At 37.9% G+C, this 144,179-nt stretch overlaps 2 protein-coding genes and 1 long non-coding RNA gene across 3 annotated transcripts in view; all 3 read right to left on the bottom strand.

Moving 5' to 3' along the window:
- Positions 1–4,845: 4,845 nt before the first annotated feature.
- LOC145978370 (uncharacterized) lies at positions 4,846–11,110 on the bottom strand. Its single transcript, XR_014440687.1, has 3 exons — positions 11,023–11,110; positions 8,384–8,616; positions 4,846–4,986 (listed from the first exon to the last, which is right to left on the bottom strand). It is a non-coding gene; the product is annotated as an uncharacterized LOC145978370 (long non-coding RNA).
- Positions 11,111–17,998: 6,888 nt separating this feature from the next.
- On the bottom strand, positions 17,999–105,587 carry LOC145978194 (glutamate-gated chloride channel-like). Its single transcript, XM_083110636.1, has 9 exons — positions 105,495–105,587; positions 85,301–85,528; positions 74,598–74,673; positions 42,357–42,503; positions 35,512–35,710; positions 33,763–33,943; positions 33,192–33,334; positions 21,123–21,220; positions 17,999–18,102 (listed from the first exon to the last, which is right to left on the bottom strand). Exons 1-9 carry the CDS (start codon positions 105,585–105,587, stop codon positions 17,999–18,001), a joined length of 1,269 nt encoding a protein of 422 aa, XP_082966762.1.
- A 36,068-nt stretch (positions 105,588–141,655) lies between these two features.
- LOC145978195 (glutamate-gated chloride channel subunit beta-like) overlaps positions 141,656–144,179 on the bottom strand; it is a 5,036-nt gene continuing 2,512 nt past the window's right edge. The window contains exons 3-4 of the mRNA XM_083110637.1: positions 142,263–142,443; positions 141,656–141,859 (exon numbers count right to left, since the gene is read on the bottom strand). Of these exons, the coding sequence (XP_082966763.1) occupies positions 141,656–141,859; positions 142,263–142,443 (385 nt within the window). The remainder of the gene's footprint in view (positions 141,860–142,262; positions 142,444–144,179) is intronic.

Genomic DNA, 144,179 nt, shown 5'->3' on the forward strand with positions numbered 1-144,179 from the left:
TCCATCTATTTCGTCGTTATTTCTGATTCTCCATTCATCATTCGTCCTTATGGGTCCATAAATTTTCCTGATTATTCTTCTTTCAAGAACTCTCAGGTGGTTTTCATCTTCCTTCGAGAGAGTCCACACTTCAGAGCTGTACGGAATTACTGGTCTCACTTACGTTTTATATACCTTCATTTTAGTTCTCCTGTCGATTAGCTTGATCTTGAATAACTGTAGATTGGCGTAGTATGCTTTGTTGCCTGCTTGTATTCTTTCTAAGATTGTTTTGCTCATTTGATTGTTGCTATAAAGCTTTTGAACTGTTTGTATTTCTGTGTCCTGTATTTGTATGCTGTGTATTTGTCTATATCTGCTTTCAGGTGATACAATCATACATTTTGTCTTTTCGGTGTTTGCCTGTAGTCCTACTATAGTTTCTCTGTTTCTTTTTGTAGTTCTTGTACTTGTTTCATTCAATTTTGTGTCCTTGCTATGATTGTTATATCATCTGCATATGCGTAGAATTGACTAGTCTTGTTAAATATAGTCTGTCTTTTGTTTATTGTACTAATGGCTCTATGAAGTGCAATGTTGAGAAAGGTAGTTGACAGCCCATGTCCCTGTTTTACTCCGCTGTTGTCAAAAGGAGTGTTTATCTCATTTCCAACTTTAACTTTTGCTATTGTATGCTCAGTGATAATTTTTATTATTTATTTGTTCTTACACTGTCGTGACCATTCCCCACAGAAGATGAAAGTCTGAAGCATTAATTTTTACATGCATTAATTAAAGCTCTTGTTAAAGTACTGCTTCAATTTTCTTAATTCCCAACTGTACCTAAGTAGAGAGCGATTAAATGTTAATGAAAAGGAAAGAAAGGTCAAGAAAAAAGTCAAGAATTTTGAATTTGTTATTTTGGTGATTTTGTGATATTTGTGATTCCATTTCGTGAGGTAGGTTTTTTGGGTATGCAAATTTGTATATGCTAGCAGCCAGTAATTGAACTATTGCCTTTCGGTTCTACTACCTATACAACTTTTCCGGAATGTCTGGAGTAGCGACGCGCAGAGGCGAAAGCTTGTGGGAGGGGCCAGACTCTCCTGAATGCAGAATTCCCCTAGTAGGCTTGCGAGCTGTCATGTTTACTACAGAACTACTGGACCGCGAATGACCAGTCGAGTCGCCCCCCTCCCGCGCGACCCCTCCCCTCCGCGCGTTCATGGACGAGGCACACACCCGCAACGTGCGCCCAGAACGCGTTCGCGTTCTCTTAACTCCAGACATTCCGGAAAAGGAGTATAGAGCAGTGGTTACAACCAGGCACGTCTCTATTAATATATTTCGGGTGGGTTCGTAACCTAATGTCTCAAAATAATAATACTATTAATAATGTTAAATTACAATAAGTACAATTATATTAAAGTAATTAATCATTTTTATTACATGAATAGGTAAAAAGGCGGTATAACGATAGTGATATAACATCATGTATTCATTATCTAGCTTACGTATGGTCAGCAAAATTTGTAAAAAAAAAAAAAAGCAACTGACCTGGCAAGGAAATTAATGTCAAATAGATAAAGAATTGAATATTTATTGAATATCAAAAAAGAATGTTAGATGCAGTTGACAAGAAGTCAATTTCCAGGTAATATTTTATGCATATTTCTGTAAGTGTAGTAAATGATCTTGCATAAATCTTCTTTGGTCCTGTCATTTAAAGTCGTAGAATCCAAATATAATCCTTGCGTTCCAATAAGTTTGCGGAAATAACTAACCCTAGATTAAGCAACCACCATATTTTCATTTTAGTTATTTTATTATCTCATTATTTTCATTATTTATTTCTTGTACTTAGTAAGTTTTTCAGGGGGTTCGGACCCCTTGACTCTTCCCCTGAATAAGTCCTTGGTTACAACTTAGGTCATTATATCTTGTGACAATATTTACATGTAATTTAGAAACACTTGGTACAGGGTGGTCCAAAAAAAGGTAACCGAAATGTAAAACCGTTACCTTATGTGTTCGGTTACCTTTTTTGGGCCACTCTGTATATTTACATTCTAAAGAAATGCACACACACACACACACACACACTCACAAAAAGAGCTATCGATGATATACATGAGCATACATTGGTCTTGAATTAAACTTTAAAAAAAATATCGAGCCGAATGAAGCATTTGAGTCTTATAAAATATTGTCCGCAAAAATATATTCAAAATACTGTAGTATAGATCCTCCAACTTATTTGAAACCCTGGCCAGAAACAAGTGGCGCTAGTGTCGAATGTTTAGGAGGGAAGCTCGGGAACTCTGGGGCAAGGAAAGGGATAGCAGAAACGCGTGTTTTCCCCCCTGTGTTGCCAAGTCTAGAAGTGGGCGTGTGCCGTGAAAGGTTTGCAAGTAAACAAATATGCAGGCCGAATATTAAGTTTCGTTTCTAGACGTGGTAATTCAAATAACATAGCATAAGAGAGAGGAGGGAGGGGGACACTAAGGTTAAAAACGCCTGCTGTCTAGCGGAAGGATATCAACAATTTAAACACATAAGATTAATATTCTAAATTATATAAACTAAAAAAAAAAAATTATGTAAAAAAAAGAAAAAAGCATGAATCCAAGTTTCATTAATGTAAACAACAGGCCTCCCTTCGTTGCGGAATCTGTTGATCGCACGAAGATATCTTGCTCTCCAAACCACAATGTTGCTTCGTTCAACCAGAGCTAAGCGAGAGTTTCTACATTTTTTAAATTTAAAGCCTATTTGTTTCATAATTTTCCGTAATGTTTCTCGCCCCCCCCCTGATAATTAATTTCTTCCTTAGCAATAGCTAAAAGTTTCAATATTGTAGGAACTTCTCTTTTCACTACGTACATTTCATGGACAATTTCTGGTCAGGGGTTTGTAAATCTTTTTTCTCTCTTTTCATTTTTTTAAGCAATGACTCCGACCGTCCCGTTAGATATTTTGATTTGATTTGATTTAGATTATTTTACTTCACGTTTTGTGCCTCTTGGCTAATTTGCGAAGATGGGGATGAGTGATGAAATGATGAAATTGATGAAAGGACATTCACAAACAACCAAGCCCGACCGGTATTCGAACCCGGGACCCTTGGCGTCGCAGCGCCCGTTAGATATACTGCTCTCTTTAGGGATTGATCGCGAGGATAATTCCACCCTTCTCTTTTCTCTTCTTCACACTTCTCTATGATTCGTAGTAGCAAATTTCGCTCACTCTGTGCACAATTTTCGACACTTTACACTTACTCAAAAACACGTCTACGCACATCAACAACAGTAAAATTAGCAACACTGTGTCAGCGGAAGTGGGAAGGTCCTTGCCTGACCAGCGCTAGAGCAAGCACCGGGGGTGAAAGAAGGGGGTGGGGGAGGCCAGTTAGTTCGCATATTTTCCGAGGTTTCAGAAAGCTTGGTGGATCTATAGCACTTGGGAAAGTCGGTCTCCCCTCTAGCCCTCCCCGTGGATCCACGTCTGCCTGCACTACACCTAGTGCCAAAAGTGTAGCGAGTTAGACGTGGCCATTATTTCCGTAACGTCTGTGTCTGTTTTGCATTTGGAGCTTGGAAGCGAGTCACAACTCCCTAAGCCACCAACCAACGAGTGAGCCGCTGACGTAATCAACTCGGCACCAATCCCCAGCCTTCTTACGCACTACTACGTTCGTAGGCTCGCTTGCTAAACTTGTGTCGTCAGCTAGAGGCCTTCCGAAGATAATCTGAATCTAAATCTAAAATTATTTTATTTCTGAAAACCACAAGAACTCGGTGCCTGGAAATTCATTGTCATCGAGTATTTCGTGTAATTAAAACTATAAATTTAGATAAATGTATTTCTAGTAACTTGCCTGATACAAAAGTGGAGAGGAACATCTTGGGGCAGAGCCAGATTCCAATGGAGTAGCCATTCGTGTAATTAAAACTATAAATTTAGATAAATGTATTTCTAGTAACTTGCCTGATACAGTGGAGAGGAACATCTTGTGGCAGAGCCAGATTCCAATGGAGTAGCCATTCGTGTAATTACTTCCTCTAGTCCCCTTCTGCCATCATAGCGTAGGGTTGGTTGCCTCGATCCATCTCCTCCATTCCTGTCTGTTTCCCATCATTCTCTTCATCATATTTATTGTCTTATTCCTTTCTCTTCCAATCTTTTCCATTCTGTCTTCAAACATTATCCTTGGTCTTCCTCTACCTCTCCTACCTTGCACCTTTACTTCTAGAATTTGCTTTACCTTTTTTTCTTCATTCATTCTGAACACATGTCCCCACCACTTTAGCTGTTTCTTCTCAATTATTTTCTCTAGCGACTCCTGTTCCACTTCTCTTCTTATTCTTTCATTCCTCACTTTATCTCTCCTAGTCTTATTAACAGCTCTTCTCAGGTATTTCATTTCACTAGCCTGAATTTTACTCAGATGTTTATCTTGAAGTGGTAAACTTTCCATTCCATATGTTAATGTAGGGACCAATACTGATTTGTATAGCTGCATTTTTGTCTTTACTGCCACTTCTTTCTTGCCCATTAGGCCTCCCCAATGGCGCAGTGGTAGCGTCCTCGCCTTGTAATCAAGGGGTCCCGGGTTCGATACCCGGTGGAGGCAGATAGTGGTTCGGATTCCACTTTAAACTGTAGGTCCAGTCCCGATTAGCCTAACTGTGCATAAAGTGGACTTAAAACACCAAATCAATCAACTTTCTTTCCCATTATTGTTTTACTGAACTGATAATATACTGATAATATATCTTGGGACAGAACCAGATTCCAATGGAGTAGCCATTCGTGTAATTAAAAGTATAAATTTAGATAAACTTATTTCTAGTAACTTGCCTGATACAAAAGAGGAGAGGAACATCTTAGGGCAGAGCCAGATTCCAATGGAGTAGCCAGGAATTAGCAGCGTCTCATCTCCAGATACGAATTTCACAGCTTTGTCACTCTCCCATGTCATGTGAATTTCTTCGTAAGAGTGCACGGCTAAAGATAAAGGAAGAACTAGCATTATAACCAGGGGCCGGATTTATATGTACACTTATAATACATACATACATACATACATACATGCATGGGTGTATATATACGTAGTTCACGTAAGTGGGGGGGGGGATTCAACTTTTGTTATGATTAGGGTTGCTTTGTTTCATAAGTGAATATCCAGGGCACTGCTAACCGAAAGCTTGTTGTGAATGGGTGGGGGGGGGGGGGTTTGCTGGACCCGACAAAGTTGTGTGCATGTAGACACGAAGTCACGCTACTTAGTATTGATACTGTTCTCTTCATTATAACCAAGATATTAATTTTTATTTAGTATTACTATTATTTTTTTGCGTTTTTTTTAAATTTTATTTTTTTGTTTTTTGAAAAAAACACCTGTTGTGAACAAATCAGTATTGTTTTTATAAAATTTTACCTATATTTAATAACTAATAAATTTTAATATTTATTCAATTTATATTTAATTTATATTATTATTAATTTATATTTAGTTTGATGGTTGAAATTTAGAGAAGCAGAGGGCCAACAATAAAATGCAGCTAATTACAAAATTTTAAACAACTTTAAATTTAAAACCTCCATTGCAATTTTTGCTTTTATTTTGAACAACATTTTTTTTGTTTTCGAGAAAGTATGCAGCTGCCCAGGCCCAAAATTAAAACAACAGCTCTGCATATAATATATTAGAGCAAACAATATAAATTCTGCGAGCGCGCCAGCCAGTCTATAATTTAAATATTTTTTTTATTAATATAACAAATATAAAGATTTGAACTACAATTTTGCCCGAAAATATTTTTTCGCCTCAATAAAATTTAGACAGTTACAAAATATATAATTTTAACATTGTCCAAAATAAATTATTTACACCCCAAATTATAAGCAGCTAAAATTAATTAAAATAAAATATTTTTCGGTCTTCAAATCAACCCCGCAAACAAAAAATTACTGTATTTCTATGCTATACAATTATTATTTTTCAATGCAAATTTTAAATTATGTGGGGGTGGAGCTATAATAAACTAACCAATAACGAAAAAAAAATTCCACCCCGGTGGCAGCGTAGCCGGAAAATCAATAAAGAAACCAAAATACATCACAAACAATTCCAATACATTGCTCCAACCCTCCAAAAAAAACAACTTTGCTCAAACAATTTTCGATACATCGCTTGAACCCATAAAAAACATCAACACAAAACTCAAAAAAAAAAAAAAACTTTCCTCTTCACTTCAATGCAAACAATCATTGTGTCAAACAACTTCAGAATAGAACGATGTTTACCTGGTTTTCTTGCAATGCGTTTGTTAAAACGAAATTAATTTATATATGAAGACTCGAGGCGAAAATATATAACTGATTTGACAATCCCAATGCAGTTTCTTATCGCAGAAATTCAGAAACTGTCAGGAAATTACAGACATTTGGTCTGCAGTCCCATCTGGTGTGTGGAATTACTCATTCCATCCTCATCGCGTTCCATACGTATCCAATTTAGGAGAATAAAATAAGTCGGAAATTTTTATGAACAAGCGGATAGAACAGGTAATCTGGTAACTTTACTGAACCAAAAGGGGGGGGTGGACCCGTTGACTCCCCCCTTAACGCCCATGCATACATGTATCAATACATATTTATATATGAAGTTGAAATCAGTTATATTTTGTATTATCTTTGCGGGTCATGGCACGTACACTCGCAAAATTAAGATTTTATTTTCCATATTTGTACCTATATTAGGCTTTGTCTCATATTTTGCATATTTTAGTTATTTTACACCATATTGGTACAAAAACTACATGTCCAAGTGTTACCGAAAGAGTTGGATTATTTTTTTTTTTTTTGCGAATAACTGAAAGTCCGAAGTGACGTTAAACAAACTAAAGTTTACACCCTCCAATTACGTTCATTGTACCACTAAAATCTAATTTGCATTGTTTTCACACACATGACTTCGGTAAATACCCAATAGACTGACCTTGGGCTTATGTACTAATTCGTGACACCAATTTCAATATTGTGAACATTAATGTGCATTGCATTACACGTGCATATTAACGTAAGCATGTAAATACACATTGACAAATGCGGAAATACTTACGTGCGATGAAATCTAATTTGCATGTTTGCGTGTCTAGCGGGAAGTATTTGAAATTGAATTGGCATTTAATTCTCACGCTTTTCCTGCAAAAAGATATGGAATTAATCTGACAGCATCAGAGAAAATATAGACAGGTTTGTCCAAGTAACTGAGATACTGAGCTCGTAAAATAATTTAACTTCCTGTAACTGCTTGTAATTGAACGTACAGTGGGATCCACAAGTATTGCTCGGCAAATTGTCTATGACTATTTCCATTAATTTTTTCCTTACATCCTGTGTGTTTTTAAGCGATGGACTTTTATGTATGCTGGTGAAGAAGTTGTCAACAGCTTGTTTTGAGTTTTCTTTTAATTCTTGAAGCTCTTATTGGGTCAAATAAAGTGCACGAGCATGGTGATGGACAATTTGCAAAGTAATACTCATGGATCCCACTGTACAAAGTGTAAAGCCATAGTCGTCTGTTCGGTTTTGACCTCTAAATGGTGAAGAAGAAATTATGCTTGTGGTCAAGAAATTTTGGTATTTTTTTTTTTACAGAATAGGTGAATTTTCATTGTCATATAGGCTGTACTGGGATTTGATAAAATTGAATATCTGGAAATCTAAAATTGTATTAAGTTGTGGTTAAAATTTGTTCACTTTGTTTTTCTAAGAATTACATTCTTGTATGCATGAAGTTTTGTAAATATTAAATAAAGTAATGTGGCCATTCCCCATACAGGATGAAGTCTGAAGCATTATTTTTTACATGCATTAATAATAATTAAAATAAATAATAATAAAATAATTAAGCTCTATATTAAAGTACAGCTTCAATTTTCATTTTAACTGACCTTGTGGTAGGGGTTTTTCATTGAATAAAAATATATATTTTCTTAATTTCCAACTATACCTAAGTATGGCGCGATTAAATCCATGTTAAGAAAAATGAAAAAAAAAAAGGTGAAGAGAAAGTCATGAAAAGTCAAGAATTTTGGATTTGTTATTTTTGTAGACATCCTGTACGAATTTGCAGTTACAGCTCACCAACACTTATAACAGACCTTCAAACAACTTGAGCCCACCCTGTATGAATTTGCAGTTACAGCCCACCAACACCTAAAACAGACCTTCAAACAACTTGAGCCCACCCTGTATGAATTTGCAGTTACAGCCCACCATCACTTATAACAGACTTTCAAACAACTTGAGCCCACCCTGTATGAATTTGCAGTTACAGCACACCAACACTTATAACAGACCTTCAAGTTCAAACACCTTGAGCGCACATACTCACATTACAGATAGAGTCAGTGTTGCATCTTCCGACATCATGAGGTACTGTATGGTTTTAGCAGACTCAGTGCCACCAACCTCTTTCATTCCTTTGATGTGGAAGTCGGGAGTCCAGAATTTCTCCGCGTCATCTGGTTCTAGAGGATGCTTGGCTTTATTATTTCCGGTTTTCTCAGTGATGATGATCCTTTTGTCCTGCCAATGTAGGGTGACGATAATAGACACATCTATTTCCTGAAAAGAAACAATAACAATACAGTAGAATAAGGGAGAATTCACCGGCAAGCGACACTTGTTTCTTTGCTCTGTTCGCATGATGCTACCGATATAATGGCATTAATCTGTTTTGTTGGAGATTTATCTCTAAAGAACTAACCACGATTATTCTTTCTTTATATATTTTTATATTCGCATATAACAGAACCTTTCGGTTGCTCATTTTGCGATTCATTTGTTTCTGTGTAACTTCAATTGTTTATTTGTGTATGAAACCTGCACTCCCATTGGATGATTCATTCTGAGCGCGGTGCATTGTTACCGCCATATCTTTGCACTCTGCAGTTTAATGGGTTCTCACTTATCGGACAACACTTGAGCAACCTTGTGTTCTGACGTCACGGGAGAAGGCTTTTTAATTTTAGGCTAAATGCCTACGTTTTTAGGTTAGGCTAGATATGTCTAGAAAAAAAAGTGGGCGTCAAATCTCCTGCATATGGCCTTGAACGGCTGAACAGCACCAGCGAATCACAGACGTGCGGCGTTGCTTAGTTCAGAACCAGTTTCACCTCGCTACTAAATCGTGTACCTGGCGCTCGGATATAAATAGTTTATTTCAAGTGTCGTAGTTCAACAGATGGAAATATAATGAATTTGGGAGTATGTACGAAAAAAAAGCGTGATTGTAGCTTATGCCGTTCCCTCTATAGAAGCAATGTTATTATAAACGTATTTGCATTGTATCGTTTTTGCTTTCCCTTCCTTCGTGTTGCATTCCGAAACTTCCCGATCAGCAAAGGGAACAGGGCACGTACGTTCCCAGTGATGGTAGAAGTAGTTGACGAAGAGGATACCGTCACTGTTCGTTTTTTCCGTGTGTTTAGTGGGTGTGTGTGCAGCATGTCGTTGAGTAAACCAAGTGGTAGTGGTAGCGAGAGAAGAGAGAAAAAATACAGTGTTGTACGAATCCAAGCACGACGGGTGATTTTTCAGATGTACATTTTTTTAAAGAAATGTTCGAGCGAAGAAGAGAGAAGTAAAATTGACTATAAGAAGTGCCAGGCTCTAACAGCTCAATCGTGGGTGTGAATCAAGCTACTGTTTCTAGCATATGTTCGGGGGCAAAGCCATGTGGATCGGGGCATGTTTCAATCACCTAGAAAGCACATTAACGTACCGAAAAGAAAAACAAACTTATGTGACTTTGTAAAAGACGTAGTTCGTAGAACCGTCTTTGAATTTTACGATCGTGGCGAATTTCTTACTGCCAAGAAGATAACGTACTCCTGTTAACGAAGAACTTGACAATGTAATACAAGAACATGAGCCGCTTGTGTTAAACATGCACAACAATTACAGGAAAACGATTTTGTAAGGGAGATAGGTCGGGACGAAATTTTGGACCCAATTATAATACATTTGAAGGACAGTGACACAGAGGGCGAAAGTAGTGTGGTCAGTGACGATGAGGACAACGACGGCAGTTGGAATGACGAGGAGTCCCTGGCAGTCCCTCTGGCATAATCAGGTATATTCTTTTCTCCCATTGAGTTTATTATATGTTATATTATCAAATGTTCCGTGCTCGGCGTGACAAGGCGTTTCGCTCAACCACGCTGTCTCTTTTCCGTGTGAGATTTCGACATGGCACCGCTGCAGTGCGCTGCTATTGGCTATCGCCATATGCAGGGGATTTGACGCGCACTCTAGTGCTCTTAGCCTAAATAATAATTTTCCATTGTATTTATGCTAATGGAACCTAACCTAACCTCGTATGCATTCCTCGTCTGACGTCAGAACACAAGGTAGCAAGACTGTTGTGCGAAGAGGAAGTCCCCAGTTTCAGTGTTCGTGGAAAAGTCACTCGGGCAACAGCCGGAAATCGTTGCGGACAATTATGGATACCGTAAGCCTAACGTGACTACGTTTCATTCATAGCATTTCAGTGAAGTGCAGTCATATCTAATTGATTATCACAACAACATTACAGTGCTCGATAGCATTCATTCAAGAACTAGTGGCGTGTTATTGTAACACCAGCTGCAACCCTCGTGTAAACAGTTTCCCTAGGCAGGAGTGCAGGGAAGTGTAATTACGTGTTGTGTGTATATATTATAATACATAATTATAGTTATCAGTGTGTGCCTGTATTTTCTTTACAACTCCCAAGTAGATCGCGGTGAACTTAGCCCTATAGTGATATAATCCATTCCAGAGGAATGTAAGTGTTAACCTACAAATACGCTTATATTTAGATTCTACTGGTCCGGATCATCGTATTTTTTGGTCCTCTACGGACCGGAATTCGCGTACATTTTTGGTCCTTCAGGGCCGGACATATTCTACATTCATTTTTAGTCCCCTAAAACTTAGACTTACGAAACGAAAACTCACAACTCAAATAAAAATTAAAACTGTATTTACCTTGAAATTATTACTCGAGTATACAAATTAAAACATTCAGTTTCAACGTCACGTACATCAGCCGTCAAAATCACTCAACTCAACAAAGATTTATTGGACTTACAGCTTTACAGATGGCTGTTTATGCCCAGCATACATTATAAGTACATAATAAACATTTTTAATATAAATTTTACACACAAAGTTCATAAACGCTCTTAAATACAATTTTATGTAACTACATTAAGTCAGTCAGTAACAGAAGTATATTATAATTTTATATCAGCTTTTCTCAAAAAAGCAAGTATAACATATCCAATTCTAATATCTGGAGCATACAACATTGAAGTCATATTAATAGGGAAAGGAACATTAATTTTTGACAATGTTTTGTATAAAGTCTTTCTTCTCTCTGAGTGAATTGGACATTCCAAAATAATATGATGAGCATCACCCCTTAAATCACCACAATCACAATTCGGAGATTTTAAAATGTGTATTTTAAATAAATGATGATATGTTCTCGCGTGACCACTTCTTAGTCTATTTATTAAAACAATTGCATTTCTTGAACCTTTACAATTATAAAACCAAGGTTTTTTCCTAGTGTAATCAACATAAGGACGATAACTTTCACCAACGCTTTCTAATGCATTATTACACCATAAGTTCCATTCTTCAAAAATTTTCTTCTTAACCCTCGGAAGAAGATCTGTATAATGCAATGGTAACTGGATTGTTTCATTCATTTGAGCAGCTTCTTTTGCATATCTGTCTGCTTGTTCATTTCCGTAAATATTAATGTGTGATTTTACCCACACATAATGAACTACCTTTCCATTGCTAATTAAGCTATTAGTTGCACGAATACAATTGATGACATATGGTGATATTTTAAATAAATTTTTATAATTAGATTGTATTGCTTGTAAAACACTTCGCGAATCAACCAGTATTAGAAATTTCTGTTCAGGAACTGTACCAATATAAATCAAAGCTTGATATACCGCATATATTTCTGCTGTAAATATGGATGCCTCCACTGGTAACCTAAACATTTTTGATATATTTCTTTCAGTATCATAAAGAGCTGCTCCTACTCCACTTTCAGTTTTAGACCCATCTGTATATATATGATAAAAGTCTTCCCAAGATTCTCTAAACTCAGCTGAATGATTATATTTCGGGATATATATATTTTGAATTGGTTGTGTGGGAAATTCTAACGAGTATACTGGCAATGTTCTTGCTATGAGTACTTGACTACATTCATGGTGATATTTACTAAATAGTTGTACCCAAAGGGTAGCTGATTTATCATTGGTTATTCCTGAATCATGCAGCTCTAAAAGATTTAATAAAACATCATTGAATGGATGCCATGGTGAATGTTGTATTTTAAATAACATTTTTATTGCAATTAACTTTATCCTCACAGAAACCGAACATTCTACTGACTCCATATATACCACTACATTAGGAGTACTGTTCATTAATCCCAAACATCTTTTTAGAATTTTTCGTTGCTGGACTTCTAGTGGAGAAAGTTTTGTTACTGGAAGATTACACAAGACCATTAATCCATAATCTAATACTGCTCGATAATAATTCTTATAAAACATAAGCATGCTGGTAGGATGTGCTCCCCATTTGGTATTCGCCATAGCTTTAAATAAATGAAATATTTTATCGGATCTATTTTTCATCATATTTATTTGATACTGCCATGATAATGATGCATCAAAGTATACACCTAGATATTTTACTTGTGAAACAATTGGAATTTGTAATCTCCTATGATTAATGTTGAAAATATTTTGAAGACCCTTATGTTTAAATACTACTATTTTGGACTTTTCTAAAGATATTGATAATTTCTTCTGCTTTAACCATTGGTTAAATTCTATTAATTTATCTTCAAACATTGAAAAATCTTTCAAGTGATTGTTTGAGTCTAAATATATACATACATCATCAGCATATTGTAGAAACTGAAATGGGGAATCTATTATTGTTTTAATATCTGATAAATAAACATTAAATAATAATGGGCTAAGAGGACTTCCCTGTGGTAGTCCTTGTCCAATATATATTGGACCTACCATTTCTGAACCAAAATGAAAATAAAGTTGTCTTTTAGATAACAATTTCCATGTCAATATGAGTATACAATGAGGCACTTTTAGTAATTGTAGTTGTCTCAATAGAACAGTAATATCTACGTTGTCATATGCACTTTGAATATCAATAAAGGCTGAAAGTACTGATTGTTTTTTGTTAATAACGCTATAAATATGAGAAGATAATGTTACTAATGCATCCTGGGTTCCATAACCTTTACGAAATCCCATTTGTCTGGGAGAAAATACCTTTTGACCTTCCATAAACCACTCTAATCTCTTTAATAAAAGCTTCTCAAAAATTTTTGCCAATACGGAACTAAGAGCTATTGGGCGATATGACTGACCCAACGAAGGGTTTTTTCCTGGTTTTAGAATTGGCATAATAATTTGAGAGGTCCATGCAACAGGAATTTTACCCGATAGGAATATTTGATTGTAAATTTTACATAAAATGCTTAGTGCATTCTGTGGAAGATTTCGTACCATAGAATACGTAATTCCATCAATGCCAGGAGCAGAATCTTTAGACCCTTGAAGAATTTCATGAATTTCATTTACAGTGATGGAGGATGTGAACCCCTTTGAGTATTTTGATGTAGATGAGAACGTGTAGAATATATTAGGAGGTTCGCAGGCTGATGTAAAGGGTGTAGGAATTACTTTATTAATAAAATCAGTTTTCCATTCAGTGGACAAAGGTAAAGTCCGACTTACATGTGCTTTTCTAAGTGATCTGAACTTGCGCCATATGACGTCTAATTTTGTTTTAGGGTTTATTTCTTCGCAATATTTTTGCCATGAAAATCTCTTAGCCTTTATATATACTTTTCTAGATTTTGCAGTAGCTCGTTTTAAATTTATCAAAGTTGCAGGTGAAGGAGCACTTACAAATTGTTTCAATGCTTGCATTCGCTTCCTTTTTGCTTGAAAACATTCTTCATTCCACCAATCTATTTTAGGAAAATTTCGATCATATTGCGGTTTCAGTCGCGGACAGGCATAATCCATAACTTGAGTTATTATATCCACAAATTTTTCATATTGTACAGTATATTGGTTTTGATATTCTTTAGCTGAAAATTTTAAGTCTAAAACTGAATTATATTTCATCCAATCTGCCCTCTTTACGCTCCACTTACGAATTGTTTTTTGTTTTATTAATTTTGGAAATTTTTGAGATGATGTTAGCGTGATGAAACATGGAAAATGATCACTAGTTCGTAAATCAAAGTCTATTTCCCATACAAATTCAAAACACTGATTATCAGATATTAAAGTTAGATCAATTGAGGACATATTGTTTCCATTTGGTGGTACATGTGTTGGAGATCCATCATTTATAACTGTCAAGTTATTATAATCCATCCAATCTTCAACTGTCTTTCCCAAAGTATCAATTCTATGATCACCCCACAATGTATTATGACAATTAAAATCTCCTGTTATGATAAAGGGATGTTGAAAGCCAGACAAAAGAGAATTTAGATGAGAGCTCTGTATTTGTTGAGAAGTATAATGAGATGGAATATACAAACTAATAATATTATAAAGTAAGTTGTTTAACTGCATTTTTATACCGACCACTTCTACATTATATTTGGAAAATAAATCATGTGTTGAATTAAACTGAATTTGTTGAAATGGTACACTTTCATGAACAAAAATTCCCACACCCTTATTTCCCACATTATAATCATTTAATATAGTATGATAGTGAGCAATATGAATATTTTCTGATTTTAAACCCCATACCTCACTAACACAAATAATTAACGGGTGACACTCATCTATTAATTTAATTAATTGAAGTTTCCTCGCAGAAAAGGATCTTAAATTCCATTGTATTATTAATGGCAAGATTTTTCTTTGCTGGCAACACATTGTTGTTTTAAATTAGGGGGTGTCCCCGAAATCTTGTAAGTCTTGAATTAGTTTTAAAATTTGTACAGAAATTTCGTTACATTTTAATATTATTTTCCTAATATATAATAAATCATCACTCACTGAAATTGTTGTGGTTAGTTCTGCTATTAGATGTAGCAGATTTACTAGCGATTCTTTCTGAGAAGGACTCTCTGCTGTTGTCCTGCGTCCAATCGAATCTGATTTTCTCTCCTGTTCCTTAGAGGAACACGTCGTGCTCACAGGTTCACTTGAATTACCCACTGCTGATGATGTTGACGCAATTTGTGGATCCTTGTGTTTATTTTTGTCCTTTATCAAAACAGGTTTAATTGTTTTCCTCAATTGTGAAGCAGAATGCAGTCTAAAATTTTCCCCGTGTTGTTTTTTAAAACTTTCATAAGACCGGTCAGATTCTGGTGGCACTTTCTTCCAACAGAGGTTACTCAGATATGTGTCATTTCTTCTATTTTCCCAATCTGTAACAGAATTAAATCTGTTTGTAGTATAATTTTCTGATGTGCAAGGGCTTTCCTTGTTAATTGATTCCTTTCTTATCTCCAGCAATTTAGGAAAGTCTTTAGCAGAGGTCGCATATGTTCGCCGTTCATTTCGTGGATCAATTCCAAAAAGTACTTGTTTCTTTGCATCTTGATAGGAGATGTTGTTATAAGCAATCAGCCTTTGTATTTCTCTCTCTTGCTCCCATCTTACACAAGACTTATCGGTAGATAAGTGGTTTCCCTTGCAATTAATACATTTAGGACTGGCATTGCAGATTCCATGTTCCGCTTGACCGCATCTATAACACACGGGAGAGGATTTACACTGTGTTTGTGAGTGTGAGAAACGGAAACATTTCTTGCATAAAATCACAGATCTTACTTTTGGCTTCACTTCAAATATTTGTCTCCACAACTTCACTTCTTTTGGTAACTGTTGAGATTGGAATGTTACACTAATGAGTTTAGTAGGTTCTTGTCTTACTTCCCCATCCTCATTGAAAAAAGTTTTCTTCATCCTTATTACATCTATTATTGGAACTTCAGCTCTAATGTCTTCGATTATCTCGTCTACTGGGATGTCGGTAGGTACACCATATATTAATCCTTCTCTCACTAATAGACCTTTAGGAATTCTGGCTTCTAAATGGTATTTTTCCTTGATGAATTCATTTTTAGCAAATTTATTTGCATCATATGCTGTGCGAAATGACAATTTTGCCTGCTTCAAACCACTTTGTTTAACGAATTCAACATCAACCTTCTCCTTACACAAATTATAACCTAATTTTACCGTATTCAGGCTCTGTGATCCAGGTAATGTACTGTCCACCAACACGATATATGGGCCTTGATGTCCCTCATAATATAAAGACATATCATATGCCTCATTTTTATATTTAGCAACACCAACCTTTGTACTTGCACTTACTTTCGGATTTTTTGGGTTTTTCTCCACTTCAGGTTCCGTGCATTCTTCATTAGATCGTCCTCTTTTGAAAGAAGTCTTATCACTAACTTCCATTTCCGCTAACTGTTCAGGTACAATCACATTCATATCACTCTGGATTGCTTGCATTAAATTTTCTTCATTAATCTTCACATCCTGAGCCATCTTGGGAAATCACAAGCGTTTTTATTTCGCTTTTCTCTTTCACATATCAAATGTAAAATGTATAGAGAGATTAATCTTGTAACTCTAGAACTATTATTCTCAAATCAAACTTCAATTAATTAGATCTCAAACTAGAAAAACAAACAATTCAACACGCTATTCACACAGAATCCAAACGATACCACCATGAAAACTCCGCCGTCAAAATCAATAAATTACATCACCTGGCAACCAACACTCGAATATCTCAAGGTTAGTCGATAACCATTGCAACAGACTACAAATTTGAGTCAAACAGATTATGACGTCATACTTTGATACAAGTATTCCTCTTTATATTTAACATATTAAACATTGAATTTTATAAATTATGTGTGTGCGTAACAAATAATAATAATAAACAATAATGTTCAAATAAAATAATTATAAACATTAAATAAATAATAAAAATATATAAATTAATTAATATTATATTGTTATTACACTAATTTTTAAAAAAGATGGATAGAGATATAATACTATGTATTCATTATCTAGCTTACCTGTAGTTAAGATCGGCATAATTTGCATAAAACAAGTGCCCTGGCAAATAAATTCATGTCAAATAGATGAAGAATTGAATATTTATTGAAAAACGAAAAAAGAATTTTATATCCAATTGGTGAAAAGTAAAGTTTTTGATTAATATTTTAAGCATATTGTCATAAATATGTAGTAGTGTGCAAACATAAACCTTTGTCTCTGTCCTTCATAGCCGTATGATCCCAATATAATCCTCGCCTTCCGATAAATTCAGAGGAAATTAATAACCATATATTTTCATTATTTAATTTTAGTACTTGTTAAATCTTTCGGGGGGATATGGACCCCCCTTCCTAAATACGTCGTTGAAGGTTAGTGATATACCCTCTTTAGGCTTGGAGTTTTTCTTAACATTTCTGGTACCATCGAATTCCACCGTGTAAAGTGAAGAAATTGTGTAGCATTTTGATGCCATAGCATATTTCACAGAATGGTTCCTCATTTTCTTAACCAATCGGAAGCGAGCTCTACGTCACGTGTGCAGATGTAATGGCGGTCGAGTGTGATGTAAGCCATGTATCACTTCACATTTTTAGAAGCCGATAACTATTCAAGCGAGAGGAAAAACATTGTTTCAGGTATAAACCAATTACGCTGCTTAAATGCATGCTTTATATTGCAGTAAATATTATCAACATTTCAAAGAATAAATTTAATCGAAGGTCCTAAGTAGAGTACAAGGGTTGATTGCAAACATAGTAAGAACTTGTTGATAAAATAAATCCTCTGAAAAAGTGGAAACAGGTGCGTGCATTGTTTAGAACCTCTGCTCACTATGAAAAATAGCTATTCCATTGTCTTACCCTCTCCACTTCGTACAGCCCGTTGATACTTTCTATCACAAGCCTGATGTAAGTTTGCAGAGGGCCTGGATTATCTGTAACACAAGAAACCATGTTCATAATTGAATTTGATAATATAATAGTTAATCAGTAAAAAGGTATTGGATATATACATTAAAATAGAGCATCTTCTTTATGAATCAGAAAATATATTCATTACTGTTTGGAATAATCGTGGATTTAAGATATACAGGGTGGCTCAATAAGTCATTTAACACCCTCAGTACAAGGCCACTGCGGCATGGAATGTGAAAATGGCGATGACCAATCATTGCCTGGCCAAGGAAGAACCACATTGACGCCACCCACACGGTCGGTGGCCATCTTGATGTCCGCCATCTTGAATTCAACTTCAGAATTTTAAATGGGAAGGGGGTCGTGGGACATATCAAAATGGGCTAGAATTTCACGAGAAATGCAATGGTGAAGGTTTTTTCGACGTATCTTTAACCAGTAAAAAGTTATGACTGAATTCTTGTATCAATTTGCTCCTTTTCGAGGTGTTAGAAAAATGCCTTAAAATTTGTTTAGCGCATCGGTAATGGATCGAGATCAAAGTGACGTCTAGGGAGAGAAGTTCGCATGCCATTGCACACGATTTTAATCGGATACATCCATGAAGAGCTGTGCATTATGAATGGTTGTCGCTAACAATTTACAGTGTGACGCTTCCATTGGATTAAAATTCCTTCACAGTGACAAGGCTAATGTTTATGTTCAGAAGGAAGTTCATAAACAGAATATCCGATGCTTTTTATCTCATAACCCATTTTCGACAGATCAAAGCTGAATGGTTAGTGTTGGTAAGTTAATGGTGTGGCGTGCTGTGTGGAACACGATTGGTTAGTCAATTTTCCATCAACGGAACCTTAAATGCTTAGGGCTACTTGGATTTGTTAAATAAACAGTTTTTTTCATCCTTGCTTATGGAAGAAGGTACTTTTTACAGAGTTTTTTCAATAGGGAAGAACACCACAACACTTATGGGAACGTTATGAACATGTTTTTGTCCAAAGTTAGTTATCAGATGACAAGGGTCGCATATTCTGTTTATGAACTTCCTTCTGAACATAAACATTAGCCTTGTCACTGTGAAGGACTTTTAATTCAATGGAAGCGTCACACTGTAAATTGTTAGCGACAACCATTCATAATGCACAGCTCTTCATGGATGTATCCGATTAAAATCGTGTGCAATGGCATGCGAACTTCTCTCCCTAGACGTCACTTTGATCTCGATGCATTACCGATGCGCTAAACAAATTTTATGGCGTTTTTCTAACACCTCGAAAAGGAGCAAATTGGTACAAGAATTCAGTCATAACTTTTTACTGGTTAAAGATACGTCGAAAAAACCTTCACCATTGCATTTCTCGTGAAATTCTAGCCCATTTTGATATGTCCCACGACCCCCTTCCCATTTAAAATTCTGAAGTTGAATTCAAGATGGCCGCCGACCGTGTGGGTGGCGTCAATGTTTTTCCCCCTTGGCCAGGCAATGATTGGTCATCGCCATTTTCACATTCCATGCTGCAGTGGCCTTATACTGAGGGTGTTAAGTGACTTATTGAGCCACCCTACCCTGTATTTTGCTGATATAAGACAGCAAAACGTGTCGTATTTTGTAATTTCATTATTGTGCAATTGTCCGAATTACCACAGTGTCATTTTGCGAAAGGAATGATATAGTCAAATGTAATTTTATATTTATGTATGATCAGTGGCGGCGATTAGGGGGCGGCGTAGGGGGCAGTTGCCCCCCGCTACTTTTGCCCCCGCACTATCCTAAACCATATGTACCAAGGGGAAGTAAAGTGCCCCTTTCCACCCAATTTTGGAACCTTCACCCTGCTGTTTTGGAACCCAACCGCCGCCACTGTGTGTAATAGTATGTGTCAAATTCTTAAAAGTTACATGCCGGACCCTGTGGCCGAGTGGTTAGCACATCGCGCTGCGACGTGTTCGAATCCCGCTCGGGCTTGGTTGTTTGTGAATGTCCATTCATCAATTTCATCATTCATCCCCATCTTCGCAAATTAGCCAAGAGGCACAAAACGCGAAGTAAAATAAACTAAATCAATCAATCATTAAAAGTTACATAAAAGGTTGGAGAAAGCTTCAAAATGAATGTCCACACAGTATGTTCGAGTGTGATACCGGATTTTTCCTTAATTTGCCTGGAAGGGATCTCTAGCATATGATACACATTCATCTTGCTTCTTCACCACTAATGTAACGCCCTTGTCTTATTTTATCCCTCATAGAAGCATATGTGTGTGTGAACAAGAAGTGAAAGAAGTCGACATTAACTTTAGTAAGATATATTTGAGGTCAAAATTAATTAATTACTTATCATTATTGTTGTATTAATCAAACTGTACTTGTACGTACAATGTACCATCACGTCAGTAGTTTTGAAATGTATACAACATGGAAATATAATACTTCATCGACATATATACAGTAGTTATGAAAAACTAAATATGCTGACCAAGGCAGTAATTTATTTTATTAAAAACATAAACTAAACGTAACGTTTCAACCTTCTAGCAAGGTCTTCTTCAGACTCTGTAGAGAAGAAAGGTGAAGAAGACACAATGAACTGGAATGGGGGACTGAAGTTAAACAAAGAATGGAATAAGTTGTTAGAAAGAGTGGAAAGGACAAGAAAGAAAGAGGAGAGGAGAAGGGAGAAAATGAAGGAAAAAGAGCGTGAGATAAAAAGTACAACCACATTCTATATGGAAGTAATTATGTTTAGCCTTTTAGGTGAAAGTACAGTTGGCAGTGAAAGCCACCTGCTAGAAAGTTCCTAACAACTTTCTAATAGTCTGGAGGGAGTAATGTTTGTGTATATATAATGCCTTTTTGTGTATCTTGTTACTTTTGTACTTGATACAGAGTCTGAAGAAGACCTTGCTAGAATGTTGAAACATTACGTTTAGTTTATGTTTTTAATAAAATAAATTACTGCCCTGGTCAGCATATTTAGTTTTTCATAATCATGGAAACAAGGCTTAATGGTGTTAAAATATACAGTAGATCTGAAACTCACCTTCGTCTTCTGGCAGATCATGCTTCTCATAATCATCCGGGATCTCGAAACCATCAAAATGGCCTCTTGCTCTCTTGAACAGCAATGCCCACAATAGCCTTCGACAAAGACAGAAGCGATAGAAATTAAATTTATAGGAATTTGAACAAAATTTGGCAGGGGTCCTTCTGACTTTCGTATTTTATTTAATTCATTTTTACCTAAAGTTTCCGATGGAATATGACCATTTGAGACAGTAACAGCAGAACAGCAAGAAAAAAAGTACAGTACAAGATGGCACAGATAAAAATGTAAATTGCACATACATTGTTAACAATTTTCTGAAACTGTGCTCTGGCAGGAATACGCGTATGCCAATATTTGCAGGCAGGTTCTGAGGGAGAAAGCGTGTAGAAATGAGATAGGTGTAGAAGGGAGAGTATTGTAGTGGGTTTGTGAAGTAGCTTTACATTGTTAATTCTACCAATTTTATTAGGAATGGAATCAGAACGTTACAAATTTCTTTGTTCTCTGTGCACACGTGTTCACAAATGTTGTAAACAAGTTTGAAATGTAGTGAATAGAAGTGGAGGATGAATAAATTATGTTCTTTTGTTGTATATACAGGGTGATTGGTAATTCGACCTATTCCTGGAAAGGGGTAATACTAGAGCACATTTGCAACAAATTTGACCCTATGCACCGGGGGTCGAAAATCAATGGGTTTCGAGTTATTGCAGTTTGTAGATTTTCGTGACATATTCCGACTTGCGACCAAAAAACTACTAATTGTGAAAAAACTACTACACCCTGGGCACTTAATCGACATGTTGCTAACAGCTGACGAATGAGTGACTACTGGGAAACAAATCCATGCCCAAAATTCCCATACCCACAGAAAGAAACAGTCATTGGAGCACACGTCATGAAGAAATTTGGAAATTATCGTTTAAATCGAAGAGGATTACTCAAAAAAATGGTAACACACTTAGCGTAAAAATTACGGATAAAACTTCCTCATTTCATAAGCTCTCCAAAATGATACAAATGTTGTTCAACTGGCACACAGGTTGGGGGAAAAATTTGAATATAAAGCGGAGAAGGCGCGTAGGGTCAAATTTGTTGCAAATGTGTCTAGTATTACCCCTTTCCAGGAATAGGTCGAATTACCAATCACCCTGTATAAAGAAATGGATGTATATGTGTGTATATACGTATATATGTATGTTTGTTCGGGCATAACTCTCGAACGCCTGGAGCAATTTCAACCAAACTTGGTACACGTATCACTTGCAATCTGGAAATAAATACTGTGGGGGTAAGACACTCCTGGCATCCCTATGGGTGGGGGTGGGAAGGGGGTAACATGTGAAAATAATCGAAACCGACCGATATTAGTGTGGAATCCATAGTTTTCGGGGTCGGTGAGAGGGGGTGAAAAATAAAATGTCAAAAATGACCTACATTAGTGTCGAATAAATAGTTTTTGGATTCGCTAACCGAATTGGTGACATTCACGATCACATTTGAGAGAGAGAGAGAGAGATTTGCTTTCTCGATCACGATCAACAAGTCAAAGAAGCAGTCTATTAAGTGAAGCGCAGTGGGTTTAAGATCGCCATGTTTCTCCCACTGACAACTTTAATAGAAGATTGGGATAAATAAATACCCGGACATCGCCGGGTAAACAGCTAGTAAACAATAAGAACGAAGGGGAAACTAATTTAAAAGAACCTTATATATACAAAAATATTATTTTCATTTAGTTTTCCCTTAGTTCTTATTGTTTATAACAAAATGACATAATTTATTCATTCTCCACTTCCATTCACTACATGTCAAACTTGTTTACAACATTTGTGAACACGTGTGCACAGAGAACAAAGAAATTTGTAACTTTGTGATTACATAACAGGTATTCTAATACTCTGATGTAAGTTTTTTAATATTTTAAACCAAAACACTGGTAAGTTAATGCTTATAACTGGAGAATTTTTGCTCCTTGGAAAAGGAAATTGTGCCCTCATACTGTGGCAACACTGCCGATGGCAGTCGAAGAGGATTCTACTGATCACTGATTCGTTGTTTCCCAGCCGCCACCTGGAAATGCGAGCAGTATAGCCAAAAGTGGCGAAGTAAAATGATGCAAATCAATCATTTAGAACATGTAGGATCCAATGCTCACCAGAATATCACTGTTGGTCCTGAAATTATCTGCATGTCTACAGCCCGAGTCCTCTTAGCATTGTAGCTGCTCGCGGAAACACGTGCGTTCGATGCCTGACTTCAGCTCCGTCATGGACACCACATGCAAGCTCATTGATTTTGCAAAAGCAGTTAAAAAATTATTCTGTATTCCATTGGCCTGTATCTAATCAGCCGTATCATAGTCGGGCGAAGATAGATTTCGTTGATTGCCGTCACGCGGTTAGCTAAGTGGGCGGTACCGCCCCGTAACGGGCGGCGTTGAGCCCTCTTTTGAAGTCTGCGCCTCCTTGCGGGCTGTGTACTCTTATTGTTTATATTTTTTGTCTCTTTAGTCGCTTTTCTACATTCTATTTGTTTCGAGATCCCTGAGTCTTCCTTCATTAACTTAATATTGTTATCATTACATTCTCCAAGCCAGTGTTACCACATGCAGGGTGGATACATGTCAAGATTGCAGGCGAATTTGAAAATACTTGTTCCTCTTCCATCAAACTAGATTCAAGTTCTTAAAAGTGGGAAACGCATTTTTCCTTTCTTTCATTGGGTAACAGTGGCGTATCCTGGATTTTCATAAAGGGCATGCTGTACACAATTTTTTTAAAACATATATATTATGGAATTGGGGATAGCATTATTCAATAGTTGACGATTTGCACATTAACATTACTAAATATTGCATAACGTATAAAGTAATGAAATATGGATAATAAAGTTCAAAACTCACCAGGTTTGATGTCTGATGTGGAAGTCTTCATAAAATTATAAAATCACTTCATATTTATAAACAGTTTATATTTACATTGGAGATTCACAATTTAGGTTTGTTTGGCTTATGCAAATAACATTATAGTAGAGGCCTAAATTACAATCAGATATTCAGGAACAAAAGACCAGACTTAATTAAAATAATTTAAGTGTAAATTCTGCTCTTCTGTTTTGAGTGGTAAATTCCTTTATAACATCTTCGTAAAACGAGGGCAATGCTTTCATTTTCAGAAGCAGCTCTTTTTCAATGGATAATATACCAAGCGCCCTTAATCTTTCTTGCGATTGGGTTGCTGTAATATAATTATTAATTCTTCTTAATGCTGAAAAAGATCGTTACACTGATACAGTTGAAGCTGGTATTGACAAAATGAGTGTAGCCAACTTGTAAGTTTCACTCATAATGTTATGAATATTGTTCGTGTTCGTTATGGTCCTAGTTATGTACAGGTTTATTTTCAAACTCGGGGGAAGAATAGAAAGCAATCAACTCATTCTTTAGCTTTACAAAGTCAAATAATAACAATAATCCTGTATCACACCCTGTTTCATTTCTCGTCATTTTTTAAAAATATTTCGGGAAAATACTGCACTAAGCCATGTGGAACTTTGAAAGAGGCCCAGAAATAAAATTAAACCCAACTTTAAACTAAATGTGCATTGCACTGTACCTCCAAGGTAAAAAATCAATCGCTGCCACTTCTTTGTTCAACGAAACAACAAGCATACTCTTCTCTGTAGCTGTCACCTCACCGCATGCAGCCAACGCGATATTCACGCATTGTGAAGAGGAAGAAGCTGATGCGGTACATCGGACAGCTTGCTCTGCGACGACATTAATGAGCATTTCTACATTCTAATTTCTTCATATAGGAGAAGTATTTATTTTACACGAGAGCGCTGAACTAAGCTTATATTACATGTCTTGGATCTGAAGTGAAAGAAAGTAATAATTATTTTCCCACAATTGACGCATGCGCCCAGAATACGCCTCTGTTGGGTAATATCTGATATTAGTTTGAGTCTCTTTTCCGACATTTTGGCTAATCGCGACGATAAAGTTGAGCGATGATATGAAATTCGAACGGAGGAGTGTGCTAACCACTCCGCCCAGGACTTCGAGACGTTGAGTATTGTACCCTCACCCCCCTAAAAAAACCACAGTCTAATTAAGAATTGTAATTTGGCTTAGGAACAATCAGTATATTTTCCATTACATTTTAAAATGTTTGTAACAACACAGCTAGAACATACCTAATGTTAATTAACCTGAAAATTTTCATATTTTTATTTTTCGCAAAATGCACAATTTGCTACCAATAATTTTAATTTTTGATATTCATTTCTTTATTTCATTCATTCAAACACAATATTTTCGTAAATTAGCGTCTTCTATGGTTATAATGGTTGATGGAGTTTTGTGACAGCGGGTTTCAATCTTTCCTAAGATGAGGGGGGGAAACTTGACCCAAAAGGGGGGATTTTTACATCTTGAAAAGGGATATTGTGGTCCCAAATTGTGGCAACACTGCTCTAAGGTCTTGCCCGAATTATTATTTAACGAGCATACCTACATCGATTCAGCTTCCAGTAAATTCATGATTGTGACACGTGCGTATATATATATCATACAAATACATGCAAGTTTGTTTATTCAGAGATAAAAAATGAATGGACTGCCCAATTGTTTATTCTGTCTCATTGTTGTTATCCTGCCAGAGTCGAACAAGAGTCAAGTACTGCCTGTTTCACGTAGATTGCCTTCTAACTACAAGCTCTTTGTTGATGTTCGATTCTTGAGAATTGCTCAAAACACCACGCAAAGGGGATCGATTCCGGGATGGCGTAGCTGAATTCATCATTCATCCACTCGCTGGTTCTCGAAGGGACCCCAGCCCACTGCGAGGGGTGTTTAAATAAATAGAATGGCAACACTATACCGCGTTTGTTAGAACCTGTCCCCTTTCCCGCGCCAGCGATCGCTCGACAGTTTCGGTGCCAATGAGAAACGAGGAAAAAATCGTCTGCTGGGCAGCGAGGAGCGAATGGGAGCCAGAAGAGAGGCGCTTACGTGGACGCTGTTGCGACGTTGCGTATTTTAATTGGCTGCCTGGCTTTGACTTTCCCCAGCACGGAGAAAAGCCAGCGAACAGCTAGCGCGGAAGCGGGACAGGTTGTAACAAACGCGGTATAGATATGGGTTAACACCCTCTTCAAGACTGAATCGGCATAGCTAAGTGATAGGTATTTACCTGTCTCGTCGTAGGTGAAAATAGCTCCTTCACCTTTACAATCCTGACCTCCCTTCTCATTTACGAATCACCAATGACGAATGACCCCCCGTTTACCTCTCTCGTTACTATTTATTCTCCTCCCCCCCTTCAAGTCAATCACCTCCGTTGCCCTCCTGTAAGGCGTAAATTTGCTGCTCTAGATGCCTTAATTAATGCCAACAGAGTGAAATGGTCAACATTTTGCTCTGTTGGGATTTACAGAGCTGTCCTGCCATGGCTCTATGAGCGTCCCACAATCGGCAGAAGTGGGGTATGGTTGGTGGACTACAATGTGATCCTCCCAGCTAGATCCGAAGGATCCGCTGACCAACGACAGGTGCGGTCCTCCATTCATATTGGCTGTTAGGCGTAGAGCTGACAACTCTGCACTGTAAAAACACATGTCCAGAAACAGCATTATGAGGCCATGGATGTTCCCAAGGTAAAATATTCCGGAGGTAAAAATAGTCCCCCATTCGGATCTCTGCGCGGGGACTACTTTGGGAGGTCCCTGGACTAAGGATAAGATCTACATTAAGAATAAGGATATTAAATTAGGCACCTGGAATGTTCTGAGCCTTTACCGGCCTGAGGCATTTCAGTGTATGATTAAATCAAGAAGACTTAGGTGGGCAGGCCATGTGGCACGAATGGGAGAGGAAAGAGGAGTTTACAGGATTCTTGTTGGGAAACCTGATGGTAAGAGACCTGCAGGAAAGGAAATCGGTAGGGATGGAAAAGAGTATATAGATCTTGCTCAGGATAGGGACAGGCGGAAGGCCTGTGTTGCTGCAGCCATGAACCTTCGGGTTTAAGAAAGCTAGATAGTTAGTTAGTCTAGATGCCTTAATTCCGGCAACTTGCACAATGCCTGACTAATACATTCCTTAGTACTTCCTACTTACAACTCCTCTTAGTGATCAAGACTTGGGGCTCTGTTACGTCGCCTCCACTGGATAAAAATTCGACAAATTGATTTTTTTATAAAAAATATTGCTTGCCGATCCTTCCCGAAGAGGTTTTCCTTTTATTTGCTTTTTAATAATAAAAAAAATCGATCGGTTGTAAGATTAACAATGATGGACCCACTGTTATTGATTGTACGCCGAGACACATAAATAAATGTGTTCCGACTGCATAAAGTTTGTGTAATCGAGTCGGAACGCGACTGTTCGTATGAGCGTTTATGACAACTCTTACACACACATGGTTCTTGTTAAGTGTTTACTCAAACGTCACTCAAGAGTGTGTCTTGATGACATCGCACTTGATATGGTTAACTAATACCCGACAGTCTGGTGTCATGGGCGTGGATATCGAGTCCATGCAACGTCAATATTGGAAGCGTAAATACTGTTTGTATAAATATCGTACGTAATCATTTCGTACTGGTCGATGATAGTGATATATATATATATATATATATATATATATATATATATATATATATATGGCGCCTGATAAATATCAGTTTGTCGATAATGTACCCAAATGAACATTGTATTTTATACATAGGTTGCTATTTATGTATCCGGAACTGGCAACACTAATGTTGCTAGGTAACATCTAATATATCCATCGTAAAGTTGGACATTTCTATGGTATATGTACCCGGAACGTTGTGCTTACGGATGCTATTTTTGTTTGTTACAGGGTGGGCCTCCCCGGTGGCGCAGTGGTAGCGTCATTGTCTTGTAATCAAGGGGTCCCGGGTTCGATACCCGGTGGAGGCACAAGTTGTTCGGATCCCACTTAAAACTGTAGGTCCAGTCCCGATTAGCCTTACTATGCATAAAGTGAACTTAAAATACCAAATCAAACCAATTGTTTGTTACAGGGACTTGAAAATTTCATCGGAGGCCAACAATAGAATTAACTCGAGAACATTTTCGAGCAATGATTTTCTACGACTTTCGACGTGGATTATCTCAACAACAGTGCATCGATCAACTCACTTCGACTTTTGGCGATGAAGCGCCATCTAAAAGCACTGTATATCACTGGTTTAGTGAATTCAATCGTGGCCGTCGTTCGCTCACGGACGAATCTAAAGAAGGCCGTCCAAAATCGGTTGTTGTGCCAGAAAACATTGATGCTGTGCGAGAACTGATAATGCAACATCGTCATGTGACATATCGTGAGATTGAGGAATCCCTGGGCATTAAAATGACTAGCATACATAAGATATTGCATGAACATTTAACCGTGATGAAGATTTGTTCGCGTTGGATCCCGCATAATTTGACAATTACTCAAAAAAAGGCTCGTGTCGATTGGTGCAAACAAATACTCACAAAATACAATCGTGATGCTTCAAAAGCCGTGTATAACATCTACACAGGTGACCAATCTTGGATCTATGCATATGAGCCCGAAAGCAAACAGCAGTCGACGGTGTGGGTGTTTAAAGATGAGCCAAACCCAACAAAAGTTGTTCGTGCAAGGAGCACTTCGAAGCAAATGGTCGCCTGTTTTTTTTGGGGAAAATGGACATGTGGCTACAGTGCCACTAGAGAATCGTAGAACCGTCAATTCTGAATGGTACACAACCATTTGTTTGCCAGAAGTCTTTGGGGAAATCAGAAAAAACAACCAGCGACGGAGGATCATTCTTCACCATGACAATGCGAGTTCTCACACATCGGTCCAAACAACTCTGTATTTGACCGGTAAAAACATTGAATTGATGGGTATTCCGCCGTATAGCCCTGATTTAGCACCCAATGATTTCTTTTTGTTCCGTACGTGAAGAATAAGCTACGTGGTCAACTATTTTCGACGCCAGAAGAAGCGATCGATGCGTTCAAAATGAATGTTTTCGAGATACCTCAATCGGAATGGACAAAGTGCTACGAGAATTGGTTCAGAACATATGCAGAAGTGCATTGATCATCATGTAGAATATTTTGAAAAACAATAAAACTATTTTCAATCATACATATATATATATATATATATATATATATATATATATATATATATATATATATATATTTTGTTATTCCGGGTACATAAATAGCAACCCTGGTATTATAGTTCTCAGTGAACAGAAAGCTCGGTCCTTCGTTGCACTTATAATCCTTGTAATGTTCACCCGCATCGAACCTTTTGCGCCGTCGTTGATGATGGTTTCGACACTAGACAATTGTTTTGTCTATGTAGCACGTGTTGAACATTCTGTTGAATATTGACAATTCGCTTCTCGAATTTCAGTTCGAACTGGTAGATTCTGGCTGATCCCAATTCCTGGTGGACATTCACTGTCGTTACTCAAATTGCAGTTTAAACTGTAACGAATTTGGTCCGTGATAATACCACTGGAAATATGGGATGTGAAATCCACACGTTTAGGGATGGTAGACGTTGAAATTTGTCAAGGAAATTGTAACAAATAAGATTGTTCTGGGGCGGGGGGGTTCTGCCACCGACTGTACTTCTTGTATATTGTGCAGGGTGTACCAAAAGTCCCATTACCCCCCCTTTGAATTGTAGACAAACCTGCAAAATGTTATTTTAACAGCATGCGTATGATGAGAGGATGGTATACCATTAAATCAGACCAATGGCCACCATTTACTCTGTGTGCACACCGCCATTTTCATGGCACAGTATTTTTCGCCTCCAGGTGCGATGTGAAATCCGCCGTAACGTGGCTGGCGTGATGGAAGCAAACGCACTGCGAACAGCTTCTTGAAGTTCCCCAGTTGTCTGATAGCGATTATGGGCGACTTTCTGTTTGATGTGCCCCCATAGCTCATTATCACAAGATGTCAGATTTGGACTTCGGGATGGCCATTTTAAAGGTGCTGGTAAATTTGGCGATCCTCGTCCAATCCGTTTGTCTCTGCACACATCATTGAGGAATTCTCTTAAAATGGCCACCCCGAAATCCAGATCTGACATCTTATGTTACGGAGGATTTCACATCGCATCTGGAGGCAAATAATACTGTGCCATGAAAATGGCGGTGTGCACACAGCTCCTCTGGAGTAAATAGTGGTCATTGGTCTGATTTAATGGTATACCATCTTCTCATCATACGCATGCTGTTAAAATAACATTTTGCAGGTTTGTCTACAATTCGAAGGGGGGTAATGGGACTTTTGGTACACCCTGTACAGTGTAAAACTCTTCGTATTCGCTGACGTACGGGTAAAACATTCCAGGAGGGGTTTACTGACGTTCGACGACGTAAGGGTAAGGTGTGCAGAATATAGGGGTGGTTTTGCATATCTCCTTTAACACTTGGATAACTGTGTGCTGGCTGACGATTGGGTGAGTGTCTGGTAGTGATGAATCTCTTCTTTAGCATTCATGCGACTTTTGGACGTGACTGTATGCGTTCTCAGGATGGGAGAGACATTCAAATTCTCGAAGAAGCAAGTATTCACTGCGTACTTGTTGAGGTGAGAGCGCAATATCGTTGTAATACGGTGCCTTGCTCTGGTACAGCCAACGGCAAATTGAATAGGAGGAAAAAGATTTTCCAGACGGAAAATAAGTTGGCAATGCTGTGAACCCCGAGGCACTCTTGATAAGATGCTTGAGGAGCGTCGAGCAAACTTTCCTGAAAAGCACAACTCCAGTATCGAAGATCATGGTTAGGGAACGGAACTTTATGTGCTAAAAAACTCAGAAATATTAATTTTTTTATGTGTCATAAATGTTGAAAATATGTGATAAAAACAGAAAAATATGTGACAAAAATAGAAAAAACATTTGGTAAGAAAAACAAAATATTACATGCATTTTAAACACCTGAAATCAGTTTCTAAATGCTTACCTCTTAGCGAGCTATTTCTTGGAAGAGTGGCAGTGCATCACCATAGTTTTTCCAAATTCTACATCGTAAATCTGTGACGATTATCTCTAAAAAGCATCTTATATTGTGAGAAAGATCGCTCCACGTCACAAAAACAATTCTTGCATATTTGAAGGACGAAATGCCACTAACGCTGATGTTTTCCAAAGCTTCCTCTTCCTCTACTTCACCTTCCAAAACACGTGCAATTTGGCACAAAGCTTGAAAACCTTGATTTTTCCCAAAAATTTCTGTACATTTAGACATTAGCACTTGTGCGTTAGATCCAGTGGGGGTAACTTTTTCCCCCAATAGGGTCGTAGGAGAGGCGCCAGAAGTCTGCCAGCGACCGTGTTCAAAGACAAAACAAACCTAACACTCTTGATATGAAAGAGGTGCGGAGAATAAACATTTTTCCATCCAGGATTTCGAGGTAGCTGAAGTCAATGAGCGATTTTATGTATTTAAAATGAAAATTCGCAAAATATGTATTTACATACGGAAAACTGGAAAATATGTGCCGTCATATTTATATATATATATATATATATATATATATATATATATATATATATATATATATATATATATATATATATATATATATGCATCACTTCAGATCCAAGAAATGTAATAGCTTAGTTGAGCGCTCTCGTGTAAAATAAATACTTCTCCTGTATGAAGAAATTAGAATGTAGAAATGCTCATCAATGTCGTCGCAGAGCAAGCTGTCCTTTTTCCCACAATTGCAGCATGCACCGCATGCGTTCACGAGACACCTCTGCTGCCGGAGTATGATGCTCATTACGTCACCTCTTTAAATGCCGGAGATTGTGTGGGGGATCACTAAACCTATTGTAATCATGAACGTCGCAGAAAATTTTTGAGGGGGGCCATACAATTGATAAAACTTGAAAAGTAGAAATAACAATAATAATTATTATTATCGTGGTTATTATTTTTATTATACAATAATAACTATTATTATTATACCTCTTTCATTCGATCCACAACTGTTTTTCATTATTTTCTTTTTACATTTCATAAAGTTAGTGTACTGAAATGTATTATTATTAGTTCATCACAGGATACATATCCCAATTATGTTGAACATAATATACTATGCATAGAAAGAGAAAGAAAACATGGAATGAAAATGAAAATCTATATACACAATATTTACACTAATTTATGCACTTGTTGATGTGAGTATTTTCCCCTTCAGTGCAGTTCTTACTAACTTTTACACACAAAAGTTAGTGGACAGTTTTTGTAATTTTGAAAACTGTGGACCTAATTATTCTGTAAATTAAATCGTTGAATATGAAAGCATAACCCGAATCCTGTATTTTATACTAAATTTTAACCCACAATATATATATATATATATATATATATATATATATATATATATATACACACACACATATATATATATATATACACATATATATACATACATACATACACACACACACACACACACACACACACACACACACACACACATATATATATATATATATATATATATATATATATATATATATATATATATATATATATATATATATATATATATATACACGCAATATATATATATATATTAGTTAATCCACATTTTCGCATAACGTCTGCAGTTCGAAAAAATTTGGGACAGGAAATGGAATGTTCCGAGCAAATCGGACCGTTTTGTAGCCTTCCATCAATGATTATAAAATTAAAACTACACAATATTGCTGAGTGCAGACTTCTGGAGTCTGTCTCTTTCTACAACAAATCCATTCATTTGTGCAAAGAGACATTTTTACAAATTTGTAAAGTCGTCAATGTTATTTCACTAGCTTTTTATAGATTCACGTTTAAATATTTCTTAATTCGAAGGGGGCATGGTCTCCATGGTCTCTCCCCTGACTAGCATCAGAGCAGCTCTGATCGTTGGCTGTTTGTAGATTTACACACTGGCTGCGCACTGGCTGTTTTCACACGCAGACAACGTTCTTCTTGTATTTCGCACTCCTGTTCAAGTAGGAGACCCAGTACACAACGCTGAAGACGACGAAAGAAAGGGGGAACATGACGACGGCTACCTTGTCAGCGTTCCTCCACTTCTGGCACGTGCTGGGACACCGGAAGGCTGGAATTTTCCTCTTCAGGGCAGACAATGAAGTTATCTGTTGACTGACCTGTGAATTAGTCAAAAGCAAGGAATGACACCAGTGCATTACAGAAAACGTGGTTGCATTTGCTAGAAAGAAAAAGTGTTTGGAAGTAACTGTTACTTAATTTTTAGAAATGATGTAACGTTATCAACAGTTACTTTACAATAACTTGGAAATTTGTAACTTGGGGAAAAGTTAAATTTGGGAACCTGCCCTCTTTCCGTTCATGTGTTTTTCTACGCCATCGGAGCTTGGTATTCCCAAGAGAACAAAGTAGCATAACACTCCATAAGCGTAGTTTTCTCCTCCTATGACCATCCAGCGCACAGATCTCTCATTCCCCAGCTCGTCAGTGGAGAAGGAGCAGTTTAGGGTCTTCGCGTCTGGCTGGATACAAACTCTTCATCCTGCCCTTAGAACGCAGGAAGTGTCTCGGAAATAAACTGGCTCACCTGATTCTTTGCCGCCAGTGCCTTCCTCGTCCGGAAGAGCTTGAGGTCGTCCACTCTCGCGGTCGTCGCACTGGACGTGAGGATGTATGCGTACTCCATGAGGGAGCAGAAGACGAACACTATACAGCAGATCAGCCACACGTCCATGCACTGGAGGCCGATGGACGGTGGGGAACTCGCTCTGTGGAAAAAACAGAACGTGTCATTGCCTTGTCTATGAGGTAAACGCATCCGTATATATTATCTATGCACGTCTTGAATTAACGGTGTTTTCCCCAAAATTCGAATTTGTATTTTAGCACAATTTTCTGCCAAATATACCAAAAGTTATACAGGTTGTTAGTAGTGAACAATGTCAGGAAATTAGCAGGTAGGTCAAGAAAAAGTCAAGATATTATGCTTGCGGTAAAAAAATTTGGCTTTTTTTTTTATATACAGTATAGTGAATTTAGATTGGTATATACCTGTACTGGGATTTGATAAAATTGAATATTTGGAAATCTAAAATTGTATTGAGTTGTGGTTAGGATTTGTTCACTTCGTTTCTTAAAAATTAGTCTTGTACGCGTGAAGTTTTGTAAAAATATTTAATAAAGTTATGTGGACATTGCCCAACCAGGATAAAGTCTGAAGCATTAACTTTTACATCCAAAGCAAGTTTAAATCTCTTATTAAAGCTTCAGTTTTCATCTTAACCGGCCGTGTGGTAGGGGGTTTTCATTGAATAAAAATATATATTTGCTTAATTTCCAACTATACCTAAGTAGCTTAGGGGGCGATTAAATAAAAGTTAAGAAAAGGCGGGAAAATGTCAAGAGTTTTGGATTTGTTATCTTTGTAGACATCCTGTTATACTTCCATTGTGCTTCTAAAAAGTATATTATAAATTGTAGGTCGTGTATCCTGCGCCTGTTTGACGTTGGAACCGATTTTTGAGGAAGTTATGTTCCATTATTTCTCACCGATGTCACGGCTCCAGCGTGACTGTAGGTGCGCATCCGATCTTCGCCAAAATCGCTCCACTTCGCTCGGTAACGCAAAAACTTATCTCGCGCGAGAAGTACCGATGTTACTTCTCCAGTGTGACGGTACATTCGCACTCGATTTCCTGTTGAAACCTCGCCATTTTCTTCGGTAATGCAAAGCGTCCCGATATAGGGTGAAATATCGTGAGGAACACACTTGGTTTCATGCAGCTGCGAGAATTATTCTATGTATAATACACTTTAAAGTTTTCTCTTGGTTAAGATGTTGGAAAACGTGTAAGTCCTACCTGAATACATGTGGCACATTTTATAGTTTTAAGACAAGAATGTTGCGTTTTCGCGGTATTTTTCGTTCTTCAAGCACAAAATGTATTGCATTTTATGCAAATTCGCGAAACTATTTCCTTGCAGTATGCTTGAGACTGCTTCTGATTGGCTCTACTCTTTCAATGTGATTGGCTCATTACTTTTTCTCCAAAATGGCGCCTACGGGAGAGTCGAGAAACGATCGCTACTGCTGTGAAAGGAACCCTGCTTTTACGTCCTATATTAATAGGCACGGCAAATCGACATTTTTGAGCTTAAAACCTATTTCGAAACAGTTATAAACAAATTTCTTACAATAGCAGCAATGTACGTATTTGAACGATAAAAGCAGAAAAACTTAAAATAGAGACATCTGTTGGGTTGCTGCTAAACTACTAGAGAGTTACCTAACGTTTCTCGAGGGTGGTGGAGCCGTCTTCGATGTAGCGCCACTTACCCTGCAGCCTCGAACATGGTGATGAGAGAGAGCAGCGTCGTGATGAGAAGGACCATTCGTCCTGGAACGACGTCCGGGCTCACGACGAAGCTGACGAAGGAGACGACGACGAGGAGGCTGCTGGGGACGTAGGTGCTGAGGATGTGCGTCTGCATGTCCCTCTGGATCACAAGCCATACGCGGGAAGTGGACACGTTTCCTGCAACGGAACAGAGTCATACAATGGTATATTCAAGCAGATGACTATCTGCTTTCACTTACTGTCTTGAGAAATTCTGATTGTAACTAGGTACAGTCACGGACACTGCCGGCTTGTAACGATTCCGTTGAAAGTCAGTGTATTCATTAGAAACCGGCAGTGGCCGTGACTGTACAAAGAATGTACTTTTAAAAGAAAGTAAACAAATGTTAACAGGGATACTTTTCTACAAAAGAAGTAAAATTATCAACAGTTACTTTACGACACCTAAATTGTTTACTTGAGCATTTATTACTTGGAAGAATAGCTAAATTTGGCAACTCTATTTCCATGTCTTCCCTGGATGCTAAGGTGGAAGCATTTTTCGTAGAAACACCGTTGCATATGTAGGCTACGTACAACATCCACGCTTTATTGCAATTCGTGATATCTAATTGCGCGCAAAGACCACCGTTTTGGTTTGATTGCTGCATTCATTTGGAATGTAGGCATAAGTGTTTCGGATTCCACTTTAAGTTGTAGGTCCAGTCCCAATTAGCCTTCCCGTTCATAGAGTGGACTTGAGTTATACCTCCCTCATTTGGAACTATAACCTCTAGTACTCCAAAAACCACCAACTAAGGCCATAGGAGAATCAGAAAAAAATGAGTTAGGTCCCTTGGCAAGAGATTACCTGAGTACTGGGAAATTTGACAAAGATGAAGTGTTTAGATTATATCCAACCGTGGAGACTAACGAGGGGGTAGTCTGGAAAATTGAAAATCTAGAGTTACATTTCAAGGGGATGATGTGAAAGTCAATTTATGTGAGCAAATAGCTGATCTAGATATCCTGGCACTGTGGGACTGTGGGAACTCATCACGAAGAAACACCCAAAAGATTATACAGATGAAGATTACCAGAGTTACTCAGAAATTTTGATACTGTCTGATGCTCTATACCAACACAATGATGCTAGTCAGAATAGAGTTAAATCTAGCAGTGGGGATAAATACAAAAATTTGATTAAACCTATATGGAAGCAACTCAAAACTGGTAGTGGCATTAAACATTACAATACTCTACCCAAAGAGTTTGTGTGTGTGGACGATGTGAGATAACTCATAGATAGATTGTTGGTCATAGCAGGAGAAGAAAATGCTAGCAACAATAATTTCCATAATGAAAAAAATAGGTATTGTAGATATGATTAGTGCTAAACCAGCCAATTTTATTGTAAATGACAGTAAAGGCATAGGATACTTAATTAAAATTATTAATACTCTACATCCTAAATTCTAGAAGGGTCAGGGTTTAGTTAATGACATCATCAACAAATTGCCTTTGGAGATGCACTTACCTGGTTACCAATACTGTGGTCCAGGGACTAGAACAGGGACTGGAGAAAGGAGACAGAAGAATTAATCCTTTGGATACAGCTTGTAAAGACCATGACATTGTCTACAATATTCATACTAATCTTAGTGCTCGTTATAAGGCTGATCAAAAATTGGAGCAAGCAGCATTAGGTGCACACATTGTCATGAATACAAAACAAAAATTAGGGTGGGACTACAATCCTAAATATATATATATATATATATATATATATATATATATATATATATATCATTATGAAATCGAAAGGTATTGTATACCAAGTACCTTATTCAGATCTAAAATCTCTGTGATCCTTAGACAGTCTCCTCACCAAAAAACAACAAGAGAAGAAAAAATCTTGTTTGAGTAAGGGTCATGGAATGAAATTAACTCTTAGTACACCTCAGTTGAAAAGATGCAAAGTTCCAGAAAAAAGACACACACTGTTGGTTTCATATTTAGTATTCCAGCTATTTTAGCAGCTCTGGGAGCTGTGGGGAGTCTAGCAGGGGGTAGTGCTGCTATAGCAAAAACAGTTATTGACGCAGAGAAGAACAAAGCTGAACTAAAGAGCAAAAATGCCGTAATTTAGCAATGGAGAAGAATGGCAAGGGTATTAATGCTTTGAGAAAATATATATATATAAAAGTAGAAACACTCTCCAACTTTGATATTGAAAATGTAATTGAATTTCTGGGAATTAAACAGTTCAGAGGTGTTTTCATGTCAGATTCTCTACCTATTAAGGGACCATATAAAAAAGAGTATGGTGTAGTCAATTTGGATAGTTTAAAAAATCAAGGCACTCACTGGATCTGTTATTACAAACATGCTAACATAGCTTTGTTTTTGATTCTTTTGGTGGCATACCTCCATTAGGTTTAGTTAGTTATCTCAATACTCTATCTAATATCTCTATTATAGTGACGAGCGTATCCAGGGTTTTGAGGATTAAATTGTGGCCACCTATGTTTTTCAATGCTGGCCTTCTTATCTCAAATAAATAAACCATCAATTGAAGATTTTCAGTAAGCATTGTGGCATCTAAAGCATCATGGGAGTGTTTCATCTCACTAATGAGACTTCAGTATTGAAACTTACACAATGATATTATCTATCCTAAATCTATAGCTCTTCGTGCTTTCTACAGTATGTATCTTATTCCTAATATCACAGAACACAATAATAGGGTTGCAGTAGGAAATGAAAAAAATATTATTACTCCTGCTCCGTATAATCTATGAACATTACAAACTCATCTGCCTAGAGGTGTGTTTTACTATCACAAAACTCTGTTACACAGAGTAGAATTGGTTTCTGCAACTGAAACAGTTGATCTGGGTACACTTGGTAAACTACTGGGTTTTGAGAATAACACAAAACTTGAGCCTGCCATCAAACACATAGGTGGCTTTGAATATTCATTGTAATGTAGCAGAAGGAATGATCACTAATTCTGATGGCAGCATAGGTAGTCACAAACAAACTGGAATCATAGCAACTTTCAAACCAAATTAGGAATTCATGGAGCCTATCATCTACACACCCTCCTCACCTATCTATTTTCCAGTATCCCACAATCGTATAGACCACATAGAGTTAGTAGTAACCAACCAAAAAGGTGAAGTAGTAGATTTTGCAGGTACCTCCACAACAGCAATCATAGAAATTAATATATAAAATAACCATTAACATGGAGCATATTGAAAGTCATGAATTACAATCATTTCCTCCCCATCGTCGTACTTTTGCTAATCTCAATGAACCCAATCGTGAAATTGAATTTGACGTTTACGTGGGTGACAGTTTTGTACATCCTCACAGAGCTGACTTGTATATTAAATTTGAAGTAGTAAAAAAATAAAAATAATGAAGTATTTCCCCCTGGTGCAAACATAAAACTAGTAGATAATTTTGTACCACACTTGTTCTCTCAAGTAGAAATTAGAAAACATGGTACTGTGATTGATAGAGTAGACTATCCTGGTATTACTTCTACTGCTATAGGAACACTTACATTTTCGAAAGTAGATGCAACATAGTACGAGGATCAGGAACCAAAATTCTGACAAAATACCACACAGTACTATTCTCCATGAGTCTGCTGCCAGGTTCATTCTCAGACTACAAGGACATCATATGGAAAGGTGGTTTGAGAATTACTTTTCGTAGGGCAGCCAATGATAATAATGCTCTTATGCGTTACAGTGCTTTAAATGCAGATGGTACAACACTTCCAAGCAGCCAAGTGTATTATCAAGACCATGGAGCTAAGAATACCAGTAGTAGAATACGAAACTAATTATGCTCTCAAATACAAAGCAAATATTCTGAAAAATCCACAAGTTCCTATTGGATTTTACACTTACCAGTGTGGCCAAAAACGAGCCTCTGCTGGACATTACGAATTTGATGCTACTAATCAATTCAGTAGTATACAGTATGATATGCCAGATTTTGTAATTGTGTTGTTCCAGACTGGGAGAGAGAACAGTCAAGAGAAATATTCTAGCAAATTTGATGATTGCAAGATTAAAAATATTTGTCTTAAAAATGGACGTAATGAGATTTTCCCTCGTGAGAATTATAATCTGGACATAGCACAAGATGGCTATCTCAAATTATATGAGGCTTACTCTGCTTACAAGAGAGTAACTGAAGGAAACATAGATGTATACTACACTCCTAGTGAATTCAAGGCACACAGACCAATGTTTGTTATTAACACATCAAAATGAAAACAAGTGGTAGTCAATGACAGAACTATCAAGATTGTGTGTGAATTCCATGAGCCTCCGCCTGACAACACTTTATGTACTGTTATTCTTATTGCAGAGAAGACTTTTGTTTATGATGTGAAGGAGGAGAGAGTCGCAGAACAATTTTCGTTGCTAAAAAAATATTTTTATTTACTAGACTAGACGAGACTAGTCTCTCACATATGATGCCTAAAAAGTTTTTTCTTAATATTAGTAACCAAAATAATATTTAAGAAACTACCGTAGGTATAAGCAAAGCAGGGTGTCTCAAAAATAACTACTAATCAAGTAGTGAGTAGTTTTCATATCTAAAAAAAACTACCTTGGCACCATTCTCAAACAAGACTAACCACCTGGCAGTGGAGTTATTTGAAACATAAGTTAAGTACACTCTCAACCAATCAACAGAGTGTCACTTGAATATTCCCAAGCTAGACATTTCAAGAATGTTAATCACCCTAGTACGAGGGTTTAGAATTCGTAGCATGATTAAACAATTTGCTACACTTAGAAATTAGCTAAATCCACCAGAAGATATAAAAATATAGCTTTAATTATGGTCAAAATAGGCCATAGTATCAATTGATCTTAGACAAGGTTGTTGCCAGAATTCTCTCGTCTATTCTACTAATGTCTATCTCGGTTTCGTATCGAGTTGAAAATGTTTGTCTCGTTCTCGGTTTTTTCATAGTTTGAAATGATTAACTTTCTCGATTTCGTATCGAGCTGAAAATGTTGGTCTTGTTCTCGGTTTTTCATAGTTTGAAATTATTGACTTTTTCGGTTTCGCATCGAGATGAAAATGTTGGTCTTCTTCTTGGTTTTTTCATAGTTTGAAATGAATGTTTCACTCTCGGTTTAGTCTCGAATTGCAATTGTTTGTCTCGTTCTCCATTTCTTTGCGAACTGCAAAAATGTTGAGCCGTTCTCGGTTTCGCCAAGAGTTTGAAATGAATGTCTCGTTCTCGGTTTCTTCTCGAATTGGAAAAGTTTGACTTGTTCTTGGCTTCATAAGCACTTCTGCTTCTTTGATATATCTCATCAATTCACTGTTTGTACTCATCATCGTGATTAACCTAGAGAGTCTGAAAAGCAACGTAGCATTTTTATAAAGTACAAAATTATTCTAGATTGTCTTTATTGTTATAAGCTTACCCAACTAAATATTAGAGGGAAGAGAAAAAATATCAAGGGTGAGTTTCCGTTTATTTAAGTTAAGCATAATGTAGTGTAAAGTATCTGGAAGTGGAGGAATATCATAAGGTGAACTACGTCTAGAGAAAAGTAGTATTGTCTCTAAGAATAATTAGAACATAGATTCTTGTCTAGTTAATTACTCATGTAATAATTTTAAACGAAGGAGAGGAATTGCTAGCTGTTTAGGAGTATACAAAGACAACTTGAAAACGCCATTTCAAACAAAAACATGCATCTTATACCAGCTACTAGAAATTACCTTGGAAGCTTTTGTTGGTGGATAGTTCTAATCGATTTTTCTCGGCTTTCTGGATGGTTTGGAAACGAAAACACTGTCACTGTTGACTCATTGTCGTAATTGCCTTTACAATATGGCACACAACTACGAAATGGCATGATGCCATCAAAAGTTTACTTCTTGTACAAAAAACAAGAAAAAAACCCACTAAAACAATAAATGTAAGGCGAGAGCACATCCACCTGTAAAAGCACACGTTCACAGTACACAGCTAGAAGCTCAACTAACTAGCATTTTTGCAGGGTGTGGAGAATTTCCACCCTCCTTTCATCGACCCCAAGTGTCTTGTCTGTCACGAGAGGGAGGTTGTTGAACGAAATGGCCTTGAGTTTCAGGGGGTGATGGTCCAGTACCTTATTCAAAACATATATAAGAATACAATTGTGCCATAACTAAAATAACTTAATGTCGGTAGCTAAAATGTTAAAACATTCTGACCGGTTAAAAGCTGAGGCTGTAAAGGGGCACTCAGCACACACAAGGACAAAAAACAGGACAGCACACACAAAATTATGCTGGCCATAGAGCCAGTCGCCAGAGCCTCGTTCGTCTGCAATATGCAGTCCAAGCTGTAGTAAATGGAAGTTATGTTGGCTTTTGGGCGCCTTAGCAGAAAGGTCGCCCCTTCGATCCCTTCTTTTTATGAGATGCCTGTACTTGCTAATTTGAAACACTACTCTGCTTTGCAAGCTTTTACGGCTCTTCTTAAACAGCGAAGGCCACCACCATTGTTTAAAGTTGATTATTTGTTGATTTTCAACACTTTTTACTTCAAATGTTGGCTGCTCGTTTTCGGTGCTGAGAGCTAAAAGGCAAACATTCCAGGAATGTTTGCCTTCTTCCCCTCAATGATATTCCTACTGACTACTACTACGAGCTAAGAGGGAGAACGTTTGCTTTCTCTGTGCTAGTTGATGCAGCTGAGCTTAAGTAAAAAAAAAAGTATCTTTCTCATCTCAAAATGACCAAAATGTGGAGTGGAAACTTGTTATCTTTTCTCTCACTCATTCAATTATATTTCTAAGTAACTTGCCTGATACAAAAATGGAGGAAAACAACTTAGGGCACTGCCTGATTTCAATGGAGTAGCCAGGAATGAGCAGTGTGTCTGCTCCGGACACGAACTTCACGGCTTCTTCACTGTCCCATCTCATGTGCATTTGTTCGTAGGACTGCAGGGCTGAAGATAAAGCAGGAGGTAGAATTCTTTACAATTATTTCTATGACAGAACATAGATATACAGTATTGGCCATATTATTAGCCTAGTTGAAAAAAATTATGACACAGATTAACTCACTTTATGTGAAGAAATTTGACAGATTTAATGTTTTGTGATACACATTGCATTGTTATACACACTGCAAGTACTGCCAGTACTTCGTATGACCACCTTTGGCTCTTTTCGAGCCCATTTTAATCCAAGGAATATAGAGGATAGGTAGAGTCATCCGAAGATTGCCGATCTTTCACGAATAATTGCCGATCTATCACGAACGCGTGAAGTCGCCACAGAGGCACTGAGCTCGGCTGAAGCAGAGCATTTATATGGGAGATTCAGAAAGCAAAATTATTTTTTTACATTGAGGAGGGGGAGAATATGAATTGTCATTCTCGGAGATGGTATTGAGACATTCTTTTAATGAATAGTAACATAATTGAAAACGCACTACTTTTAAAAGGGGGCAAATCCATGCCTGAAACTTTCTGATCGATGCGTTACAAACAAAGTTGCAGTGTTCTCATTTAGCATTTCAAGCTTTGACAAATCGTATTATAATTTTAACCAAAACGTCGCATGCTAAAGAGAATTACATAATAAATGAAAGAGTTAAAAATAAATAATTAGTAGTATAATTGATGCTATAATAAGCACACTTATAGCGTAGAAAAGAAGAGCTCATATGATTAAACAGCCCGATTTGCCTACACTTAAAACTATGCCAAGATGCCCTTATTCCCCATTTCTTCAAGTGTGATATGCTTTCAATCCCAAGAATCTTGAATCCTAGTGTAGAAAAGAAGAACCCTCAATAGACAGATTTGCCCACACTTAAAACTATGTCAAGAGGGGGCATATAGCCCAATCGGCCATGTGTGTACATATTTAAATCTAAAGAATTTTGAGGCCCTAGTGTAGAAATGAAGAACTCCCCTCAGACAGATTTGCCCATGTGTGCAAAGGCCGAATTTCTCAGTTTGTTGTCCATAAACTTGTCAAAAATATGCCCCCCTTGATATTGTTTTGACTACACTTAAAACTAGGTCAAAAATGTTTATATTCTCATGCTCTACAACTTACGGACCAATACAATGGGACAGGGGCAGGCAAGAAGTTTCATGTTCTTTCTAATCTTTGATCAGTTTCATGTCCCGGCCAGCAATAAATTATGCACGCCTGGGAGATTTTATATGCTAGCATGCATGAGATAAAATCTACACTGTGCCCTTTCAGGGAAAATTGCCATGCCATCATGCTATTAACTCCAATTTACTGGAAGAGCATAAAACTTCACTCTTGCATGTTATCATATATGCCTGAATTGGATTCAGGTTTTGCCTTGTTCTGATAATATATACCCGAGTGAGACTTACAGAACATTCATTGCACAGTTCAAAGTCCAACTTTGAATTGTATTTAGCTGATATAGAGCTCATAACTCCTGGGTTCTGATATTCAATGTGTATTGCATGTGGACATAGTCCCATGGCTTATATGCTTTGTAATCAAGAGGCTTCTGTGTTTGAGGCCTCCCCTGATGGCAAAGTGTTAATATTGTTGCCTTGTAAACAAGAGCTCTGGGTTTGAGTCCTGATAAAATGTGTAAGATTGAAATACATGTGGCAAAATAATATCTCCACACGTGAGATTTTGAGAATATTCACTGCTAGTTGATATACAACTGATAGCTCCCAGATCTGAAACCTGGTAAAGTGTGTTGTACAACAGCATAATAGAGCAAAATTATTTTATATTGGGGATCACCAGAGCCTAGTTTCTGCTGTTGTCTGGGTATAAAAGCACCAGCTCAGTCACTAACTGCTGTTATAATTGTTTTGGCATATTGTCCACAGTTTTGTTTTTTTGGACCAAGAAATTTTATATAAATAAACAATAAAAATGCCAAACTTGAAATATTGCAATCAATGCAATAAAAATATATCTAGTTCTAATTGGGCTAGGCACCGGTTTATTTGTGACCGTAAGAAATGCAGAAGGGCTACAAAAATGTGTCCAAGATGCCATAAAATATTAAGCAAGGCATATTACAAATGGCATAAGTGTATTTGTTATGAACAGTCATCAACATTGCCCCCACAACCATCTACATCTGGTCTGAAAAGGAAGCATGAAACACCTGTTAATGCTAGACCGGCAAAGCAGCCACGCTATAAACCCATCCATAGCAGTTTTAATGGCCAATTAAGGGATTACCGGTTTGTATCAGAGCCAAGATGTGACATTAAGAATTTTTTGAACAGTATAAATCCTGATGTGCAGGCAATTCTAAATGCACAAAATGGCTCTTATAAGCTGTCCCTCAAATTGTTTACACAATATAAGAAGCCAAATGGCACAAAATTTACACAGCCCCACATAACAGAAACTGTAGCTATATATTCAAATGCAAATTCAGACAAAATAATAAGCAGTTTGATAGATCAATTTAATATTAAACACTCTGAATTTGCTGGAAAAGAGTCTGGATGGAGCCTATGCGGATCTTCACACAAGCTCTATGTTAATATTTCTGAATTCAGCCCATTGCAAGGATCTACATATCTGCCATTACCTGCCAATATTAAAAACAAAAGAGCCGTGGTTAACATAGAAACTACCGACCAGAAATGCTTTTTGTGGTGTATTTTAGCTGCTTTGTATCCAGTTTCAAGGCATCCTGAGCGAATAAGTTATTATAAACAACATGAAAATGATTTTGATGAAGCAATGGAGGGTTTAGAATATCCAATGTCTGTTCAGAATATTGATAAATTTGAAAAAAAGGCCAGGGATATTAATGGTAAACAATTATCTATTAATGTATTTATTTGTTCTACTGGCCGTGGCAATTGCTTGATAGCACCTCTCAGAATCAGTACATTTGATGATGATTCTGCTGTTCCGATTGATCTGCTCTTAATTGAAGGGGATGATACACACCATTATACTCTGATACACAGTCTTGAAGCTTTAGTCAGAAAACAACTAGACAAAACTCATAGAATATTCAAGTTGTGCAGAAGATGTTTGACTGTATTTGATGGTCAAAAATGGTAAGTGGGGTTCGGGAAAAAATGCAGAAATTGCTAAAAACAAGTTAATTAAAATACTGTGGGAATCATAAACCTGTTCATATGCTTATGCCTAACCCAAGTCAAAATGCCAAATTCAAAAAGTTTGAAGCCTTGTTGGAACACCCAGCATATATAGTCTGTGATTTTGAATCAAACCTCAAACCCCTTGCATTCTGCAGCCCAGATCCTGATGAATCCTCAATTACATCATACCAGTTACATGAACCTTCTAGTTTTTATTATGTGATTGTACAGGATGGTGTTGTTAGTAAAGAATATTTATACATGGGAGCAGATGCCATCAAAGAATTTGCACATAGAATAGAAAATGAGTGCCATGACATAGCATCTAATATATTATTAAAATCAAAACCCATGTTGCCTTTAACAGAGAAACAGATTGAAGATTTCAACAATGCAGAAAAATGCCCGGTATGTGATTCTGAATTTTCAGATACAAATATCAAGGTGAAACACCATTCTCATACAGATGGTAAATTCTTAATGGCCCTGTGTAATAGCTGTAATATTAAGATCCAGAGACCAAAATTTGTCCCTATATTTTGCCATGGTGCATCCAATTATGATTTTCATCATTTGATCAGGTACGAGGGGTTTGACAAGCAGAATTTAAATATTTTAGCTGAAAATAATGAAAAATATATTGCCATTAGCAAAATAATTAAAGTTAATAGTGTTCCTATTCACTTAAGATTTCTTGATTCATACAGAATTCTGTCTGCTAGCCTGGCTACACTGGCCACTCAATTATCTGATGATCAATTCAAAATCACATGTGCTTTGTTTCCAAATCAGGACCTGAAATTAATTAGGTGGAAGGGTGTATATCCATATGATTATGTTACAGATTTTTCTAAATTTGATGAGTGTTCTCTGCCACCACAACAAGAGTTTTACAGCAAAATCAGAGCATCTGGAATCACTGATGAAGATTATCACCATGCCCAGTTGATGTGGAACAATTTAAAATGCCAGACATTTGGTGATTATCACAAGGCTTATTTAAAACTTGATGTGACCCTCTTAGCTGATATACTTCAGTCATTTAGAAAATCTTCCATGCAAAATTATAAGCTGGATCCAATGTATTTTTACAGTGCTCCGGGCCTAGCATGGTCTGCAATGTTTTTAAACACTAAAATGCAATTGGATCTGATCCAGGATCAAGATATGTATCTGTTTATGGAACAATGTATAAGAGGAGGCATGGTGCAATGTTCTCAGAGATATGCCAGAGCAAATAACAAATATATTCCTGATTATGATCCAGCACTGCCATCAAATTATATACTCTATGTAGATGCCAACAGCCTCTATGGTTATGCTATGATGAAAAAAACTGCCATATGCAGGGCTTGAGTGGGTTGAAGATTTTAATATTGAAGATCTTCAGGATTTTGATGACAGTAACTATGGCCTGTTCTTAGAGGTTGATCTGACAATTCCAGATAATTTACACAACACATTTTCTGATCTGCCCCCAATTCCTGAGGTTAAGTGTTCACCTGGCTCTAAACAGAAGAAATTGATGATGACTCTAGAGCCGAAACAGGATTATGTCATATATTACAAAAACCTCCAGTTCCTGATGAATCATGGTGTTCAAGTGACCAAAGTTGGCAAAGTCTTAAGGTTCAGGCACTCAAGATGGTTGAAGCCATATATTGATACAAACACAGAGCTTCGAACATCTGCAATGAGCCAATTTGATAAGACCTTGTTTAAATTGATGGTCAATTCAGTGTATGGCAAAACAATAGAAAATGTCAGAAAACATATTGATGTTAAAATAATTACTGACCCCAGCCGGAGCAAAAAATTGATTGCAAAGCCCAACTTCAATTACAGAAGAATTTATGATGAGAATATGGCACTTTTCAACATGAAAAAACCAAGATTAAGTTTGATAAGCCTATTTATGTAGGGGCTGTGATATTGGAATTGGCCAAATTACACATGTTAAAATTGTTTTATGATGTGTTGAAGCCTTTTTATAAGGATCGTGTAAAACTGATGTACATGGACACAGATAGTTTTGTTCTTGATATTCAAACAGAAGATGTTTATGAAGATATAACACAGCCTGAATTGTTTAAATATTTTGATACCACTGAACATTCAAAAATTAAACCCCACAACAAAAAGGTGCCTGGCAAGTTAAAAGATGAGACACTTGGTGATGTTATTGTGGCATTTGCTGGGTTAAGGGCCAAGATGTACAGCTTTGAAACATGTAGTGGCGCTATTGACAAAAAGGCCAAGGGCATTGGCAGAGTGACTGTAGACAAAGAGCTTGAATTTGAAGATTACAAAAATTGCCTCAAATCATGTAGCACAATCAGAACATCAGAATCCAGAATTCAGAGTGTGGATCACTTGTTGACTACAAATATTGTAAGAAAAGTGGCTCTGGACCCACATGATGATAAGAGATGCATTTTATCATGTGGCATACATACTCTACCATGGGGTCATTGTGATTTTAAAAGTGGTAATCAATGCCCAATTACAGAGCATGATTTGAAATAAATAAACATGCCTATGAACTTATTTGGGTTAAAAAAACAGGCTATTATGGACCTGCCAACACCACAACCCTCTTCTGATATGATATCTAAACTAAGTGCTTTGTTAATTATTCATCTGAACAGCATACTTACAGATGTTGATGATGAAACAGGTAAAACATTGTACATATTTAACAATAATTTAAATTATTACCAATTACCTGTAGGTGGTCAATTGCAATTTATTACAACCCCTGAGGGTAATGTCAAGATTTCAGTAGGGAGAAATATTTATAGAATTAAGCACTCAAACATGGTTTCTGGCAATGTATATACTGTTTCTGCTGGTGACTGCTTATATATTGAGGTCCCGGGATCATATGACAAGCTTATACCTTTTTTTATAGAATTAAGAATCAGATATTCAATAATAAATAACCACTAAAACAAAATGCCTAATGATATATTTGGCCATACAAGACATGAAGATCACAGTGATGAGATTCTGATGCTTGATGTCAGAGTCAAGAAATTAAGAAGTGATTTACAAGCTTTACAAACCACACTCAATGCCAGTGTTCAACTAGAAATTACAAATTTACAATCACAATGCATGGACCCTCTTCTTAAAATTGATTCTGAACTCAAATTGCTGCTTCAGAAATATACTAATTTGGCCACATTAGATAATTTTCAAAGTTTAGAAGAGGCTGTAGCAGCTCTTCAAGCCAAATTTAAGATCCAGGCCACCAACTCTGAGCAATTGAAACAACAATTGGAAGAGCAGATAAATAATGTCCAGACACAGCTCCAAACAATTGTCAAAAGCATAAAATCACAAGAAGATTTTGATCTAGTGATTTCCACTCTAAAGGAACAGATTCAATCACTGGAGATTCCTAATCTGGGCCCTCTAAACAATGCCATAGCCGAGGTTAAAGAAAAAATTGAGACACTTGAAAATTTTATGAACAACTTGCCATCTTCTGATGCTTTGAGTGCAATAACTCCGAGTGTTGCCAATATTAAGCTGCAACTTGAAACATATGAAGATTTTGGAAAAATTCAAAGTACCATAACCCATCTTGAGGATACAATAGCAGCAGTGCAAAGTGATTTGACAAATGTACAAGAATCTCGCCTGCCTGGTATTGTAGACACCCTTGCCAGTGTCCAGCAACAGATCACAAAGCTTGAAAACCTCAACACTGAATCTGAGCTATCTCATTTTCATCACTTGATCGATGATATCCAAACAAAGCTTGAAATTTTACAACAATCAACACCCACTCAGGCTGATATAGCCCTGCTCCAAAATGCTATGCAAAATGTGGCTGATGCTTCTGAATTAAATAATGTGAAATTGGCACTTGAATCTTTGCAAAATACTGTATCAAATCTGCCTACATCACAGGAACTTAAAAATATTAAGAGAGCTGTGAATCGCATATTGAAATCAGAAGATATCAAGAATATCCAGACAGAGATCAAACAACTTACTCAGACAGTGGCAACTCTACCAACTAATCAACATATTAATGAACTGCATGCCCTGTTTGAGGATATCAGAAGACAAGTCCATGATCTTACAGCTCAAAATTCAAAATTGGCAGTTGTTGAAAATTTACAGCAAATTGTAGCTAATATCAAGCAACAGCTAGGGACCATGGAATCCAATCAAGCAAATGCTCTGTCTGTTTTTGCCACCCAGCTACAAGAGATTGTGCAACAATACAAGAAACTTGTTGTGGACATAAAGATCAAGCCAGGCCATGATGATGTTGTTAGGACCATCAATGAGCACCTTGAATCTGTAACAAGCAGATTGCTTACAGCAGAAAAAGAAATAACCGGCATAATCGAGAATCCTAAACATACAGTAATTCTTGAATTGTACAGCATCCCCAACAAAGAATATGATTCACCATTTACACCAGGTGGCAAAATATATATGCTGTCCCCTGCACAATTTTATTACCAGTTTTTTGTTGGGGGCACACTGAGACCAATCAAGATCAAATATTGGCTTCAACCCCAGGCACACCACTACCCCACCTTATCAATAACAAATGCTGACAACAAACCAAAAATCACCAGTGTATAGTTAGAGGATTTTACAGATCCCAATACATTAGAAACATCTTATGCTGAAGATGATGGCTCTCTGGAATTTCATATACAAATAGGAGACAAATTATATTTAGAAAATCCTGTAGTATCAGCTGCTGAACACCCCATAGTTGCAATATTCCTGTTTACATATTATGTCTAGACAAATTATTGTTGATGAATTACACAGACAAGCCAGACATAATTATAAGAGACTGCCAGTAGTCACAAAAGGCATAGATGATTTATGGCAGTGCGACTTGATTGAGATGGCAAGTGGACAGCTGAAAAACTTAGACAAAATCAACAAGGGCTACAAGTATCTACTCACTGTAATAGACACATTTTCAAAATTTGCCTGGGCTGTGCCACTCAAATCCAAGACTGGAAAATGTGTTACAGAAGCCTTGAGGACAATCATCAATCAGAGTGGAAAATCACCGCGCTATTTGCAAACAGATAATGGCAAAGAATTTTATAATTCTGTGTTCCAACCAGTGGCGTGCCCAGGGGGGGGGGGGGTTGGTGGGGGTTAAAACCCCCCCATTGGTTTCGTCATTTAAAAAAATTCAAAGCAGAAATACATTTTATTTCATAAATTGCCAATATTGTAAAATGTTTACATTTGGCAATGAGAAATGTATTGCTTCTTCAATTACTTTTGATAATATTGGAGTTGAGTTACAGCAATGCACAAGCATTCATTCATTCCTTAGTCACTGAAAAGAAAGGAGAATTTCCTTCTCAGTATGGTCAAGAAAAGAGCCACAACCCTTGGAATGCGAACTGAAGGAATCCCTCCTCCCCTTTCTTTCACTCACGATGACCCTCTTAGGAGAATGACCCTCCCTTTCCTGTTACGACAGTGCTGCTAACTTCCCTTTTCTTTCTTTCCCCCTCTTATACCATTTATGCCAGCAGAGCAAAGTTCTGTGAGATTTGAATCACTACAATCAGTAGGCAAAGTAAGTCAAAATCTTATTTCGCACCTGGATGCATATTTATTTCAAAATATCAATAATTATAATAATAATAATAATTGTTGCAGGCAGTAGCGAGGCATGGTTTTACGAAGTAGGCAATCGATGTTTTGTACAATAGCATGCCGGGAGGAAGGGAGGGATGCGTTATATAGCGCAACTGGCCCAGTCAGTTTCATAAACAAAATAAAAGCAATTAATATGCCAAAATATTATACGTTTTACTCTTGTGCTCTTTACAAATTAGATATTTTTTTCGCAACCAATTTCCAGCCTTCAGTTTATTGAATTTTCTTGTAACATGTGTGAAAGATCACGCTTGAATTTGTGCGTAAATAATTTAGCAGTTGCCAACACTACTGACACTGACACTACTGGTTGCTGTCAACACTGGTGACGTAATTTGAGCTGGACCAAGCTGGATGCATGGTTCAGACATTCGACCGCTCGGTATCTTTCTCCCAAGTCCTGGTGTTTACTGGGGTTGTAGCGAGTTGCAGTCTGCAAGGTAGCAAGTCGAAGTGGTCGTGTTGTGTGTTACGTTTCTGCATGTGTAATAGATTTTTGACGTGGAACTAAAGATGGATAGAAAAAAGAGGAGAAATACATTATTAGATTATTTCAAAAAGAAACAAAAAATGGAAGTTGAAGCTTCACCTTCCACAAATAGAACGTCAGAAAAGGTCGATTTAAGTTCAGAGGAATTCCATCCGAATTGCGAGAGTGAAACGTGCGAACTTTCAGACTCTTGATATTCAACAAGAAGGCATAACAGAAGATATTGCAAACCTTGTTGCAAAATTATGTCAAGGAACTGTCGAGGTAAGTGCCGTTCATTATTTGATAGCAGATATATCCATAGGCGGATTTAGAATTGTTTTTTCTGGGAAGGCACAGCATGTGCTGTAAGCATACAATCGTGTGTGTGCAGGGGAGGGGTGTGCCCGCGTGTGTATGTCTGGAAGACGTGTGTAGGATGTCACCCTATATCACCAATAAACTTTCGCAGGGCGACAGAACATTATGATGAACAAGTTTCCTCAATGATTTCAGGGGCCTCACCGATGGTGGTGTAATCAAAGAGGTCCTGGGTTTGATCCCCTGTGAAGGTGCATTGCACAGTGGTACGTATCCCGATTTAAACTTTAAGACCAGTTCCTATTAACGTATCTGAATATAAAATTGACTTTAAAATCATTTACTTTTTGTTTTGTTCACGAACCCTCGAAAAACGATATTACCTATCTTATAGATCCACCAAGGTATTTGAAACCCTGGCATCGGAGCAGTGGCACTAATGTCGCTAGTGTATATGTATGCAACCACATTATAAAATCACGGTTGGCATGGACAGTTTTATTATTTTGTAGGAAAGGGATAAAGTTTGTATTACGACACGGGATAGACTAGATAGGCATCCTATTAACTGTAAATATTCCTTACCAATCTTCTGAATATTTCTCTTGTACAAACACAACAAATACAATAAGTAATATACGTGTGCAGTAATAAATTCATTTTCTGAAAGCATCTTTTCTGGCATCAGTGGTCGAAGTAGGGGATGCTGCCTTCAGTTAAGAAAGTTTCACAAATCATACCCCCAATTAGAATAATTTTCATATTGAGCATCCTCCACCTACTGTATTGTCTCCATGTTGATCCATACAAGGATGTACCCCCTCGTATTTCCAAAATCGATCAAACATCCCCTCCCTTTTCGGCTACGAATTTGCATTTCGAGCACTGTCTGGCAAGATTTTGTCGGGCTCAGTGACAGATCCTGTGGTGCGGTACTGGGCTTCGGAGCGGAAGGGGGGAGTGGCCCCTTCAACAGCTGGTTTCGCAGTTCCATAACGTTAACTTTATACAAAATTCCTCTCCATAGACCTAATATGAAAATGAATATGACACATTAATGACACTGTAGTAGAAAATGTTAATTACTGAAGCGGTTCGTATTTGTTTGTCCACTGTCAAACAAATGTTTTGACCAATAATATAATAATACAATGCCAAAAATGTACACAATATTTAGCAAAACCATCTCCACAACAAGTACAATGTTGATTGAATTGATGTTTTAAATCCACTTTATGCACAGTAAGGCTAATCGGGACTGGGCCTAAAGTTTAAAGTGAGATCCGAACCATTATTAGCCTCCACCGGGTATTGAACCCGGGACACCTTGAAGTAATATTTCCCTGGGTAAACACACGTTTGCTCATATTATGTACAATCCCGGTAACAACAACATCAAATGAGAAATCATTCTCAACTTTGAGGCACTTGAAGACCTATCTTCGAAATACCATTAAATGGGTTAGCTGCTCTGAACATTCACCGTGATATAAAAGTTACTTGTGATGACATACTGTCAGAACTCGTACAGAAACCTCGATGCCTAAATTTCAGAATTTAAATTGTTGAACTGTGGTACCTTATTTATTACTGTCTTTAAGACATCAAGTAGTCTTAATCTCTTTAATGTTGTTACAATGTTGAGAGCACATACTTTTTGTTTAAAAAATATATTTGAGCAATTAAATATAAAATATTAATAATTTGGAAATATTCAAGCAGGTGCTTTTATATGATGCAATAAAAATATGAAGCATCCATAGCAAATACATTGATTGCGTTCATTGGGGTAAAATCCAAGTATATTAATTATCTAATTTATTACAAGAAATTTGTCCTGTGAACTGGAAAATGTGTTAGATTCATAACCCCCCCTTACGAAAATCCTGGGCACGCGCCTGGTTCCAACAATTTATTAAAAGCCAGTCAATACAACATTATTCGAGTTAAAGTGATCTCAAGGCCTCAATTGTAGAGAGATTCAACAAAACCCTAAAAAATCTTATGTATAAACAATTTACACTTCAAGGTAATTATAAATGGATTAATATTCTTCCAGAACTTCTACATAAATATAACAACTCGGTCCATTCTACAATCAACATGAAACCCTCTGAAGTAACTTCATCTGATGAGCAAAAATTGATCAGGACTGTTTATTATCCTAGATACCAGCCAACAACAAGAAAGGCCAAATACAAGGTGGGTGATCAAGTAAGAATCAGCAAATATAAGCACTTATTCAAAAGAGGCTTTACAAGAAACTGGAGCACTGAATTATTTACAGTGGTTCAAGTTAAACCTGGGACCCTTAACACATATATAATAAAAGACCACCGAGGAGAAATTCTCAAAGGCCGATTCTATGAAGAAGAACTCAGCAAAACTAAACAGCCTGACACATATCTTATAGAGAAAATCATCCGCAGAAAAGGCAACAAGTTAGTAGTAGGGTTTGACCTATAACCAGGACGAGAAAGTATGAGCCACCCTCAAGCAGATTTGGCTACACTTAAAACAGGCTCAACATGCCCATATGAGCTTTTTGCTCAAGTGTGGAACCCCGTCTAATCCAAGATTTTTGTAAAAATGCCCTCGGGAATTTCCTGAGAAAGTATGAATCCCCTCAGATTGATTTGCCTACACTTACAAAAGGCACTTCTGTGAGATTGTTGTCCATAATCCTGTCAAAAATATGCCCCTCTTGATATTTTTTTTGGCCACACCTAAAACTACGCCAAACGTATTAACACACACACACCCACACACACACATACACACACCCACACACATACACATATTTACTTCCGGTTTAAGTTCAATTGGGCACCAGGCTCAATTTGTTTATCTAGTATTAAGATAATATAATTTTTCTAGAATTGCTCTGTGACTCTCTCATTTCTTACATCATAAACATATGATTTTTCACCTATGAGAATAACACTACATATGGTGTCATCAGGTAATGCCTCATGGAATTCACAGATAATTTTAATGTTTGTCCTGTCATTAACCACAACTTGTTTCCTTTTTGAAGTGTCGATGACAAACATGGGTCTCTGTGCTTTGAATTCATCTGGTGTGTAATACATGTCGGTATTGCCAGTAGTGACCCTTTTGTATGCTGTAAATGCTTCATATAATTTAAGGAAATCATCCTTGGACATGTCTAAATTATAATTTTCTCTAGGAAATACCTCATTTCTGCCATTTTTAAGATATATGTTCTTGATGTTGCAGTTATCAAATTTACTTGAATTTTTTTCCTGATTATTGTGTCTTCCAGTCTGAAACAATACCACCACAAAATCCGGCATGTCAAATTGTATACTGGAGAATGAATTTGTAGCATCAAACTCATAATAAGTACCAGTGGCAGGCTTCTGTACACATTGATATAAAATTGTAGAGGAATCTGTGGATTTTTTATTATATCTGCTTTGTATTTAAGAGCATAACTGGCTTCATATTCAACAACTGGGATTCTTAGCTCCATAGTCTGAATAATGCACTTGCCCTCATCAGGTAGGGTATTGGGCAGAGCTTCCCCTGTAGAGTTTAATGTGCTGTACCTCATCAAAGCATTATTATCATTGGCAGCTCTTCTAAATGTGATTCTTAAACCACCCTTCCACATAATATCTTTGTAATCTGAAAAGAATCCTGGCAACAGGCGCATAGGGAACAGCACTGTGTGGCTCTTAGATATAATTTTATCACCAGCCTCAAATCCACCTATTTTGTAATAAGAAGCCTCGGTTTTGGATAACTTTAGTGTGGCCAAAGCTGTGGAGGTAATGCCGGGATAATCCACTCTGTTTATAACAACGCCATGCTTTCTGATCTCAATTTCAGAGAACAGATGCGGCACAAAATTGTCTACCAATCTTATATTTGAATTTGCCGGATAATCTGTTCCATCGAGTTTTACAACATCAAATTTGATGTATAGATCTGCTCTGTGGGGGTGTATAAAGCCATCCCCTACATCAAGATCAACCTCAATTTCTGTGTTGGGTTGATTTAAATTTGCAAATGTCCTCCTGTTTGGGGGGAATGATTGTAGCTCATAACTCTCAATATTTTCCATTTTTTTTGTATGTATTTTTATTTAAATATTAATCTCTATGATAGCAGTTGTTGTGGCTCCAGCAAAATCAACTAATTCTTATTTTTCATTAGTGACCATCAATTCAATGTTATCTATTCTATTATGGCACACAGGAAAATATAATGTTGGGGATGGAGTGTAGATGATTGGCTCCATAAATTCAGAATTAGGTTTAAATGTTGCAATGATGCCAGTTTGTTTGTGAGTGCCTATGCCATTTGATGTGGTGATCATACCCTCAGCCACATTACAGTGAATATTTAGAGTCTCTATGGCTAAGAATTTAGGTATATTAATAGCAGTGTGTTTGATGGCCGGTTCGAGTTTTGTGTTGTTCTCAAATCCTAACAGCTCTCCTATAGTAAACAGATCCACTGTTTCTGTAGCAGATACAATCTCTACTCTGTGAGTGACAGAATTTTGAGTTAATACTATACCTCTGGGTAATTGAGCATTTAGAGTGGACAGATTATATTGCCCTGGAGTGATGACAATTTTTTGATCCCCTACTGCAATTTTGTTGTTGTGGTGTGTAATATTAGGGATCAAGTACATGCCATAAAATGCTCTGAGAGCTATTGTTTTGGGATACACTATGTCATCATGCAATTTGAGTTTCAATATTGAATTTTGGCTGGTGAGATGGAATACCCCCATGATGTTTTAAATACCACAAGGCTTTTTGAAAATTTTCAATTGATGGTTTATTTATTTGAGACATATATCTAAGAACAGATAAACACAAATGTCCACAATTAACATCTTTGAAGTTTTGAACACGGGCATTATTGTAATAAAGATTAGCTGATTTTAGATATTTTACTAAATTTTCAGGTGGAACACCTCCAAATGAATCAAACACAAATGCCTCATCTTTTAAATATTTAAGATAACAGATCCAGTGTGTGCCCTGATTTTTTTACTTATCCAAATTAACAATGCCGCACTCTTTGTTGAGTGGTTGTTCTGGCAAAGAATCAGACATATACACACCTCTAAAATTTTTGATGCCCAGTGGCTTGATTAAAGCTTCAATATCTTGGTTTGTAAGCGGCTCTTGTTTTTTTTAAACTTATTCATGGCTCTCTTAACACCTTTGCCTTGTTTCTCCATAGCCAGATTATGGCGCCTCTGCTCATCTAATTCTGCCCTATTTTTCTTGGCATCTATTACTGTTTTTGCTATGGCAGCTGATCCCCCGGCCAAGCTCCCCACAGCCCCGAGAGCAGCTAAGATGGCAGGGATGGTAAATATAAAGCCACCTGTATGCAATTTTTTTCTACATTGCTGTATTTTTTTAAATTGGGGGTACTAAGCAACAATTTCATACCATGGCCCTTGGCAATACAAGAGCTTTTTTTCTTGCGCTGCTTTTTGGTTAAAAGACTATCAATAGTTTTAAGAGATTTAAGACCTGCATAAGGTATTTGGTACATAACACCCTTGGCCTTCATTGTAGGTTTATTATATACAAATTCACAGCCCCCACCCCAGTTTTTGTTTGGTGTTCATAGCTATGGTGGTTCCCAATGCTGCTATTCTTTCACTTAAAGAAGCATCTTTGCTTACAAATCTACCAAATGCAGCCTCTTCTAATTTCTTGTCTGCAACATATCTCTTGTCAAGATCAGAATGTGTGTTGTATGCTATGTCATGGTCTCTACAAGCAGCATCTAGGGGATTAACACCAGGATCACCTCTGTTTAATCTATGCTCCAATTTTGTGCCTTGACCACAATACTGATAGCCTGGAATGTGTAGTTCAAATGGCAGCTTGTTTATATTGTCATTAACCAACCCCCGGCCCTCAGAAATATTCCAAAATTTAGGTGGTACAGTATTAATAATTTTTATAAGATATCCAATCCCCTTAGTGTCATTCACTATAAAATTAGACAATTTGGTGCTTATCATGTCCATAATTCCAACTTTTTCATTGTAAAAATTGTGGTTGCCAGCATTTTCCTCCCCAGCTATCACCAATAACCTATCTACAAGTTTCCTGACATCATCAACCCACACAAATTCTTTAGGCAGGGTGTTGTATTGTTTGATTCCACTACCAGTCTTGATCTGTGGCCATATGGGCTTGATTAAATTGTTGTATTTTGCTCCTCTGCTAGACTTGACTCTTTTTTGAGTGGGATTATTGTTCTGGTATAGAGCATCTGATTTTATTAATATTTCTTTGTAATGTTCATAATCTTGATCTGTATAGCTGCCAGGCCTCTTCCTAGTCATCAGTTCCCACATTCCAGGTGTGCCAAGATACTTAACAAAAGCACCTCTTTCTCCAAGATGAGATTCTGAATAAACAATTATATCATCTCCCATAAATGTTACTCTGAAATTGCCAATTCTATGTATGATGCTACCATCAAGCTCTGTGTCAGCATATAAGCCAAACACCTCATCTGTGTTGTCTTTAGGTGTGGTTAAATATTTTTGAGCAAGAAGACCCAATTCAATAGGATCCTGAGTAGCTTCAATTCTTCTAAGAGCAATAGGACTAGGTGTATGAATACTGGAAAGTGGGGTGAATGGATAATCTAATATGTTCCTAGCAGCTACAGGTACAAGCTCTGTGATCAAATTTTGATTTTGCTCTGTAACAGTTTTGATATTTTTACCTAAATCACTAATAGCATCAATCATGGGCTGTTCTGTTTGTTTGTGTTTTTCATAAATTCCCCGGTTCTCTGATTTCCATCCCTTAAATCTTTTTACAAGATAATCTCTTAATTTAAGATCATCAATGATTGGCCTTTTCATGGTTATTTATTTATGTTTCAATGTCTAGAAAATTGTTGATTTTATTTCTGTATTTGCCACTATTGGGTGTTCTTGTCATATCAATTGTGACAAACCCATAACTGTCCTGGTTCCAGCACCTACTGCAAAACTTGGAAAAATCATTGTAGCTCAAGTCCCCACCTACATATTCATCATGTATGTGTTTGAGGTTGGTATGATCTTGATGAAACACACATATAAAATTGCTGTTGCCTCGGATCAGCTGCTTCGGTATTTTTGAAAAAGTCTGTGCCAGGTAGAAACAATCAATGTTTTTGTGTCGGCCCTGTGTAAAAAAATTTCTAACCTTGTTTTGATTATCCAGTATAATGTCATCAAACACAACAACAGAATTATCGAGACATTCATGGAGTGGCTTAACATCTGGTTCAAAAGTGGCTATATCCAATCCATCATAAAGCTTCATCAGCTGCTGATATTTTAATTGTTCTAAGCTCTTAGAGAAAACATACAAGTGCCTGTTTTTCCAGTCTAACCAGTTGGGTGCCAATAAAAAATTATCAACCATTAGTGTAGTTTTACCACAAGCAGATGGCCCAACAATAAGACACCTAATATTTTCAGGCAGCAACTTGCCATTTCTCTTAATCTGCTGTTCAGGTTCTGGCAGCCTTTTTATAACATCCCAGGTGCTTATATTATCACTTTGTTTGCATCGATCCAGCTGTGTTCTGGAAGTCCTAGCCATTTGACAAATAACTTGTTGAATTTCTCCTCGGTGATCTTTCATTATATATGTGTTAAGGGTCCCAGGTTTAATTTGAACCACTGTAAATAATTCAGTGCTCCAGTTTCTTGTAAAGCCTCTTTTGAATAAGTGCTTATATTTGCTGATTCTTACTTGATCACCCACCTTGTATTTGGCCTTTCTTGTTGTTGGCTGGTATCTAGGATAATAAACAGTCCTGATCAATTTTTGCTCATCAGATGAAGTTACTTCAGAGGGTTTCATGTTGATTGTAGAATGGACCAAGTTGTTATATTTATGTAGAAGTTCTGGAAGAATATTAATCCATTTATAATTACCTTGAAGTGTAAATTGTTTATACATAAGATTTTTTAGGGTTTTGTTGAATCTCTCTACAATTGAGGCTTTGAGATCACTGTAACTCGAATAATGTTTTATTGACTGGCTTTTAATAAATTGTTGGAACACAGAATTATAAAATTCTTTGCCATTATCTGTTTGCAAATAGCGCGGTGATCTTCCACTCTGATTGATGATTGTCCTGATGGCTTCTGTAACACATTTTCCAGTCTTGGATTTGAGTGGCACAGCCCAGGCAAATTTTGAAAATGTGTCTATTACAGTGAGTAGATACTTGTAGCCCTTGTTGATTTTGTCTAAGTTTTTCAGCTGTCCACTTGCCATTTCAATCAAGTCGCTGTGCCATAAATCATCTATGCCTTTTGTGACTACTGGCAGTCTCTTATAATTATGTCTGGCTTGTCTGTGTAATTCATCAACAATAATTTGTCTAGACATAATATGAAAACAAGAATATTGCAACTATGGGGTGTTCAGCAGCTGATACTACAGGATTTTCTAAATATAATTTGTCCCCTATTTGTATTTTAAATTCCAGAGAGCCATCATCTTCAACATAGGCTGTTTCTAATGTATTAGGATCTGTAAAATCCTCTAACTCTACACTGGTGATTTTTGCTTTGTTATCAGCATTTGTTATTGATAAGGTAGGATAGTGGTGTGCCTGTGGTTGAAGCCAATATTTGATCTTGATTGGTCTCAGTGTGCCCCCAACAAAAAACTGGTAATAAAATTGAGCAGGGGACAGCATATATATTTTGCCACCTGGTGTAAATGGTGAATCATATTCTTTGTTGGGGATGCTGTACAATTCAAGAATTACTGTATGTTTTGGATTCTCAATTATGCCTGTTATTTCTTTTTCTGCTGTAAGCAATCTGCTTGTTACAGATTCAAGGTGCTCATTGATGCTAACAACATCGTCATGGCCTGGCTTGATCTTTATGTCCACAACAAGTTTCTTGTATTGTTGCACAATCTCTTGAAGCTGGGTGGCAAAAACAGACAGGGCATTTGCTTGATTGGATTCCATGGTCCCTAGCTGTTGCTTGATATTAGCTACAATTTATTGCAAATTTTCAATAACTGCCAATTTTGAATTTTGAGCTGTAAGATCATGGACCTGTCTTCTGATATCCTCAAACAGGGCATGCAGTTCATTAATATGTTGATTGGTTGGTAGAGTGGCCACTGTCTGGGTAAGTTGTTTGATCTCTGTCTGGATATTCTTGATATCTTCTGATTTCAATATGCGATTCACTGCCGTCTTTATATTTTTAAGTTCCTGTGATGTAGGCAGATTTGATACAGTATTTTGCAAAGATTCAAGTGCCAATTTCACATTATTTAATTCAGAAGCATCAGCCACATTTTGCATAGCATTTTGGAGCAGGGCTATATCTGCCTGAGTGGGTGTTGATTGTTGTAAAATTTCAAGCTTTGTTTGGATATCATCGATCAAGTGATGAAAATGTGACAGCTCAGATTCAGTGTTGAGGTTTTCAAGCTTTGTGATCTGTTCCCGGACACTTACAAGAGTGTCTACAATCCCGGGCAGGCGGGATTCTAGAGATTCTTGTACATTTGTCAAATCACTTTGCACTGCTGCTATTGTACCCTCAAGATGGGTTATGGTACTTTGAATTTTTCCAAAATCTTCATATGTTTCAAGTTGCAGCTTAATATTTGCTACACTCCGAGTTATTGCACTGAAAGCATCAGAAGATGGCAAGTTGTTCATAAAATTTTCAAGTGTCTCAATTTTTTCTTTAACCTCGGCTATGGCATTGTTCAAGGGGTCCAGATTAGGTATCTGGAGTGATTGAATCTGTTCTTTTAGAGTGGAAATCACTAGATCAAAATCTTCTTGTGATTTTATGCTTTTGATAATTGTTTGGAGCTGTGTCTGGACATTATTTATCTGCTCTTCCAATTGCTGTTTCAATTGCTCAGAGTTGGTGGCCTGGCTCTTAAATTTGGCTTCAAGAGCTGCTACAGCTTCTAATAAACTTTGAAAATTATCCAATGTGGCCAAGTCAGTATATTTTTGAAGCAGCAATTTGAGTTCAGAATCAATTTTAAGAAGAGGGTCCATGGATTGTGATTGCAAATTTGTAATTTCTAGTTGAAGACTGGCATTGAGTGTGGTTTGTAAAGCTTGTAAATCACTTCTTAATTTCTTGACTCTGACATCAAGCATCAGAATCTCATCACTGTGATCTTCATGCCTTGTATGGCCAAATATATCATTAGGCATTTTGTTTTAGTGGTTATTTATTATTGAATATCTTATTCTTAATTCTATAAAAAAGGGTATAAGCTTGTCATATGATCCAGGGACCTCAATATATAAGCAGTCACCAGCAGAAACAGTATAAACAGTGCCAGAAATCATGTTTGAGTGCTTAATTCTATAAATATTTCTCCCTACTGAAATCTTGACATTACCCTCAGGGGTTGTAATAAATTGCAATTGACCACCTACAGGTAATTGGTAATGATTTAAATTATTGTTAAATATGTACAATGTTTTACCTGTTTCATCATCAACATCTGTAAGTATGCTGTTCAGATGAATAATTAACAAAGCACTTAGTTTAGATATCATATCAGAAGAGGGCTGTGGTGTTGGCAGGTCCATAATAGCCTGTTTTTTTAACCCAAATAAGTTCATAGGCATGTTTATTTATTTCAAATCATGCTCTGTAATTGGGCATTGTTTGCCATTTTTCAAATCACAATGACCCCATGGTAGAGTATGTATGCCACATGACAAAATGCATCTCTTATCATCATGTGGGTCTAGAGCCACTTTTCTTACAATATTGCTAGTCAACAAGTGATCCACACTCTGAATTCTATTTTCTGATGTTCTGATTGTGCTACATGATTTGAGACAATTTTTGTAATCTTCAAATTCAAGCTCTTTTTCCACAGTTACTCTGCCAATGCCCTTGGCCTTTTTGGCAACAACACCACTACATGTTTCAAAACTGTACATCTTGGCCCTTAACCCAGCAAATGCCACAATAACATCACCAAGTGTCTCATCTTTTAACTTGCCAGGCACCTTTTTGTTGTGGTGTTTAATTTTTGTATGTTCACTGGTATCAAAATATTTAAACAATTCAGGCTGTGCAATATCTTGATAAACATCTTCTGTTTGAATATCAAGAACAAAACTATCCGTGTCCATGTACATCAATTTTACACAATCACCATAAAAAGTTTCAACACATCATAATACAATTTTAACATGTGTAATTTGGCCAATTCCAATATCACAGCCCCTACATAAATAGGCTTATCAAATTTAATATTTGTTTTTTTCATGTTGAAAAGTGCCATATTTTCATCATAAATTCTTCTGTAATTGAAGTTGGGCTTTGCAATCAATTTTTTGCTCCGGCTGGGGTCAGTAATTATTTTAACATCAATATGTTTTCTGACATTTTCAATTGTTTTGCCATACACAGAATTGACCATCAATTTAAACAAAGTTTTATCAAATTGGCTCAATGCAGATGTTCGAAGCTCTGTGTTTGTATCAATATATGGCTTCAACCATTTTGAGTGCCTGAACCTCAAAACTTTTCCAACTTTGGTCACTTGAACACCATGATTCATCAGGAACTGGAGGTTTTTGTAATATATGACATAACCCTGTTTTGGCTCCAGAGTCATCATCAATTTCTTCTGTTTAGAGCCAGGTGAGCACTTAACCTCGGGAATTGGGGGCAGATCAGAAAATGTGTTGTGTAAATTATCTGGAATTGTCAGATCAACCTCTAAGAATAGACCATAGTGACTGTCATCAAAGTCTTGAAGATCTTCAATATTGAAATCTTCAACCCATTCAAGCCCTGCATATGGTAGTTTTTTCATCATGGCATAACCATAGAGGCTGTTTGCATCTACATAGAGTATATAATTTGATGGCAGTGCTGGATCATAATCAGGAATATATTTGTTATTTGCTCTGGCATATCTCTGAGAACATTGCACCATGCCTCCTCTTATACATTGCTCCATAAACAAGTACATATCTTGATCTTGGATCAGATCCAATTGCATTTTAGTGTTTAAAAACATTGCAGACCATGCTAGGCCCGGAGCACTGTAAAAATACATTGGATCCAGCTTATAATTTTCCATGGAAGATTTTCTGAATGCCTGCAGTATATCAGCTAAGAGGGTCACATCAAGTTTTAAATATGCCTTGTGATAATCACCAAATGTCTGGCATTTTAAATTGTTCCACATCAATTGGGCATGGTGATAATCATCATCAGTGATTCCAGATCCTCTGATTTTGCTGTAAAACTCTTGTTGTGGTGGCAGAGAACACTCATCAAATTTAGAAAAATCTGTAACATAATCATATGGATATACACCCTTCCGCCTAATTAATTTCAGGTCCTGATTTGGAAACAAAGCACATGTGATTTTGAATTGATCATCAGATAATTGAGTGGCCAGTGTAGCCAGGCTAGCCGATAAAATTCTGTATGAATCAAGAAATCTTAAGTGAATAGAAACACCATTAACTTTAATTGTTTTTCTAATGGCAATATATTTCTCATCATTTTCAGCTAAAATATTTAAATTCTGCTTGTCAAAACCCTCGTACCTGATCAAATGATAGAAATCATAATTGGATGCTCCATGGCAAAATATGGGGACAAATTTTGGTCTCTTGATCTTAATATTACAGCTATTACACAGGGCCATTAAGAATTTACCATCTGTATGGGAATGGTGATGTACCTTGATATTTATATCTGAAAATTCAGATTCACATACCGGGCATTTTTCTACATTGTTGAAATCTTCAATCTGTTCCTCTGTTAAAGGCAACATGGGTTTTGATTTTAATAAAATATTAGATGCTATGTCATGGCACTCATTTTCTATTCTATGTGCAAATTCTTTGATGGCATCTGCTCCCATGAATAAATATTCTTTACTAACCACACCACCCTGTACAACCACATAATAAAAACTGGAAGGTTCATGTAGCTGGTATGGTGTAATTGAAGATTCCTCAGGATCTGGGCTGCAGAATGCAAGGGGTTTGGGATTTGATTCAAAATCACAGACTATATATGCTGGGTGTTCCAACAAGGCTTCAAACTTTTTGAATTTTGCATTTTCACTTGGCATTGGCATCTCCATATGAACAGGTTTATGGTTGCCACAGTATTTCAGATGCTCAATTAACTTGTTTTTAGCAATTTCTGCATTCTTTTCACAAACACCATTCACCATTTTTCTACCATCAAATACACTTAAACATCTTCTACACAACTTGAATATTGTATTGGATTTGCCTTGTTGTGTTCTGACTAAAGCTTCAAGATTATGTATCAGAGTGTAATGATTTGTGCCATCCTTTTCAATTAAGAGCAGATCAATCGGAATAGCAGATTCATCATCAAGTGTACTGATTCTGAGAGGATCTATCAAACAATTATCACGGCCAGTGGAACAAGTAAATACATTAATAGATAATTGTTTGCCATTGATGTGCCTGGCCTTTTTTTCAAATTTATCAATATTCTGAACAGACATTGGATATTCTAAACCCTCCATTGCATCATCAAAATCATTTTCATGTTGTGCATAATAACTTATTCTCTCAGGATGCCTTGAAACTGGAAACAAAGCAGCTAAAATACACCACAAAAAGCATTTCTCATCATTATTTTTTATATTAACCACGGCTGTTTTGTTTTTCATATTGGCAGGTAATGGCACATAAGTGGAACCTTGTAATGGGTTCAATTCAGAAATATTAACATAGAGCCTGTGTGGAGATCCGCATAGGCTCCATCCTGATTCTTTTGCTGCAAATTCAGAGTGTTTAATATTCAATTGATCTATCAAACTGCTTATTATTTTGTGTGAATTTGTATTTGAGTATACAGGTACAGTTTCTGTTATGTGGGGCTGTGTAAATTTTGTGCCATTTGGCTTCTTATTTTGTGTAAACAATTTGAGGGACAGCTTATAAGAGCCATTTTGTGCATTTAGAATTGCCTGCACATCAGGATTTACACTGTTCAAAAAATTCTTAATACCACATCTTGGCTCTGATACAAACCGGTAATCCCTTAATTGGCCATTAAAACTGCTATGGATGGGTTCATAGCGTGGCTGCTTTGCTGGTCCAGCATTAACAGGTGCTTCATGCTTCCTTTTCAGACCAGATGTAGATGGTTGTGGGGGCAATGTTGATGACTGTGCAGAGCAAGTACCTTTATGTTTATAAGTGAAGTATTCCAGATTATATTTTCTATGGCATTTAGGGCATATTTTTGTGGGAGTTCTGCATTTGTCTGGATTACAAATCTTTTGATGCTTAGCCCAATTGGGGCTGGATATATTCTTTTTGCATTGATTACAATATTTTTGATTTGGCATTTTTGTTGTTGTTTATTATATACAATTTCCTGGGGTCCAAATCAAAATTCTATGCTTAATAAAAAATATAAGTTGGGTTCAGCAGTGTGATTTGTATGTGTGTATGTGTATGTGTGTGTGTTAATATTTTTGGCTTTGGTATTTTTGTTGTTTGTTTATTATATAAAATTTCTTGGGATTCAAATCAAAACTCTATACTTAATAAAAAATATCAGTTGGGTTCAATACAAACAAAAAAAACTGCATAGCTCTATGTCAATTAGTTCTTGAGATATTAATTATTTTGTATTTATGAACCACTTTGGCCCCCCTGCCAAAAATTGGCTTTTATTGTATCAGTGTATATTGTTTCTATGACCTTACTTGGGTTATTCCGCCAAATTATATGCTTTAAGTCTCCTATACTTTGGTGGAGCCTGTTCAGGTTCTATCCCCCGCGATGTGGGTTCCACTGCCGATCCAGCAATGGTGAAGAATCTGCACTGTGCTCTGGCTTATATAGATTTATAGAGCCAATAGAAACCCTGCTTATTTAAACCAATCAGAAAACACCAGATCATCAACAACACATGCCCAATAATTTATTGCATAATATTGCACAACATGATGCAATAGAAGTGGACTGGAAGTAAATATGTATGGGTGTGGGTGGGTATGGGTGGGTGTAGGTGGGTGGGGGTGGGTGTGGGTGGGTATAGGTGGGGGTGGGTGGGGGTGGGTGGGGGTGCATCTTGGCTTAGTTTTAAGTGCTGTTTTTCAAAATAAAAATATAGTGGCTGGTAGCTGTATCCAAGCCTTATTATAATTTTTGTTTCTGCATTCTGTCACTAATTTTGATCCTTGAATAATTATATTTATGGGGGTGACTCTGCATGGCCCCCAGAGCAACATACTGAAATTTTGAAAAAATCGATTATTTTATTTTTGCAATTTTCACTAGTTTTGATCCTAGGCCAGTTATATTCCTGGGGGTGACTCTGCATGTTCCCCAGAGCAACATACTCAAATTTTGAAAAAATCGATAATTTTTTGAATTTTGATTATCTCTGGAACCATGAATCCTAGAGACATGGGGTTTGTTGCTTTGGCCTGGGCATGGCAAGATGCAACTTTTTGATCTCTATAATTTTTCAAAAATCTCTTGTTGTTCTCTAGATCTTGAATAACTTGCCTATTTTTCAAGATAGGTGCATGGGGGTTGCATATTTGAAGTTTAGAAATTTTGTTAAAAAATCGATAATTTTTTGGATTTTGATTATCTCTGGAACCATAAATCCTAGAAACATGGGGTTTGTTGCTTTGGCCTGGGCATGGCAAGATGCAACTTTTTGATCTCTATAATTTTTCAAAAATCTCTTGTTGTTCTCTAGATCTTGAATAACTTGCATATTTTTCAAGATAGGTGCATGGGGGTTGCATATTTGAAATCTAGAGGCTGTTTAGAAGTTTTGTTAAAAAATCGATAATTTTTTGAATTTGAGATTTTTCAAAAACTATCAGTACTGGAGACTTGAAATTGTGTAGGCATATTCTAGGCATGATTCTCTACATTTTATGTCTCTATAATTTTCCTGATATATGCAATACTTAAGCTGTAAATGCCTAATTTTTATAAATAGAATTTTCTGAAAAATGCAATATTAGCAAAATTGTTAATATTTTGAAATCTATACATGCTAGGGCACTATAGCAGTTACTATACTTAAGATATCATACAATATCAAAAAAGGCATATTTTTAACAAATTTATGGACAACAATCTCACAGAAGTGCCTTTTGTAAGTGTAGGCAAATCAATCTGAGGGGGGTCATACTTTCTCAGGAAATTCCCGAGGGCATTTTTACAAAAATCTTGGATTAGACGGGGTTCCACACTTGAGCAAAAAGCTCATATGGGCATGTTGAGCCTGTTTTAAGTGTAGCCAAATCTGCTTGAGGGGGGGCTCATACTTTCTCGTCCTGGTTATAGGTCAAACCCTACTACTCAAGAAGTTATTTGTCAAATGGCTAGGACTTCCAGAACACAGCTGGATCGATGCAGACAAAGTGATAATATAAGCACCTGGGATGTTATAAAAAGGCTGCCAGAACCTGAACAGCAGATTAAGAGAAATGGCAAGTTGCTGCCTGAAAATATTAGATGTCTTATTGTTGGGCCATCGGCTTGAGGTAAAACTACACTAATGTTTGATAATTTTTTATTGGCACCCAACTGATTAGATTGGAAAAACAGGCACTTGTATGTCTTCTCTAAGAGCTTGGAACAATTAAAATATCAGCAGCTAATGAAGCTATATGATGGATTGGATATAGCCACTTTTGAACCAGATGTTAAGCCACTCCATGAATGTCTTGATAACTCTGTTGTTGTGTTTGATGACATTATACTGGATAATCAAAACAAGGTTAGAATTTTTTTTACACAGGGGCGACACAAAAACATTGATTGTTTCTACCTGGCACAGACTTTTTCTAAAATTCCGAAGCAGCTGATCCGAGACAACAGCAATTTTATATGTGTGTTTCATCAAGATCATACCAACCTCAAACACATACATGATGAATATGTAGGTGGGGACTTGAGCTACAATGATTTTTCCAAGTTTTGCAGTAGGTGCTGGAACCAGGACAGTTATGGGTTTGTCACAATTGATATGACAAGAAAACCCAATAGTGGCAAATACAGAAATAAAATCAGCAACTTTCTAGACATTGAAACATATATAAATAACCATGAAAAGGCCAATCATTGATGATCTTAAATTAAGAGATTATCTTGTAAAAAGATTTAAGGGATGGAAATCAGAGAACCGAGGAATTTATGAACAACACAAACAAACAGAACAGCCTATTATTGATGCTATTAGTGAATTAGGTAAAAATATCAAAATTGTTACAGAGCAAAATCAAAATTTGATCACAGAGCTTGTACCTGTAGCTGCTAGGAACATATTAGATTATCCAATCACCCCACTTTCTAGTATTCATACACCTAGTCCTGTTGCTCCTCGAAGAATTGAAGCTACTCAGGATCCTATTGAATTGGGTCTTCTTGCTCAAAAATATTTAAGCACACCTAAAGACAACAAAGATGAGGTCTTTGGCTTATATGCTGACACAGAGCGTGATGGTAGCATCATACATAGAATTGGCAATTTCAGAGTAACATTTATGGGAGATGATATAATTGTATATTCAGAATCTCATCTTGGAGAAAAAGGTGGTTTTGTTAAATATCCTGGCACACCTGGATTGTGGGAACTGATGACTAGGAAAAGGCCTGGCAGCTATACAGATCAAGATTATTAGTATTACAAAGAAATATTAATAAAATCAGATGCTCTATACCAGAACAATGATCCCACACAAAAAAGAGTCAAGTCTAGCAGTGGAGCAAAATACAACAATTTAATCAAGCCCATATGGTCACAAGTTAAGACAGGTAGTGGAATCAAACAATACAACACCCTGCCTAAAGAATTTGGGTGGGTTGATGATGTCAGGAAACTTGTAGATAGGTTGCTGGTGATAGCTGGGGAGGAAAATGCTGGCAACCACAATTTTTACAATGAAAAAGTTGGAATTATGGACATGATAAGCACAAAATTGTCTAATTTTATAGTGAATGACACTAAGGGGATTGGATATCTTATAAAAATTATTAATACTCTACCATCTAAATTTTGGAATATTTCTGAGGGTCGGGGGTTGGTTAATGACATCATAAACAAGCTGCCATTTGAACTACACATTCCAGGCTATCAGTATTGTGGTCAAGGCACAAAATTTGACCATAGATTAAACAGAGGGGACCCTGGTGTTAATCCCCTAGATGCTGCTTGTAGAGACCATGACATAGCATACAACACACATACTGATCTTGACAAGAGACATGTTGCAGACAAGAAATTAGAAGAGGCTGCATTTGGTAGATTTGTAAGCAAAGATGCTTCTTTAAGTGAGAGAATAGCAGCATTGGGACCACCATAGCTATGAACACCAAACAGAAACTGGGGTGGGGGTTGTGAATATATATATAATAAACCTAGGATGAAGGCCAAGGGTGTTATGTATCAGATACCTTATGCAGGTCTTAAATCTCTTAAAACTATTGATAGTCTTTTAACCAAAAAGCAGCGCAAGAAAAAAATTCTTGTCTTGCCAAGGGCCATGGTATGAAATTATTACTTAGTACCCCCAATTTAAAAAAATACAGCAATGTAGAAAAAAATTGCATACAGGTGGCTTTATATTTACTATCCCGGCCATCTTAGCAGCACTTGGGGCTGTTGGGAGCTTGGCTGGGAGATCAGCTGCCATAGCAAAAACAGTAATAGATGCCAAGAAGAATAAGGCAGAATTAGATGAAATGAAGCGCCATAATCTGGCCATAGAGAAACAAGGCAAAGGTGTTAAGAGAGCCATGAATAAGTTTTAAAAAAACAAGAGCCGCTTACAAACCAAGATATTGAAGCTTTAATGAAGCCACTGGGCATCAAAAATTTTAGAGGTGTGTACATGTCTGATTCTTTACCAGAACAAGCACTCAACAAAGAGTGTGGCATAGTTAATTTGGATAAGTAAAAAAATCAGGGCACTCACTGGATCTGTTATCTTAAATATTTAAAAGATGAGGCATTTGTGTTTGATTCATTTGGAGGTGTTCCACCTGAAAATTTAATAAAATATCTAAAATCAGCTAATCTTTATTACAATAATGCCCGTGTTCAAAATTTCAAAGATGTTAATTGTGGACATTTGTGTTTATCTGTTCTTAGATATATGTCTCAAATAAATAAACCATCAATTGAAAATTTTCAAAAAGCCTTGTGGTATTTAAAACATCATAGGGGTATTCCATCTCACCAGCCAAAATTCAATATTGAAACTTAGATTACATGATGATATAGTATATTCCAAAACAATAGCTCTCAGAGCATTTTATGGCATGTACTTGATCCCTAATATTACACACCACAACAACAAAATTGCAGTTGGTGATCAAAAAATTGTCATCACTCCAGGGCAGTATAATCTGTCCACTCTAAATGCTCAATTACCCAGAGGTATAGTATTAACTCAAAATTCTGTCACTCACAGAGTAGAGATTGTATCTGCTACAGAAACAGTGGATCTGGGTACTATAGGAGAGCTGTTAGGCTTTGAGAACAACACAAAACTTGAACCAGCCATCAAACACACTGCTATTAATATACCTAAATTCTTAGCCATAGAGACTCTGAATATTCACTGTAATGTGGCCGAGGGTATGATCACCAAATCAAATGGCATAGGCACTCACAAACAAACTGGCATCATTGCAACATTCAAACCTAACTCAGAATTTATGGAGCCCATCATCTACACTCCATCCCCAACATTATATTTTCCTGTGTGCCATAATAGAATAGATAACATTGAATTGATGGTCACTAATGAAAAAGAAGAATTAGTTGATTTTGCTGGAGCCACAACAACTGCAATCATAGAGATTAATATTTAAATAAAAATACATACAAAAAAAATGGAAAATATTGAGAGTTATGAGCTACAATCATTCCCCCCAAACAGGAGGACATTTGCAAATTTAAATCAACCCAACACAGAAATTGAGGTTGATCTTGATGTAGGGGATGGCTTTATACACCCCCACAGAGCAGATCTATACATCAAATTTGATGTTGTAAAGCTCGATGGTACAGATTATCCGGCAAATTCAAATATAAGATTGGTAGACAATTTTGTGCCACATCTGTTCTCTGAAATTGAGATCAGAAAACATGGTGTTGTTATAAACAGAGTGGATTATCCCGGCATTACCTCCACAGCTTTGGCCACACTAAAATTATCCAAAACCGAGGCTTCTTACTACAAAATAGGTGGATTTGAGGCTGGTGATAAAATATTATCCAAGAGCCACACTGTGCTGTTCCCCATGCGCCTGTTGCCAGGATTCTTCTCAGATTACAAAGATATTATGTGGAAGGGTGGTTTAAGAATCACATTTAGAAGAGCTGCCAATGATAATAATGCTTTGATGAGGTACAGCACATTAAACTCTACAGGGGAAGCTCTGCCCAATCCCCTACCTGATGAAGTCAAATGCATTATTCAGACTATGGAGCTAAGAATCCCGGTTGTTGAATATGAAGCCAGTTATGCTCTTAAATACAAAGCAGGTATTCTAAAAAATCCACAGATTCCTTTACAATTTTATACATATCAATGTGTACAGAAGCCTGCCACTGGTACCTATTATGAGTTTGATGCTACAAATTCATTCTCCAGTATACAATATGACATGCCGGATTTTGTGGTGGTACTGTTTCAGACTGGAAGACACAATAATCAGGAAAAAAATTCAAGTAGATTTGATAACTGCAACATCAAGAACATATATCTTAAAAATGGCAGAAATGAGGTGTTCCTCAGAGAAAATTATAATTTAGACATGTCCAAGGATGATTTCCTCAAATTATATGAAGCATTTACAGCATACAAAAGGGTCACTACTGGCAATACCGACATGTATTACACACCAGATCAATTCAAAGCACAGAGACCCATGTTTGTCATCAACACTTCAAAAAGGAAACAAGTTGTGGTTAATGACAGGACAAACATTAAAATTATCTGTGAATTCCACAATACACTCCCTGATGACACTATATGTAGTGTTATTCTCATAGGTGAAAAATCATATGTTTATGATGTAAGAAATAAGAGAGTCACAGAGCAATTCTAGAAGATTTCTGCACAATGCATTGTCTTAGTACTAGATATGCAAGTTGAGGCTGGTGTCCAATTAAAATATTGAGCATATTCCAGGTAACATATTAACATAATAGCAACAAGTATTTAAGCATATATTACATTATATTACTGTGTAAGCAAAAGCTCTTATGAGCATTTTTGACCTAGTTTTAAGTGTAGTCAAAACAATAACAAGAGGGGCATATTTTTGACAAGTTTATGGACAACAAACTGAGAGATGTAGCTTTTACACACATGGGCAAATCTGTCTGAGGGGAGTTCTTCATTTCTACACTAGAATTCAAAATTCTTTAGATTTAAATATGTACACACATGGCCGATTGGGGTATATGCCCCCCTTGACATTGTTTTAAGTGTAGGCAAATCGGGGCATATGAACTCTTCTTTTCTACACTAGGATTCAAGATTCTTGGGATTAAGAGCATATCACACTTGAAGAAATGGGGAATAAGGGCATCTTGGCATAATTTTAAGTGTGGGCAAATCGGGCTGTTTAATCAAATGACCTCTTCTTTTCTACGCTATAAGTGTGCTTATTATAGCATCAATTATACTATAATTCATTGATAGTTTATATCACTTCGCTTATCTGCTTTACTTGGCTAATCGCGAAGACGAGGATGCGTGATATAATGAAATTGATGAAAGGATACTCACAAAGAACACTCTTGCCCAGGCGGAGATTCGAACTCGGGGACCCTGGGGTTGTAGTTAGGACTCCACAGTTTCTTGATCACGGTCGAAAATGGGGGTGATGTGATCAGTCCATAGGCGTGCTCAGACCCTCTGATTAGGGGGGGGGAGGCAAAAGACCTCATGAAAGTTCAATCTGAGAAAGAAAATCCTCACTTCATCTCACTGTGTTATTGCATTGATTGGTATGGCATAGGGGTGTATATAGTGTCTGGACCTTCCGAAAATCAATGTATTCGAAGAATTCAAACTTTGTGGCAGCAATGTTCTTTGACCCCTCCTGTGGTTCAGAGACTGTTTTACATGTAAACATGGTTTCGTGCAGCAGATTCAAAACAACTACACATAATTTATTAAATTCTAAACCCCCCCCCCCCCCACTTTTGCCCCCGCACTATGGCATCTTAAGAGCCCGTATCAGCGTCACTCGAAAAAAGCACCGGACAGATGTCAAATTTTCTCCCTAGTCTTACCAATATTGATTCCATTTCCCCCTTCGAACGCAAATCCATTATAGACAGTTTGAGACTCTACTGGTGGGAGGGTTGCTGTCGAAAGAAACAGAAGACAAGGTTCCCTGTCCGCTACTCACCCCCCCCCCCCCCCCCCCGCCTGGAAGGTCAGGCTCTGACCATAAAATACCTTTCTTTTGAGCCCGCACGTTTATAACTCCGAGCCGAGAGGGTTTCTCTGACAGGACAACACTTTTTCCGAGTGTCTGAAAGAAGAAAATCACACATTGACGAACATCGCAATACAACTTACATGTAATAGAGCCAAGGACTATTTAGGGGAAGCGGGGTCCAGGGAGTCCGAATCTTCCACTAGAGACTTACGAACTACTAAAATTAAATTATGTAAATATGCTTGTTTTGCATCTGTCGTATAATCGAGAGAGGTGTATTTTCGTCAAACTTATTGCAAGGGAAGGATTACATTGGGGTCATACAACTTTGGATGACTGTATCAAAGAAGATTTATACACACCACTACCTAAGTAATATGCTTAAATATTAAATTAAGAGCTTTACTTTTCGTCAAATGGATCTAACATCCTTTTTCGTTATTCAATAAATATTCAATTCCTTATCTGTTTCACAATCACCTTGCCAGGTCAGTTGTTTTTATACAAATTGAAGCGATCTTAACTATTCATGAGCTAGATAATGAATACGTGCTGTTATATTCCTATTCTTATGCCATCTTTTCCCATTCATGTGATAACAATATTAATTAATATTTTAATATTATTAATTTAATATTACTGTTATTTTAACTTGTTTTTATTATTAGAAGAAGGTACCAACATCATAGGCGTGCGCAGACCCTCTGATAAGGGGGGAGGGCAAAAACCTTGAAAATTAAGTCAGATCGGCAAAGAAAAACCTCATTTTATCTCACTGTTTTAGTTTTTTGCATTGATGTGATATATATATGTGTGTGTGTTCGCGCGCGCGAGTGTGTATATTATATATATATATATATATATATATATATATATATATATATATATATATACCTAGGTATTAACATATTATTTAAATACATTACGTAATCTATTCATCCGCCCCTTAACAAACCAACAGGAAAAATTATATAGATTGTCTCTGAAATGTGAGCGCTCGTTTTCCTCCTAACCAAACTGTTATAGCAGCAACTGTCTGAATTACTTATTCGTTCTTACTTTCTTTCTGGTAATTTACAATGTATTGGAGAAAAGAAAATGCGAGCGAAGCGAGCAAGAAAATTTTTCGATCCAAATTTTTGAAAGTTGAAAACAGTATTGATTTAATAGGGCGCAAAAAAATTCATGGGACGGCATGGCATTCTCTTCTACAATTTTTCTCAATCAGATTGTTCGGCGCCCAGGGCCAACTCCCGCTACTTCCTAGCTACGGCTCGGAAGTTGACAAGACTGCAAGAAAAGCAGGTACCCCGAGCGAAGCGAGAAAGAAAATTTTACGAAATGTATTTTTATTTGTATAAAATTTAAAGTCGAGGGGACAATTGTCCATCTGTAACCCCCTGCAAGTGATCCTGACCGTCTGGAAGAAATAATGCAAGATGGACGTGAAAACTAATTCCGTCTTGGGTATCCTTTTGTCCTGCTACTAGTAGATTCTGCTAGTCTTGCTTTCTTTTACTTCAATGCTTTCCGTCCAAGGTTGGAAAAAGGCATAAGCAATGCCCCCCTGTCCCATTTTGATTGCGCCATTTCCTTTTAGAGTATAATATTGTTTAATAACAGCGACAATATTGCTCTCCACTAAATTTCTAGGTGAGAGTATAATAATATAGGGGCATGGAACGTCTGGAAGGGGGCAAGGATGACCACACCTTGAAAACGAAGGTCAACCTAAAAGTATATATTTCACAAGTATAATTAGATTTCAGTCATAGTAATTTACATTAATTATTATGTAATGGGGACGCAGGAATGCGATAATTTCAAATTCAAGTGGTGTTTTTTTGAGGGGACAGCACTAGTATCGGGGTAATATGCCCTATGAAAAAAATACCTTTCTTGTCCCTTTGTGGAAAAATCTGCGAACGTCCGTGATTAGGGGGCAATCCCCCCGCCCCCGCCCGTGCGCACGCCTCTGACCAACATATATGGAATAGTTTATAACATCGAGTAGCAGGATATCTCTCCTGTATGGTGCTGTAAACTAGGGAAATAATGACGATGTTTTGTAGTAGTGCATAGCTATTCACCCTGTTGCGACACATGTGCAGAACAGGCGGAAGACATTCTTTTGTGTTTTCTGCAGTTGGTGGATTATCCTAAGTGACATGATTTTGATGTTCTTTCTTTTCTTAACGTAATAAAAACGTGTCTTACAACCTAAGGCGTCATGCTTTGTGCTCCGCCTGAGGATGAATTGTATGATGAAACTGATGAACGGACACTCACAAAGAGCATCCATGCCGGGATTCGAACTCCCGGATGTGCTAACCACTTCATCACAGAGGCCAGTGCTAATACACATGAATATCAATCCAAGTTAGCCATTTGGAATCATTGGGAAAGTCGTGTAGTTAGTAAAATGTGTACTTTTAGCATTTTTGATACAATTAAAACTATTTACAGCCAATGCATATTACTCGTATTGAACCGGAACGACGAATTTGTGAATTTACTACAGGACTTTTCAAACATCCGCAGATAAGGCTAATACAGTTTCTTGTTCATATCTATCATAGTTATCCTGAAATACACGTATGTCAATTTTCACGCAGCTTACTAGTTTCCAGATATGCTTGATTCTGTTAACTGTACACTCCTCTTATTCATAGTTGCGAACTATCTCTCCGGATCCGAGCATGCATGTGAAAAAGAACTGAATCACTCCGCCACGGGGGGCAGCTTTTCTGATTGTAGTTTCTCATTCGAGTATTTGCAATGAACATAATTGTCAGCGATGTTTTCTCAATCCTTTCATCGTTACATCGTTCTTGAAAACATCCGAGAGGCAAAAATACGACATTAAGGAATTAAAAGACTAAAGAAACTAACTAACTCTTAAATGTTAATAATTAGAAAGATTATAAGTGAACCTTCCCGCCTCGGTTAGCGGTAATAATGATGCTTTGTAATCGACGGGTCACGAGTTCGATCGACGGTTAGGGACATTTAATTAAGTGGCTCGGATTCCACTATAGGCTGTAGGTTTTGTCCCGATTAGCCTTTGTGCAACTAAACATTGCAATTTAGTGCAAAAATCAGCAAGCTTGGGCAATTTTATTCCTTGTAAGCCTAGGTCTTCATGTTAATAAATTATTATTTATGACGTTGGAAAATAGTTTATGCCGAGTGGCCAATTTCTATTCCATGGAGAAGAATCAGATGTGAAACATATATAAAACTATTGGTAGTTATTTTCACTACTAATCACATCTGCCCAGTGCGAGAGCTGCAACTGTATCCATTGATTTATGTCAATGATATTGATAGTCAATGCTTTTGTCTCCTAGTGTAGGTGAATTTGCACTGAAAATATGTTTGTTCTCTCAGTGTTACCTTCGCAATAGAATTGGTAACATCCGCCAACTTATAAAAAATATTTTTTCACACTCGTTCCAAAAATAGTGACATGATTTACATAGGATAATAATTGTTAACATTTAGCTTCGTAGGCATCGTATTATTATCATCGTTTGACCCTCCAACAACCAAACAGCAATCCCACAGTCTCTGAACACATCCACCTACCAGATAGGCAGCAGAGTATCTGTAAATTTTTTTGGGCAAGTTTGGAGACTTATGATTTAACAATTACTTGGTACGTATTAAATAATCAATGTCCGTTGTTGCTCCATGCAGATCTGCAGCTGCCACCTCCAACCACGATTTTACGTACAACACGTTGTAATAATCTTGCGATCTTATAAAAGCAGGAAATGTACTTGAACATAGCAATGGCCTTGCCCTAAGGGAAGTTTTATAATGGAAAATATTACGTAAGATAGCTTCTACTTCTTTAACTTTCGATCGAAAGGCGTCTACCGTACTATAAAAATCTGGGGGCTACAGGGAGCTTAGATCTGTTGTTGGGGTTTCATCCCCCCTGACCTCCTTGTAGCGCCGTCCCTGGCTGTATGTATTTCGTCCAATGAAAGCTAGCAAAACTGTGAATTTCAACAAGTTTGTAGATAATTCTGCAGCTGTTCATAAAAACAGACGTATATTATTAGTTTCTTGCTGTGGTTCATTTTCCCATTTCAGCAAAAAATTATTCACACTCTTTGCATATGGTGAGTAAATGGGGGGGAAGGGAGAAGTTGCCCCTTAATAGCCTCACTTAGAAATTTAGTGCAGAAGAATCTAATAACAGTTCTTAAACAACATTATGCTTTTATAGAAATAAAAGTAAATACTATTTTCAAACCTACGAAAGTTCCAAGTAACTACGTAAGGAAAGGGTAGTGTATTACTTCATATGTAATTGGACTCTCCCACTAGCAAATTTCTTATTAACACCTCCACATATTTTATTCTTTAGTTGTATTATCTGTATGTGTCTGCAGAATAAATTGCCCATATATTGCACATGAATAAATTATGTGTAGTTCTTTTGAATTTGCGGTACTAAACCACGTTTATACGTACAATAGTCTTTGAACGGCAGAGATGGAAAATAAAGCGCCAGCAGAGAACAATGGTGCCACTGAAGTTGAAATTTATGTAATAAAGTGATTTTAGATGCGTCGGGACACACACGACCCTGTTTTGTTCCCATCAATGTAATAAAAACAGTGAGATGGAGTGAAGGCTTTATTTCGTTAGCTGAACTCTTATCAAGGCCCTTGCTCCCCATAATCGGAGGATCTGAGCACGCCTAAAATTCCTTATACAGAAATAGTGTTATTTGTCGTATATCCAGAAAGTTGATTGATTTGCTTTATTTTATTTCGCTTTTTGTGCCACTTTTGGCCAATTTGCGAAGAAGGGAATAAGTGATGATATGATGAAATTGATGAATGGACACTCACAAACATCCGCGGCCAAGCCGGAATTCGAACCCCTGGCGTCGTAGCGCGATGTGCTAACCACTCCCCCACGGTGGCCGGCCCCAGAAAGTTGAAAGTGAATGAAATTTTTATGGTGTGTTTTGTATGGTCATTATCAATAGTAAGTCTGTCATATTATTCAACTAAATAATGTCTTTGGAAAATAAAAAACAACATATAATTAATGTATTTTATTTTACATAAGACCTATGCCTAAAAGTATTTTTGTATATGATGACACAGAACTATCTTATGTTGTGATTTCTTTGGGTCTGACTGTAATATATATATATATATATAATTGGTGATAAAATAACGCAGTAAAGTATTAAGTATATATATTTTATCCCCCTACTTACAAATCATGAAAGGAGCCAAATTCGAAATTAAGTTGAACGAACGTTCAAAATGTTTAAAAATAGCACTATTTCCATAACAGATCATCAAGTATTTTTTACCATTGACCCTCAGAAATATCTCAAACTGACAATGAACGTTCATTGAACTTATTTATGATCGACAGCTAAAAAGTCATTCATTTGCGTGGCTGGTTGATAATCCACCACCAGATAGAATTTACACAATATTTACCTAAAAACTTTGAGTAATGTCACCTTCCCCCTAAAAAAAATCCCTTGGTAATGGACTTTCGTGTTCTCACAAAAAGAAAAGTTATAATTTGGCACAATTTTTCTTTTGCAGGCAAACCTTTTGTAAAGGTGTACTTGAGTCTGTGCAACCAGCCCTTCCCATTTGTGAACAATATACTGGGGAAATCCCCCGTTCTTCACTGTTGTCATTGCACTACAACTCCATCGTGATTTAGTATTAGGATATCGCGTAGTGAAGAACTGTTTACAAGCATCGGCCAAACCATTGATTCTCCCCCAAAACCTTTCCCTGCCTTCTTCTTTCTTTTCCTAGCTCTCAGCATGCGGTTTTCTTGGAAGACCGGCCGATTGTGAAAGAAAAAAGGGCCGTGGAGGGAGGGAGGGGGGACGGGGTTGAGCGCGAGCGGTACAGAGGGGGAAACGGCTAGCGCGACCAGCTAAGAAACGTCGAAGTTAAAATTTACATACATTGCTCTGTACGTCGACAAACTACAGACATTCTAAATAAAATTATGTAAGATCAGTTTCATTTCTTTGCTGTAGAAGAACAGTTGAAGCTTTCTTGCGCTTTAAAATGTTGATTTAAGTTATTACATACAATTGGCGAGCAAGTGAATTTTACGAAATTGAGATCAGGAAAACTACGTAATAAATAATATATTTAAAAAAAGGCTGCGCGACATAACTAACTTCATATTTGATCTTTAACTCAGTAAAATTTAAATGCCACACACTTGACTGTTCGAGCACAGAACGTCGACGCAAGAACCTATTTTTTAGGTATCGTCACCAGCGGTGATACGGGCTCTTAATGCTAAGCATTGTTTACAAAGACAAAGTAAAGTTTCCTTGCCCCCTCCCTACTTTTCCCATCCAATCGTTGCTACTGATCTCCAGTGCATTGTAAGTTATTCTGCAACCTCGTAGAGGTAACACAACTAACGAATACTGTGGGAATGTTAATAACAAGAAAGATGCCAGAGAACGAAGTTGGATATGTTCAATGTCATAGGAAATAATGCAATTCCTTCCCTCGGTAAAGAGCATCATATTTTTTAATGACTGTGAAAAGATTCCTCTACACTAAAATTCTAAGTGAGAGTATTAGGGGGCAACTGCCCCCTCTTAACCCCCGTGCGCATGCCCATGGATCAATCATAATTACCATATGCAAGTGTATAATACGCATGAAAAAGGAATTTGAAGCTGTTACTAAAACTTCGAGATCCAATGCAAATATATTGTCGTTAATCCCGTGACGTCTTGTTTTAGTACAAGGCCTCCCCAATGGCGGCACAAAGTGGTTCGGATCCAACTTTAAACTGTAGGTCCAGTCCCGATTAGCCTTACTGTGCATAAAGTGGACTTAAAACAACAAATCAATCCAATCCAATTGTTTTAGTACAAGTACCGTGCAAGACGTATACATCAACAGGTTTCTCATGGGTTCATTTACCAATTCGTGATGAATTTCGATATTGTGAACACGTGCATATTAACTTAAGCATATAAACGCACATTGACAAATGCGTCAATACTTACGTGCAATGAAGTCCAACTTGCATGTTTGCGTGTCTAGCGGGAAGTATTTGAAATTGAATTGGCATTTAATTCTGACGCTTTTCCTGCAAAGAATATCGAATTGATTATCTGACAACATCAGAGATTATATAGAAGTTAGTCCAAGTAACTGAGATATTGAGCCATTAAAATAGATAGCGCCGCTCTCACCGTTGGTGCGAGCCCCCAACATTTGGATGTTGACCCAGCACCATGAGAACAATTGGGGAGCTACTGGTCTCGAAAGCCAGAAAACAGCGACGATGGGACTCGATCCGTCACCCAATGAAGAAGCCACTCTGACAGCCCTGGCACTTAGAGGTCTCTTTCCCCGTGGAGCTTAGCTTACCTATACGCACGACCATGAAAATAGGCGGCTGGGCAGAATTGCGCTGTTGCCACATATGGGAAAAGCAAAGCGAGAGCGGGACTAAAGTCACTGCGTTGCCTAGTTCGAGCGTCAGACCGACCTCTTTCCGGGGCACTTTTGTGTCATCCCTGGCCTTTCGAGCAAATACTGACAGTTTGCATCACATGGATTACAAAGACCATCTCTACAACTAGATCTTTCATTCTCTTAAACCTCTAATCACACGGGGTTGTGCTCCAACGTGGCAACAGCGCGAACTTCTGCCACCCGCCTAATTTCATTCCAATGCGTTTAGTAGCTGATTTTAAAACTTTCTGATTTTTTAACCTGGTGCATACCCAAATCAAAAACTCTTAAGGTAATGAGCAGGACCTAATGCGTACTTCCCCCCCCCCCCCAAAGGTAGAACATTCCCCCCTTTACGCCGAATTATTTTGGTCAGACAAAATTTACGGAACAATATAATACACATTTAAGCAATATATGTTTATGGTCTACGCGCTGGCTTCGTTAACGACCGGCTGGCTGGCTTTGGAGTCCACGGAGCGCGCCCACCAGCTGCAACAATCACATTCAACGCACAGTGTTGCCACATCTACTCTCCAGCTGCGAAAGGAGAAAGGTCTCCACATTAAAGTTGCAGACAACAAATTGACAGTACGGCAACAGCGTATTCGCAGTCATGTGACTGAGACTCCACGTGGAGTAAACGATAAACCCCACCCGCGTTCGCGGCGGCGGCTTCCTTCAGTTCTTGGACGTTAACGAAGTAAACGCGAAGACTATACTTCAGGTATTGTTTACAATATATTACATGTATATTGTATATTACTTTGGCATTGATTGAATTATCATTTTACATAAATAATAACTTCCTATGTTGCAAAAAGTTTTTGCAGCACACTTGTTGACAGTGGCGGCGATTGGGTTCCAAAACGGGGGAGGGCAACGTGCCAAAACTGGGGGGGGGGGCAAAGTCAATATATTTCCCTTTGTATATATGATTTCGCATAGCGTGGGGGGAAAAGTGGTAAAAAGTGGGGGGCAATTGCCCCCTCGCTCCCCTAACCGCCGCCACTGCTTGTTGATAATTTCCTCATTTTATAAAACATGCAAGCAACGACAGTTTCAAAACGAACCATTCCTTTTCTTAGACTTCTCTTCAGGTTCACTGCCATCGTTAGTGCACTGAACCGTATTATGAACGGTTTGTCTGCTTCACAAAGCTTGTATTAATGCGACCAGCATGCCCCCCCCTTTTACAAACCGATTCTAAAGGCATAAGAGGTGGTGTTTCATTTCAACCCCATCCCCGAAATCACCCACAGGTATGTATGAAAATTGTACGTAATAACCATTAATAAAAATCAATAACAAGTCAATCAAACGAAACGATCCTCCCATTTTTGTGTGAAGATGTATAGAACTGGTAGCTAAACTATAAAATGTTGTCCCACCAAAAAATTACCAGGACGCAGGCGCGTCATGAATCCATCCTGTGGACACCCCTGCTAATGAGTATTTATCAATTTATGGCTGCTATGAATATGAAGTTACAGCCCACCAACACTTATAACAGACCTTCGAACAACTTGAGCCCACCCTGTATGAATTTGAAGTTAGAGCCCACCAAACACTTATAACAGACCTTCGAACAACTTGAGCCCACCCTGTATGAATTTGCAGTTACAGCCCACCATCACTTATAACATACCTTAGAACAACTTGAGCCCACCCTGTATGAATTTGCAGTTACAGCCCACCATCACTTATAACAGACTTTCAAACAACTTGAGCCCACTCTTTATGAATTTACAGTTACAGCCCACCATCACTTATAACAGACCTTCAAACAACTTGAGCCCACCCTGTATGAATTTGCAGTTACAGCCCACCAACACTTATAACAGACCTTCAAACAACTTGAGCCTACCCTGTATGAATTTGCAGTTACAGCCCACCATCACTTATAACAGACCTTAGAACAACTTGAGCCCACTCTGTATCAATTTACAGTTACAGCCCACCAACACCTATAACAGACCTTCAAACAACTTGAGCCCACCCTGTATGAATTTGCGGTTACACCCCACCAACAGTTATAACAGATCTTAAAACAACTTGAGCCCACTCTATGAATTTGAAGTTACAGCCCACCAAACACTTATAACAGACCTTCGAACAACTTGAGCCCACACTGTATAAATTTGCAGTTACAGCCCACCAACACTTATAACAGACCTTCGAACAACTTGAGCCCACCCTGTATGAATTTACAGTTACAGCCCACCATTACTTATAACAGACCTTCAAACAACTTGAGCCCACCCTGTAAGAATTTGCAGTTACAGCCCACCAACATTTATAACTGACCTTCAAACAACTTGAGCCCACCCTGTATGAATTTACAGTTACAGCCCACCAACACTTATAACAGACCTTCAAACAACTTGAGCCCACCCTGTATGAATTTGCGGTTACAGCCCACCAACATTTATAACAGACCTTCGAACAACTTGAGCCCACTCTATGAATTTGCAGTTACAGCCCACCAACACATATAACTGACCTTAGAACAACTTGAGCCCACCATGTATGAATTTGCAGTTACAGCCCACCAACACTTATAACAGACCTTCGAACAACTTGAGCCCACTCTGTATGAATTTACAGTTACAGCCCACCATCACTTATAACAGACCATCGAACAACTTGAGCCCACTCTATGAATTTGCAGTTACAGCCCACCAACACTTATAACAGACCTTCGAACAACTTGAGCCCACTCTAGGAATTTGCAGTTACAGCCCACCAACACTTATAACAGACCTTAGAACAACTTGAACCCACCCTGTATGAATTTGCAGTTACAGCCCACCAACACTTATAACAGACCTTCAAACAACTTGAGCCCACTCTGTATGAATTTACAGTTACAGCCCACCATCACATGAATTTGCAGTTACAGCCCACCAACACTTATAACAGACCTTAGAACAACTTGAGCCCACCCTGTATGAATTTGCAGTTACAGCCCATCAACACTTATAACAGACCTTCAAATAACTTGAGCCCACCCTGTATGAATTTCCAGTTACAGCCCACCAACACTTATAACAGACCTTCAAACAACTTGAGCCCACCCTGTATGAATTTGCAGTTACAGCCCCCCAACTCTTATAACAGACATTCAAACAACTTGAGCTCACCCTGTATGAATTTGCAGTTACAGCCCCCAACTCTTATAACAGACCTTCAAGTTCAAACACCTTGAGCCCACATACTCACATTACAGATAGAGTCAGTGTTGCATCTTCCGACATCAGGAGGTACTGTATGGTTTTAGCAGACTCAGTGCTGCCAAGCTCTTTCATTCCTTTGATGTGGAAGTCCGGAGTCCAAAATTTCACCGCGTCATCTGGTTCTACTGGATGCTTGGCTTTCCTATTTCCGGTTTTCTCGGTGATGATGATCCTTTTGTCCTGCCAATGTAGGGTGACGATAATAGAGAGATCTATTTCCTGAAATAAACAATAGTACAATAGAATTAGCCCTTATTGTTTTTCAGCAAGTTGCGGAGTTGGTTCACGAAAGATTTACGCCAATGTATGTCTAGTGTTAGACCCGCTTGAGACGAAGACATTTTCCGTGGCATTTTTCTTAAGGCGAGGAGGGACATTTTCCCCTAGGTCTTTCTCGCTGGGGCAGCTGCCGATGACTGTTGCCAACTTCACCCTTTTGGAGTCAAATCTGGCTCTTTCGTGCACTCGTTTGACTGTGAACTGTGGCACCCGCCCTCCGCCCCACCATGATGTCACCACTGTCTCCGGCCCATAAAGACCGACCTTTGCGATGAGTGTACATTTTGCACGTGATTATTGGGATGGGTGATGCCGCCAAATCTGGGCGGTGAAAACTAAGAATAAATTGCCATCACTTTAAAGCTAACGGTAATAGCAGCACCCCCACCCCTCTGACACCTAAAATTACCCTAGGAGGCACTTTATGCAGCCTTCGTTAATCTAGCTCCTTTGAAAGTCATATTTAGCTCTATTAATGGTGAAATGTAGCTCTTTTATGCACATCAGGTTTGGCAACACTGCCAGGATGGCCGTATGAGGCAAGGAGAAATGCATTAGGTTTATGGGACCATCATTTTATTCGTTCTCTCGGGAATATCAAACATCCAAAGACGTAGAAAAGTACATGGACGGAAAAAGGACACGTTGAACTATGTCATAGCAGTAGGAAAAGTCGAAACTCCCATTTGATGAGTCGTAACTTGAAGTTGAAGTTGATGTCCCATAAGGAATACATGGGATTCTGTAAACACTTATTAAACATATTTTTCAAACATCGTGTCTAGCTTACTAATCAACTTGAAAAACAGTTTCCACTTGCAACATGGAGAGAAATTCATACTCTCTTGCATACTAAATCCTTTTTAAAATAGCATTCCCCAATCCGACGATATAGAAATACAAATGCACAACTGGTGCGTAATTGTCCCTCCTCACCTTAACATTTCCGCTACGATGGAATTCTACCGTGTAAATTGAAGAAAATATGTAGCATTTTGATGCTATAGCATATTCCATGACCAAGGACGTATTTAGGGGGGTCCGTCCCCCCGAAAGTCTTACCAAGTACTGAAATTAAATAATGAAAATATACTTTTTTAGTACTTGTTGTATAATCGAGTTATTTATTTCTGCCTAACTTATTGGAAGACAAGAATTATATTGCGATCATATGGTTGTGAAGGGTAGTTTCAAAGAAGATTTATGCACACTGCTTCTTACAATAATAGGTATGAATAAAATATAAATCAGGAACTTTACTTTTAGATCTAACGGTATTTTTGTTATTCAATAAATGTTTAAGATTGTGTGTAATTTGCTTTCCGCTCTTCATTTGTTTTATTTTACTCCCGCTGGGAGCTTCTTGTGAAGTCCCGATGGCTAGAAACCGCAAAGGATAGGCGGTGTGAGCCATGATAAAGCAAGCAAGCTTCTTGTAAGAATGCGGAATTCTGGGAGTGCGATATTCATAACACAACTGCATGGTGCATGTCGGCTCGAGTCAGCGGGAAGGACATTTTCATTTAGCCTGTCAGATGTGGGCTTTTGTATTCATCAGTGTGTGTGCAAACGTATTTAATTATTGTATAATGTCAAGTACATTAAAGGACTTGTATGATATCCAAATTTGTTGCTGTATCCGTTGTTCCAGCTCTATGGCAAGGTCTTCAATATGACGTCAGCCCCAGATGTGTTAGTTTCTTTTCATGGTACTACCTGGAAGGAAACTACAGACAATAAATATTCAATTTTTTTTCTATTCGACAAGCCCGTACCCAGGGGGGGCATGCCCCCACCCCTCTCCGAGCCATGAAATATTTTGATAGAAACCTACAAAAATGACATGGATAATTTTTAAGATTTTGCAAGAATTTAAATTGTTCTTCTTGTATAAATGAATGGGTTGTCTGTGGAGAGAGCCAGTCTCTAGAAGTCTGCACTCTACTATACTTAGTAATTTTAATTTTATAACCATTAATGCGAAGCTACTAAATGTTCCAATTTGGTGGGGACAGTTCACAATATTTACTTCCTGTTTTCTATTTTTCGAACTGCAGTCTTGATGAGAATATGTTCTCTTTCTGTGGTTAATTCACATTTAGACATGTTCTTCATTATAAGGATAATTCCCCCACGGTCCGAATCCCGCTCGGGCTTGGTTGTTTGTGAATGTCCATTCATCAATTTAATAATTTCATCACTCATCTTCGCAAATTAGCCAAGAGGCACAAAACGCGAAGCAAAATAAGATAAATCAATCAATCAATCAATAAGGATAATTCCATAGCGTTGGTGGTCACATACGGGGTACATATTCCTATGGCAGAAGGAGGTTCTCATTTTTTTTCCCTCCACCTAGGTATCTTTAATTTGCAATCGGTTTTGCAGATATTAACAATAACGCATACTGCTTCAATGAACATGGTGCGGGATGCACAACCGACCAGCGGCGGCTCAAGGGGTAGAGCCGCCGTGCCATGGCACTACACTCAGAAGAAACGCATACCTCGCCAAGTATTGTTAAATGAATACATTGATAGTTTACAGACAAGGAGATTCGAATCTTGCAAATCGGTCAAGCTGACGTGACGACCGCCCCAACCTCCTCACTGCATCGCCAGCTGTTTCGTTCGTACCCTCGCGAGGCAACAGTCCGTGCCGCCCAAGAGCTGGCCTAACCCATGGACCTAACCAAGTTGACACACGTGCAGAGGGTTGAAGATGTCTCCGCGAGAAACATTTCCGCCATGAGCCGAGAACAAAGTGGCAGGGGGCGGAGTTAGCCCATAAGAAACCGTGTCCGTCTTCGCCTGGCACGGCGAGGGAACTTTCGCAGTGTTGACACAGTTGCCACCTCCAGAGAAAAGTCGCTAAATACGACTGATTTGTAAGACGGAAAGTAATTTCTGCCTACTTTTGGAGAAACGAACCTAGTATTTTTCCAAACTTAAATTAACATTTTTGATAATAGATAGATGCACCAAGGGGGCCATCCAGACCATGCGAGTTTCCTTTGGCATTTCGAAAATTTCTTTTCATAACAAAGATATTTTCGACATCCAGTTAGAATACGTGTGCATGGGGGAGGAGAAGGTGATAGGAGTTGTTTTTCCTTTCCTCTTGTAATTGTTATATTTTTAGGGAAGTGTCCTGTGGTGTATAAAGATAGGTTAGTGAGTGAAGATGAATCGGATTAGTACGTTATTACTTAAACACATGTTGTATTCCACGTTACCAAACGAGCATAAACATCTCGGCCAGTGGCGTAACCTCAAGGAGGGGGCGGGAGGGGGGACATTGCGGAGTGTTTTTTCTTCGATTGCTTGATCACGTTGGCACTACCCATGATAATTGCCGCCGGCCGCCACTGCAACCGACAGTCCTTTTATTACCCACATTTCTTGAATGCTAAGTTTTCTAATCAACGGAAAAGAGTAGGCACATAAAATTTCTACAATGCCTATACTCCGTCCCAGCTAACTGTGGAGCAGGCAAACGAAAACAAGTCACTGCGCAAGTAGTGACGCGAGACGGCTCCACCAAAGGACACGTGAGAGGAACGGAATGCGACTGACGTTACCAGCCTTCTCATCAGCGTCTACTGCTTGGCTCTGGCCAATAGATTTCCCTCGCTTCTCTGACACTGTGCACGGCCTTGTTCCACAGTTAGCTGGGACGGGGTATAAGTATGCAAGCTACATCTAGATAGGGTGCGAAAATAATTTTCGTCCTGGGCGCTGAAATCTCTAGCTACAACTCTGATAAGGAAATATTTTCTTTCGAGAGACCATTATTAGATTAACACCATTATAAAAACATAACGCAATGAAAACAAAATAAAAGTATGTGCAATAATTAAATAAATGTATGTGCAATAATGAAAAACATTTCACCTATCTAATTTCTTGACATTTTGAACGAGTCGTTAAAGGAATTAATTTGCTAGTTTATAAATGTAGCAAATTAATCTGTTTATATATGTTTATAAATAACTATACCGCGTGAGGCACCTAAAAGTACCACCTGAAATAGCGAAGAAACCAGAAACAGTAACGATGTGAGGTTTGCGGGAAACAATAATATCAAATGGGGCTCGTAAATCGGAGGTATGGGGTGGGTCGAAAAATATCGACAAATGGGGCATCTGGAGCAAAGTCATATTTTTTTTAATGGAAAGATATACAATAACATGCATAATATAAAAGAGCACACGCAGAGAAACACAACGCCGTTGGTCTCATGCATCTACTGCACATAGGAACGAAGATATGGCCATGTGAAAATATGTAAACAAACTAACAAGTGGCCCACTTGACCGTCAGTACCACGGCATGTACAAGTATGAGATGTCGGAAGCCAGTGGACAATATGAAGACAGAACGTGTTAAAGGAAGAAAAAATACAGTAGACATCGTCAGCACCATGTATTTGACAGTGTTACAGCATAATGAAAATGACCATGACAGTATGTCGAAGAACCACTGCGTAAGAAGCGAAAACCTGTCGAAGTGTGTGTTCAAAGTGGTGGCCGTCAGCTGCGATACAGGCAACGAGGTGCCCACGCAAAGATCGTTGCACAGAATGTAGCATCTCGTAGGGAATTTCCCTACAGGCCGCAGTAATGCGGTGTTGCATATCCTCTGGAGTTGTTGGCACATCCCGGTAGACAATGTCCTTCAGCTTTCCCCACAGGAAAAAGTCTAACGGTGTCAAATCTGGGGAACGAGCCGGCCATTTTACAGGCCCTCCACGTCAAATCCAACGATTTGGAAATGTATTTTCCACACATGCTGTAGCGCGTCTTGCACTGTGAGCTGGGCACCCGTCATGTTGGTACCACATTTCCCTCCTTGTCTGAAGTGGTATGTCCTCCAATAGTACAGGCAGTTCATGTTAGTAGTGGGAAAACCCATATTATAAACTCACGAAAGGAAGAGCTCCTCTCTAGCAGATTTGCTACACTTAAAACAAGCTCAACATGCCCATATGAGTTTTTTGCTCTAGTGTAAGCACCCTGCCTAATCCAAGATTTTTGTAAAAATGCCCTCATGGATTCCATGAGAAAGGAAGAGCCTTCTCAGATTGATTTGCCTATACTTACAAAAGGCACTTCTGTGAGATTGTTGTCCATAAACTTGTTAAAAATATGCCCCTCTTGAGGCCACACTTAAAACTAGGCCACCCACACCCATACACACCCACCTATACACACCCACACCCACCCACACCCACCCACACATATCTACTTCCGGTCCACTTCCGGTCCACTTCCGGTCCACTTCCGGTCCACTTCCGGTTCACTTCCGGTTTGCCTACTTCCGGTCCACTTCCGGTCCACTTGTGGCCAAGTTGTGGCCTATTTCTGCTTTTTTTTATCCAGCATAGAGTTTTGATTTGAATCCCAAGAAATTGTATATAAATACCAATGCCAAAAATATCAACACACATACACACATACATACACACACACACACACACACACATACACATACACATACACACATACACACATACATACACACACAAAGCACAGTGTTGAACCCAACTGATATTTTTATCCGGCATAGAGTTTTGAATTGAAACCCAAGAAATTGTATATAAATACCAAAGCCAAAAATATTAAGTGTATACACACATACACACATACACACACACACAAAGCACAGTGTTGAACCCAACTGATATTTTTATCCAGCATAGAGTTTTGAATTGAAACCCAAGAAATTGTATATAAATACCAAAGCCAAAAATATTAAGTGTATACACACATACACACATACACACACACACAAAGCACAGTGTTGAACCCAACTGATATTTTTATCCAGCATAGAGTTTTGAATTGAAACCCAAGAAATTGTATATAATAAACAACAACAAAAATGCCGAATCAAAAATATTGTAATCAATGCAATAAGAATATATCCAGCCCCAATTGGGCCAAGCACCAAAAGATTTGTAACCCGGACAAATACAGAACTCCCACAATAATTTGCCCCAAATGCAATAGAAAATACAGCATGCAATACTTCACGTATACACATAAAGATACTTGCTCTGCACAGTCATCAACACAACCATCTACATCTGGTCTGAAAAGAAAGCACGAATCACCTGTTAATGCTGGACCTGCAAAGCAGCCACGCCATGCACCCATCCATAGCAGTTTTAATGCCCAACTTAGGGATTATTGGTTTGTATCAGAGCCAAGATGTGACATTAAGAATTTTTTGAACAGTATAAATTCTGATCTGCAGGCAATTCTTAATGAACAAAATGGCTCTTATAAGCTATCTCTGAAATTGTATTCTCAATATAAGAAATCAAATGGCACAAAATTTACACAGCCCCACATAACAGAAACTGTACCGGTATATTCAAATTCAGACACAATAATAAGCAGCTTGATAAATCAATTGAATATTAAACACTCTGAATTTGCGGCAAAAGAGTCTGGATGGAGCCTATGCGGCTCTCCACACAAGTTATATGTTCATATTTCTGAATTCAGCCCATTACAAGGTTCCACTTATCTGCCATTACCTGACAATATCAAAAACAAAAGAGCCGTGGTTAATATAGAAAATACCGACCAGAAATGCTTTTTGTGGTGTATATTAGCTGTTTTGTATCCAGTTTCAAGGAATCCTGAAAGAATAACTTATTACAAGCAACATGAACATCTTTTTGACGATGCAATGGAGGGTTTGGAATATCCGATGTCTGTTCAGAATATTGACAAATTTGAAAAAAGGGCCAGGCACATCAATGGCAAACAATTATCTATTAATGTATTTATTTGTTCCACTGGCAATTGCTTGATAGCACCTCTCAGAATCAGTATACTTGATGATGAATCTGCTGTTCCGATTGATCTGCTCTTAATTGAAAAAGATGGCACATATCATTACACTCTAATACATAATCTTGAAGCTTTAGTCAGAACACAACTAGACAAATCTAATAGAATATTCAAGTTGTGCAGAAGATGTTTAACTGTATTTGATGGTGAAAAAATAATAAATGGGGTTCGTGAAAGGAATGCAGAAATTGCTAAAAACAAGTTACTTGAGCATCTGAAATACTGTGGGAATCATAAACCTGTTCATATGGTGATGCCCAATCCAAGTGAAAATTGCAAATTCAAAAAGTTTGAAGCCTTGTTGGAACACCCAGCATTTATTGCCTATGATTTTGAATCGAACCTCAAACCTCTTGCATTCTGCAATCCAGATCCTGAAGAATCCTCAATTACACCATACCAGTTACATGAACCTTCCATTTTTTGTTATACAGTTATGCGGGATGGTGTAGCTAGTGAGCCATACTTATACATGGGACCAAATGCCGTCAAAGAATTTGCACATAGAATAGAAAATGAGTGCCGTGACATAGCATCTAACATCTTATTAAAATCAAAGCCTATGTTGCTTTTAACAGAGGAACAGATTGAGGATTTCAACAATGCAGAAAAATGCCCGGTATGTGATTGTGAATTTTCAGATGCAAATATCAAGGTACATCACCATTCTCATACAAATGGTAAATTCTTAATGGCCCTGTGTAAAAGCTGCAATATTCAGATCAAGAGACCAAGATTTATCCCCATATTTTGCCATGGAGCATCCAATTATGATTTCCATCATTTGATCAGGTACGAGGGGTTTGACAAGCAGAATTTAAATATTTTAGCTGAAAATGATGAAAAATATATTGCTATTACCAAGATAATTAAAGTTGATGGTGTTCCTATTCAATTAAGATTTCTTGATTCTTGCAGATTTTTACCTGCTAGCCTGGCTACACTGGCCAGTCAATTACCTGATGATGACTTAAAAATCACACGTGCCTCGTTTCCAAATCAGGACCTGGAATTAATTAGGCGGAAGGGTGTATATCCATATGACTATGTTACAGATTTTTCTAAATTTGATGAGTGTTCTCTGCCACCGCAAGAAGAGTTTTACAGCAAAATCAGAGGATCTGGAATCAGTGATGAAGATTATCACCATGTCCAGTTGGTGTGGAACAATTTAAAATGCAAGACATTTCGTGATTATCACAAGGCATATTCGAAACTTGATACGACCCTCGTAGCTGATATAATACAGGCATTCAGAAAATCTTCCATGAAAAATTATGGACTGGACCCAGTGTATTTTTTCAGTGCCCCGGGCCTAGCATGGGCTGCAATGTTTTTCAACACTAAAAAGCAATTGGATCTGATCCACGATCAAGATACGTATCTGTTTATGGAGAAAGGTATAAGAGGGGGGATGGTGCAATGTTCCCAGAGATATGCCAGAGCAAATAACAAGCATATTATGCTGCCTGATTATGATCCAGCACGGCCATCAAATTATATACTGTATGTAGATGCCAACAGCCTCTATGGTCACGCTATGATGCAAAAACTGCCATATGCAGGGCTTGAGTGGGTTGAAGATTTCAATATTGAGGATCTTAAGAATTTTGATGACAGTGACTATGGCCTCTTCTTAGAGGTTGATCTGACAATTCCAGATAATTTACACAACAAATTTTCTGATCTGCCCCCAATTCCCGAGGTTCAGTGCTCACCTGGCTCCAAACAGAAGAAGCTCATGATGACCCTGGAGCCAAAACAGGGCTATGTCACATATTACAAAAACCTCCAGTTCCTGATGAAACATGGTGTTCAAGTAACCAAAGTTGGAAAAGTTTTGAGGTTCAGGCACTCAGAATGGTTGAAACCATACATTGATACAAATACAGAGCTTCGAACATCTGCAAAAAGCGAATTTGATAAGGCATTGTTTAAATTGATGGTGAATTCAGTGTATGGCAAAACAATTGAAAATGTCAGAAAACATACCGATGTTAAAATAATTACTGACCCCAGCCGGAGCAAAAAATTGGTTGCAAAACCCAACTTCAATTATAGAAGAATTTATGATGAGCACATGGCACTTTTCAACATGAAGAAAACAAAAATTAAGTTTGATAAACCTATTTATGTAGGGGCTGTGATATTGGAATTGTCCAAATTACATATGTTAACATTGTATTATGAAGTGTTGAAACCTTTTTATGGTGATCGTGTAAAATTGATGTACATGGATACGGATAGTTTTATTCTTGATATTAAAACAGAAGATGTTTATCAAGATATGTCACGGCCTGAATTGTTTCAATATTTTGATACAAGTGAATTGCCTGGCCATCTGAATATTCAACCCCACAACAAAAAGGTGCCTGGCAAGTTAAAAGATGAGACACTTGGTGATGTTATTGTGAAATTTGCTGGGTTAAGTGCCAAGATGTACACTTTTAAAACATGTAGTGCTGTTGTCAAAAAAGCCAAGGGCATTGGCAGAGTAACTGTTGACAAAGAGCTTAAATTTGAAGATTATGAAAATTGCCTCAAATCACAGAGTTCAATCAAAACATCAGAAAATAGAATTCAGAGTGTGGATCACTTGTTGACTTCAAATATTGTAAGAAAAGTGGCTCTGGACCCACATGATGATAAGAGATGCATTTTGTCATGTGGCATACATACTCTACCATGGGGGCATTGCGATTTGAAAAATGGCAATCAATGCCCAATTACAGAGCATGATTTGAAATAAATAAACATGCCTATGAACTTATTTGGGTTCAAAAAACAGGCTATTATGGACCTGCCAACACCACAACCCTCTTCTGATATGCTGTCTAAACTGAGTGGCTTGTTAATTATTCATCTGAACAGCATACTTACAGAAGTTGATGATAAAACAGGTAAAACATTGTACATATTTAACAATAATTTAAATCATTATCAATTACCTGTAGGTGGGCAATTGCAATTTATTACAACTCCTGAGGGTGATGTCAAGATTTCAGTAGGGAGAAATATTTACAGAATTAAGCACTCAAACATGGTTTCTGGCACTGTATATACTGTTTCTGCTGGTGACTGCTTATATATTGAGGTCCCTGGATCTTATGACAAGCTTATATCTTTTTTTATAGAATTAAGAATCAGATACTCTATAATAAATAACCGCTAAAACAAAAATGCCTAATGATATATTTGGCCATACAAGGCATGAAGATCACAGTGATGAGATTCTGATGCTTGATGTCAGAGTCAAGAAATTAAGAAGTGATTTACAAGCTTTACAAACCACACTCAATGCCAGTCTTCAATTAGAAATTACAAATTTGCAATCACAATGCATGGACCCTCTTCTTAAAATTGATTCTGAACTCAAATTGCTGCTTCAAAAATATACTGACTTGGCCACATTAGATAATTTTCAAAGTTTGGAAGAAGCTGTAGCAGCTCTTCAAGCCAAATTTAAGACCCAGGCCACCAACTCTGAGCAATTGAAACAGCAATTGGAAGAGCAGATAAATAATGTCCAGACACAGCTCCAAACAATTGTCAAAAGCATAAAGTCACAAGAAGATTTTGATCTAGTGATTTCCACTCTAAAGGAACAGATTCAGTCACTCCAGATACCTAATCTGGACCCTCTGAACAATGCCATAGCCGAGGTTAAAGAAAAAATTGAGACACTTGAAAATTTTATGAACAACTTGCCATCTTCTGATGCTTTGAATGCAATAACTCGGAGTGTAGCAAATATCAAGCTGCAACTTGAAACATATGAAGATTTTGGAAAAATTCAAAGTTCCATAACCCATCTTGAAGGTACAATAGCAGCAGTGCAAAGTGATTTGGCAAATGTACTAGAATCCAGATTGCCTGGGATTGTAGATACCCTTGTTAGTGTCCAGCAACAAATCACAAAGCTTGAAAACCTCAACACTGAATCTGAACTATCTCATTTTCATCACTTGATCGATGATATCCAAACAAAACTTGAAATTTTACAACAATCCACACCCACTCAGGCAGATATAGCCCTGCTCCAAAATGCTATGCAAAATGTGGCTGATGCTTCTGAATTAAACAATGTAAAATTGGCACTTGAATTTTTACAAAATACAGTATCAAATCTCCCCACATCACAGGAACTTAAAAATATTAAGAGGGCAGTGAATAGGATATTGAAATCAGAAGATATCAAGAATATCCAAGCAGAGATCAAACAACTCACTCAGACAGTGGCCACTCTACCAACCAATCAACATATTAATGAACTGCATGCCCTGTTTGAGGATATCAGAAGACAGGTCCATGATCTTACAGCTCAAAATTCAAAATTGGCAGTTGTTGAAAATTTGCAACAAATTGTAGCTAATATCAAGCAACAGCTAGGGACCATGGAATCCAATCAAGCAAATGCCCTGTCTGTTTTTGCAACCCAGCTACAAGAGATTGTGCAACAATACAAGAAACTTGTCGTGGACATAAAAATAAAGCCAGGCCATGATGATGTTGTTAGGACCATCAATGAGCACCTTGAATCTGTAACAAGCAGATTGCTCACAGCAGAAAAGGAAATAACAGGCATAATCGAGAATCCAAAACATTCAGTAATTCTTGAATTGTACAGCATCCCCAACAAAGAATATGATTCTCCATTTACACCAGGTGGCAAAATATATATGCTGTCCCCTGCACAATTTTATTACCAGTTTTTTTGTTGGGGGCACACTGAGACCAATCAAGATCAAATATTGGCTTCAACCACAGGCACACCACTACCCCACCTTATCAATAACAAATGCTGATAACAAAGTGAAAATCACCAGTGTGGAGTTAGAGGATTTTACAGACCCCAATACATTAGAAACAGCCTATACTGAAGATGATGGCTCTCTGGAATTTAATATACAAATAGGAGACAAATTATATTTAGAAAATCCTGCAGTCTCAGCTGCTGAACACCCCATAGTTGCAATATTCTTGTTTTCATATTATGTCTAGTTGTTGATGAATTACACAGACAAGCCAGACATAATTTTAAGAGACTGCCAGTAGTCACAAAAGGCATAGATGATTTATGGCAGAGCGACTTGATTGAGTTGGCAAGTGGGCAGTTGAAAAACTTAGACAAAATCAACAAGGGCTACAAGTATCTACTCACTGTAATAGACACATTTTCAAAATTTGCCTGGGCGGTGCCACTCAAATCCAAGACTGGAAAATGTGTTACAGAAGCCCTCAGGACAATCATCAATCAGAGTGGAAGATCCCCGCGCTATTTGCAAACAGATAATGGCAAAGAATTTTATAATTCAGTGTTCCAACAATTTATTAAAAGCCAGTCAATAAAACATTATTCGAGTTACAGTGACCTCAAAGCCTCAATTGTAGAGAGATTCAACAGAACCTTAAAAAATCTTATGTATAAACAATTTACACTTCAAGGTAATTATAAATGGCTTAATATTCTTCCGGAACTTCTACATAAATATAACAACTCGGTCCATTCCACAATCAACATGAAACCCTCCGAAGTAACTTCATCTGATGAGCAAAAATTGATCAGGACTGTTTATTATCCTAGATACCAGCCAACAATAAGAAAGGCCAAATACAGGGTGGGTGATCAAGTAAGAATCAGCAAATATAAGCACTTATTCAAAAGAGGCTTTACAAGAAACTGGAGCACTGAATTATTTACAGTGGTTCAAGTTAAACCCGGGACCCTTAACACATATATAATAAAGGATCACCGAGGAGAAATTCTCAAAGGCAGGTTCTATGAACAAGAACTCAGCAAAACTAAGCAGCCTGACACATATCTCATAGAAAAAATCATCCGCAGAAAAGGCAACAAGTTACTTGTCAAATGGCTGGGTCATCCGGAAAACAGCTGGATCGATGCAGACAAAGTGATAATATGAGCACCTGGGATGTTATAAAGAGGCTGCCAGAACCTGAACAGCAGATTAAGAGAAATGGCAAATTGCTGCCTGAAAATATTAGGTGTCTTATTGTTGGGCCATCTGCTTGTGGTAAAACTACACTAATGGTTGATAATTTTTTATTGGCACCCAACTGGTTAGACTGGAAAAACAGGCACTTGTATGTCTTTTCTAAGAGCTTGGAACAATTAAAATATCAGCAGCTGATAAAGCTATATGATGGATTGGATATTGCCACTTTTGAACCAGATGTTAAGCCACTTCATGACTGTCTCGATAATTCTGTTGTTGTGTTTGATGACATTATACTGGATAATCAAAACAAGGTTAGAAATTTCTTCACACAGGGCCGGCACAAAAATATTGATTGTTTCTACCTGGCACAGACTTTTTCAAAAATACCGAAGCAACTGATCCGAGACAACAGCAATTTTATATGTGTGTTTCATCAAGATCATACCAACCTCAAACACATACATGATGAATATGTAGGTGGGGACTTGAGCTACAATGATTTTTCCAAGTTTTGCAGCAGGTGCTGGAATCAAGACAGTTATGGGTTTGTCACAATTGATATGACAAGAACACCTAATACTGGAAAATACAGAAATAAAATCAACGATTTTCTAGACGTAGAGACGTATATAAATAACCATGAAAAGGCCAATCATTGATGATCTTAAGTTAAGAGATTATCTTGTAAAGAGATTTAAGGGATGGAAATCAGAGAACCGGGGAATTTATGAAAAACACAAACAAGCAGAACAGCCTGTAATTGATGCTATTAATAATTTAGGTAAGAATATCAAAACTGTTACAGAGCAAAATCAAAATTTGATCACAGAGCTTGTACCTGTAGCTGCCAGGAACATATTAGATTATCCATTCACCCCACTTTCCAGTATTCATACACCTAGTCCTGTTGCTCCTAGAAGAATTGAAGCTACTCAGGATCCTATTGAATTGGGTCTTCTTGCTCAAAAATATTTAACCACACCTAAAGACAACAAAGATGAGGTCTTTGGCTTATATGCTGACACAGAGCGTGATGGTAGCATCATACATAGAATTGGCAATTTCAGAGTAACATTTATGGGAGATGATCTGATTGTATATTCAGAATCTCGTCTCGGAGAAAAAGGTGCTTTTGTTAAGTACCCCGGCACACCTGGGTTGTGGGAACTGATGACTAGGAAGAGACCTGGCAGCTATACAGATCAAGATTATGATTATTACAAAGAAATATTAATAAAATCAGATGCTCTATACCAGAACAATGATCCCACCCAAAAAAGAGTGAAGTCTAGCAGTGGGGCAAAATACAATAATTTAATCAAGCCCATATGGTCACAAATCAAGACTGGCAGTGGAATCAAACAATACAACACCCTGCCCAAAGAATTTGTGTGGGTTGATGATGTCAGGAAACTTATAGATAGGTTATTGGTGATAGCTGGGGAGGAAAATGCTGGCAACCACAATTTTTACAATGAAAAGGTTGGAATTATGGACATGATAAGCACCAAATTATCTAATTTTATAGTAAATGACCCTAAAGGGATTGGATATCTCATAAAAATTATTAATACTCTACCACCTAAATTTTGGAATATTTCTGAGGGTCGGGGGCTTGTTAATGATATTATAAACAAGCTGCCATTTGAACTACACATTCCAGGCTATCAGTATTGTGGTCCAGGCACAAAATTGGACCATAGATTAAACAGAGGGGATCCTGGTGTTAATCCCCTAGATGCTGCTTGTAGAGACCATGACATAGCATACAACACACATACTGATCTTGACAAGAGACATGTTGCAGACAAGAAATTAGAAGAGGCTGCATTTGGTAGATTTGTAAGCAAAGATGCTTCTTTGAGTGAAAAAATAGCAGCATTGGGGACCACCATAGCTATGAACACCAAACAAAAACTGGGGTGGGGGTTGTGAATATGTATATAATAAACCTACAATGAAGGCCAAGGGTGTTATGTATCAAATACCTTATGCAGGTCTCAAATCTCTTAAAACTATTGACAGTCTTTTGACCAAAAAACAGCGGAAGAAAAAAAGCTCTTGTATTGCAAAAGGGCATGGTATGAAATTGTTGCTTAGCACCCCCCAATTAAAAAAATTACAGCAATCAAGAAAAAAATCACATGTGGGGGGTTTCATATTTACCATCCCTGCCATCTTAGCTGCTCTCGGGGCCGTTGGGAGCTTGGCTGGGGGATCAGCTGCCATAGCAAAAACAGTAATAGATGCCAAGAAAAATAGGGCAGAATTAGATGAGCAGAGGCGCCATAACCTGGCCATGGAGAAAAAAGGCAAAGGTGTTAAGAGAGCCATGAATAAGTTTAAAAAAAACAAGAGCCGCTTACAAACCAAGATATTGAAGCTTTAATCAAGCCACTGGGCATCAAACATTTTAGAGGTGTGTACATGTCTGATTCTTTACCAGAACAACCACTCAACAAAGAGTGTGGCATTGTTAATTTGGATAAGTAAAAAAATCAGGGCACTCACTGGATCTGTTATCTTAAATATTTAAAAGATGAGGCATTTGTGTTTGATTCATTTGGAGGTGTTCCACCTGAAAATTTAATAAAATATCTAAAATCAGCTAATCTTTATTACAATAATGCCCGTGTTCAAAATTTCAAAGATGTTAATTGTGGACATTTGTGTTTATCTGTTCTTAGATATATGTCTCAAATAAATAAACCATCAATTGAAAATTTTCAAAAAGCCTTGTGGTATTTAAAACATCATAGGGGTATTCCATCTCACCAGCCAAAATTCAATATTGAAACTTAGATTACATGATGATATAGTATATTCCAAAACAATAGCTCTCAGAGCATTTTATGGCATGTACTTGATCCCTAATATTACACACCACAACAACAAAATTGCAGTTGGTGATCAAAAAATTGTCATCACTCCAGGGCAGTATAATCTGTCCACTCTAAATGCTCAGTTACCCAGAGGTGTAGTGTTAAGTCAAAATTCTGTCACTCACAGAGTAGAGATTGTATCTGCTACAGAAACAGTGGATCTGGGTACTATAGGAGAGCTGTTAGGCTTTGAGAACAACACAAAACTCGAAGCGGCCATCAAACACACTGCTATGAATATACCTAAATTCTTGGCCATAGAGACTCTGAATATTCACTGTAATGTGGCTGAGGGTATGATCACCAAATCAAATGGCATAGGCTCTCACAAACAAACTGGCATCATTGCAACATTCAAACCTAATTCTGAATTCATGGAGCCCATCATCTACAATCCATCCCCGACATTATATTTTCCTGTGTGTCATAATAGAATAGATAATATTGAATTGATGGTCACTAATGAAAAAGAAGAATTAGTTGATTTTGCTGGAGCCACAACAACTGCAATCATAGAGATTAACATTTAAATAAAAATACATACAATGGAAAATATTGAGAGTTATGAGCTGCAATCATTCCCCCCAAACAGGAGGACATTTGCAAATTTAAATCAACCCAACACAGAGATAGAGGTGGATCTTGATGTAGGGGATGGCTTTATACACCCCCACAGAGCAGATCTATACATCAAATTTGATGTTGTAAAGCTCGATGGTACCGATTATCCGGCAAATTCTAATATAAGATTGGTGGATAATTTTGTGCCGCATCTGTTCTCTGAAATTGAGATCAGAAAGCATGGCGTTGTTATAAACAGAATAGATTATCCCGGCATTACCTCCACGGCTTTGGCCACACTAAAATTATCCAAAACCGAGGCTTCATACTACCAAATAGGTGGATTTGAAGCTGGTGAGAAAATATTATCTAAGAGCCACACAGTGCTGTTTCCTATGCGCCTGTTACCAGGATTCTTCTCAGATTACAAAGATATTATGTGGAAGGGTGGGTTAAGAATTACATTTAGAAGAGCTGCCAATGATAACAATGCTTTGATGAGGTACAGCACATTAAACTCTACAGGAGAAGCTCTGCCTAATACCCTACCTGATGAGGGCAAATGCATTATTCAGACTATGGAGTTAAGAATCCCTGTTGTTGAATATGAAGCCAGTTATGCTCTTAAATACAAAGCAGATATAATAAAAAATCCACAGGTTCCTCTGCAATTTTATACATATCAATCCGTACAGAAGCCCGCATCTGGTTCTTATTATGAATTTGATGCTACAAATTCATTCTCCAGTATTCAATTCGACATGCCTGATTTTGTGGTAGTACTGTTTCAGACTGGAAGACACAATAATCAGGAAAAAAATTCAAGTAAATTTGATAGCTGCAACGTCAAGAACATATATCTTAAAAATGGCAGAAATGAGGTATTTCCTAGAGAAAATTATAATTTAGACATGTCCAAGGATGATTTCCTCAAATTATATGAAGCTTTTTCTTCCTTCAAACGTGTCACTACAGGCAATACTGATATGTATTACACTCCAGATGAATTCAAGGCACAGAGACCCATGTTTGTAATCAACACTTCAAAAAGAAAACAAGTTGTGGTGAATGACAGGACAAACATTAAAATTATCTGTGAATTCCATGAGGCATTACCTGATGACACCATTTGTACTGTTATTCTCATAGGTGAAAAATCATATGTTTATGATGTAAGAAATGAGAGAGTCACGGAGCAGTTCTAGAGGGTCTCTGCATATTGCATTGTCTTAGTACTAGATATGCAAGATGGGCCTGGTGTCCAATTAAACTTAAACCGGAAGTAGGCAAACCGGAAGTGGACCGGAAGTAGGCAAACCGGAAGTGAACCGGAAGTGAACCGGAAGTAAACCGGAAGTAGACCGGAAGTGGACCGGAAGTGGACCGGAAGTGGACCGGAAGTGGACCGGAAGTGGACCGGAAGTAGACCGGAAGTGGACCGGAAGTGGACCGGAAGTAGATATGTGTGGGTGGGTGTGGGTGGGTGTGGGTGTGGGTGTGGGTGGGTGTGTGTGGGTGGCCTAGTTTTAAGTGTGGCCTCAAGAGGGGCATATTTTTAACAAGTTTATGGACAACAATCTCACAGAAGTGCCTTTTGTAAGTATAGGCAAATCAATCTGAGAAGGCTCTTCCTTTCTCATGGAATCCATGAGGGCATTTTTACAAAAATCTTGGATTAGGCAGGGTGCTTACACTAGAGCAAAAAACTCATATGGGCATGTTGAGCTTGTTTTAAGTGTAGCAAATCTGCTAGAGAGGAGCTCTTCCTTTCGTGAGTTTATAATATGGGTTTTCCCACTACTCATGTTGTAAAAACTGTATGTATCGGTCAGCATTCAGTGTCCCTTGTATAAAAAAGGGCCAATGAGATGTTCACCCACTATACCACATCACACGTTCACACTCCATGGGCGCTGGCGTTCCACTTGGCGAAGCCAATGTGGATTTGTCACCGACCAATAGTGCATGTTCCTTAGGTTGACATTTCCATGATTGGTAAAAGTTGCCTCGTCAGTGAAGAGGATACGTGACAAATCGGGTGAGTCGTGTCGAAACATCCATGTGCAAAACCGAACACGGTCCACAAAATCATTGCCGTGAAGTTCCTGATGGAGGGAGATATGATATGGGTGAAACTTGTGTGTGTGCAGAATGCGCAATACACTTCGCTGACTCATCCCAGTATCCCTGGCAATTTCACGGGAGCTAACGTGCGGATTCACAGCAACAGCGGCGAGAACATTTGTTGCACCTGCCTCACCTGTAGTTGGCTTGTTCCGCACACGTGCTCGTGGTGTTACACTTCCGGTGTCTCTTAATTTAATAAATAACTTACCAAACAGACGTCGAGATGGCTGTCGTCTGTCCGGATATCTCTTTGCGTACACACGGTAGGCTTCTGAGGCATTCTTTCGGCATTCCCCATAAATCAAGATCATGTCCGCTTTTTCTATGTTTGTGAACACCATAATCTTCGCTCTTACCACTACGACTGCTTGCTATGAACTAACACGATCTCGTGGACCTGCTATCAAAACTTGCTCTGCGTAAAGGCAGTTCTGTCAGGCACCTGAAAAGTCTTACATGCCGTGGTACTGACGGTCAAGTGGGCCACTTGTTGGTTTGTTTACATATTTTCACATGGCCATATCTTCGTTCCTATGTGCAGTAGATGCATGAGACCAACGGCGTTGTGTTTCTCTGCGTGTGCTCTTTTATATTATGCATGTTATTGTATATCGTTCCATTAAAAAAAATATGACTTTGCTCCAGATGCCCCATTTGTCGATATTTTTCGACCCACCCCATACCTCCAATTTACGAGCCCCATTTGATATTATTGTTTCCCGCAAACCTCACATCGCTACTGTTTCTGGTTTCTTCGCTATTTCAGGTGGTACTTTTAGGTGCCTCACGCGGTATATAAATTAATTAATTAATTATACTAATTATTTAATTATAGACATTCAGGCTTGCCCCCCCTCAAAAAAATCCTGGCTACGGGCTTGACCAGAGCAGTTGTTTTTATACAATGTTTTGCGATATTAACTACATCGAAGCTAGATAATGAATACGTGTTGTTATATTATCTATCTGATATCGTCTTTTTACCTACTCACGTAATAATTTACATTTACCTAATGTCATTAATTTAGTTTAATTTAATTTAATCATTTATATTATTATTCTGAGATCCCCTGGAAATAGGAAATATACTATTTCTAGATACGAGCCTGCCATGACATATTTCACATTCGCAGATAGAATCGGTTCTCATTTTCTTAGCATCTCGCGTAGTATAACCAATCGGAAGCGACTCCTAGGTCACGTGTGCAGATATAATGGCGGCCGAGTGCGATGTAAGCCATGTACCACTTCACATTTTTAAAAGCCGATAACTATTCAACCGAGAGGAAAAAAGTTTCCTACGCAACGGTTTTAGGGCGCTGCTTAAATGCATACTTCATATTGCATTAAATATTATCAACATTTCAAAACATGAATTTAATCAAAGGTGCTAAGTAGAGTACAAGGGTTGATTGCAGACATAGTAAGAACCTGTTGATAAAGTAAAACATCTGAAGAAGTGCATTGTTTAGAACCTTTGCTTACTACGAAAAGAAGCTATTCCATTGTCTTACCCTCTCCACTTCGTACAGCCCGTTGACACTTTCTATCACAAGCCTGATGTGAGTTTGCAGAGGACCTGAGTTCTCTGTAACACAAGAAGCCATGCTTATGATTGAATTGGACAATTAATCAATTAGGCTATAATAATAAAAAAGGCATTGGAAATATACGTTAAAATAAAATATCTTGAATATGAATAAGAAAATATATACATTATGGTTTGGAATAATGGTATATTTGAGATATATTTTACTGTTGCTAGAACAGAAAAGCACATGTCTTCATTATTGTGCAATTGTCCGTATTACCACAGTGTCATTTTGTGTAAAGAATTAAATATAGGCCTATATAATTTTATGTTTATGTACCGGGTGGCCCATAAGTAGTAGACCACACCTTGAATCGCCATAACTTCTAGCGGAAGTGCATTTTCTGACAGGTTTACCTTGTAACATGTAGCAGAAGTGTCATATTGCAATGTTCTAAAGATGATCCTGATTGCCGCCTGCAGTTTGCTGAAGAGTGGCTCACCAAGTTGGAAGAGGACCCACAGTTGGAACAGAGTGTGGTGTGGACTGATGAAACCAAATTTCACCTGTCCGGTAGTGTAAACAGGCATAATTGTGTTTACTGGAGTGATTCGAATCCAAATGTGGTAGTCGAGTACGATGATAAAAGACCCGGCGTCATGGTCTGGGGAGGTGTTACGTACCAAGATGCCATTGGCCCTTTCTTCTTTGAAGATGGCGTCAATGGTGAGAATTACCTGAAGCTCATTAGTAGGGACATTGAATTTTCGCGATGCGCGAAATCGCGAAATGTAAAAAAAAGATTCAATTTTGAACATACTGCACGTAACTACACCCCCAATGATAAAATATGCATGAGTTTTATTCGCGAAGTAATGCGAAATGTGTACTTTTCCACGAAATGAACGCTTTTTCGCGAAATAACCGTGAAATATCATCAAATTAAGTAGAAAACACGCAAAAACCGGCAATCGAGGTTGCGCGCGCAAACTGTCGATTTGTAACGAAACGTTTGCCTAAAGTTTCCTACCACTAGCAGCTGAAGAACGTTTTATCTTCGATCACATCAGGAAGACGCTGCAAATTGGGATTTCCCATGCACATAATCTCAGTTCTAAAACTTCGTTCCCTGTCAAGCTGCATTCCTTTCTTCCCCCGAATGTCTACTCAACTTCCAGTTTCATTGAACGTGCTAGCTGTAGCAGCGATAAGATTAGTCTGTTCCCGCACATCAAGGGAAACAATGGTGTCATTTGTGTTCAGTCATGAATGAATTTTGTTTATCATGTGATTTTCAACATGTGTTTGTGTATGTGCAGTAGTGATTATTTTATTTGTTGGACAGCAAGGATATCCTTTAAATACATACAATGAAAAAATCACTTGAGATATGCAATTTAGAAATGAAGTGATTTTGTGTTGATGTTTTCTTTTTGGTTGGACAGCTAAGTACTTGTGTATGTGTACAGTATATAAAAATGAAGTAGTTTATCAATTTATAGCTCTTTTGTATGTTGTTTCCTCTCATAATGAAAAAAGTGTGTGCAATTTTTTTTTCACCGCTGGTATATACCGCTGATCTAACATTTTATTTACCGCTCTCCTCAGTTTTTATTTACCATAAATTTGTGTCCCTACTCATTAGGGACACTCTTTACCCTTTACTCCAACAGAGACACCACTTTGATAAGTTGTGGTGGCAGCAGGATGGAGCTCCCCCTCATTATGCCACAATTGTACGGAATTGGTTGGATCAGGCATTCCTTGGACGTTTTATCGGACGTCGCGGCTCAATTGAATGCCCGCTCTCCTGGCCTCACCCCACCAGACTTTTTCCTGTGGGGGTATTTAAAGGATAAAATTTATGCCCGAAACATCAACACCCTACAGGACCTGAAGGATGTAATTACTGAGGAATTTACTGCTGTTCCTCATGCACTGTGTGCAAAAGTGTGTGAAAATGTGTCTTTGTGATTACAGGCCTGTATTGACGCTGATGGCATGCAAGTTGATCACACAATGGAAAACCGATATTAAAGAGTGTTTGTGTTACAAAATAAGCCATCTGTTTTATTTTCATGCCGACTGTGCTAGAAGTTACGGCGCTTCTAAATATGGTCTACTACTTACGGGCCACCCTGTATAATAGTACATGTCAAATTCTTAAAAGTTACATAAAATGTTGAGGAGAAAGCTACAAAATGAATGTCTATACAGCAAAAATAAATAAATACATATGTGTGTGTGTGATACCTGCTATTTCCTTAGTTTCTTCTATAACTAATTGCCTGGACGGAATCTCTAGTATCCACGTGTTTTTTTTTCTGAATTTAATTTTCCTATTTATGTATGAATGTATGATATACACATCAATCTTGTTTCTTAACCACTAATGTAGAGTACATGGTCGTTAAAATGGTGGAGGGGGAGATGTCTTAATTTATCACTCATATAAGTATGTATAGGTGTGTGCGCATGGGCGTATATATAGTTCACGTAAGGGGGTGGGTTCAACTTTTGGTATGATTAAGATTGCTATATTTCATAAGTGAAAATTCGGGACACTGCTGACCGGAAGCTTGTTAGAGAGCGGTGGGGGGGGGGGGGTGCTGGATATGTATGTACATATCCATTATCATATTCTTTACACTTCTTAATAGGAAACAGAAATCTACTTCGAAGTATATCATTAATCTTGCGATTTCTTTTCGGTGCCTTAATGAACTAAGTTGCTATCTCACAATGTCGAAACTTTATTTGAGGACTGCGGACTGAAAAGTGCCGGCACCCAAGCACTGACTGTTTACAGTAAACAGCTTACTATGCAATGCAAGAGATTTGCAACTGAAATGCAATGCTGTTAGCAGACGGCGGCGCTATCGTTAAGTCAAATTTCTTTGCAGCATCTTCTTGTAACTCGAGAACTTACATTATCGACAATGAGCGCGGTTCAATGTACAGTTAGATTGTTTAGTAAAATGAGCATTTTAATATTACGCATTTAAATATAAATAAAGTTCCCACCCGATTCCAGGACATTGTGCATCCCGAAGAAACTATTCCGGACACCAGGACAATTTATATCATTCCGGGATTGTCCCGGAAAATCCAGGACGCATAGCAGGCCTAGGTATGATCAGGCTATCAAAATCCAATCTATGAACCAGGCCATCCAACATTTTGACACACTGTTCCAATGAATGAGGGATAGCCATTTCACATTTTTGGAAAAGTTGTTGCAATTTTGCAATGTGTTGACTGTGTTCAGAGAAACGTGAGTTCAATTCTACTGCAAAGTAGTCAAAAAATGAGCAAACGAAGGTTTACTTTGTAATGTTCTTTTGTGCTCTCAGCTGGTGCATTATTCCCTCAGATTTAACAGCTGGGTGTTCTAGGTCTCTTCGTTTCTTCATCATATACTGCAGGAGGCCTTAGAAAGAGCGCTTCGCGGGCTAACAGCAGCGCTCGCGGACTGTTGCCGATACTCTCGTGTCGTCTGCTCCTCAGCCGAACAAACAGGCCGAGGTAGCAACAGGCAGAGGTCACTCACCCTTGGTGCAGCGAGCAAGCTGTGGCAACCGGGCTCGCTCATTCGCGGACCTGATTGGTTCTCGCAGACAACCCCCCCCCCCCCACACATATTGTCGTCTGCTGCAAGCCCGCGAAGCGATCTTTTCAAGGCCTCGTGAAGTATAGTTTCTAAGTAGTTTCTATGCTTTGGATTAAATTTCATTAAAGTTCTCAGAACTCTCTGTCTTTTTTTTTTGTTTTCTTTAATATGTCTATTAAGTTATTTTTATGTTAACAGTACTGAACAGTCCAAATTTGGAGGTGTTCAACATAATCGTGCACTGCATGAAAACAATTTGGTTAGAACAAGTGGAGATGTTCAAACTCCCCACAGGTTACGCAGTGAAGAAATTGAAGAGCTTGCTGAAATATTTGTCTACATTTCCACAAGTCGCGCTACTTAGTATTGATACTTTTCTGTTCATCTTTCGTCAAACAACTTGAGAATGTTACGGTGTTTCTCTAGTTTTCTTGCACTGCGTTTTTAAAAACCAAATTTATTTTAGAAGACTCGAGGGGTAGTGGGGAAATACTGATTTGACAGTCCCAATAAAGTTTCTTGTCGCAGAAATTCCGAACATATCAGAAAATTGCAGACATTTGGTCTGCAGTCCCATCTGGTGTGTGGAATTTCGTAATTTCTTCCCATCCGTATCCCGTCCTATAGGAGGAAAAAATAAGTCTGAAGAATTTTTTTATGAACAGGCGAATAGAATAGGCAATCTGGTAATTTTGTTGAACTCTAAGAGGGGGGGTTGGACCCGTTTACCCCCCTAAATATGCCCATGTGTGTGTGTATGATACCAAAAGTGACAGAAGTCGACATTAACTTTAGTAAAATATATTTGAAGTCAAAAGTAATTAATTACTTATCATCGTTATTGTATTAATGAAACTGTGTATGTGCGTACAATGTACAGTGGGATCCATGAGTATTACCGTGCAAATTGTCCATGAGTATTGTCATTAATTTTTCTCTTACATCCTATGCGTTTCTAAGCGATGCATTTTTATGTATAATGGTAAAGAAGTTATCAACAGCTTGTTTTGAGTTCTCTTCTAATTCTTGAAGCTCTTATTGGGTCAAATAAAGTGCACGAACATGGTGATGGACAATTTGCACGGCAATACTCATGGATCCCATTGTACCATCACGTCTGTAGTTTTGAAATGCATCTAGAATTGACAATTTAAAAATGTATTACTTTAATCTGCGTGTACGCCAATGTATACAGTAGATCTGAAACTCACCTTCGTCTTCTGGAAGATCGTATTTCACATAATCTTCGGGAATTTCGAAACCTTCGAAATGACTTCTTGCTCTCTTGAACAGCAATGCCCAAATCAGCCTTCGATAGAGACAGAAGCGATAGAAATTAAATTTATAGGAATTTGGACAAAATCGAACAGGAGTGATTTTATCTTTCATATTTATACTTGGTTGGTTGCTTTAAAAATGAAACATTGGAGACATGTTGTCTTTTTTAAATGATCTCAGAAGCGACTTTTATTAACTTTAATTTGTTCTGAAGTTATATTGGACTCTCCAAGAGAAAGAAGTGAATTTATAGTCATGCCAAAAAGTGTCTAATGGAATTTCTACATATTCAAAATTCATTCTCGAATATCTGTATAACACTAGCCAACACACTTTTGGTAGATGTTACGCTGATGTGTATTCTTAAAAAATTCGAACCCACTGAATCAAAAAATGTGTCAAGTCACAATTTTTGTCTACGGGGTGTTCCCAAAATAACCTTGACACATATACAATATATATTGTGACTCTTCCTGTACATGGAAGTGTAGTTTTCAAAAAAATGCTGTGCTCAACACATAACCGCAAGTGAAAATTCAGTACATAAAACTACACTGTGTCAACATGGTCAGTTTCCCACATATAATATATATTTATGAAGCAACTGTGTAAGCAACCCTATTTTACGGCGCGGAATTATAGGGGAGGGTAGGGGGGCGAGTAGCTATTCAGATAGAAGCGCGGTTTTTAAAACAACTATTGGGAACCAGCGCGAGTGCAAACACGTTCTGAGGGATATGGGCAAACACGGGGAGGATGTCGAAGCAAAGATGAGATGCTTCAAGAACTGGGTGAAGCTGGAACAAGGGACTGAGACTCACTGAAAGAACGGTGTCTGCGAGTTGAGATTGAGGAAGGGTTCGCACGCCACTGGGCAAGTGGGATTAGGGACGACTTGTACAGAATGGGTCTGGGGGAACTGTGGAAAGATGTGAGGGGCTGGAGGTGAGAAACTGCTGCAAGGAGTCAGTGAAAGTGAAGGGTACGGAACAGCAGTGGCTCAGGCATAGGTGGAGCGTGTAGTGCAGTGTTGTGAAGGTAGTGATAATGAACAATCTCAAATGTTCGAAGAGGGCCATATTGCCTTTTATACATGTTCACATATATATATTATTTTTCTAAATGTTTCTAAATATACCGGGTGGGCCAAAAGTCCCGGAACGGTCACATATCGTGAGAAATACACATCGAATCGGAAAACGAAAAAATGCGTGTTGAATAAGTGAAAGAAAGCTATTCAATGATATCACACTTGATTCCCCACCCCCGTCCCCGGGGGTGGGTGGGGGGGCAACTGTGGAATTTTAAATGGAAACCCCCATTTTGTATTGCAGAATCGGAAAGAGGACTTCATTCTGAGTCCAACGAGCTATCAACCATCCTCCTAGCTCAATTAGGAACGGAGATATGGCGATTTTAAATATTTTTTTTAAAAAAGTAAAAATTTCATAAACCCCCCAAGAAATTCAAAGGGACGCTCTGCCCCTAATTGAGCTAGAGTGAAAGCGATTGAAGATTCCGAATCTCCACGTCAAGACCTTTCAATGGAGTATATGGTACACCCTTTTTCTTCTTTTTTTCTCTCCGCGAAAATTTAAAATCGCCATATATTGAAAAGAGGTGCTAGAACGAGTGTTGAGAGTGGAGCGTTGCAAGCGGATCGCGAAAAATAGCCATTATAATGCCATGAAGGTCAAACATATATGAAATTTGTCACGTTTTACTTTATAATCACAGCATTTAAGCATTTTAGAAATTTTAAATCTGGGAACGCCGGGCGTACGGGCGTACTATAACGCTACGCCACTGATATTAAGAGACCTGTAGGAAGACCAAGACTAAGATGGAGGGACAACGTTGAGATAGACCTAAAGGAAATTGGTAGGGATGGAAAAGAGTATATAGATCTTGCTCAGGGTAGGGACAGATGGAAGGCTTGTGTTGCTGCAGCCATGAGCCTTCGGGTTTAAGAAGGCTAGAGAGTTAGTTAGAGAGAAAAAGAAGTCATGATTTGAACTATCTTCGAAAGGAAATCTACTACAGTAAGTAAGCAACTATTGGCATTTACCACTTTCGTGTTACAATAATGATGTATTATTTATACTATGACTTTTTACGAAAAAAATATTTCTTCGTTTATCATTAGTCAAAACGTGGCAAGTAATACGTAGGGGCATGCATATTTCGTTTTTGACAAAAAAACGAAATTTGAAAAAACACATTGTAATGTTAATTTTTAATGTTTTTGAAAGGTGTGAGGTGCATTTTATGACCATATTTTGTCACGAAATAATGCGAAATGAACTGTAAAAAGCGAAATTAACTCTTAAACACGAAATTCAGGGTTTATTCAACGACGTGACACCTTCTGAGGTCTGAATTATCCTGAGAGTTATGCAATTCCCGGAAAATTGATTAATTCTGCTGTTAATATTGGAGAAGCAAAAAGGGACTCCTTTACACAGAAATAAACTTAATACTTTGATAATGTGCTATTAGAAGTGAAATGTTAATTCTGTGGAATAAGTGTAGTTTTTAAATCAAATTTAGGATTATTTTCACTATTTTAAAACCAATATGTCTCTTTATATACCACTTTTCATCCATTTTTTCACCACTATAACACCGATATTTTATTTTATTTACCGCTTTTGAACCCGAAATTGACTCCGTTTTTGTACCGAAATTTTGCTTTTTTATTTACCAAAAATATGTGCCTCTAGTAATATGTAATATCTCACCTCTGTTGCCCCTATCCAGTATTCAAGTTCTGTTCAGTTTCCCTTCTTATTACTACTTGTAACATTTGAAGTGAATATTCCAAGAGCTTGATTAAGTGAGATTTAAAGTGAATTCTAGTTCTTGGTCTGGAAAACGTGCGAAAGTCATGTTTTTTTTGTTTGTTTTCTTTTGTTGTTTTTTTTTAAACAAAATTTGTATACAGCTTGAATCTACGTCTCATTTAGAACTTTTGAATACAAATGGAAACACTCACCAGAATATTACTGTTGGTCCTGAAATTGCCTGCATGTCTACAGTCCGAGTTCTCTTAGCATTGTAGACATAATAGCTGTTTGCAGAAATGAACAAACACGTGCGCTTGAAGGCGAGTATTGTCTGATTTCAGTAGTCATGGACACCACATGCAACCTCATTGATTCTACATAAGCGAGCAAAAAAGGAGAGCTTAATTATTCTGTATTTCAATAACTGGTATCTAATCTGCCGCATCGTCGTCGGAGACACGCCATTGGCGAAGATGGCTTTCGCTGATTTCTGGCACGACGATTAGCTAAGTGGGTGGTACCGCCCCGTAACGGCCTGCTTTACCTCCTCTTGCGGTTTATATTTTTTGTCACTTTACGTCGCTTTTGTACATTCTGTTCTGGTTTTCGAGTTCCCTGATTGTCCCTTCATTATTTTAATCTTTTTATCAATATATTCTCCAAGCCAGTGTTGCCACATGAAGGAAAATTTCCCTCGCCGCAGGGAAATTCAAGTGAAAATGTCGAAATTGCAAGCGAATTTGAAAACACTTGTTCCACGAATTAGATTCAAGTTCTTGGAAGTGGGAAATGCATTTTTCCTTTCTTTCATTGGGTAATGTTCTATTTGATTTGATTTTTGGTAATTCAGAGTTGCTTTTTTGCCACTTTTGGCTAATCGCGTCGATGAGGTTGAGTAATGAAATGAAATTTGCTTAAAAGCAAAAACAACTCCCATGCGCATGTCGGGATTCGAACTAATCACTCCGCCCGGGACTTCGGCTCATTGAGTAGTGTACCCTCCTCACCCCCAAAACAAACCACAGCCTAATTAAACATTTTGATTATCAATACCTTTTCCATTATAATTTTGGTAATAATGCAGCAAGTACATACCTAAAATTTTAATATTTTTATTTTTCTCAAAATGTACAATTTCATACCAATCAAGTTATTTTTTTTGTTATCTCTTTCTTTTTTTCTTTGATTCAATCAAACAATATTTTCGTAAATTAGGGTTTTACTGCGGTTCTATTAATAATAGTTGATAGAGTTTTTGACATTGGATTTCAATCTTTCCTAAGATGACTGGAAAATGTTAGCCAAAAGGGGAATTTTTACCCCTTGAAAATGGATATTGTGGTCCCAAATTGTGGCAACACTGCTCCAAGCTCCTGCTCCAATAATTATTTCACGACCATACATCGATTCAGCTTCCAGTGAATTCATAATTGTGGCACGTGCGTGTAAATTATAGCTCATACAAGTACATGCAAGTTTGTTATGAGGAGAAAATTAATAGCCTGCCAAATTGTTTGTTTCCTAACAGAGACGAGTACTGTCTGTTTCACATAGATTGGTTTCTACGTAGCTACAATCTCTTTGTTGATGTATTCGATTGTTGAGAATTGCACATTGTTGCAGTTCTTGGAACTCGCGTAACAAATAAACTTACCTCAGAAGGCTTTACGTTCTCAAACTCAAGCCAAGGCAGCTCAGGTTTTAACTAGGGATGGGCGATATCGCGACATATCAAGAAAATATCGTCACACGATAAGATATTTTTTCCTTATCGTGATATCGGCGATATATCATCTCCACGATATATGCCGCCAAAATATCGTGACGATATATCGTTTAGTTGATATCGCCTGGACGATATTTTTTCAATATCGCGATATATCATCTGGACGATATATCGCCCAAGACTAGTCTTAACGAGTGGCTTACGCCGATGTCACAGGGAACGTCACGTTGACGTCACTATCGAAGCTGCCCCAAACTGTAGTTTGGGATTGTGGATTGTCTGTTTGCCACAAAGAATTATCTGCTTAAAAAGCATTAGGTGTAAATGGCGTTTATTCTCCCCTCTTTATAAAACTGGGCGGGGGAGAAGCGGGATTTTCCCCACCTGTTGCGGTGGCTCAGTCGGTAACGCGTCTGACTACCATGCTAAAGGTCCCGGGTTCGATCCCGACCAGTTCAAATCCGGGAACTTTTCTAACGATGGAAGCGGCCCCGGCGCCCACCCAGCGTCGAATAACATGGGTACCTGGGGGAAACCCTGGGGGGTAAAGGCGGTCAGGGGCGTGATGCTGATCACATCACCCCCACTCACGACCGGATCAAGAAAGTTTGGGGCGTTGCCCCCACACCCCCTATACGTCTTCATGGCGTGGTGCTATGCACAGGGGAGCACTTTACTTTTTTACTTTTGTTCAAACGGCTCTGGCGCCCACCTAGCGTCGTATAAAGTGGGTAGAGCGAGATTCGTAACATCTCTGGCTGTTTTGCATTGGCAGCTTTGGAGCGAGTCCTAAGTCCCGGAGCAGCCAATCAACAAACGAGCCGCTGGCGTCATCTCTACCCAGCACCTATCGCTATCCCTTTTGCTCGCGCTCTGGACTGTTGGTAGGCTCACTAACTGGACTAGCGCGCTCAGCTGAAGTTACGAAAATAATCTGACTATACTTGGAGGAAACTCTGAGGGATAAAGGCGGACAGGGACGTGGTGCTGATCATATCACCTCCACCTTCGGCCGTGATCAATAAAGTGTGGTGCCCTAACTGAGAACTTTTAGAAATTGTCACAGAACATAACCGAAGCAATCAATAAATAACTATCTAAATAAATACATCGGTATCAGCATAGCCCTATTATAAACTCCTATAATAAATAAATAAATAAATAAATAAATAAATATACACGTTCAGCTACCGAGCCATATCTCGTATATTCGTGTTCTTCAGCTCGATATGGATGCATAAACATGGCCTTGGCTTTAAATTTCACCATGCGTCTATTTTTACTGTGTAAAAATATGGTACACAACGGGGCAGTAGTGGTCTAATCGCTCATACGCATGCATCGGGAAGACACACAATCGAACAAGGAACATGAGCAATGTAAATAAATAATTTTTGCCACAGTGGAGAGCAAATATCAATGTATTCATCTGGCCGAGAGCATTAATACTACAGATAATTGTATTTCCTCTTCCTTTTGACATTATCTTAAATCTTCCGCCATTAGTCAATCCAAAAACGCCATTAAATGCGCTCTTGGTCGCTTATCTGTGCTTGTACTTGGAACAGATGAAATAGCTCTGCGGCAGACATTTACTTAACAAGAACTGTATAATATGATCACATGGGAAATCTGACAATGTTTTTCTTTTTCGAGGATCTTGTGTTTTCCATAGATCTATGTACAAGGTGTGATCAAAAAGTATCTGGGATCGTATATGTAATGAAATATTCAATATTTCCATAGCTACCAGTAGTACCTACACATGGAAGCCCCCATAATAGACATTTTAAGTAAAATACTCGTTCCAGACCGAAGCGACACGTTTCACTTGGAAACGGACCGTCAGAAATGAATGGAACCTTTCGTACCGAACCTACACGACAAGCTTAGGCCCGCAGCCAGGATTTTATTTCGGGGGGCTTCATCCCTTATCAGCAGCCGCCATATAAGGCGAAAAGTTGTGGGTAGAAGCCCTGAAAATGAATTTGTTAATGCATTACATCTTATTATACAAGATGTTTAATCCTGCTAACGAAGTAAAATTGCTTACCACTATACACCACTATTTAAAATAGATATTTGTAGGATATAGGGGGAAGGCTTCAGCCCCCCGAGCCCTCCCCCCTCCCAGGCTATACGGCTGGACACGCTGCACTGTGTTTCGGACTGTGCCGTATTCTCAATCGTGTGGCCCTCCCCGATGGCGGTTCCAGGTTCGATCCTCGGTGGCACGTATTGGTTTGAATCCTACTATAAACTGTAAGTCCAGTCCCGATTAGCCTTTCTGTGGACTTAAGCTTGACGCCCACTGAGACGCGGCGAAACATAAATTTCCGACAACAGAATTTCTGTTGTCTGCTTCTATTGAAATCAAATGGTGTATCGTCCACTACAGGGAAAGGCGCGGAACCAAAGCACGGAATTTCCGTGCCAGAAGCCTGCAGGTTATCTTGAGTGTTATGGCCCACTGGGACGCCGGAAGTGCGTCTGTTGAGTTATGTTGCCGCCCTTCCGGCGTCTCAGTGGGCGTCGCGTATCGTGTTGCTTCGGTCTGTTGTTCGCGCTGAACTTTATAATGGACTGAAGGGGCTCGTGTCGCTTCGGTCTCAAGATCAAGATTTTCATAGCGTTTTTTTTTTTTTAATTGAAGTTTAAGCATCGAGTTATGAATTTAGGCCTTTTTTTCCTTTTGCTTTTTGCGTAGAAATACTTGATGAAACACTTCTTTCACACAACTGTCGTGTTACTAGAAATTGTTTCCCTAGAATGCAGGGCCAGTAGAATATATATACAGGGTGGCTCAATAAGTCACTTAACACCCCCAGTACAAGGCCACTGCAGCGCGCAACATGGAAATGGTGATGACCAATCGTTATCAGGCCAAGGGGGAACCACATTGACGCCACCCACACGGTCGGCGGCCATCTTGATGTCCGCCATCTTGAATTCAACTTCAGAATTTTAAATAGGAAGGGGGTCGTGTGAAATATCAAAATGGGCTAGAATTTCACGAGAAATTCAATGGTGAAGGTTTTTTCAACGTATCTTTAACCAGTAAAAAGTTATGACTGAATTCTTGTACCAATTTGCTCCTTTTCGAGGTGTTAGAAAAATGCCTTAAAATTTGTTTAGAGCATCGGTAATGCATCGAGATCAAAGTAACGTCTAGAGAGAGAAGTTCGCATGCTATTGCACATAAACATTAGCCTTGTCACTGTGAAGGACTTTTAATTCAATGGAACCGTCACACTGTAAATTGTTCGCGACAACCATTCATAATGCTCAGCTCTTCATGGATGTATCCGATTAAAATCGTGTGCAATAGCATTGATCTCGATGCATTACCGAAGCGCTAAACAAATTTTAAGACATTTTTCTAACACCTCGAAAAGGAGCAAATTGGTACAAGAATTCAGTCATAACTTTTTACTGGTTAAAGATACGTCGAAAAAACCTTCATCATTGCATTGCTCGTGAAATTCTAGCCCATTTTGATATTTCACACGACCCCCTTCCCATTTAAAATTCTGAAGTTGAATTCAAGATGGCGGACATCAAGATGGCCGCCGACCGTGTGGGTGGCGTCAATGTGGTTCCCCCTTGGCCTGATAACGATTGGTCATCACCATTTCCATGTTGCGCGCTGCAGTGGCCTTGTACTGGGGGTGTTAAGTGACTTATTGAGCCACCCTGTAGAACATCAAATATCATTTCATTGTGACAATGATCCTAGACATATATGTGTAAAATTCGTGCTGGTAGTTTCAGCCCATAATTATCTATTCATTTTCATATATTGCTGTGTATTGGTAGGATAGGCTAAATTACATTTTAACGTGGAGATGATGACTATGTTCAGTTTAGTTTCAATTTCACTGCGTCTTTTACTTCACGAAGCATATTTGAAGGCCCACTGCCACAGACAAATTACGGTTGTACGTGAACTACTGGACTTCGAGCGTATACTGATGGTGTGAATGCTCGAGCGAAGAAACTGTCCATTCCGTAAGCCATCTAGCGTCATCCGTGCGAACTATTAGACGATCGAGCAAAAACGCCTCGATGCAGCACCAATGGGCAGGTTATTAAGCAATACGTATATAAGCGAATCCCTAATATACGCATTGCATGACTGAGTCACATAAACACAGGACTAGACGCAATGTACTTATGCTACATATAGACGAAGCATTAGTTGCACATTCTTATGGATCAAGACGCGGCATTTTGTGAAATTGTGTTCTTGGCTTTGTTCCGCAACACCCTTACCGGGCCGCTTCTGGCAGGAAAAACCCAAATAAACAACTAAATAGGCTCGTTAGTCCTGGGTTCCCATCCCGTTCCTCACCAGAGCGATCGGAACCAAAGAATCAACCACAGGCAAGAACTTACTGAATTAATGTTGCAGGGTGATTGCTGAAAACTTGCAGAAATGGGCTTTATACATTTATTCACAATTTAACAAAACAAGGCTCGGATTCTTCCAATAATTCTCTAATTTACATTATTTACATTCCTCTAACTTGAGCCCCACGGCAGAACTGCCAATGGAAGCTAAGCATCGGCAGAACTGCCTCGGGATGCTCTTACTCATGGGAGTCCACTGGAGACCGAAGATCACTCTCCCTTCTGCTATGCAGTTCATAAACACTCTCTGTCAGAGGGCATATTTATAATTCCTCCCTCGTCGCAAGGGGGAGGGCTGAAAGTTCAAACCTTATTGGCTCTTTTAAACTACACAGAACCATGGAAGAAACCCAAGCATACAGAATTATACACAAACACAAAAAAGAAACAAAAAACAAATACTGTTTGTAACAGCTTTCTTTGACCTGCATTGTGGATTCTAGGGTTTGGATGGTGACGCTGTTTCGTCCACAATTTTATTTTATTCTCTGCATAAAGTCAAATAAACAAAATGTAATTATTGATAACAACTCATTTGAATCGGTTCCCAAATTCAAGTACTTAGGAGTAATACTAACAAATGAACATATTAAAGAGGAAATAAAGAGCAGGCTAAATTCAGGAAAGCAGTGTTACTTCTGTCTTCATAAACTGTTATCTTCTCGTATAATATATAAGAAACAAAGTTAAAATATACAAAACAGTATTTTTGCCTGTAGTATTATATGGATGTGAAACTTTGTACCCTACATTAAAAGGGGAATATAGATTAGGAGTACTTGAAAATAAAATCCTTCGACCTAAAAGGAGACAGGTGAGTGGAGAAGGTTACATAATTTAGAACTACATAATATGCATTCATCTCCAGATATTATTAGAATAATTAAATCAAGAAGACTTAGGTGGGCAGCCCATGTGGCACGAATGGGAGAGGAAAGGAGAGTTTACAGGATTCTTGTCGGGAAACCTGATGGTAAGAGTCCTGTAGGAAAGCCAAGACGAAGATGGAAGGATAACGTTGAAAGGAAAGGTGAAAGGAAATTGGTAAGAATGGAAAAGATTGGATCTTGCCCAGGATAGGGACAGATGGAAGGCTTGTGTTGCTACAGCCATAAACCTTCGGGTTTAAGAAAGCTAGAGAGTTATTTAGCATGCATGTACACCTTTTTCCTCATTTTCCAGTACGATCCCAAGGGTTTTGGCGAGATCCCGTGGGACTACTTCCTGGAGGTCCTGATCAGTCCTGAGTTCATAGCCGAGGTGGAGGTCAACAAGAGGGACATCCTGGCCGAGAAGGCCCGCGAACGAAAGACGACCGCCATCACCTTAAAAGACTTCGTGAACGTGGTGAGTACTCAGGCTTCCTTGCTTTGCTTGCTGTGAATATGAGCAACGCATTCGTAATATATTTGATTTGGTGATGGCTGGACATAGTTACGTATTCTACCCGCCTCAAGAGTACCTAATTTTCGTAATTCATTGTTTAAAGATGCATACGTTCTTATCTTGCGAACGGTGTGTTACGATGACAGGCATACAAACAATACGGTATAATACAAGAGTAGTTGTATTGATACTATTATAAACCCGAGAAAGTATGAGCCCCCCTCAGGCAGATTTGGCTACACTTAAAACTAACTCAAGATGTGCATATGAGCTTATTGCTCAAGTGTAGTACTCTGTCTAATCCAAGATTTTTGTAAAAATGCCCTCGGGAATTTCCCGTGAAAGTATGATCCCCCTCAGATTGATTTGCCTACACTTACAAAAGCCACATCTGTGAGATTGTTGTCCATAAGCTTGTTAAAAATATGCCCCTTTTGATATTTTTTTTGGCTACACCTAAAACTAAGCCGTTGTATCATGTTGTACAACAAATTATTACCCAATATTATGCAACAAATTATGATGCAAGAGCTTTTGCATTATGTTGTGCAACAAATTATGATGCAAGAGCTTTTGCATTATGTTGTGCAACAAATTATGATGCAAGAGCTTTTGCATTATGTTGTGCAACAAATTATGATGCAAGAGCTTTTGCATTACACATCAGTTAGTATTGTGAGAGTGGCTGAGGAGTACAGATGTGTTGTTGCAGTGCTCCTCTTATTTTTTAAAAAAAAACAACACGAAAATATAGCAGATTTGTATAAATTGAATTATAGGTTTGTTTGATTTAATATACAGAATTTTCTAATATATTGAACAAAGGGTTTATATCTGCCCCAGTTTGTTATACATGATACATGGTATTAGGTTATTATTTTTCTAGGACATGCCTGTGTAGACATGCATTTGTGCTAGGGCAGTGCTTCTGTACTTATTCTACCTTTGTGCATGTAGGCTATCAGCTTTATACAACCTGTCATAGGTTTATTAAGTATAGAGTTTTGATTTGAACCCCAAGAAATTTTATATAAATACCAAAGCCAAAAATATTAACACACATACACACACACACACACACACACACACACACTAAATATACAAAGCACACTGCTGAACCCAACTGATATTTTTTATTAAGCATAGAATTTTGATTTGAACCCCAAGAAATTTTATATAATAAACCAACAACAAAAATGCCAAATCAAAAATAGTGTAATCAATGCAATAAGAATATATCCAGCCCCAATTGGGCTAAGCATCAAAGGAATTGTAATCCAGACAAATGCAGAACTCCCACAAAAATATGCCCTAAATGCCATAGAAAATATAATCTGGAATATTTCACATATAAACATAAAGGTACTTGTTCTGCACAGTCATCAACATTGCCCCCACAACCATCTACATCTGGCCTGAAAAGGAAGCATGAAGCACCTGTTAATGCTAGAGCAGCAAAGCAGCCACGCTATGAACCCATCCATAGCAGTTTTAACGGCCAATTAAGGGATCACCGTTTTGTATCAGAGCAAAAATGTGGTATTAAGAATTTTTTGAACAGTATAAATCCTGATGTGCAGGCAATTCTAAATGCACAAAATGGCTCTTATAAGCTGTCCCTCAAATTGTTTACACAATATAAGAAGCCAAATGGCACCAAATTTACACAGCCCCACATAACAGAAACTGTAGCTGTATATTCAAATACAAATTCAGACAAAATAATAAGCAGTTTGATAGATCAATTGAACATTAAACACTCTGAATTTGCAGCAAAAGAATCAGGATGGAGCCTATGCGGAACTCCACACAAGCTCTATGTTAATATTTCTGAATTCAGCCCATTACAAGGATCTACATATCTGCCATTACCTGCAAATATTAAAAACAAAAGAGCCGTGGTTAACATAGAAAATAATGATGAGAAATGCTTTTTGTGGTGTATTTTAGCTGCTTTGTTTCCAGTTTTAAGGCATCCTGAGAGAATAAGTTATTATAAACAGCATGAACATGATTTTGATGATGCTATGGAGGGTTTAGAATATCCAATGTCTGTCCAGAATATTGATAAATTTGAAAAAAAAGGCCAGGGATATCAATGGTAAACAATTATCTATTAATGTATTTATTTGTTCTACTGGCCATGGCAATTGCTTGATAGCACCTCTCAGAATCAGTACCCTTGATGATGATTCTGCTGTTCCGATTGATCTGCTCTTAATTGAAAGGGATGACACATATCATTACACTCTGATACACAGTCTTGAAGCTTTAGTCAGAAAACAACAAGGCAAATCCAATACAATATTCAAGTTGTGCCGAAGATGTTTAACTGTATTTGATGGTCAAAAAATGGTGAATGGGGTTCGTGAAAAAAATGCAGAAATTGCTAAAAACAAGTTAATTGAGCATCTGAAATACTGTGGCAATCATAAACCTGTTCATATGGTGATGCCTAATCCAAGTGAAAATGCCAAATTCAAAAAATTTGAAGCCTTGTTGGAACACCCAGCATATATAGTCTGTGATTTTGAGTCAAACCTGAAACCTCTTGCATTCTGTAGCCCAGATCCTGAGGAATCTTCAATTACATCATATCAATTACATGAACCTTCTAGTTTTTATTATGTGGTTGTATAGGATGGGGTTGTTAGTAAAGAATATTTATACATGGGAGCAGATGCCATCAAAGAATTTGCACATAGAATAGAAAATGAGTGCCATGACATAGCATCTAATGTCTTATTAAAATCAAAACCCATGTTGCCTTTAACAAAGGATCAGATTGAAGATTTCAACAATGCAGAAAAATGCCCGGTATGTGATTCTGAATTTTCAGATACAAATATCAAGGTGAAACACCATTCTCATACAGATGGTAAATTCTTAATGGCCCTGTGTAATAGCTGTAATATTAAGATCCAGAGACCAAAATTTGTCCCCATATTTTGCCATGGAGCATCTAATTATGATTTTCATCATCTGATCAGGTACGAGGGGATTAACAAGCAGAATTTAAATATTTTAGCAGAAAATAATGAGAAATATATTGCTATTAGCAAGAAAATTGAAGTTAATGGTGTTCCCATTCACTTAAGATTTCTTGATTCCTACAGAATTCTGTCTGCTAGCCTGGCTACACTGGCCAATCAATTATCTGATGATCAATTCAAAATCACATGTGCTTTGTTTCCAAATCAGGACCTGAAATTAATTAGGCGGAAGGGTGTATATCCATATGATTATGTTACAGGTTTTTCTAAATTTAATGAGTGTGCTCTGCCACCACAACAAGAGTTTTACAGCAAAATCAGAGGATCTGGAATCACTGATGATGATTATCGCCATGCCCAGTTGATGTGGAACAATTTAAAATGCCAGACATTTGGTGATTATCACAAGGCATATTTAAAACTTGATGTGGCTCTCTTAGCCGATATACTGCAGTCATTCAGAAAATCTTCCATGCAAAATTATAAACTGGATCCAATGTATTTTTACAGTGCACCAGGCCTAGCATGGTCTGCAATGTTTTTAAACACTAAAATGCAATTGGATCTGATCCAGGATCAGGACATGTATCTGTTTATGGAGCAATGTATAAGAGGAGGCATGGTGCAATGTTCTCAGAGATATGCCAGAGCAAATAACAAATATATTCCTGATTATGATCCAGCACTGCCATCAAATTATATACTGTATGTGGATGCCAATAGCCTGTATGGTTATGCTATGATGGATAAACTGCCATATGCAGGGCTTGAGTGGGTTGAAGATTTCAATATTGAAGATCTTAAGGATTTTGATGACAGTAACTATGGCCTATTCTTAGAGGTTGATCTGACAATTCCAGATAATTTACACAACACATTTTCTGATCTGCCCCCAATTCCTGAGGTTGAGTGCTCACCTGGCTCTAAACAGAAGAAATTGATGATGACTCTAGAGCCAAAACAGGATTATGTCATATATTACAAAAACCTCCAGTTCCTGATGAATCATGGTGTTCAAGTGACCAAAGTTGGCAAAGTTTTGAGGTTCAGGCACTCAAGATGGTTGAAGCCATATATTGATACAAACACAGAGCTTCGAACATCTGCAATGAGCAAATTTGATAAGACCTTGTTCAAATTGATGGTCAATTCTGTGTATGGCAAAACCATAGAAAATGTCAGAAAACATACTGATGTTAAAATAATTACTGACCCCAGCCAGAGCAAAAAATTGATTGCAAAGCCTAATTTCAATTATAGAAGAATTTATGATGAAAATATGGTACTTTTCAACATGAAAAAAACAAAGATTAAGTCTGATAAGCCTATTTATGTAGGGGCTGTGATATTGGAATTGGCCAAATTACATATGTTAAAATTGTATTATAATATGTTGAAGCCTTTTTATAAGGATTGTGTAAAATTGATGTACAGGCACACAGATAGTTTTATTCTTGATATTCAGACAGAAGATGTTTATCAAGATATGTCACAGCCTGCATTGCTTGAATATTTTGATACCAGTGAACATTCAAAAATTCAGCCCCACAACAAAAAGGTGCCTGGCAAGTTAAAAGATGAGACACTTGGTGATGTTATTGTGACATTTGCTGGGTTAAGGGCCAAGATGTACAGTTTTGAAACATGTGGTGGTGCTGTTGTCAAAAAGGCCAAGGGCATAGGCAGAGTAACTGTAGACAAAGAGCTTGATTTTAAAGATTATGAAGATTGTCTCAAATCACAGAGTTTAATAAGAACATCAGAAAATAGAATTCAGAGTAAAAATCACTTGTTGACTAGCAATATTGTAAGAAAAGTGGCTCTGGACCCACATGATGATAAGAGATGTATTTTGTCATGTGCCATACATACTCTTCCATGGGGTCATTGTGATTTGAAAAATGGTAATCAATGCCCAATTACAGAGCATGATTTGAAATAAATAAACATGCCTATGAACTTATTTGGGTTAAAAAAACAGGCTATTATGGACCTGCCAACACCAGCACCCTCTTCTGATATAATATCTAAACTAAGTGCTTTGTTAATTATTCATCTGAACAGCATACTTACAGATGTTGATGATGAAACAGGTAAAATATTGTACATATTTAACAATAATTTAAATCATTACCAATTACCTGTAGGTGGTCAATTACAATTTATTACAACCCCCGAGGGTAATGTCAAGATTTCAATAGGCAAAAATATTTATAGAATTAAGCACTCAAACATGATTTCTGGCACTGTTTATACTGTTTCTGCTGGTGATTGTTTATATATTGAGGTCCCGGGATCCTATGACAAGCTTATACCTTTTTTTATAGAATTAAGAATTAGATATTCAATAATAAATAACCACTAAATCAAAATGCCTAATGATATATTTGGCCATACAAGGCATGAAGATCACAGTGATGAGATTCTGATGCTTGATGTCAGAGTCAAAAAATTAAGAAGTGATTTACAAGCTTTACAAACCACACTCAATGCCAGTCTTCAACTAGAAATTACAAATTTACAATCACAATGCATGGACCCTCTTCTTAAAATTGATTCTGAACTCAAATTGCTGCTTCAAAAATATACTGACTTGGCAACATTGTATAATTTTCAAAGTTTAGAGGAGGCTGTAGCAGCTCTTCAAGCCAAATTTAAGACCCAGGCCACCAACTCTGAGCAATTGAAACAACAATTGGAAGAGCAGATAAATAATGTCCAGGCACAGCTCCAAACAATTGTCAAAAGCATAAAATCACAAGAAGATTTTGATCTAGTGATTTCCACTCTAAAGGAACAGATTCAATCACTGGAGATACCTAATCTGGACCCTCTGAACAATGCCATAGCCGAGGTTAAAGAAAAAATTGAGACACTTGAAAATTTTATGAACAACTTGCCATCTTCTGATGCTTTGAGTGCAATAACTCGGAGTGTTGCCAACATTAAGCTGCAACTTGAAACATATGAAGATTTTGGAAAAATTCAAAGTACCATAACCCACCTTGAAGGTACCATAGCAGCAGTGCAAAGTGATTTCACAAATGTACAAGAATCTCTAGAATCCCGCCTGCCTGGTATTGTAGACACCCTTGTCAGTGTCCAGCAACAGATCACAAAACTTGAAAACCTCAACACTGAATCTGAGCTATCTCATTTTCATCACTTGATCGATGATATCCAAACAAAACTTGAAATTTTACAACAATCAACACCTACTCAGGCAGACATAGCCCTGCTCCAAGATGCTATGCGTGGTGTGGTTGATGCTTCTGAATTAAATGATGTGAAATTGGCACTTGAATCTTTGCAGAATACTGTATCAAATCTGCCTACATCACAGGAACTTAAAAATATTAAGAGAGCAGTGAATCGCATATTGAAATCAGAAGATATCAAGAATATCCAGACAGAGATCAAACAACTTACTCAATCAGTGGCAACTCTACCAACTAATCAACATATTAATGAACTGCATGCCCTGTTTGAGGATATCAGAAGACAGGTCCATGATCTTACTGCTCAAAATTCAAAATTGGCAGTTGTTGAAAATTTACAGCAAATTGTAGCTAATATCAAGCAACAGCTAGTGACCATGGAATCCAATCAAGCAAATGCTTTGTCTGTTTTTGCCACCCAGCTACAAGAGATTGTGCAACAATACAAGAAACTTGTTGTGGACATAAAGATCAAGCCAGGCCATGATGATGTTGTTAGGACTATCAATGAGCACCTTGAATCTGTAACAAGTAGATTGCTTACACCAGAAAAAGAAGTAACTGGCCTAATGGAGAATCCTAAACATACAGTAATTCTTGAATTGTACAGTATCCCCAACAAAGAATATGATTCACCATTTACACCAGGTGGCAAAATATATATGATGTCCCCTGCACAATTTTATTACCAGTTTTTTGTTGGGGGCCAATCAAGATCAAATATTGGCTACAACCACAGGCACACCACTACCCTACCTTATCAATAACAAATGCTGACAACAAACCAAAAATCACCAGTGTAGAGTTAGAGGATTTTACAGACCCCAATACATTAGAAACATCTTATGCTGAAGATGATGGCTCTCTGGAATTTTATATACAAATAGGAGACAAACTGTATTTAGAAAATCCTGTAGTATCAGCTGCTGAACATCCCATAGTTGCAATATTCTTGTTTACATACTATGTCTAGACAAATTATTGTTGATGAATTACACAGACAAGCCAGACATAATTATAAGAGACTGCCCGTGGTTACAAAAGGCATAGATGATTTATGGCAGAGTGACTTGGTTGAGATGGCAAGTGGACAGCTGAAAAATTTAGACAAAATCAACAAGGGCTACAAGTATCTACTCACTGTCATAGACACATTTTCAAAATTTGCCTGGGCTGTGCCACTCAAATCCAAGACTGGAGCATGTGTTACAGAAGCCTTCAGGACAATCATCAATCAGAGTGGAAGATCACCGCGCTATTTGCAAACAGATAATGGCAAAGAATTCTATAATTCTGTGTTCCAACAATTTATTAAAAGCCAGTCAATACAACATTACTCGAGTTACAGTGATCTCAAGGCCTCAATTGTAGAGAGATTCAACAAAACCCTAAAAAATCATATGTATAAACAATTTACACTTCAAGGTAATTATAAATGGCTTAATATTCTTCCAGAACTTCTACATAAATATAACAACTCGGTCCATTCCACAATCAACATGAAACCCTCTGAGGTAACTTCATCTGATGAGCAAAAATTGATCAGCACTGTTTATTATCCTAGATACGAGCCAACAACAAGAAAAGCCAAATACAAGGTGGGTGATCAAGTAAGAATCAGCAAATATAAGCACTTATTAAAAGAGGCTTTACAAGAAACTGGAGCACTGAATTATTTACAGTGGTTCAAGTTAAACCTGGGACCCTTAACACATATATAATAAAAGATCACCGAGGAGAAATTCTCAAAGGCAGGTTTTATGAAGAAGAACTCAACAAAACTAAGCAGCCTGACACATATCTCATAGAAAAAATCATCCGCAGAAAAGGCAACAAGATACTGGTGAAATGGCCAGGACTCCCAGAACACAGCTGGATCGAGGCAGAGAAAGTGATACTATGAGCACCTGGGATGTTATAAAGAGGCTGCCAGAGCCTGAACAGCAGAATAAGAGAAATGGCAAGCTGCTGCCTGATAATATTAGATGTCTTATTGTTGGGCCATCGGCTTGTGGTAAAACTACACTAATGATTGATAATTTTTTATTGGCACCGAACTGGTTAGACTGGAAAAACAGGCACTTGTATGTTTTCTCTAAGAGCTTGGAACAATTAAAATATCAGCAGCTGGTGAAGCTATATGATGGACTGGATATTGCCACTTTTGAATCAGATGTTAAGACACTTCATGAATGTCTCGATAATTCTGTTGTTGTGTTTGATGACATTATACTGGATAATCAAAACAAGGTTAGAATTTTTTTACACAGGGCCGACACAAAAACATTGATTGCTTCTACTTGGCACAGACTTTTTCTAAAATACCGAAGCAGCTGATCCGAGACAACAGCAATTTTATATGTGTGTTTCATCAAGATCATACCAACCTCAAACACATACATGATGAATATGTTGGTGGGGACTTGAGCTACAATAATTTTTCCAAGTTTTGCAGTAGGTGCTGGAATCAGGACAGCTATGGGTTTGTCACAATTGATATGACAAGAAAACCCAATAGTGGCAAATACAGAAATAAAATCAACAATTTTCTAGACATTGAAACATATATAAATAACCATGAAAAGGCCAATCATTGATGATCTTAAATTAAGAGATTATCTTGTAAAAAGATTTAAGGGATGGAAATCAGAGAACCGAGGAATCTATGAACAACACAAGCAAACAGAACAGCCTATTATTGATGCTATTAGTGAATTAGGTAAAAATATTAAAACTGTTACAGAGCAAAATCAAAATTTGATCACAGAGCTTGTACCTGTAGCTGCAAGGAACATATTAGATTATCCAATCACCCCACTTTCTAGTATTCATACACCTAGTCCTGTTGCTCCTCGAAGAATTGAAGCTACTCAGGATCCTATTGAATTGGGTCTTCTTGCTCAAAAATATTTAAGCACACCTAAAGACAACAAAGATGAGGTATTTGGCTTATATGCTGACACAGAGCGTGATGGTAGCATCATACATAGAATTGGCAATTTCAGAGTAACATTTATGGGAGATGATATAATTGTATATTCAGAATCTCATCTTGGAGAAAGAGGTGCTTTTGTTAAGTATCTTGGCACACCTGGATTGTGGGAACTGATGACTAGGAAGAGACCTGGCAGCTATACAGATCAAGATTATGAGCATTACAAAGAAATATTAATAAAATCAGATGCTCTATACCAGAACAATGATCCCACACAAAAAAGAGTCAAGTCTAGCAGTGGAGCAAAATACAACAATTTAATCAAGCCTATATGGTCACAGATCAAGACAGGTAGTGGAATCAAACAATACAACACCCTGCCTAAAGAATTTGTCTGGGTTGATGATGTCAGGAAACTTGTAGATAGGTTGCTGGTGATAGCTGGGGAGGAAAATGCTGGCAACCACAATTTTTACAATGAAAAGGTTGGAATTATGGACATGATAAGCACCAAATTGTCTAATTTTATAGTGAATGACACTAAGGGGATTGGATATCTTATAAAAATTATTAATACTCTACCCCCAAATTTTGGAATATCTCTGAGGGTCGGGGGTTGGTTAATGACATCATAAACAAGCTGCCATTTGAACTACACATTCCAGGCTATCAATATTGTGGTCCCGGTACAAAACTGGACCATAGATTAAACAGAGGTGATCCTGGTGTTAATCCCCTAGATGCTGCTTGTAGAGACCATGACATAGCATACAACACACATTCTGATCTTGAGAGGCGACATGTTGCAGACAAGAAATTAGAAGAGGCTGCATTTGGTAGATTTGTAAGCAAAGATGCTTCTTTAAGTGAAAGAATAGCAGCATTGGGGACCACCATAGCTATGAACACCAAACAAAAACTGGGTGGGGGCTGTGAATATGTATATAATAAACCTAGGATGAAGGCCAAGGGTGTTATGTATCAGATACCTTATGCAGGTCTTAAATCTCTTAAAACTATTGATAGTCTTTTAACCAAAAAGCAGCGCAAGAAAAGAAATTCTTGTCTTGCAAAAGGCCATGGTATGAAATTATTACTTAGTACCCCTCAATTAAAAAAATTACAGCAATCTAGAAAAAAATCACATGTGTGTGGATTTATATTTACTATCCCGGCCATCTTAGCAGCTTTGGGGGCTGTTGGCAGCTTGGCTGGGGGATCAGCTGCTATAGCAAAAACAGTAATAGATGCCAAGAAGAATAAGGCAGAATTAGATGAATTGAAGCGCCATAATCTGGCCATAGAGAAACAAGGCAAAGGTGTTAAGAGAGCCATGAATAAGTTTAAAAAAAACAAGAGCCGCTTACAAACCAAGATATTGAAGCTTTAATCAAGCCACTGGGCATCAAAAATTTTAGAGGTGTGTACATGTCTGATTTTTTACCAGAACAACCACTCAACAAAGAGTGTGGCATAGTTAATTTGGATAAGTACAAAAATCGGGGCACTCACTGGATCTGTTATCTTAAATATTTAAAAGATGAGGCATTTGTGTTTGATTCATTTGGAGGTGTTCCACCTGAAAATTTAGTAAAATATCTAAAATCAGCTAATCTTTATTACAATAATGCCCGTGTTCAAAATTTCAAAGATGTTAATTGTGGACATCTGTGTTTATCTGTTCTTAGATATCTGTCTCAAATAAATAAACCATCAATTAAAAATTTTCAAAAAGCCTTGTGGTATCTGAAACATCATGGGGGTATTCCATCTCACCAGCCAAAATTCAATATTGAAACTTAGATTACATGATGATATAGTGTATCCCAAAACAATAGCTCTCGGAGCATTTTATGGCATGTACTTGATCCCTAATATTACACACCACAACAACACAATTGCAGTAGGGGATCAAAAAATTGTCATCACTCCAGGGCAATATAATCTATCTACTCTAAATGCTCAGTTACCCAGAGGTATAGTATTAACTCAAAATTCTGTCACTCACAGAGTAGAGATTGTATCTGCTACAGAAACAATGGATCTGGGTACTATAGGAGAGCTGTTAGGCTTTGAGAACAACACAAAACTTGAACCGGCCATTAAACACACTGCTATTAATATACCTAAATTCTTAGCCATAGAAACTCTAAATATTCACTGTAATGTGGCCGAGGGTATGATCACCAAATCAAATGGCATAGGCACTCACAAACAAACTGGCATCATTGCAACATTCAAACCTAACTCTGAATTTATGAGCCCATCATCTACACTCCATCACCAACATTATATTTTCCTGTGTGCCATAATAGAATAGATTACATTGAGTTGATGGTCACTAATGAAAAAGAAGAATTAGTTGATTTTGCTGGAGCCACAACAACTGCAATCATAGAGATTAATATTTAAATAAAAATACATACAAGAAAAAAATGGAAAATATTGAGAGTTATGAGCTACAATCATTTCCCCCAAACAGGAGGACCTTTGCAAATTTAAATCAACCCAACACAGAGATTGAGGTTGATCTTGATGTAGGGGATGGCTTTATACACCCCCACAGAGCAGATCTATACATCAAATTTGATGTTGTAAAGCTCGATGGTACAGATTATCCGGCAAATTCAAATATAAGATTGGTAGACAATTTTGTGCCACATCTGTTCTCTGAAATTGAGATCAGAAAACATGGTGTTGTTATAAATAGAGTGGATTACCCCGGAATTACCTCCACAGCTTTGGCCACACTAAAATTATCCAAGACCGAGGCTTCTTACTACAAAATAGGTGGATTTGAGGCTGGTGATAAAATTATATCTAAAAGCCACACAGTGCTGTTCCCCATGCGCCTGTTACCAGGATTCTTCTCAGATTACAAAGATATTATGTGGAAGGGTGGTTTAAGAATTACATTTAGAAGAGCTGCCAATGATAATAATGCTTTGATGAGGTACAGTACATTAAACTCTACAGGGGAAGCTCTGCCTAATACCCTACCTGATGAGGGCAAGTGCCTTATTCAGACTATGGAGCTAAGAATGTCAGTTGTCGAATATGAAGCCAGTTATGCTCTTAAATACAAAGCTGATATCCTAAAAAATTCACAGGTTCCTTTACAATTTTATACATATCAATGTGTACAGAAGCCTGCCACTGGTACCTATTATGAGTTTGATGCTACAAATTCATTCTCCAGTATACAATATGACATGCCAGATTTTGTGGTGGTACTGTTTCAGACTGGAAGACACAATAATCAGGAAAAAAATTCATGTAAATTTGATAGCTGCAACATCAAGAACATATATCTTAAAAATGGCAGAAATGAGGTGTTTCCTAGAGAAAATTATAATTTAGACATGTCCAAGGATGATTTTCTTAAATTATATGAGGCATTTACAGCATACAAAAGGGTCACTACTGGCAATACCGACATGTATTACACACCAGATGAATTCAAAGCACAGAGACCCATGTTTGTCATCAACACTTCAAAAAGGAAACAAGTTGTGGTTAATGACAGAACAAACATTAAAATTATCTGTGAATTCCATGATACACTCCCCGATGACACCATATGTAGTGTTATTCTTATAGGTGAAAAATCATATATTTATGATGTAAGAAATGAGAGAGTCACAGAGCAATTCTAGAGGGCCTCTGCATATTGCATTGTCTTAGTATTAGATATATGAGTTGAGCCTGGTGTCCAATTAAAATATTGAGCATATTCCAGGTAACATATTAACATAACAGCAACAAGTATTTAAGCATATATTACATTATATTATTGTGTAAGCAAAAGCTCATATGAGCATCTTGGCTTAGTTTTAGGTGTAGCCAAAAAAAATATCAAAAGGGGCATATTTTTGACAAGCTTATGGACAACAATCTGGCAGATGTAGCTTTTGTAAGTGTCGGCAAATCAATCTGAGGGGGGTCATACTTTCACGGGAAATTCCCGAGGGCATTTTTACAAAAATCTTGGATTAGACAGAGTACCACACTTGAGCAATAAGCTCATATGCACATCTTGAGCTTGTTTTAAGTGTAGCCAAATCTGCCTGAGGGGGGCTCATACTTTCTCGGGTTTATAATAGTATCAATACAACTACTTACAAGTTCCTAGTCTATCGTTGGTCGCGTGAGAAAGTTGCTTCGATGGTCGCGCATGGTCTCAGAAACCGGGTTCTTAAAATGCCAAATTAATGGTCTAAAGCACCAAATCCTCAATTGTTATGATTAGACCTTTTCTTTGAACATTTGAGATTCCATAACGTTGAGATGCACCTGAAGGTAATCTGTAAGGATGGAAAAGATTGGATGAATCTTGCCCAGGATAGGGACAGATGGAAAGCTTGTTGCAGCAGCCATAAACCTTCGGATTTAAGAAGGCTAGAATGTTAGCATAAAGTCGAATAGGGTCTGATGGTCAAGCATGTCTCGTATAGGTATTTTTTGAAACGTATCTATCTGCACCTGTTATTATTCGTAGGGTCTTGTTCTGCACATTTGGAGTCGATTTATATAAGTTGCGGCACTATGTTGAAACACAACGCAAGAATAAGTCTACCGTACATTTAAACAACACGGTTCGTTCAACTATTGCATAGCGTGTGCGAGTGTAATTGTATAAAAGACGAACGAGGATGTCATTTGCAAACATGCCTACCAGACAATTATTCCTTGTTTGCGGTTTGATATAATCTAATAGTTCCGTTAAGCTAAGCATACAAATTATGGGCAAATTGTTCCTATTGAACCTTTGACCTGATTGCAATCATCAGTGAGTCTGTAGGAAACATTACGATGATTATCATTAGCGCACTCGCTACACGTGTGTAGAAATTGTTTCGTGTTGAGTGCATAGCCTTTTGGGACTATCGCTCGAACAGTGTTGCCAACCGTACTTGCACGGTTATTGGCGTATCGAAACGAGAGCAACGGGATACTTGTCTTCTCCCTGAAAATGTTATTCCGTTTTGAAATAATTCGAAATGAAGCGCTGTCACAATTTCGAACTAATATATGTTCCTTGTCCTCCCTGATAAGAGTTAATATAGGGTAACTTCGGTGATTAACGCCACCAATTGGTCATTTCGTTCTAGAACTCATACATTTTTATTGTTAGGAACATGAAACTTACATGTATAGGAGAATGAACTTTCCTCTATTGTGTAATAATAAAACATTGATTGCACTGTTATAATGAAAGCAATAAAATACTAAATTCTGTGTTAATGCAAAATGGCGTTATTTCCAGACCTGTCGGGTAATAACGCCATGTTCATAATTACAAGTAAAACATTCACATTATCCTAATTACAAGTAAAACATTCACATTTTCTTTACTAAACTGTACTAGGAAAAATAATTACTCTAGTAAGTTATTAGGAAAAAAAAGTCTTTTTTTGTCTTTTCGCGATACCAGTCCCTCAAGTTCTGCGAGGAACGTGCAGCACATGCTATCTTCATCCCTTGTTTGACGGCCGCCATAGCTTGCCTCAAGTCATCCACTGACCATTTGGCCCGTATATTTCTACATTTCCTCGCCATCTGAAAGAGGAAATTAACCGAGAATAAATATCTGTACGCCTCGAAAGTAACTGAGCAAGGATAAACTTATTTTGGAAATCAACATTTCCTTAAATTTGAGTTTAAATTGAGTGGCGTTATACCCCGACACGATGATGGCGTTATTTCCCGAAACAACAGACTGTAGTTTAACCAACTGTTCTAAACTTACGACACCGACCATGAAAACCGTACACACATCATTCACTTACGTAATAAACGTATTGTGTACGTACAGCATTGTTAACATTTAAAATCTAATCCTACAATAGAAAAACACTCATCTTTGTCGGCGCGATGAAAATGTGGACCCATTTTCCTCGAAACTCAACTCAAACGTCTATACTGTTCAAAGTGTTTCTCTTAAATGAAGGCTCGACAATGGCAACCGTTCTTATCAGCAATGCTACCAGGCACCATTGTTTATGGCACAACGGTGAGTCACACCTTAACTTTACATGCGTCCATGTTTTCAGAGTTGAAACTTTGAAATGGCGTTATTTCCCGCCTGGCGTTATTCACCGAAGTTACCCTACAGGTAAATGTTGTATTATAAGTAAAGAAAATAAAATAAAATGGAGGGGGAACCGTTAAAATTCGGAGCAAGAGAACGTCCTAGTTTAATTAAAGGCACCAGGACATAAGCGCATACCTTGAACACGGCCGTCGTTAGGAAAGACGAGGCCCTTGTATTTTGAGAAGTAAAAATGTAGACATCGTTCATTTCTCCTGAAATTATACACTCCAACTTCCTACCCCCCACTTTCTTTCCTTACCACATCCTCAGCACATATTTTTACCGCGAAATTTAGAAGACTGAAGAGGGCATAAAGAGAAACATTTTTTCTTAATACGCATAAACTTTTGGTACGTCTTCTTTCGGCATTATAAGCCTTCAAAAAACTTTTTTTTTATCTTGTGCAGTTTTCGATGTGGAAATCCTAACTGAGGAATGCTTGGTCGAGTTTGGAGATAGAAGGGGAGGGGTGATTATGTGAATCAACATTGAGGCAATGCACGGTATTAAACTACATCCCAAGTTTCATGCTTTTATCACAAAAATGCACAATTCAGCCAAGTATCTGCACATATCGGCCGGACTGTAGGGGGAGTTACTTATTCAAATTGTCCTAGCTGCCAGGATGCTTTCTAAAACATCTTTAACTGAAGGGGTTAACATCCCGCTGCGTTTGACACCCCTCCCCATTTCGAGCACTGATCTCGTATATATGTAGGTGATCTTTTTTTCTGTAACATAAAAATACGTTTACTTCATATAAACGTTATCGTGCTGCTTATCGTCATAGGCGTAACTTTGCGGGGGGAGGGGGGCACATTTCAAGGGTTATTAAAATGTACATGTTTTGGAATGTAATATCCTATACATGTTTGGAAGCCTAAGGTTCGTGTTCGGCTCTAAGTTACGCTGGTAATTATTGTTACATTAAAGACTCGTTAAGTTTAATTCAGACATATTTATACACTAAGGGCGATTCTTTCCTGTCTCTCCACGTTCCCATCCCCCCCCCAAAGACCCACGACGCACTCCCCCCAAAAAGGTAGAACATTTCCTCCCCCCACCCCTTTTATGCCGAATTAATTACTCAAATTATTTTTGTCAGACAAAATTTGCGAAAAATATAATACCAGAGGTGCAACCACGAATTTTTGTCTGCCGGAGGCAAGTAGCAGGATAAACGTACCAATAATAATAATAATAGCTTTATTATTACTACTATACCACTACTACTACCAGTAGTAGTAGTATCAAAGACGTTATTATCCTCATAAATTACGCAAAAGGGGGTAGAAGTCGGTGCTAAAGCATTTGTTTGGAACAAACTATTTGAAATATTTTTTCAACACCGTCAATTTCACATTAGCTAATAATGGAAATCAAAACACAAACTGAATTTTTGAGTGGCAGAAAATGGATGATAAATGCATTCCGAAGATACATGTGTAACTTTCATGTAGCTAGGGGAAGTCGGGGAATATGAGCAGGTTGAAGCATTATCGCGCACACGCCAAGAGGAGAATCTCGTTTCCACATCCGGCAGTTGGCAGCACTTCGTTGTAAGCCTCTACTAGTGCCCCACTAAATGTTGTGAGCCTAGCGACAGTCCTTGTCGTGTCAGCGTCATTTTAATGCAAGTCTGTGATTTTTTTGTCAAAATGCAGTCTCATGGATATTTAGGAATATTTGTATAGGCTAAAAGAACATGTAAGTTGTTAGTCTGAAAAAATGCCATAACGGTTATTTGAAATCGTAGTGATTAGGCTTTCTATTCAGAATGAAACTGTTTCGTTGCTTGTAAGCATTGTGGCAAAGGAGATGGAAATTCAAATCATGGCGTATGGGGAAATATGAGCAGAGGTATTCGGGGTAATATGAGCAGAAATGGGGCAATATGAGCAACTATTTTCCGCTGTATATAATTTAACAATATTATAAATAAATAAGTAAATAAACAAATAACAATGAAATACATTAATGAATAGTTTATTCATTCTTTAACTAATGACGATTGTATGTGTCCTGTTTGCGGAGGAAAGTACAGCGATGACTTCAATGGAGAAAAATGGTGTGAGAATAGCAGCGAGTGGTTACATGAAGACGGTGTAAACATTGAGGAAGATGGAGTCACCTTTGTATGTGAAAACTGAAAAATGATTTTTTGGGTGGTGATGATGGAGACATTCCTCTTGTGGTGGATTGTGATTGTGTAGAGTATAGTATGAATTAATTGTAAGGTGTGAGAATTACAGTGAAAGGTCGCATGTGAAAACTGCAAATATAATATTTTTTGGGGGGGCGTGAGATAAGTGAAAGATGCTTTTTTGGGGAGAGAAGCGAGTTTATGTCATGTAACAGGTTTATAAAGTGAAATAAATATGTGAGGTGTTAGGATTATAGCAAGATGTCTCAAGGGCTGAGTTAATATGAAAGAGGGAGTGTCCTTTCTAAATGAAAACTGATTTTTTTAGGGATGGTAAGTGACAGAGACGTGCTGTGTTTGTGGGGATTGACTTTATGATGTGACAAAAGGTTACATGTACAGTCACGGACAGTGCCGGGTTTTAATGAATACATTGACTTTCAATGGAATCGTTACAACCCAGCAGTGTCCGTGACTGTACATGCAAGGTGTTTAATTTGTATTAGTTTTCTGTCTGGTGCTTTTCCGAATCTTTTTCTATTTACTATATTTGTTCGAAGCATTCCAAATGATGGAAAGAGACATTTTGTGTTAAAACTTTTGCATTTCACTGTAATTACTAGGGAGCGGAAGTTGATGAAATGTCATATTTTTTTCTGACATCTCGGACACGATGCCCATTAAATATACACAAAATTACACTTCGTCCAGAACCCATTTTTTTTTTTTTGCATTTTTTGCCAATTTCCAGGTTTTAGGTAATTTCCTCCGATTTTCGGCATTTTTCAGTCATTTATCGCAATATTCGGTGTACTGTTTCGTCATTTTTTGTCACCTCTTTCATTTTGGTAATATTCTTGATTCAGTGTATACGACTTTTTCATTAAATTGTTTTAAAATTATTCGGTTGCTTCTATTAGAAATCCTCGTTGCATATTTTAATTGAATGTGCTTGTGGTATCATTTGGTGCCTTTCTTTCTAAAGCAAGATTGCATTTTGTGTAATTTCCTTTTGATTTCAATTCTTAACCTGAAACTCACAAATTTAATGGTCATTTTTTGCATTTTTACGTCATTATTTCTTATTTTTTTAAGGACATTCTATAGGTCATATACCTATATTTTTTTAGGTCATCAACTTCCGCTTCCTAGTAATAACTTACCGGGTGCAATAAGACAAAAAAGTAAAAATCTTGATATATCGATCTTTATTTGCAGTCTATGCTCATACTACCCCGTGTCTGGGGTAATATGAGAAATTTGACATTTTTTTGTAAAATGTTGTTTTTACAAGAAACTATCTGTTTCTACTTTCATCTGTTTTGGATTAAAGTAGAAAACAAGCTGAGGAATCAAACGGAGAAGCGTTTAGAACTGTAACAAAAACGGATTTTAAGTTTTTTTAATGAAAAACCTTAACTATACCCATATTCCCCCGCCTTCCCCTACTGAAATGTATTATTATTATTTATTAGTTCATCACAGGATACATATCCCAATTATGTTGAACATAATATACTGTGCATAGAAAAAGAAAACGAATGAAAATGAAAATCTATATACACAATATTTACACTAATTTATGCACTTGTGGATGTATTCTTTTCTTAAGTTCAGTTCTATTTTATTACTAACGTTTGTACACAAAAGTTAGTGGATTTTTTTTGGAAATGTTGTTTGTTTGTTTGAGTTGGTGTTTTAAGTCCACTTTATGCACAGTAAGGCAAATTGGGACTGGACCTACAGTTTAGAGTGGGATACGAACCACTGTGTGCCTCCACCGGGTATCGAACCCAGGTCATTTTGTAAACTGTGGAACTAATTATTCTGTGAATTAAATCGTTGAATATGAAAGCATATCCCGATTCCTGTATTTTACCCTCAGTTTTAACCCACAATATGTCTTTTTTTTTTTTAGTTAACCCACATTTGCGTATAAAGACTGCAGTTCGAAAAACCTTGGGACAGGGATTAAAAGAAATGGAATGTTCCGAGCAAATCGGACCGTTTTGTAGCCTCCCATCAATTATTATAAAACTAAAACTACACAATATCGCTGAGTGCAGACTTCTGGAGCCTGTCTCTTTCTACAACAAATCCATTCATTTGTGCAAGGAGACATTTTTGCAAATTTGTAAAGTCGTCAATGTTATTTCACTAGCTTTTTATAGGTTCACGTTTAAATATTTCTTAATTCGAAGGGGGCATGGCCTCCATGGTCTCTCCCCTGGGTACATGCCTGCTAGTCTAGGTTCGTTGACTAGCATCAGAGCAGCTGTTTGTACAGATGGGGGACAAAATAATACGAACACCTGTGGAAAAGTATGTCACATTTCACACCGGCAATATAGCAGCACCACCTGGCACTGAAGTCTGCCACCTAGTGGCCGTGAAGGGGAAGGTATTAGTCTGTCAACAGCAGTCATTGGTGGTGCATTCGTCTATTGTACGCTCTCAAGAGACACTGCAATGTCAGACCTGACAGAGTTCCAAAGAGACATGATTGTTGGAGCACGTTCAGCTGGAGGCACGGTGACGGAAACCGCAAACCTTGTGGGGTGTGCAAAGAGCACAGTATCAGCCGTTATGACAGCATACACACCACAAAGTAAGATGGCGTCTTCAAAGCACAACAGTGGATGACAGACAAAGCTTGCTGCTCAGGATAGGAGGGTGTTGAAGCGCATAGTGGTCCGAAAGCACAAGCAATCGTTATCCGAGATAACATCTGAAATGAACAGGCATCTCCAGGACCCCAGTTCAACCAAAACTATCAAAAGGAAACTCCATGCTGCAAACATTCCTGGCAGAGTGGCAATTTGTAAGCCATTGGTGAAATCACGTAATGCTGTCAAGCGACGCCAATGGTGCAGAGCTCAGAGAAGTTGGTCCCCACATCAGTGGCAACAAGTCATCTGGTCTAATGAATTAACATTCACGTTATTTCAGACCACCGGGTGTGTTTATGTGTGGAGAACGCCCCGAGATGAGTTTCATCCTGACTGCATCTTGCAGACTGTAAGCATGGAGGTGGGTCCATTATGGTATGGGATGCGATAGTGTGGGACCACTTGTTTTTCTGCATGGGACGATCAACGCCAATCACTATCGGGGCATTCTGGGGGATCATCTCCATCCTTTTGTCCAGACTTTATTTCCTGGGGAGCGGCTGCTTTTTCAAGACGACAACGCTCCTATCCACACTCCTGGGTCTGTCCAAACACGGTTCGAAGAACATGACGATGAAGTAGGATATCTTGAATGGCCCCCACAGTCTCCTGATTTGAACATTATAGACCATTTGTGGGGATATTTGGAGTCCAAACTGCATGCTCGAAGTCTGCCTCCAGCCATACTTTTGGAATTGGAGACTGCTCTGGAGGAAGAATGGCTCCATATTCCCTTAAACATTGTGCATGACCTCTATGCATCCATCCCACATCGCATACAAAGTGTACTTCAGTCACAGGGTGGTCCAACCCCATATTAATAAAGATTTTCTCTAATTTCACAGGTGTTCGTATTATTTTGTCCCCCATCTGTAGATTCGCGCACTGGCTGTGCTCACACGCAGACAACGTTCTTCTTGTATTTCCCACTTCTGTTCAAGTAGGAGACCCAGTACACAACGCTGAAGACGACGAAAGAGAGGGGGAACATGACGACGGCTATCTTGTCAGCGTTCCTCCACTTCTGGCACTTGCTGGGACATCCGAAGACTGTAATTTTACTCTTCAGGATAGACAGTGAAGTTCTCTTTTGAGTAGCCTGAGAATTAATCGAAAGCAAAGAATTACACCAGTGTATTACAGAAATTGTGATTGCATTTCCTATAAATAAGAAGTGTTTGGAAGTAACTGTTACTTACTTTTTAGAAATGAAGTAACGTTATCAGCATTTACTTTACAATAACTTGGAAATTTGTAACTTGGGGAAAAGTTAAATTTAGGAACCTGCCCTCTTTCCGTTCATGTGTTTTTCTACGCCATCGGAAGCTTGGTATTCCCAAGAGAACAAGTAACATAATACTCCATAAGCGTAATGCTACGTTTTCTCCTCCTATGACCATCCAGCGCACAGATCCCTTTTAGGGACCTCTCGACTGGCTCGACACAAACTGTTCCTCCTGCCCTTAGAACGTGGCGATTGTCTCGGAAATAAACTGGCTCACCTGATTCTTTGCCGCCAATGCCTTCCTCGTCCTGAAGAGCTTGAGGTCGTTCACTCTCGCGGTCGTCGCACTGGACGTGAGGATGTAGGCGTACTCCATGAGGGAGCAGAAGACGAACACTATGCAACAGATCAGCCACACGTCCATGCACTGGAGGCCGATGGACGGTGGGGAACTCGCTCTGTGGAAGAAAGAGTAGGTGTCATTGCCTCGTCCATGAGGTAAACGCAAAATTCGAATTTTTATTTTAGCACATTTTTTTGCCAAATATACTAAAACTTATACAGGGTGTCTACCAGTCAAGAATGTCAAGAAATCTACAGGTAGGTCAAGAAAGTCAAGAAAAAGTAAAGAAATTATGCTTGTGGTGAAGAATTTTTGCTATTTTTTTTATAGTATAGTGAATTTACATTGTTACATACCTGTACTGGGATTTGATAAAATTGAATACGTATTTGTAATTCTAAAATTGTATTGCGTTGTGGTTAAGATTTGAACATTTTGTTTCTTAAAATTTAGTCTTGTATGCGTGAAGTTTTGTAAAAATATTTAATAAAGTAATTTGGCCATTGCCCATCCAGGATGAAGTCTGTAGCATTAACTTTTACATCCAAAGCAAGTTAAAGTACAGCTCCAGTTTTCATCTTATAGGATTTTCATTGAATAAAAATATATATTTTCTTAACCCTTAACCGGTGGCTACCCATTTGTGTCTCACAGACTCCTGTATAATAGTTTGACACCTGTCAAACCTGTTTCATTTCTGATATAAACAGCAATTGCTAAGGTCTTTCTTACTTATTCATGAATATGTTCTGCGCTAATTTGATAAAAAAATAGTAACAGGTGCATTTCTGACATAGCATACTGTATGGAGAGGTAATTGAAAAATAAAATAAAAATTGGTGAAGAATTTTTTATATATCAAATGATCAAGAAGGATAAGAAAAGTAAACATTGAGATCCTGATAGACTAATCAAAGAACAACTTATTTTTAGAAAAAAACAAAACTACTGATAACTAACTTTGGACAAAAACAGGTTCATAACGTTCGCATAAGTGTTCTGGTGTTCTTCCCTATTGAAAAACTCTAAAAAGTACCTTCTTCCATAACCAAGGATGAAAAAAACTGTTTATTTAACAAATCCAAGTAGCCCTAAGCATTTAAGGTTCCGTTGATGGAAAATTGACTAACCAATCGTGTTCCACACAGCACGCCACACCATTAACTTACCAGCACTAACCATTCAGCTTTGATCTGTCGAAAATGGGTTATCAGATAAAAATCATCGAATATTCTGTTTATGAACTTCCTTATGAACATAAACATTAGCCTTGTCACTGTGAAGGACTTTTAATTCAATGGGAGCGTCACACTGTAAATTGTTCGCGACAACCATTCATAATGCACAGCTCTTCATAGTTGTATCCGATTAAAATAATGTGCAATGGCATGTGAACTTCTCTCCCTAGACGTCACTTTGATCTCGATGCATTACCGATGCGCTAAACAAATTTTAAGGCATTTTTCTAACACCTCGAAAAGGAGCAAATTGGTACAAGAATTCAGTCATAACTTTTTACTGGTGAAAGATACGTCGAAAACACCTTCACCATTGCATTTCCAATGAAATTCTAGCCCATTTTGATATGTCGCACGACACCCTTCCCATTTAAAATTCTGAAGTTGAATTCAAGATGGCGGACATCAAGATGGCCGCCGACCGTGTGGGTGGTGTCAATGTGGTTCCCCCTTGGCCTGATAACGATTGGTCATCACCATTTCCATGTTGCGCGCTGCAGTGGCCTTGTACTGGGGGTGTTAAGTGACTTATTGAGCCACCCTTTATATTGTCAAGCATTACAAAACTTTCTATTTCACAGTCGGAATCACCACCTGCATCAGTCTTCAGATT

Source organism: Lepisma saccharinum, chromosome 24 (assembly GCF_977018435.1).
Source record: "Lepisma saccharinum chromosome 24, izLepSacc3.1, whole genome shotgun sequence".
Taxonomy (NCBI): Eukaryota; Metazoa; Arthropoda; class Insecta; order Zygentoma; family Lepismatidae; genus Lepisma; species Lepisma saccharinum.

Excerpts from the sequence above, each read along its gene's own strand:
- LOC145978194 (XM_083110636.1), bottom strand. The coding sequence starts at position 105,587 with ATGGCTTCTTGTGTTACAGAGAACTCAGGTCCTCTGCAAACTCACATC. Across the intron at positions 74,674-85,300 it reads ATGCAACACTGACTCTATCT|ACACTCGGAAAAAGTGTTGT; the intron begins GTAATGTGAGTA and ends TTCTTCTTTCAG. Across the intron at positions 18,103-21,122 it reads TGATCTGCCAGAAGACGAAG|ATAATCCAGGCCCTCTGCAA; the intron begins GTGAGTTTCAGA and ends CTTGTGTTACAG.